We start from the raw sequence: 144,179 nt of genomic DNA, 5'->3' as shown, positions 1-144,179 counted from the left end.
TACGGACAAGCTCCCTATCTGACTGGACCGTCCGTGCAACCGCAACCCATTGATTGGCAGATGCGCCTACTTACTCTGGGAGATAAGCCGCCCCCATTTTCGCAAGATATCCTAAATGCCCCTCAGCCACCAAAAGTGAAGAGTGTACTTGTGGGAGCCTATGATGGCATGGGCAACTTAGAGGAGCACATCACCTCGTACAGGAACCTGATGTACTTGCAAAGTGTAGACGATGCTACGTGGTGCAAATGTTTCCCGGCCACTCTGAAAGGTGTGGCACAGGACTGGTTCAACAGTTTGTCGGCCGGTTGTATCAATTGTTTTACCACTCTTAGCTTGCTGTTCGTGGGAAATTTTTCATACAACATACCACCTCGAAAGACTAGCCTTAACTTGGCGACAATCGTCCAAGAAAAAAATTGAGGGCTTACGCTCGTACGTCCAACGATTTAACCAAGAAAAAGCCCAAATTCATAATCTACCGGACGAAATGGCTTACTCTGAATTTCTCCGGGGATTAAGGCACAATGGTTTTAAATTTGACTTGGTAAGGAAAAAGATTCGGACATACGCAGGTGTTCTGCGGGAAGCCGAAGCTTAAATTTGACTTGGTAAGAAAAAAAATGAGGGCTTACGCTCACAAAAGCAGAAGCGCCGGCCAAGGGGGCTGAGAAGAAACCTTCTCAGCAAGACTCGGCCGGCCAAAAGAAAGAAGGAAAAAAGAGGAAGGAAGTCTGGGTGGCTGATGGCTAGCCGCAGAAAACCAAGAAGGTCAAGGCGTACGAGCCCCAGTCTGAATTCAACAAGGACTGTTATTCTATCTTGATGAAAATCAAGGATAAGTTTGAGTTTGAGAAGCCAAAGCCGCTAAGAGGCCCAGCTCAGTATAAGAACAAGAACAAGTATTTTCATTATCACAAAGATGTGGGACATGACACAAATGATTGTATCAACTTGAAGAGACTACTGGACAAATTGGCTGAGAAGGGCATGCTGAATTCATATGTGATGAAGTCCAAATTCACCTACACGCGGACAAACAACACGTCCGAGCAAAGACAGAAGAATGATAAGAACAAAGATAAAGAGGATGATGGCAACACCACAGATTCGGGCTTTGTGGCCGTGATATCAGGAGGATTTGCCTCAGGCGGTCCCACTATGAGAGGGATCAAGCAGGATGCTCGGAACCTGGGAAAGGTGATGCAGATGGATTCAGTGAAGGCTGAACCCTTCCCCGAAGTAATCATCAGTGAGGCCGATCGGGGGGAGGTCAAAGCCTTGCACAATGATCCAATGGTATTCATTATGAAGATAGTCAATTTGAAGGTCGGACAAATATTGATTGACACGGGTAGCGCGGCTGATATCATCAGCTAGGCCGCCTTGAAAAATCTAAGCTTCCTAGAGGATGCTCTCCAAGACATCACTCACCCATTAGTCGGATTTGGGGGGAATGTCATCCACCCGGTGGGCCGGATAGATTTACCCGTCCGATTTGGGCAAAAAGGGGAAGGAAGAGATATGGTCGTACGCTTCTTGGTTGTGAAAGAGCTTACTGGATATAATGTCATACTCGGCCGTCCTACGCTGAATGCAGCAAAAGCAGTCAATGTGCCCCACCTAATGCTGCTAAAGTTTGAGAGGACGGACGGGAAAATAGGTACAATCCAGGGAAGTCAGAAGATGGCAAAGGAATGTAATCAGTTGGCGGTTAAGCCTACAGCGCGCGGACCAAAATCGTCCGAGCCAAAAGAAGAAGGAACCTCACTCCCAACACACCAGGTCGGCCAGAAGCGTAAGGCGGCCAAGATAGAGCAAGCATAGCATCTAATGACTGTCGGTCGACCAGAAGAGTTACGACCCCAGCCGGCCGGCAGTCACCAGGATATAGTGCTCGACCCCGATCAATCAAATCGGATAGTCAGTGTGGGCACTATAGCTTTGGGTATGCTTGGGGATGAGTTAATTCAATTATTGAGAGAGTTCAAGGATGTATTTGCATTTGAGGTCGGCGAGATGCCAGGTATAAGTCCAGATTTGGCTGTGCACAAATTAGCGGTGAATCCGGCCGTTAAACCTGTCCGCAAGAAGAAAAGAAATCATGGAGAGGAAAGGAATCAGGCGGCCGCAGCAAAAGTTAAGAAGCTTCTGGACGCCGGTTTTATTCGGCAATGCTTTTACCCAGAATGGGTGGCTAATGTGGTCCTTGTCAAAAAGCCGAATGGAACTTGGAGAATGTGCGTGGATTACACAGATCTAAACAAGGCCTGCCCTAAGGATAGCTTTCCCCTGCCTAAAATCGACCGGCTGGTTGATTCGACGGCCGTGCATGCCCTGATGAGCTTTATGGACGCATACTCCGGATTCCATCAAATCCCGTTATGGGAAGAAGACCAGGAAAATACAACGTTCGCGACTGAGCAGGGGTTGTACTGTTACAGAGTCATGCCATTCGGCCTTAAGAATTCCCCAGCTACCTTTCAGCGACTTGTAAACACAGTCTTCATAGATCAGCTCGGCCGGAATATGGAGGCGTACATTGATGACATGATTGTCAAGTCAAAAGAGCCTGCCGACCATTTGAAGGATCTAAGAGAAGCTTTTACCGAACTCAGGCGGAATAAGATGATGTTAAATCCAAAGAAATGTGTCTTTGGTGTTGAGTCCGGTAAATTTCTCGGATTTTTAATTGATCAACGTGGAATCGAGGCCAACCCTGAAAAAATCCAAGCTGTCTTGGACATGAAGTCACCAAGGAAAATTAAAGAAGTCCAAAGATTGACCGACTGTTAGGCCGCACTTGGTAGATTTCTGTCAAGATTAGGGGATAAGTGCCGCTATTTCTTTCAAACCATGAAAAAGAAAGCCATGTTTGAGTGGACAGAGGAAGCCGAGGAAGCATTCGTGCAGCTAAAGGGCCACTTACATACATTGCCTCGGCTTGTCAGTCCACTTAAGAGCGAGAAGTTGTTTATCTATCTTTCTATCTCAGAGCACTCCTTGAGTGCCGTCCTTCTTGCTGAGCGGGATGGCCGCCAGATCCCTGTCTACTTTGTTTGCCACGTCCTACATAACGCTGAGCTAAGGTATCCCCCCATTGAAAAATTTGGCTTGGCATTGTACATGGCATAAAAAAAGTTGCGGCCATATTTCTTGGCACATTCAATTGTGGTCTACACATACCAACCTTTGAAGAAACCATTTACAACGCTAGAGGCAAGCGGCCGTATGCTCAAATGGGCCTTGGAAACGAGAGGTTTTGAAATTACATTTGAGCCAAGAAAAGCAATCAAGGGGCAAGCCTTTGCTGATTTTTTAGCTGAAATGACTCGGCCGGATCTTCAGACGCCTGGAGATCAAATCTGGAAAGTGTTCGTGGATGGCAGTGCGACAGCCACTGGTTGCGGTGCAGGTGTTATATGCCAATCACCTGAAGGAGATAAGTTTGAGTACGCCCTGAGATTTCAGTTTCAAGCCTCTAATAACGAGGCCGAGTATGAAGCCCTCTTGGCCGGCCTCAGAATGTGTAAGGCGGCAGGAGCGACAAAAATTGACGTGTGCTCGGACTCCCTACTTGTAGTCGGCATGGTGAATGGAGACTTTGAGGCGAGGGAGCTGGCCATGGTAAAATACTTGAATATTGTAAAAGAGGAGGCAGAAAGCCTAGATCATTTTACTCTACAACAGGCCCCGCGTTCGTCCAATCATCAGGCGGACACCCTCTCTAAGTTAGCATCCTCAGCATCATGTGATACTTCCAAGTTAGTGTTTTGGGAAGTAAAAGAGAAGAGGAGCATTGATGTTGAGCCAGTGCACGCAATTGATAGAAGCTCCACTTGGATGAACGGGATCATATCCTACCTTAAGGACGGATTACTCCCGGCCGATCCTAAAGAGAGCTGGTTGATGAAAAAGAGAGCGGCTTGGTTTGAAGTTAAGCAAGGGGAGTTGTTCAAAAAGGCATTTGTAAAGCCATACCTGAAATGCATTACTCCTGAGAGAGGGTATGATGTCTTGGATGATATTCACCAGGGGCAGTGTGGTTCTCACATTGGAGGACGAGCTTTGGCTGAAAAGGTTGCCCGCCTGGGTTACTACTGGCCGAGCTTAAAGTCGGACGCAATGGAAATGGTGAAGAAATGTGACAAGTGCCAGAGGTTCGCAACATTAATTCACCGACCCGCCAACAGCCTTTCGGCCATCAGTAGTCCGCTCCCCTTTGCCAAATGGGGAATGGACATCTTAGGACCATACACACCAGCGTCCGGCCAGAGGCGGTAGGTGTTTGTAGCAGTAGACTACTTCACAAAATAGGTAGAGGCCGAGGCCGTCCGAGGCATCAAGTGGACAGAAGTAACAGCTTTCATACGGAAGAGTATCATTACACGCTTTGGCGTTCCTCAGTCTATGGTGTTTGACAACGGACCTCAGTTTGAAACGCCTCAACTCAAAAAATGGTTGGAAGACCAAGGCATAGCTCATTGCTTTGCTTCAGTCGGCCGCCCACAAGCAAATGGTCAGGTAGAGGCATACAACAAATTGATCTCCAATGGAATTAAGCGCAAGCTAGTAAAAGCAGGCGGCTTCTGGGCTGACGAATTGGTTAATGTGTTGTGGTCCATACGTTCCACGGCCAAAAGTTCCACAGGAGAAACTCCCTTTTTCTTAGTCTTTGGTGCTGAGGCGGTCCTTCCAATTGAAATGTATGAGCCCACTCTTAGGGTGATGCTGTATGATGAAGCGACCAATTGGGAAGCCATGAAGACTGCTCTAGAATTCCTTCTTGAAGCTAGGGGCAATGCGGTGCTTAGACACGAAATCTATCGTCTTCGGATGACCAGGGCATACAATCGCCAAGTGTCAAAGCGGCCGATAAAATTGGGAGATCTGGTCCTAAGGAAGATGGAGGCGGTGGGGCGAGCAATTGAGGATGGCAAGCTCACCCCAAATTGGGAAGGGCCTTATCGAGTCAGGGAAGAGGTCAGAGATGGGACTTACCGTCTTGAAGCCATGAACGGCCGACCCATCCCGCGCACATGGAACTCTGACAATCTGAAGAAATACTATGTTTAATTACTTAGCCAAAAAGCTATGTATACAGCTAGGTCTGTTGACCGAGCAATGTAAGCCGTACGACCACGACAATATAATTTTGACAAATTAATGAAAATGTCAAACATTGTTATAAATATTTTTTCCATTTAATTTATGCTTATTTGTACAAGTCATACTTTATACGGATAGGCCGCGTGAAATTTGCAAGTAGGTTACTTGCAACATAGCAACACGGCCGCAGAACAAAAATAAATTAAATAAAATAAGAATGGGCAACTTGATCCCAAAATGCACATGAATGCGTCCGCCCTAAAGTAATGCGGACGATAAGGGTAAGGTACCCTGTGAAACCCACATAGTGGGGCAAGGGCACACCAAGGCATTCCAGCCTAGCCGAACATGAAAATTTTAAGTTGAGATCACACTTGGAATTTCCTGAGTGCGTCCGAGCGATAGTTTCAACGGACAAACTCAAACAAAGCCAATTGAACGGCCAATATATGTGTTGATTCGGCGTACCACCTAGTCCAAGGGCAATCATTATTATGATTTGATTAACTTGGTAAAAGTCATACCACCTAAGGTATAAATTCTACCAAGCCAATCAAATCACCCAAAGTATGGACTAGGAGAACGCCGAATAAAGGGGCATACCTCCCAATTGTACGAGGATATAAAAACCAGAAAAGTACGCGTATAAAAATGCAAAACAAATCGTTAAGTATGAACTATGCAAAGTGTGAAGAAGAATCAACCAACTCAAATTCATAAAAGGGCTGCTCAAAAGGCGGTAAAATATCTTACATAAAAACCTCTCAAAAGGGCGGTTGGAAAAGTCAAGAAAACTATACATAAGTAGAGCTTAAAAGCAGAGAAAGCTGAAAGTCAGGGGGCGACCGGGGCAGAAGCTGAAATTTTACCGCCTGGGTTGGGATCTTGAAGAGCTGCAGGAGAGGCGTCCTCAGCTGGCACCTCTTTGCTCTCCGCTTCACCATCATTGTCGTCCGCCACCTGATTTTCCTCATCCTGTGAGGTTGTTGGTGTGGCGTCCAGCTCAGGAGAAGGCTAGCCAGCCTTCTTAGCCTCTTCCCTGAGGCAGACGAAGTCGAGGCGCTTAGTGAAGCGCTCTTGAAAATAGGCAGCCTCCCCTATCCTCAGCGTTCTGCTCAATGCGGACGACCTCGTCTGCGTTAGGGGCCCGAGGCGTCTTTAGCTGGAGAGTGAAGTCCTCAACAGACTTCTTCAAGGTCTCCACCTCGGCCCTCAGAGTGTCCGACTCGTCCAAGGCCTCCTTCAAGTGTTTTTGGGCCAAGGCCACATCACTCTGAAGCTTTTCGGAGGCCTCGAACCCTGCCCTCCAGCGTTCACCGTCCAGCAAGGCTTGGTCCCTCTCTTGTCTCATGGCCTCCCTGGCCAAGGACTCTTGCTTTAGGGCCTCGCCCAGCTTCCCCAAATCCTCCGCCTGCCGCGCAGCCTTGTCGGACAGCGCATTGATTTGGGTCTCAAAATAGCGGCGCTGGACGGCCGCGTCCCCAGTAACAGCATCCTAGGTCTTTTGAATCTGGGCCCAAGCATGCTTCAGCCGCTCGTTCTCCTTGTCCTTCCATTCCAGGAAGGCATTCAGCCGTAGGAAGAGCTGCATACAGGGTAAATGTGTTAGCAAAATGAGCGAAAAATTGGCTAAGTCCATTTGAGGGAGAAATTTACCTCAGCGCTGCAATTGATCATAGGGCCGAGGAAGCCCTCATAAATTCCCCGCAGCTTGTCTCGCTGCTCAGCAGGGACGACCCGAGTCATGGCCTCCCGCATCGCCTTCCTATCCGCTCCAGTAAGGGCCTGGCCGGGCAGCTTCATTTGTAGCTCCTCTGCAATGTCTGTAGGCAGACACAAAGAGTAAAAAAAAATATAATAATAATAATAAGATCCAAAGTTATCGGAACTGACCATCAGAGAAGCTTGGAGGAGTTGGGAGGTTGAAAGTGAATGACGGGGGCAGCACAGGCTCATTACTCTCCTCCCCCGTCCGGCCAGGCTGATCGCCGGCCGACTGATTGGCATCAAGCCAATCAGATTCATTGACTCTTTGGACAGGCGGAGTCACTTCTATCCCGGTCGGTTTTGCCTGGGTCGACTTACCCCTATCGTCCTATTTCTCGGACCTAACATGATCCGGCATGGTGGCCGGATCTATGGACTTGGAGGCCCCGCTATCGCTCAGCTGGGGTTGTTCTCCTTTGGACTGTTTTGAGACAGTCCGCGACGTCGTCTTGGCCGCAGAAGTGGAAGTGGTCTTGGATGCGACCGTCTTCCGTCGCTTGGACGCCTTGCCGTCCTAATCCGTCATGGACGCAGGAGACGGCTGCTTCCGTTTGGATATGGGGGTTGGAGTGGCCAGCTGTAGAGACAAAAGTTAGAAAAATAAAGCAAGATGATATAATAGGCCGAGCCTAGTTAGGAAGAAGATCTCTTCTGAAATGCATACACGGACGAAAGAAAGAGAGCTAGTTCGGTTTACTTACTCCTTTAGATTGCTCGTACAGCCTCTGGTGAGCCTTGTACCGAGCCAAGTCAATCTCGGACATGTTGACCTCCCTTTTCTGTTCTTTGTCCAGCATCTTGTACGCCTCAGCTAAAAGAGGAAGAAAAAAAGTTAGAAAAATTTTCAAGATAAAATATTATGTGTAAGTGTAAGAATATGTGTCCGTGCGTCCACCTTGGGGCAGGTTTCTGTATAGGCCATAGGCAGACATGAAGGTGGGATCCCGCAGCCAGCTACATAAAGGGAGCCAGTTACTTGGAACGCGCTCAGTCTTGCCGTTCCTTTTCACCCGCTTGACTTTGAAATATTCAAGCTGGTGCTCCAGGCTGGGGTAGACGGGTGGCTTATCGGGCTTGAGATCCCCGCATCCAAGTTGAATTGGCTCAGCATTGAACCGATTCATCCGCAAGTTAAATTCGACGTCCTTAGTTTTGACGCGGTAGAATCGGTGCTTCCAGTCGCGCCACTTGGAGACGCGGTCCATCACCACCATGTAATCTCTAGTGGTGCTTAAGATGAGCCAGCCGCCCGTATCCTTGTCCAGCCTAGTCATTGAGTGCATCTCACAGAAAACTGCAAAGTCTGGCTCGAAGCCCCTGCAGATGCACGTCACGAGGTACCCAAAGATGTTCAACCAGCTGTTTGGCATCCGCTGGAAGAGAGCAATATCATACTCGTCCAAGATTGTGCGGACGAAAGGATGGAGGGGGAAGCGCAGTCCAACGTCTAAGGCCGCCCTGTAGACGCTGAAGGATCTTTGGCGCGGCCTCTCTTCTTCCCAGGCAGCCAAAGCGCGGGACTTTCTTGGGGGCTGGATCTCGAATCCCTCCCCGAGGTGGAGGAATGCCTTGTAATCCTCAAATTTTTAGTTTAGGTAGCCCAAGGCTGTGCTACCCACCGTGCAGGCGTACGGATCCTTGAAGTTGTCTATATTGGAAACATCCTCCTCGGCCGCCTCTTCACCCCCTGCGGCCGCCGCTCCACCCTCGGTCGCATTTTCAGCTTCGCCCTCCTCTTGTCAAGGAGCGCTCCCAAACTCGGAGGACAGCACTCTATCAAGGTGAGCTGCCTCCGCCGAGCCGCGGCTCCTAGAACTATGGCCGCCCCGGGGGGAGATTGCGTCTTCAAGCGGCCGTTTGCCCTTATCTTTGGCACCGGCCGCCTGACTCCCGGTAGGAGGGGCTCTGCGAGGGGCCAGGTCAGACGGTTCGTTAAGAGAAATCCCCGTTCTTGGTCTGTCCGACCCGCCAAATCGGAGATAGAGTTCTGAAGGAGTGGGGGCGGACGCATCAGTGTCCGCTCGAGAAGAGGAAGGAGGCCCCTCATAGAGTAGCAACTCGGCCCCATCCATGACTGAGCTGGCATATTGGGGGAACCTCAACCCCGAAGTTTGCCCGGACGTTCCCCCCATTAAAGGAGCGCTTTGAGTTCTTTGACGCTCCTCAAATGAGGAAGTTACCTCCACGGCCGAGCAGTGAGTGCCCGTGGAAGCAGTTGTAGGTGTGGTAGAAGGGGTCTCAGCGTTAACTTTGTTTGGGTCATAAGGCGGCCTAGGGTTTACCAGACTTCCGTCTGGATTTCTGGCCGCGTGACGGTCGTGCGTTTGCATCGTCCGTGCCATGTTCGACTGTAGGGACAGAGAAGAATGGGTGGATGTGAGTTGGTACACACTCGAAATGGACCCACTCCATGAAGGAGACAACTTGTCTCCGTCCACTCTAGACTCCTCAGTCCCAGGCAAACGGCCGGCCTCATGAGGAGAAACGGACGAAGCCGAGTGTTGAGCCAGCTTTTAAATAAACAAAGAAATAAAAAGACAAGGAAAAGAAAAATAGGCGGCCTACCTCTGTACGTGTTGAAAACTTGGAAAAACTTGAAGATTTATCGGAAAACTCAACCAATGTCACCGGAAAACTCAAACGCGCGGCGGAGCTCTTAAAGATTCACAGGAAAAACACTTTCTCTCTCTAGAAGCTCTGACTTCTCTCTAGAAAATGTAAAGTTCCAAAGTGCAAAAATGAAGTCAAACCCCTTGTATATATAGGAAAAATTTATGGGGGTAAGATAGTAAATTCAACTTTCCCGCCCAACTTAGCAAAACGGTTACAATTTGAAAAAAAAGTGACCTAGAATTTGGAAGGACAAGGAGTAAATCCGTTAAAATAGACGGAAAGGCCGACCTAATAAACGGCTTGTCCAAGGGAAAACTGGCAGAACTAAGGCTCTTTCCAAAATGGCAAGACGGTCGCAAAAATCGACAGCCTAGTTTCGTCCGCGCCGCTTGAATAGACATGTGTTCACCCTAAACATTTCAGGCGGACAGAAAGTTGACAAAACTCTAATACATCTGTACGCGCCAAGGCTATTAAAGGTCAGAGGAGCCGGCCTATAAGCGTACGAGCCATCCCCTCTGAGGAGCAAATGTTGAGGGTAAAAATACCCCGTATACGTGGACCAATCCCACGGTGACACGTGGCCCAATTATGGGGTGACACGTGTCACCACGGGAAGATGCCACGCAATCCAGAGCTTTTAAGGTCTTAGGCCAATCCCATAGTGACACGTGGCCCATAGGGTGACACGTGTCAACACGGGAAGATGCCATGTGTCTAGGAAATATGACCCTTCTAATAAACAGCGCGCCAAAAAGCCCTAACAACGTCAGGGCCCAAATTCCGAGAGATGACGCTGAAAGACGCAAAACGGCGCCCCTAGAGGGGCACGTGGCGATCGCTGATTGCGCAACCAATCATGTCACGCAAATCTAGGGTATAAACCTTAGAGAAGGGCACGAATCCCACCCCTATAAATACCCCAATCATTTATGATGGGAGGGGGGATTTTTGGGGCTATTAAAAACACAGAGCATTAAATAGCTCCAACTTCTCTCTACTTTCTCTCTCTAGCCCTTTTTCCGTTCTGATCACTGACTTGATCGTCGGAGGCGAATATTCCGTTGATCGGAATATTCGTTGTTTTGCAGGTAGGACCGACTCATTGCCAGCAGAGCGTGACCAGTATACCAGGAAATCCAAAAAATACCCGAAACACTATCAAACTACACTACTATTGGACCCATGTCATGGACAAACCAAACTGGATCGGCTGCTTTCTTAAAATAGGTTTTCAAAAAAAAAAAGAGAGGAGAAAAGAAATTAAAACTATCCGCAAAACTAAACTTTCCACATTTTCACTTCATTCGATTATGATTTGACGTGAAAAGTACTGATCACTGGGTTTGGTTTTTGGGAGACACAAATGGGTGTCTACAAGCATCCTCAGCAGCGACGTCCTTAACTCCAGAGGCACCAATTCTAGCAGCATCCTCGGCAGAAACTTCAGCCTCGACATCAAGGATGGCTTCAGCAAAAACGCCATCAAGAGTCTTGGTACCTTCATCATTTCCTTTAGAACTGCAGTGGACTTAGCATCATCTCCAGGGACGTCACCTTCAGAAGCCAAGTCAGCCTCGGTGCCCAAGGACGCCAGAAACTTATCGAGTTTTCCTTGAGCAGCATCAACAGTCAAGCGACCAGACAAGAAGTGCTTTAACAACTTAGCACGAGATGTCAGCTGATCAAGGCACTTAGAGTTTACAGCATCTTCCCGAACCTCAGCCAAGGTAGTTTCCATGTCAGTCACCTGTCTTTTCTTCTCTTCCACAGATTCCTCCAATGCGGCAAGGCGCTTTCCCCTCAACTCCATAGTATTGTTGAAACCGGAGATCTGCATGTCCTTATCCTCGACTTGCTTCTTCAACTTCTTCACCTCATCTTCAGCAGCGTGCTTTGCATTTCTTAGAGTCCCAACTGAGGCTCAAAGAGAATTCAATTCCTTTTCGTTAGAAATAAAAAGCCCCCGAGTGGCGAGCAAATTTTGTAGAGACTGCGAAAACTAAAAAGAAGGGTGTCAAAACAAAGAGTGACCTGAGAAAGAGCAAGACGTGGAAAAGAGACTTACGTTCAATTGAAGAGACACCGCTTCACTGAGAATTTGAGCAGGAGACATCTTCTCTAGACGCCTCTCAGCACCAGGAAACAACAACTTCTCTACAGCCGGCTAAAGCGACGTAGACATAGACAGACCAGCAAGAACGTTAGAAGGGACACGCACCACATAGTCGACATCCTTTGGGGCCCTAGGAATCCCCTTAGCGCGAGGACTTTGCATTGTTTGGATGGGAGGAACATCCAGTACCACGTCCTCAGAACTGTTTGAAGATTGCTTTCTTTTCTCCCTCCCAGCGCGTTCCAACATCTCCTCATAAGACATCTTTGACTTCCCAGATTGAGATTCTGAAGCAAAACAAAATTAAACATCCCAACACGAAAGCGCTAGAGCAGAAGCAAGATATCGGGGTAAGTGCGTTCTTACCAGCAGCCATTTTTTCTCCTTCACTAGTTTGTTCGGTGTTCCCTGTCGCACTAGCAGGACGCTCGAAATTCCGTTTCCTGACTGTGATGCTTAGAACAGCCTCAACCTTCTTTAAGCTACTCCTCCCTGGTGAGACCGTGGCAACGTCAATATCTGCGACAAATTAAGCCATAAGAACCACGTCAAAATAAATTAAACAGTTAAGTGACAGAAGATATAAGCAATACCTCCGTCACGCCAACCACAACAAATCCAACTAGCTTCTACACCCAAAGACTCCCTATCAACAAACAAATAGCGTGACTTCTAGCCACGATCATTCACCCCTGCTCGTTCGACCAGAGCGGGATGCCCTTTTCTCAAAACTAAGGTATATCTGTTCCTCTTAGAGAAAGTTAGTTTGTATGCATAAACCAAGTCAGATAGGTTAAAAGGGTCTTCCCAGTCTTTAGTTTCCTATTCAAGAGTACGAGCAACCCTCCAAAACTGCGGCATCACCTGCCCGAGGCTGATATCCAACACCTCCATCAAGGATCTAGCTAAGCGGCCAAATTGGAGAGTGAACTCCAATTTAAAAGGATACTCGTACAGCAAAATGTGGCCTTCAAGACAGTCTTCCGGCCTTTCATCGTCGGTTGGAACTTGGATTAGAGCACATTCGGGGAGCCCAGCTAGAGCCTTAAAAGTCGGGACATCACCCTCACCAAGATCGCAAGGAGGATCTTCATTATCAGCCATATCTCCAACTATCTTACTTTCACCCCTTTCTAGAACCCTGAAAACCTAGTCCTTTGAGGTAAAATTAACTTCCTAGTCATACAATAATTACACAATCAAAAGAAATCAAAGACCGAAATTAAGAAATTTACCTGAAAAAGTTGTCGAAATTCGAGTGAGTCGCCGGAAAAATGCAGAGTTAGCAGCACAAGAACAAAGGAGCAATTTGAGAATTTTCAGAGAGAGAAGGAAAAAGTGAAGGAAGTGTGTAGAAGTGGACGAGGAACGGTTATTTATGTATCAATTAGGTGGAGAAGTTATTACAATTTTTGAAATTATAGTGGGTAAGTGGGAAGTTAATTGTTCCCTTGATCTACCCACGATCAACCCAACAATTGGGGGCAAATTTTTATGGGTAATTTCTTGGCTCGTCTCGAAGCATGACAAGTCGCACGTTCAAAGGGACGACAAGCAGTGAGCAAAACAGATTCTCCTCTAAAGGCATATTGACCAAGTCTCCAAAAGATATTCGTTCAACAGTTTTATTTTCTAGATTCAAAGATATTCTCCTTCAGATATTTATCGCCAGCAAAGAGATAAGCCCGAGACTAGGTCTAGTAACAGCCTCCGGATTCTAAGGAGGTCGTTAGATGGCTCCAACGGCTCTATGAACGGCTTAGTTAACCTAATTAGCTCTGTTATAAATAGCTGAGTAATTGTATCGCTTAGGAATCATCTTATCTACAGTTCTCTAGAATTAAAACTCTAACGCTCTCGCAATCATTGCAATCACCATTGTAATCATCAGTTTTTCATAGTGAATCGGTGGTCTTGCATCCACCCGCAGTTTTTCCTGTGTTTGGGTTTTCTGCGTCATCAAAATCATCTTGTCTATTACTTTTTACTTTTCAAATACTCTAGTCGTTGTACGTCCCAGCCTTGGATCGCTCTTGAGCGAAAGTTGGCATAAACAGGTTCTTTTTTATTGGCAAATAGAAACCTGTTTACCTAATTACTCTCTAATTACTTAATTATTTACTAATTTTCTTGATGCCTTCTAATTACCCTCTAACCCACTTGATTATTTACTAAATAAATTATTTTCTAAAAAAATCACCCGCCAACCACCATCTTCCCTTCCCCCTCCCTTGGAAGCAACCTCCTCCCCCATCGACCCATCGCCAAGATCTCCCCACCACTGGCAACCAACCTCCACCGCCTGCCGACCTCCCCTTTCCCCCTTATCCCCGCCAGCGACCACCCGCCTTCTTAAACCCTAACCTTGAGATGTTCTCCGATTCTAGCTATTTGTAATTAATAATAAATAAAAAAAATGCATTTGTGAACGGAAGCGGCCATGTTGATAATGTCAGGGAGAGAGAAAACATTAAGGTGGGCATCTTCCATTTGAGGTTAAGGAGTTTGGTGGAGAGGGAGACGGTAATGGCAGGTTTGATAATGGTGACAACCTACCACCACAAAAAATGCTGCCAGTGGGGTTGAGGAGTTTGGTGGGCGAGAGGGGGGAGATGGAGGTTGAAGGGAGGAGAGAGAAAGTGGTGAATGAGAGTAAGTGCATGTTCACATTTACTGAACTAAGCTCAACAGAATTAAACTGAACTGATTGGAGCTGAAATGAACTAAACTGAACCGAACTGAACTGAGCTGAAATGAATATATATGAGATAGGAAAATTAGGAGCTAAACTGAACTGGACTGATTAGAGCTGAACTGAACTTATTAGAGTTGAACTGAACTGAACTGAAATTAAGTAAATGTGAACAAACCTTAAAGCTAGATGATTCGCCTGTTGCCGCTGAAGATGGGTTGCCGAGGGTGGCTGATTGAGGATTCTACGCAGTGGCTTAGTTGGGTGAGAAGCGTGCCAGGTGCGTGGGAAAGGCAAGAGGGTAGGGATGGACGAATGGTGGTGGAGTGGTGTTTTTTGTTTTTAATTCATAAATTAATTTAATTATTAAATAGTTAAGTAAGTGTTAGAAGTTAATTAAAGAAATAGTGGTTGATTGAGTAAATTAGGGATACTAGGTTTCTTTTAACAAAAAAGCTAGATGAAGTCCGTGTGATGCACGGTTTGTTTGAATTTTTTTTAAAATATATTTTTTATTGTATGTGCTAAAATTTGTTATATATTTAGATAAAATTCATAATATCAAAGGATAATATTTTATATTTAATTAATTCATACACAAAAATCTTATTCGACAATTTTTGCTTACATGAAATTTGAATTATTTAATTTTAAAAGAAATTAATTATCTCTTATTTTATTGGCTACAATTAAAATTTATAATTCTACGTGACGCGTTAAGAAAATTAAATCTTATATGGCTCTCTAAAAGCTCGGGAAAAAAAACTACCATTATATATATATATATATATATATATATATATATATATATATATATATTAGATTTCACAATTGGGTTTTTTTTAACCAAAAAGGTTTTAAAAGGTTTTTTTCCGCAAAATGGTGCTTTTAATTTTTTTTTTTTACAAATTTTCCTTTTTCTAATTGTTCTATATATATATAATTTTTATAAAAATTAAAGAATAAACAAAAAAAACCTTCAGTGCCACCCGCCGACTGGCCGGATCCAACCGCGCCGCTGGAATAGCTAGACCAGCCAGCTAGCCACCCTCCCTTTCTCAATTCCCATTTCCTTCCTCCTTGCATTCCCAGTCTCTCTCCTCCATATAAAAAGACAATTTAAAATTTAAAACAAATTAAAAATTGCAGAAATTTGAGAGAGAGTGATGCCTAGTTACTCTCAGTGATTTTTTGTTTTCGGATATCTCACCTACCACGTGGGATTTGTTATTATTTTATTATTTTTTGTAAATGTTGGGGTTTGAGGTGAACTAACGGCGTCAAGTTCCCCCCTACCCAACTGTTGCTCATCCTCTTCATTCTCTCTCCACTGTCGTCCCAATTTTTGCTCCCCCTCTTGTCGCATCTCCTCAATTTTTCCTCACTTTTGTCATGGTTTAGATCGCCATGGATCACCAACTGCTGTAAATGGTTGCTTTCATACTAAGCTTTTAATTGTTTCATTTCAGTTACTTGCAATTTGCTTGTTTTGAGATTGATTTGTGTAAAAATTGGCGAAATTGATGCTTTAATTTGATGAAATTGGTGTTAATGTAGGTTTAATCGGTGTTATGTACTTTTTTTACTGCTTGATTTGTGTATTCTTTGACGTAAATTGGTGAAATTGTTTCTGTAATATGGTGAAATTGGTTTTCATGTTGTTATACATCTGTTTAAATTGGTGAAATTATTTATGTAATTACCTCATAATCTGGCCACATTGTTGTTATGTAGTGTGTTGGAGTTAGGCAGTGTTCTGATAGTCTTGTTTTGAATCACATTAAATAAATGCAGGGTTTCTAAATTTTCCTTTGAATTTTGATTGCGAACTTGTTTAATTATACAATGGTTTTGATTGAGTTGATGTGTGTATGACCTAATCTTATTTTTGGATTTCTACTGTTTTGGCTGATGTTGGGTGAATTTCTACTAGTGTCTTCATAGTGACCTGTGGTGTTAGTAGTAATTTAGGAAGAAGTTCAAAGATGGATGAGTTAGGGGCATTGATTGAAATAGTCCCTAATATAGACAAGTTGGACAACATTTCCCTTACACCAATGGGGGAGACCTCTTCCCCAATTGGGCCAATTCAGACCATAGAGAGCCCTGAAAGTGTTTCTACAAAGTCTGTGATGACCTCTGTTGAACCTCCAAAAGTTGGAATGGTGTTCCGTAGCTGGCAGGAAATAGAGGAATATTATAAATCATACGCAGAGCAATGTGGCTTTGGAGTTAGCAGGGTTCAAAGTGCATTCATGATTAAGAAAAAGAGAAGGGGAATGACCTGGAAGTGTGAATGTTGGGGTGCCCCAAATATGAGGGAAAAGGGTGACGCAAAGAAAAGGGAAAAGTTAATGGAAATTGGCGGATGTGTTGCTAATGAGAATGGTGACATCTTGGAGGATGAGCTTGCTAGGGGCAGAAGGAAGTCGAAAAAATGTTATTGCCAAGCTAGGATTTACGGCAGTGTTAATCGTGAAGGGCTTTGGGTCTTGATAACGGTGGAGTTGGAGCATACTCATACCTTGGACCCCGTTTTGGCTAAGTTAGTTAAAGAATATCGTATGAAGAAGATGACGCCGTCAGTTCATAGGAAATTGATTAATTATTATGAGGTTGGAGTATCGGTGACTCAAATTCGTGGATGTATGAGCACGGAGAATGGAAATTTGCCTAATGTTAAGGATATGCAACATGAGGTTTATAAGGATAAACGGTCGAAGATGGCGGGTGGAGATGCAAAAGCGATGATGACATTTTTTTACTACATGCAAGCTGACAATCTGAAATTCTTCCATGCTCATAGGTTGGATGAAGAAGGTCGGTTGAATGATGTACTTTGGGTTGATGCTAGGAGTATGATAGCGTATGAAGATTTTGGAGATGTTGTCTGTTTTGATGCGACTTATCTCACAAATGAGTACGATCTTCCATTTATTAACTTTGTTGGAGTGAATCAACATGGTCATTCTCTGTTGTTAGGATGTTCTCTTGTTTTGCGTGAAGACTGTGACACTTTTGCTTGGATTTATCGATAATGGTTGACTTGTATGGGCAAGGCTCCCGCAGCTATTTTAATTGATCAAGCAGCTACAATGAGGAAGCCACTAGCCGAAGTTATGCCCAACACCCGACATCGATGGTGTATATGGCATATACTGAGGAAATTTCCTGAGAAACTTGGGAAGTGTGCCAAGTAAGTAATTTCTGTGATAGGCTAAAGAGTTAAATGTCTCTTGTATTCTAAATGGAATTTTGATGATTTGGATTAGGTTGTGTTGCTTTATAAAATTCTGTTTAACTGATTTGGATTAGGTTTTGAGTTGTTTTTCCTCAGTTAATTACATGTGCATTATAAGGTGTGAGTGATAGAAAACATTCTGACCTTATTTCTAGGTATAACGATTTCAAGAATCCTTTGAAGAATGTGATATACGACAGCTTCACAATAGATGAATTCGAAAGAAGGTGGTGTGAAGTAGTGAAGTTGTATGATTTGGAAGAAAATGAATGGCTCTAAGAGTTGTTTGTAGAGAGGCACATGTGGGTGCCTGCATATATGAAAGAGTATTGTTGGGTTGGGATGAAAACAACGCAGAGGATTGAGAGCATTAATAGGTTCTTTGATGGATTTGTTAATAGGTTCCAGAAAAATATTCTCAATCTCTGAAAAAGCGTGTGGATGATGAGATAGATGCTGATGATAGGGACCGCAAATACGTCAGGCGTCTTGTTAGTGTATTTAAGGTAGAGAGATTTTTCCAAAAAAATTAAACTGATACAAAATTTCAGGATGTCCTAAGAGAATGTGCTCAAATGTTGTATGTTGTTCTGAAGGTAGAGGACATTATAAGTGCTACTGCAATTCAGTACTTGATTGAAGATCGAGTTTGGATCAGGAAAAGTGGCACCAATGAAGATGTAGTGACTGAGTGGTACAGGTTTTACTCAGTGACATTCAATCCAGTTACAAAAGAATGTAGTTGTGACTGTCGTAAGTTTGAGAAGGATGGGACTATGTAGGCACGTCATAAGAGTGTGGGATCAGAATAAGGTCAAAGATACTCCCCCAAGTACGTAATTTCCTGATGGCGGAAAGACGTGATTAGGAGGCACACCCGGGTCAAAGTTGCATACCATGATACAAGTCAAACAGAGGAATGAAAAGGGTACAACACCTTGCTACCTTATCTTGATTCTTTATGCGAGGAAGCGTCTGCAGTAAATGATTACACAGTAGAGACCGTCCAAGCAGTAGTTAAAAAGCTATGTGAAGAGGTCAGAGCAAGTCGCGCAAAACTGATGGAGAATACTACATTACCGACCTCTGAAATTAGGTCTTCACTTCCATTTCCTCAACCAACCACCACACCAAGTTCAACTCCTACTCAACAATCAACTCCCCAAGTATTCACACCAAGATCAACTCCTAGTCACCAATCAACTCCCCAAGCGATCACACCAAGATCTACTCACCAAGCATCACCCGATGCAGTGACACCGAACACCGGTTGTGCCAGACCTAACCCCAATATCAGTAAAGGATCTACAACCAACAATGATGGAGTTAAAGATCCAATTATTAAAAAAAAACCTCGAGGCCGTCCAAAGGGATCTCGGAACTAAACCCTGCTGAGTTAGGTTACAATACCACCAAGCTTAACACAAGAAAGGTCTTACATGTAACACTAGAAATTTTTATTTTTCCTTAATTGCATGTATTCTTCTGAATATGTTAACTCTCTTATGTTATACTTGCTTGCAGGACTGTGACAATCAGTCAGTTGAACCCCAACCTAGTAGCTCCAATGTCAGAACTAAGTTACCGGTAACATTTTGGAAGCTGTTTCACCCAAAGATGCTATATGTTGTTAACATTCTATATGATGTTAACATTTTTTCATTGCAGGTGAAGCGTAAAAAGGGTCATAACCCATATGCTAAGTTTTGGAATGTTTCGACTGAAGTTCAAGTATCATGTGAAGAACTTCCTCTACAGACACTGACCGAGGAATATTCTACAGACTCCCATTTATTCTAATTAATTTGGCTTTGTGAGATATCACATATGTGGGCTAAAACGTTTGATCCAAACACTAGTGTGAGTTTATTATCATGGTGAATGTTGTCTTGAGTTTATTATCCAAACACCCGAGTTATGTTAATTGTGAACTCGATTTAGAAACTTTGTGTTGTTAATGGTGTTCTCGTTTCATATTTAGATACTGTGTGATCTAATCTCTTTACTTGATCTATTCTACCTATCATGATTAGTGTCATTGAAATTTTGAGTGTAAGGATTATGGTAAGGAATACGAAAGTAACTCTCTCATATTCTTAACAGTGGGATCTTTACAATTTTGACCCGTTGCTATCCCTCGTCAGAAAAAACTTAGTGTTGTTGTACTTTACTTATTATGTACAAAATTTATAATACTTGAATTACTTGTTTACATTAATGAACAATTAAGTCAATGTAATTATTAATATAAATGAAAAAATTATAAATCATATTAAAACAATTAGTAATTAAATTAAATTAATTAGTAATAAAGGACTCATTGTATTACTAATTGACTTAATCGTTCATTAGTGTAAACAAATAATTTTATAATACTTGAATTATTTGTTTACACTAATGAACGATTAAGTCAATTAGTAATATAATTAATAAAATTTTGTAAAAAATATTTTCTACTTATGCATGTATAGAAGTTTATTGTGAATGGACATATGAATGACAAAAAACATATCTACTAATTATTACTATGTTGAAATTTTTATGGGAATATGTAGTTTTTTTGGAAAAGAATCTTACTTAATGATTTCTGCCAAAGATATATTAGTATTTTAGTACGGTGTTAACCTTTTTTGAAGATTTTTTATATAATAGCCAAGGGCTAAGTCTTTGATTTTCCATTTGCATAAAGGCTTCTATGGCTTCACTCACTGCCTCCTTTACTGTTGAGTATGCTACTGAGCATCAATGTAGCGTGGTAAGGATTTAATAAGTCAGGATTTTCATTAATCTTAATTAGTGTTGCAACAATTAAGTTGGATTGTGCTATTCTAATTGTGTTATCCCTAGTATCTTATATTTTATAACTGTTGAGTAGTATGCTTTTCAGCATCAAAGATTTTAAGTTTGGTGAATTTTGATTATAAGTTATTTGAATTTTTATAACATTTAATTGTCATTGAATGATTTGCTTTTTGGTTGCTGATCTAATGAATAAAAATTTTCTACTTATGCATGTGTAGAAGTTTATTGTGAATGGACATATTTTCTACTTATGCATCTACTTTGACCTCTTATTCTTACTATGTTGATTAATTATTACTATGTTGAATTTTTGATGGGAAAAATAGCCTGGTATGTGGTATGGAAAAACCAGAGTTTCCATCTTATTTCGTTTTAGTTTGTAGTTTTTTTATAATTATACTCTAGTTTGGTGCTATTCCAATTATCACCTGCAATGATTTTAATTCAAATGTGTGTGTATACTCAGCCCATTCCTGGTGTGTTCAGAGATGTTTTAGACAATGGTTCTTTGTGTGTACGCATATTGTTGCATGGTAGTGTTAAAGAGTGGAAAGTAACTATGGTGCATGAAGAGGATGACGAGGATGTCAATAATGGCTGGAAAACTATCTTGGAAGCTGGTTGGCCTGAGTTTGTGAAGGACAATTGCTTAAATTATAGGGACAGTTTGTATTTCACTTACTCAGGGCACAATGCTTTTGTAGTCCAGATTTCAAGGGGAAGCATAAGCAAAGGAAAAGGAAAAGGTAAAGACGTAGGGAGTTCTAGTAAAAGACGTATTGGGCGTATACCGGCTTATCTAAGGTCTTCTCCGGAAATGATCGAGACCAATGAATGGATTGATGATCTTGTGCAAGGTTGCCCTTCACCTAATTTCCGATTTATTTTTACTGCAGCCTATCTTCGTAAAGCAGCTATTGTAAGTATCTTGATTATAAGACTTTGATAAGTTTACTTGTCACATGGTATGAGCTTATTTAGTGAAATCACGCTTTTATTATGTGAAATCACGCTTTTATTATTCTACTTTTTTATACAGAATATCCCAATTAATTTTGCAAGGCATTGGCTAGTTCATTACCCTGAGACAACTTATCATGCTGTACTCCAAAACTTTGACACTCAGTTCGATGTGGAATTATACATTGAAAAAAAAAACGGTGTGATCACTGAGTGCCTTATAAGAAAGCTGAGGGATTTTCTCGATTGCTACAATGTTCAAGAGAACAAAGGTGCTTTCATAACGTTGTCTAGGACAGCAAATCATCTTATATTTGATGTAGACCTAGTACTAGTTTAGGTGTTTTCTGCACTTGTTTTTCATGTGTTTAAAAGTCTAGTACCTACGTCCTAATCTGAAATTGCTTTTATGATTTCAAATGCAATCTAATGCAATCTTATGCATCTCTATTATCTAGTGGAAATGAAAATCGGATATTTGGATACGATCCCAAAATCCCAACCAAAATATTTTGTAATTTTTTGTCCTGATTATTTCTTTATAAATGCTATAATAATTCGTTATTTGAAAGAAATTTTTATATTCAATATTACATATGTTAAAATTAAATCTAAATTCACAAGTTTACCAACAATCAATTCACAAGTTAACCAACAATCAAAATATAAGCAGTAAAATCAACTATAATTCTTCCAACAATTCACCAATTAATTGTCTACTAAGTTATTGAAATAAAGCATAATTTCACAAATTTACCAACTAATAATTAAGCAAAGAAATGCTAGAGAAATAACATAAGTTAAACATCTCCAAAATGGAAATTGACCACTAATAACACAAATTACAGAAAGCAGACATTGCTAGCAAAGCATCCATTTCATGACATCCAAAAACAATATTACAAGTACCTAATTTGCAATGCACTAAGGAAGAAATTAATCCACAACTTCATAGTCTAAATCAAAGTCATATAAACTTACTACACTCACCCTTGCTTTCACATCCTTTTCCTTTGACACCCACAATTCTTCTCTTCCGGACTGGCTCCTCATCCGTATCACTATCAAGATTAATCGGAGACTAAAAATCGCTACCAATTTTTAAATCCTTACCCTTTTTTTCATTTTCGCCATCCTCAGCACATTTTGAGTTCTTTTCTTTGTTTTTGTTTCTCGCTTCCTCATCACATTTAGCAATTTCAGCATCAATGTCTTTCATCTTTTCCATAAACATTTCAAGCTTATGCTTTAGTTGAAAATGAATTTGACTGGATGCAATGAACTGCCCCTTTACATTATCTTTCCTTTTTACAAGGAATTTTCGGTACCAATCATTGAACGGGGTTTCATCATCGCTTCCTGCCATGGGAGAGGTTTGAAGCTTTGAAGTAAAAACAATAGAAGAAGAAGATTGATATGAAAAGGCGTTTCTGATTGCAGAGGAATGATGGGTAGATGTGTTTAATTGCAAAGGCAAGCCGTTAGTTATTAATTGTCCTTTCGAATTCCTTCTTTAGGTTACAAAAGGGAATATTTGACTTTTTCACTCAGTGCACGTAAAACGAAGTCACACTTAAGATAATAATAACTAAGAGTGTCAATCGGGTTTTTCGTTCAGTTTTGTGTTGGTTTATCGGTTTTCGGTTTGTAACAGGATGTATTTAAAGTGTTGGAATTATTAACTATTAACTTTGGGTCGCTCTTAAATGGTTTAAATACTTGATTCTCGGTTTGGGGTTGTATCAGTGCGGCTTGGGTACGGTTCATTAATGATTGAGTATTTGAAATAAATGAAATTAATTTAAATAAAATTTGGGTTACACATTTTAATACTACGTACTTAAATATTAGTACATATCAGATCAGAGATTAATCTTCTCATCATATCTCTAACCTTTAAATTAGGAGTTTTGCTAAAAATTACTCATAATTATGTTATGTGTTCGATTTTGATGTGTGACTTTACTTGCATATATTGTATGTCATTTGATTTTGATGTTTTATTATGGTTTTATTTAATTTCAGATGCTAAATTTTTTACTGATTGCTAAATATTTTCCTGATTTATTGCATGCATTTTAGATTGATTAGAAACTAATGCATTATTAATTCATAATAATTTTAATAAATTAAATAGTAATATTATAGTATAATTGAACATGGTCTGGTTTGAGTCTAAACCAAACCAAACCGCAAAATACGGTTTGGTCAATTTTCCAAACCAAACCAAACCATATTAGTATAGAAACCAAACCAAACCGCAAAATACGGTTTGGTCAATTTTCCAAACCATATTAGTATTGAAACCAAACCAAACCAAACCGTAATAATGCGGTTTTGTGCGGTTTGGTATGCGGTTTATGATGAGACGACATTTTTTCCTAAAAATTGTCAAATATTAATAAATTTATAATAAAGTTCAAATAATTAATCCAAAAGGGATTAAATTTTTACATTTGTCCAAAAAAATAATTCTGACTACATTATAGTTATATGACCTAATGAATTTTAAGTATTGATATTTGAGATTGAGTATAGAGTATAGTAGTATATTGACTATTTAGTCTTCTAATGATTTTTCATGTTTTTTTTTTATTTAAAATTTTTTTTTAATAATATGTAATAACTATTATAATTTATTTAAAAATTATATAAATATTAAACCTCAAACCGTATTTCCCTAAAAATCGAAACCAAACCGTATTTTTCCAAACCGTAAACCAAACCAAACCGCTAAAATGCGGTTTGGTCTGATTTTGTTACGGTCCAGACCAAACTGTGTACAACCCTAACTTTAATAGTCGCGTAAACTTGCAGCATCAATCAATCATTAATTCATACTTAATCAAGACGCATAATAAATAATTATAATTGGCTAATAATAATTTAAATATTCATAGTCTACGATATGATTTAGTTGACAAACCAATTGAGATTTACAACTGAATTCATCTAGCCTTTCCTATTCCCTAGCCCTTTTGTTATACTTCTTCAAAACCTCATCCAATTCCTTTTTTCATTATCTTTATCCTTTTTCAACCGTTGAAGTTGAATAGCACCTTCAGCCGCTATTTTCTCTACTCGATCTAAAAACCTGACAAATTCAGGAACCACATGAGGTGCTCGAGCAGCAGCTCCTTCTTGACCTCCAGACGCGTTTCTCATAATTGAATAAACTTCAGTCGTTTTTCTTTCAGTCTCCATCTTCAGTGAATGCGCTCCATCTCTAATGACCTCCATGATACGGCCATGCACAACACAAAAATCCTCATACTTAGCAATAACATCATCAAGCTCCTTTGAGTCTCGCATCCTTATGTTTTTTTGGACAAAAAAAACTTAATAGTAAAGATCTCTTTGCAAACATTAATCACCTTCAAATAATAGACTTTCTAAGTCAAACACTATGTTAGGATACCAATAGGGCAATGTGGTAATTCTTATTTTAATTTTTTTAGTGCTACAACTCTTATGAGTCAAGAACCTCCATATTTGTATTGCACCACATATTTCCTCTAGTAATCAAACCTTCCTTATTTATTTCTACACTTCTCTATTCTTATGTCACTTCAAATTAGTATTTTTACAATCACATCAATTCAATTACCTGATATTGTAGTGTATAGTTCTCTATTATAGAATTTTCGACGAAAAAATTTAACTACGGTCAAATTAAAAATAAACAATTCGTATTCCTTAAGTACGGCAAAGTATTATTCAAGCAAATAATTTTGACTAAACATTATTATTCTTATCAAGTTGATACATATCTTCCAATATATAAATGGCCCTTTTATTCATTTTAGAACAACAAATTGCAATGGCATTGCACTTCAATATCAACTTCATGCACGACAAATCATCATTGCCTCAAGAAAAGAGCACATTTTTTTTATCCCAGGTAAAATATAAAACCACTGTAACATGCATCACACAAACAAATTTTAAGCATCCACAATACAGAATAATAATTTACAGAAAGTGCATCTCAAGCATAATTTAAGCAAAATCGAATTGCTTAAATTATGCTTGAGATGCACTTTCTGTAAATTATTATCAAAATATCAAAATTTTAGCATCCACAATACAGAAAGTGCATCTCAAGCATAATTTTAGCAAAATCGAATTGCACCACATCATAATTCCCTAAAACATAATTGAACCTCCCATAAGAAAAGCATTCATTACCCTAAAACATAAGAATGTATACCAGATAATTCACAAAATCAAGTTAAATGTTAAGTACTAACCTTAAACAGCAGTTTGTCAAAGTGATTCACCACAAATTTTGCTTCAATGAGCTTCACAATTCACAGGGGAGAGAGTTTGGAAGTTGAACGATCAAAATGTTTTCCCTATTTTCTTTTCTTTAAAAAATTAGTTTCTTTTGTGAGAAGACATAGAGGCAGCAGTTTGGAAGACATAGAGGCAAGGGGTAGCACGTGCTACCCTTTAAAATTTTTTTTTTTTTGAAAAAAAAATGAACTTTAAATAGTACAAAGAAAATATACTAAGTTTATATATAATTTCTTGTATAATAGCACATAGTAATGTGTGATGGTTTGGTGGTGCGGAAGTATGTATATTAAAGTTGTACGCATGAACTGGAGGTCAGAAGATCGACACCTCTTCGAACATATTTTTTCATGTGTTTTTTTTTTTTAATCCTTTCAAATGAAAAATTCCCATAATATGAGTTATCTTTCTAATCTACCATACTCTTCCCATTATATTTTTTAAAACCCCGTATTTAATTAATAAATTTTGTAGTATTAAAAAGCGATAATAATCTAACCAGTACTTTAGAAGGAATTAGAGAAAGTCATAAAGTAATATACTATTGAGGTAGTTGGGTTAGTGGAAGGTAAATTAGAAAAGAGAGAATAAGTATAAATTTCATTTAAAGATGTTTTAATTGCACATATTCCTCCCAAGGTTACGTTAATTTAAAACATTTTTGAATCCCCAAAAAACAACATTTAATTCTAAACATGCTTAATTAAAGTCATATTTCAACTATATTCATGTTTGATAATACAGAATAACAACTTACCGAATTACGTCGTATAAATGTAATACCAATTAAACGAACAAATGTTCCTAAAACTAAGTGAATATAAAGCAAAACAAGTTTCATATATGAATTAAGAATTGTAAAAAATTAATTAAGTGAATTAAGAATTGTAAAAACTGTTAATCTTATTCTCGGACGCTTGAGAAAATGAAAATGGTATAAATTTTAAAATTTTAGATTTTGGAAATCTTAAAGTCTATATTCTTTCAATATTTCGTAATTATTGCTATTTAGTGTACGTACTCTTAATTACAATCAAAATGTGGGATTGTTTGATTGACTACATCCCCCGTATTTTTCTTCAAATTTTATGAATGTAGACCATACTTAGAATTTTCTTCTCGTAATTCCATGATTCATGATCTAAAACCCTTTGATTTTCCTTAGATCTTTTTATTTAGGTGTATTTTAAAAGCCCTATTCATACTTTGATATTTAGGTACATCTTTTGCATGATTCATAGATTGTACCCTAATCTTCTGCTCTGTCTTTCATCTTCTTTTTCTAGTTTGTTATTTTATTAAAAAATCCAAAAAATTTCTTTTCTGTATAATAATGGCGCCTAGCACTGGTATCTCCGCCGCTCCTGGTGGCGTATTTGCACCGTTAGTTTAGTGATTTGATGAGTCAAAATCACAAGAAGATAATGCTGCAAGTTTCCGGGTGTATGTCACCGCTATGTCGAACAAGATGAACAATCACTTAGAATATCTAGAACAAGGAATTTCAAGGGTGACGAAAAATGAAAAAGAAAATGGAGAAACTACTAGCCGAAAAAAGCGACATCATGTAAGGGATGGCTGTGGTGAATGGCTAGTTATGATTGTTGAATCTGACAGTGATGAAGTTCAGAGCAAATCCAATGACGGAGGTACAGCTAAAAAGAAAAGGGAGAATACTAACCAAAAAATTGAAAATCAGAAAAATGGTGCAGAGGAAAATGATGAGCCAAGTGAAAAAAGGGAATAATTAAAGGTAATTCTGTTAGGGGTGGTTTAGAATAGTAGCTTAAGTTTTTTTTTAAAACATATTACTTAGCTTAAGTTTTTTTTTTAATAATTTCTAAATAATGAAAATGTATATGTCTTATTTTGAAATGTTAATGTTAATTTCTCTAATCTACAACTTGGATGCCCTACTCTTTGATGAAACTTAAAACTGATATACATATATTGGCAATTGAGATTTGTGAATTTATGCATAGCTCTATTTTCACTCCAACCTTAAGTTACGTTTACTGATGTTTCGGGAATATTGTTATTATAAAAATGTTACCTTCATGCCCGTTGGGATTATATAAAAATTCTAATCGTACATATTTTAATTTGAATAAATAACATGATATCTGTATTAGAAAAATTAAGATGATGTAAACTACTATTGCATAGTCTATAATATCGCCAATCGAATACCAAGTGAACTTCACTTTTGTAAAAAAAAAAAAACAAAATTAAAACCAATATACGGGAAGTGAAAAAAATGGGATTTGGGATTCAAACAAGGGACCTCTCAGATACGGGCCTGCTTACTTTAAAAAGTCAATTTGTATGACTAGTAATAACTCACTTTGCATCGGTCCATCCTACTAGAGTATATTATAAGTTTCACATTTCAAGACGTTTACTTATAGCTAGTCAAGACGATTACTTATATGTCATATACAATCACCTATGATCTGTACTCATTCTAAATTTGTTTACACGTTCTTAGTACTCTTTATGGAATCCTTTACTCCCTCCGTTTGGTTTTGTCTACTTTACAATAAAAGAAACTATACAATCGAAGCATCAATAAAATAATAGACGCATTAATAAAACAACAATAGAAGCATCAATAAAATAATAGAACCATTAATAAAACAACGATAGAAGAATCAATTAAACCGAATCTAGCTTGAACCTATTGACTAATTTAGATAGACGAATCCAATGTAAATCAAGCTGAATCATTGTAAATATAACTTTACGTACCTATGAGTCGTAACCATGATCGATTAGTAACATGCTAACCCTATAACAGCAAAATCAAAATAACACAACCAACATACTTAATAAACAAACCGAATTATAATCATAATCCAACAAACCAGCAACTTAATTGTTCAACAAAGAAATAGAAACATAACAACAAAGAAATAGAAACATAATTGTCCAACACTCACCTAAGGCAGCCTAAGCATAATTGTTCAAAACATAAGCAAACAAACCAACACATACCCTAAGCCAACTACAACAAAAAATTACAACATGTTTATCAACATCCAAAATCAGATGTAGTTGGCATAGATTTAACAACCTCATTAGTCAAGCTTTTCGATGGTTGATGTCGAGTGCTCGTATGCACCTGAATCCGGTCCAGAAACCTCCGGAGACCAGCAGTCACGTACATGGTATGGAGGGTACGAATCTTCGGTTGGACTTCTAGATCTCCTCTGCCTCACTGCCCTTTGCCTTGGCCTGCGCCTAATTCCCACTGGTTGCACTCCTTGACCAACTTGCCCAGCAACTTCTCCTACACCAGGGGTTGCCTGACCAGATGCATCACCCCACTGCATCTTGCCCATCCCCAGCCCCACCAACAACCCTCTTCATTGCCTGCGACTTTACCGCCTTTGTGGGCCTCCTCCAACCTTCCCACTTAAGAGTTGTGTCCTTAGACGCCTGTTCCTTTTGTTCCTTCTGTCTTTGTGCTTCAATGGCTTGTGCCTTTTCAGTATGAATTTTGGAAATGGTTGTCTCAACCTCGTTCAATTGACACTGAAGGTTGTTGCACTGCATCTGGTAATCAGTTAATTGCTCTTTTATCAGTTTCTGCCTCAACTCAAGGAATTGAAGTTCAGAATATTTAGGCTAATCGTGCTCTGACAGTATCATGGGTTGTTTCCCTTTGTTCTGTTTCACCATTTTGAGTAAAAGGATTAGATAGTAAGATTCTGGGAAGAGAAATGAGACAAAATACTAAAATGTAAAAAGTAAGAACAATTTTCAGAAGAGCAGTTATGCACAAAACGGGAATGGAAGTTGAATTTAAGATAGTGGGAGGGGAGAAGTTATTATGTCATGGGATGATGTCATACGTGACCTTTCAATTCTCTCTCTCAATTCCCACAATCATACCATTTTTGCCCTCTTTTTTTGCCCCTTAATATTTTAAGTTTTTAAAACCAAATATACAACCTTAAGATTACTTTAACTACAGATTAATTAATTTAGAGACATTATCCAAACTCAAATTTAATTAGCACGTCCCTATAGACACCTAAAAATGTCTCCCCAAAACCAAACCCAATGATGAACAACCTTTCACCGCCACTATTGGTCGGGTTCAGTATTTAATCCCGAGAGTGCTTAAAAAATCGTATTTGATTAAATTCATATTTTTGAACAGTCCATAAATTAGTCTTGATGTTTAGAAAAAGCATAGTTTTAATTTCAGCCCAAACTTATTATTTAATTTTAGCCCAAACCTTTTTTATATTATTGTTTTGTTATTTATTTTCGGACCGAACCTTTTATTTATTTTTATTTAATTATTTTCTTATTTTAGCCCAAATGATAATATGTCAGAAAAGGCCCGAAATTATCAATCGGCACTTAAAATGCCGAATGAAATTAGGGTTATAAATGTATTTAGACGGAAAAATGGGCTGGGATTTCTCGCGTCACGGCAGGTACCTACCGTGTCACGGGAATCAGTCCCGTCTGACGGTGGGGTTTCCCGTGACACGGGAATTTCCGTGTCTTTTCCGCGTAAACCCTTAACGCGTTTTCTTTCCCGTTTTCTGAAAAATTCCCGCGTCACACCAAAATTGCACCGTGTCACGGGAATGTTTCCCGTCTGACGGTGGGACTTCCCGTGTCACGGTACAGTTTGCCGTGTCACGGGATACTTTTTTAGGGTTTTTATCATTTTAGGGTTCCGTGTGCTCCCTCAGCACATTTTCCCTATAAATACCCCTCATTTCTGATGTACGGGGCATCAATTAATTCTCTAGTTTATTTTTCTCTCTTCTATGCTTTAGCCTAAACACTAGCCTACCCTTTTCACTTCAAAATTCCTTCTTCAAGTACTCAAAGGATTCCATACTTTACTCGTGGTTCTGTCCTTAAGCCAAGGCGTGAAAGGTAGAACTGTTTGAGGGTTTGGCCCCAATTCAACTCTATTTTATTCAATTTAATTTAATTATTGTTTTATTGTTTCCTTGAAGTTACTAACTCGTTTATTATTTTGAAGTTGCAAACAAACAGAATCAAAGTAAGAATTATGTTCCTTTTATTTCTATTATTTTTCTAGCGATTTTATATTGTTGGAATTGTGGTTAAATTTTTTCAAATATTAATGTTTATTCTATTATTTTTTATTGATCACCATATTTCATGTTTAAAGGGAATATGTAATTGAAAATCACGCCTAATAAGATAATTTGGACAACCGGTTTAGGTTCCTTTTTAATCTTGTTATTAATTCAAGTGATCACCAATATTTTAGAATAATGTGTGCATTAATATTCAACCAATTTAGCTAAATAATAGTTTGGAGCGAATTGAATATTTTGTTTGTATGCCTTTGAGATCACAGGAATTCTTTTCAACATAAGAATCGAGTAGAGGCCAATACGGGCGAATGTGACTCCATGACTCACTTCGTACCATCATCCCCGATCCACCTTTCATGGTTCCGAACCATATGGAGTTAGTAATCTCATGGATTATGAATGGGGTGTAACCTTCACGGGTCAATCGTTGTTGCCTATCGTTGTCCTTTTATCGTGGTTGCCTTTTATGATTCGTGAACGGTTTACAAGTTCCTTAAAAACTTGTTGGCGGCTCCCTACTTTATTTGTCCCTAATCGTTGTCCCTAATCGTATATGTCAATTCCCACTTCCTATGAGTGCCAAGCATATTCACACATGCTTTTAACGTAGGCGCACTTCGAACGACACCGACAATTTGGCGACTCCACTGAGGAGGATTCTTGATTATTTATCGATTTGAGTGATCGGTATTTAATTTAGATGAGTGGATGAGACTTGAAAGATTCTTAAAAAAATATTCCTGTGATTAATTTGGCATTTTTGCATTTGCATAGACGTTTTAACGTCGCATTCAGGTCTGTCCCGTAGGAAAAATTGGATAACTTGGTTGCGTACGAAGGAAAACAGGGCAGCAGTCAGATCTTCTGACTGTCGTGCCACGGCAAAATCTGCCGTGTCACGGTACAGTGCACCGTCTAACGGTGCACAGTACCGTGGCACAGGAATTTTTGTCGTGTCACGACAGTTCTAAAATCAGTCCGGTGGCTTATTTTCTCTTCGCACAATCAACTTCCTTCGATTTTTCTGAAAAAATGTATGTGTTCTACATGCGTCTTAGCCCCGGGGGATTTAAGCTCTATCGACCCAAAAACGCTCAAGGCAATAAGGGTTCATCCGTGTAGACACCCATTTGTGTCTCCCCAAAACCAAAACCGGTGATGAGTGCCTTTCACGTCGAATCATAATCGAATGAAACGAAAGTGTGGAAAGGTCTAGTGTTGCGGAAAGTTTTATTTCTTTTCTTTTCTTTCTGTTTTTGAAAACTTTATTTTAAGAAAACAGCCAATCCAGTTTGGTTGGTCCATGATATGGGTCCAATAGTGGTGTAGTTGGATGGGGCTTGCAAAGACCTTTCCAACGATATATTATAAGCCTAATTCCGATGAATATAGAGGAATTTATGGCCAATTTACTAAAATGGGCCTGGTTTGAGTTTTAAGTACGGCCCTATGATCTAGGGGAGGGCCTAATATAATTTATCATTTCTAATGTAATTAGGAATGGTTTTAGTCTTCTAGAACATTCTAGAAGGTCTTATCATTCTTAATTCAATTAGGACTCTTCAGAGTTTTAATCAGATCAAATAGCATTTTCGATTGAAATTATATTATTTTATCTTCCAGTACGGGAATTTTATCAGAATTTCGAAAACGCGTTAAAAGTCAGTTTGGCGTCCAACCCCAGGCCTTGGCGCCTGAAATCAGGATTGGCGCCAGACGCCAGCCATTGGCGCCTGGCGCTAGCCACTGGTCCTGGCACCAATGAGCCAGGGCTGGCGCCAAGGTGGTTTTGTGGTCTTCAGACTCTGTTTTGATAAATTATCTTTTTTGGATGATTTTCTCTATAAATGTCGTATCAAAAACTCCGTTTTCATTCACGGATTATCGAGATTCATTCACCAACTCTCATCAAGATTTTCTTGATTAGTCTCTCTCTCTTTTTCTAAACTAGCCTTTTCTCAAATACAAAATTCCGCATTCACAAGATCTTGATACACCTAGCCATATTCGAAGTTGCCTTCGCCCTAGATGTGAAAGGTTTTAATTTCTGAGGGTTTGGTCCCAAATCTCTCTTTCAATTATTTAATTTAATTGTTTGATTATTATTTTCCTTGAAGTTACTAACGTGTGTATTTTGTTATTAGAAAGAGGTGCGAGGCATCCAAGTAAGTACTTTAATGGTTTAATTGATATTATGATGTAGATATCATGCTTAGATTGTTATTTTGATTCCTAGTATCATGTCTAGGGTAATTTTAATATTAAGTATGATTAAAAGTACGATGCCTTTTATTTTCTTCCTAATATTTATGATTATTAGTATCATGTTAGGGTTAAAGATTTGATTTTTATTGCTTAGTGACATGCTAGGGTTTGTTATTAATCTTGTTAGTATCATGCCTAGGATCTTGCTATGCTTTAACATGATTATGATTATGATTATTATTATTATTAATGATGTTGATTATTTATTTATGTTGCTTGATATGCATTATATTTTATATTGCTATTTCTTGATCACTTTTTATTGCATGCTTAAAGGGAATTGGTACTTGCAACCACGCTTGATAAGATAATTAATAATCTTGTTAGGGTTAATTGTGATTATAATTCAAGTGATCGCCAATAATAGTTTATTTGTGCATTAAATTCAACCAACATAGATTAAACAGGTTTAGGGTTAATCCTATTGATTGCATGTTAATCAGAAAACGCACATGAATACGAGCAGAATAAAGTAGAGGCCTATTATTAGGGCAGGTTTAATCTCTTTTAGGTTGGATTTGTACCATCATCCCCGAACCCTCATTTGGTTCATGACCTTATGGAGTTGACGATCTCTTGGATCGTTAAGGGGTGTAACCTTCACCTCGTGAACGGTTTACAAGTTCCTTAAAAACTTGTTGGCGACTCCTTTGCTCTATCTTCTTCCCTTTTGGACGCCACCGTACTTTAGTGTATGATCACAGTGGGGTTCAAGCTAGTGGGATTTTAAAGACTTGAAACTATTCCCCACAATCCGAGTTATTAAATCCACCCAAACCATGGAGTCGAGTTCGATTTCATCACGAACTCGCCGAGTCGCCCGTTGGCATACACCCTCAAGGGAGGCTGCCTTGCTAACGCGTCCAAACTCTTAACCATGGTACCCTTTTGACACCCAAAGCTTGACCAATAGTTGAACATAGATCTTGACTCTATGTTGCGAACTTTTTTTACATCATCGTGCCTAAATGCTAGGTGGTTGTTTGGTGCTAACCTTCATGTGTTTACTCTTTTGTTTAATCCATGACCGTGGGTTTTTATTCTCACATAGTAATTAGTACGGACCTAAAATTGTTTAAAATCTAGAAAAATCACAAAAATGACCTGGAACTGTGCACCGTGTCACGGCATGTTCTGCCGCGTCACGGTGAACAGTGCCGTGACACGGGGCTTTCTACCGTCTAACGGTAGACTGCACCGTGTCACGACAGTCTGCACCGTGACACGGTGCCCAGGAAAAGTGTCCTGTCAATTTTTTTCCTATACGGTCAAAACACGCGTCCATAACCTCACTTAATCACTCACATATCGTGTTCACACACTTTTTTCCTTAAGTCGTGCACTACTTTTTGACCGTATTTTAGGGTAGTCTTGTTTTTGTGTCGTTTTTTTTTCGGAGTAAGTCGGATGGTATCCTCCCATATTTAAAAAATAAAAAATAAACAAGTAGAATTTCAAAATTATAGATTTTTAATAAAAAAAAATTCTTTTTTCCTTTTTTTTATCCGGATGGGTTAAGGTTAAGTTTGGTCATTAAAGGTGTGTTTGTTTCGGTGTCACAGCACTTGGTCAAGAAGCAGGGGTAGATTGTTACGGTTTGAGTCAATACCTCAACAACCTCTTATACCAAAGAGGCGTACAAGGAAACCACCTCAATCATCTCCACAAGATCCATCTCCAGTCTACTTTCAACCAATGGCCACTAAGGAAGACATCGAGAACCTCAACAAGGCAATTGAAAAATTGTTTGACATGATGCAGACACTCACCACTAGAGTCCGCACGGTAGAACAAGACAATCAAAACAATGTCACTACTGCTGCAATGGACAAGATTAAGGAACAGATGAGCAAGATTTCTGAAGAATTCACTTATGTGGAATAGCCTGTCACCTCTTCGTCCATAAGGGACAAGCTTCCTGAGAAGTTTTCCACCGCGACATTCCCAAATTCAAGCCTACTGATAATCCGCTTTTCCATTTGAAGGCTTTTTCTGCAACTATGGCTCTTAAGGGAGTAGATGTGACACTCTTCCCTACAGTGTTCCCTCTTTCCTTGGAACATGCCTGTCAACAGTGGTTCTATTCTTTGGAATCCAAACATGTTGCGACCTGGGAGGATATTGCTGAAAGCTTTATGAATCGTTACAAGTGTAACATTCAGGCCAAGATTTCTGAACGTGAACTCTCCATTCTCAAACAGAAAGAGAATGAAGGCTTCACCACTTACTTAATTAGGTGGAGGGAAACAGCTCCGCTCCTGGTGGATCCCCCCAAGGAGAAAGAAATGGTTCGCTTGTTCATTGCCAATCTGACTCATAAGTACAAGCAACACTTGAAGTTTTTGCCTCTGAGTACCTTTGAAGCTGTATACGATATTGGAATCAATATTGAGGAAGAACTAATGAAGGATGTTGGTAGCAACAATAATAATAGCACTTGGAAAAACAAGAAGAACAACACTCCTTCTTCTTCGTCTTCTAAGCCCAATAATGCTACCAACAATATCAATATCAATGATGTGCTGGCCCTTAATGCTCCTCCTTAAAGATTCCAAAGGCAAAGGAGGGTTTACACGCCTTTGGGAATGACTTATGATGCTTCTTATGACCGTTTGCATGGTCAAGGACTGATTATGCCAATTGGACCATTTCCAGAACCTCGACCAGAGAATAGGACCGCTAGCTATGACCCCAACGCTTATTGCAAGTTTCATCAAGGCAAGGGTCATAATACTGAGAAGTTTTGGAGATTGAAAGATGCAATCCAAGACCTAATTGATGCTGATCAACTTCCTGTCCCTCCAGGGGGCAAGAAGCCTATCATTCAAACAGGTCCTCTTTCTGATGCTTTGGCTATCATGGGTGATGAAATCTCCTTTGATCCGTCAATACTCATTCAACCTGTGAATGAACCTCTGCCGGAAGTTGTATTTTTCTCGAGTTCTGAAAAAGTGAATGGAATTTGGGATAGTGACGATGAAGACGTCTATCTCAAAGATATAGCCTGTTCATCTCTTGGCTCAAGTGAAGATGTTTGGGGGGACTTTGAGGTCAAGGTTCTCACCAGAAGTGGACGGTTGCAACAACCTAATCCACCTCCACCACAATCACATCCAATAGTTGATCCCATCGACCTTGTGAACAGCGATGTGGTCAAACAATTACAAAAGATCAAGGTGGAGATGAATGTATGGAAGCTTTTGGCCACCTCGCACGAGCATCGAAAGGCTGTGATGAATGCTCTGGTGAAAATAGGAGTTGATGATGACATGACTCCTCAAGGACTGGTCAACTTTCTCAGTACTGAATTGCCAATACTAGCAATCTGATTTCGTTTTCTGACAAGGATCTGCCCCCGAAAGGGGACCAACATAATAAGGCCTTACACCTCACTGTGGTGTGTAGGCAAATGAATGTTCCTATGAGCCTGGTTGATAATGGCTCTGCAATCTGTGCCCACTCCGTACTGCAAAGAAGTTGGGCATAAAGAATGAAGAACTGACTCCCTCCACTCATGGGATTCACGCTTATGATAATACTCGCCGTCAAGCCGTGTGTACTATCATACTGAACATAACTACTGGGGCCATTTAACGTCGCACTAAATTTCAGGTGGTGGACATTAAGGCCTCTTTCAATCTGTTGTTAGGACGCCCTTGGCTTCATGAGCTAAAGGCGATTCCATCATCGCTGCACCAGAAAGTGAAAGCCATAGTTGGAGCGGTTCCAATTACTATTGATGCTTCTCCTATGTGCATTCAAGTTATCGACAGTCCTATCGTCCATGTTGAACATGACGAAGAAGATGAAGATCTTTGGGGGTTTTCACTAGATGATGTTCTCGTGATTGAAGAGGAGGAAAAGTGCCATCTCGACTTTGATCCCTGTTCAAACACCAATATCAATGCCATTCTGAAGAAGCAAGGTCATTTCCTTGGAATGACCCTTGGACTCAAGAAGAAAATGGTTGAATCTTGGCCATCTTGGTGCACTCAAGAAGGATACTTTTGGCTTGTGATTCAAGCCAACAAAAGAAGATGTGAAACAAGCTTTATTGAAGATGAAGGCTCGCAATAATGCTCGAATCACGAAGACGGAAATGGCCATGGATCCGCACTACAAGAAAATCCATTTATCGCAACAAATGTTTGGGAACAACATTGTAGTCGTTGCTGAAAATTTTATTAGCAAGGATAATGTCGTTGCAGTTGGTAAATTTTCATTTCCCTCCACACCATGCCAACGCGCGAGATTGAATTAATTCACGGTCTATTTTTTACAACAACTTTTTTGGTTGCAATATATTGTATAAAATACAGCAACGACTTGCTTTGTTGTTAAATATTCAATTAATATACCACAACGACATCTTTGTAGCAAAAAATAAAAAAATAAAAAGGTAAAAATTTAAAAGATTGTACTAGTGGACTAGAAGCTTCTTTTTAAAGAATGTCTTACTTTACTAATCCCAATTGTAAAACCCTACCCTCATTCACGCGCCATTATTTCGCTTTCATCCCGCCACCGTTCTCGTTCTCCGGCAAAGTAATCTAGCCACTAATTCTCACCTCATCGCTGCAACTCTATCTTTCTATTGCATTATTAAGTAAAAAAAATAAAAATTGAAGTCACATAAACTAGTAGAAAGATGTGGGTGTCGATAATATTGAGGGTGTCGAACATTACTGGTGAATGTTCCTTCTAGCCCTTGCGTTTTCGGTTAGTATTCTGATTCTATTTAACAATTTCATTATTTTGTAAAGTTTGTGTGTATTTCTAACTATTTAGTGTTATTTGATTGAGTTTTCTTGACTTGAATTGACTCACTTTTTTAAATAAAATTGGATTTGTATTGTTGAGAATTAGTTTTTGAATTTGTTCTATACTTGTGTATTACTCGAGGTTTGGTGTTTGAGAATTACTTGTTCATGTTATAAATCTAGAATTTTTTAATTGTTATTGGAATGAAAAAGCTGTGATTTTGCCTCCTAAATTATAGAAACCCTTGGTCATTTAATAATATACGGAGTTATAGATCATTTCTCGGAAACCGATTGTTGTGCACTGGCCACTTATGAAGAGAACCTCTTGGTTTGTATTGATGGAATCGGATTTAGTTGTTATTGTTGCAAGTATTATGGTCTTTGTGCACTTTCTTTGTTTAGTTATCATTTTTATATTTGTTGGTTGCTACTCTGCTTGTACTTCACTACGGCAAACTTTTTTCTAAGTTTATTCTTTTCCTTAAAAAAGGAGGTAAAGGAAGAGTTTAATTTTAATCATGTTAATTGTGGCAGCTATATTATCGACCTCTTAGTCCTATTTAATTCAAAAGTTTGAGGTTCAAGAATGTCATATTGCAGACAACTCCAGGGAAAATTGGACAAGCTTAGTACCTCTTCTTAACTTATTTTGTAGTTTATATACATGTAGCCCCTCCAATTCTTTGTTTTATCTCGGCTTTCCAAAAATACTTCATTTTAAATTTGGTCACCTACAAGATTTTTTTTTTTTTTTTTTTTTTTTTTTTTTTTATGCCCTTGACAATCCTCTATCTTTCTTTATCTTTCTTAGAGTACAGAGTAAGCTAACCTCCTTTGCATTATTTAATCTCAGGAACCAGTGATATTTGATCTCAAGTAGTAGCAGTTAACGAGGCTTAGTGTTTTGATCACGTACTTCACTAGTCAAAGAGATTGAAGTAGCATAATAGAAATTGATTACCTCTCTAATTGTAAAAGGTTAGTCTTTAATGCTAAATAAACTAAAGTTGTATGGTTAGTTAAAGTTTAAAGTATGATATGTTCATTTGGCTTTGAGAAATTTGTTACAAATTGTAATACATTTGAGATCTGTTCTCTGATGATTCATATTGATTAATAAAGGGCCATATTGTTAAATAAGTTTATCTATCATTAAATTATATCTACAATTTTCATGACAATTAAATTTAACTAAAGACCCCTAAAGAAGGAAAAAAAATTAACAAAAGATATACAATCAACATTGTATAACAGCATGTATTAGCAGGTAGATAGTTGGATTTTATTGTTCACTTTTCATATTTACATGCGTTATCATGATTAGGATTAAAATTGAAATTGCTAAATAACTTTGAGTTATTAATCTTTGTCTTCTACACGTATTGTGTATTGGTAATAAGATTATATCTATGATTTTAATTTTACTTTACTTATTCCACTATCAAATTTATTTTATGCTTAATTATGCAATATGATATATCTTAAGATATATGTCTTCATTTGGATTGTGGACTATGTGGTGGGGAAAGGAAAATGGGGAATTTTATTAATATGGGCACTATCCTATTATTACTACCTCCGTCCCCTTTTGATAGTCCCTTATGGGCATTTGTCACGGGAATTAATAAACACAAATAAGAATAGTTAAAGTACAATGAAAAAGTAAATTGACATTGGGTATGCAAAAAAGTAGAGAGAGAAAGTAATAAAAGTACATGGGAAAACAAAATTTATATGGGAAATATAAATTTGCACAAGTATTATTGCAAATTGGAGGAAAGTTTGGTAAACAATTAATATTTATGGTTGTTGGGAAAAGCAAATGAGGTGAACATTTTGGGACTAAAATTTGCCCATAAGGGACTATCAAAAGGGGACGAAGGGAGTATTAGCTATACATGGGTACTAACCTATTTTTATTTATTATGGTTATTTGCTATACATGGGCACTAGCTTATTACTATTTATATACGTTCTTAGCTCCATTCATATTATATGATTTTTTAATATTATTATTATTATTATTATTTTATTTATTTTTTATTTATTTATTTTTTTTACAGTGTTGATTAGCGTTGTTAACTACTTGGTGGGAATTGAATTTGGCTTTGAGAAAAAAGGAGTTCAGTTATATTTGCAGAAGACTTTGGTTTTGTGAAGGTAAATATGTTACACTTTGCTTATGTCTTAGCGTAAATGTGGAATGTTTGATATGAATTAGACAAGAATAATGAATAATACCTTACGTAGATTTTAAAAATATTAATGAATCATGCTGGACTTAGGCTAATAATTCTAATGTTGGGTGTCTCTTAAAATAGTCTTAATCTTATACATTCATATTAATAAATGTACATTCACTTTTTTGTGAATAAGCAAATTGGCCATGTTTTTTCTTTTACTTTGCAGATATGACATTGTTTTAGATATGATATGATATACATGCTTCTAAACCTCCTTACAATGTGAACTTAGGGAATGGCTTTTGATAAGGAATGGATGAAAATTAGTGATCATTCATTGCCCGAATACAGGCAGGGTGTTGATGGCTTTCTGAACTTTGCATTTTCAAAAGTCACAGAAGTTCATGATACTACCACAACTAGATGTCCTTGTGATAAATGTCGTAATCTAATTTGTAAAAAAAGGAGTGATGTGAGGTTTGATTTATTAAAGTGGGGAATGTATGCAAATTATACTACCTGGGAACTACATGGGGAAATTGTAAACCATTATAATGGTGGTCACATAAGTGAAATTAGTGACATAGAGGGGATTGGACATAATGACAGTGAGGTTAACATGTTGGAGGATGCTTTTGGAGTGCCAAGCATGCATTTAGGGCGAGATGAGGTGGATTCCAATAACAATAATGAGGAACCTAAAGGGGAGGCAGCAAAGTTTTATCGTTTGTTGAATGAATATCAGGAGCCCCTAACAGTTGGTGGCACTACAATGTCAAAGTTGTCTTATATTGTTAAATTGTTGCACTTGAAAGTCTTAAATAATTGGAGTGATAGTTCGTTTGATAGTCTATTGAAATTGCTATGCCAAGCCTGGGGAACTAGCCTTCCAGATTCTTATTATGAGGCAAAAAAACTGATTACTGATTTAGGGCTTGAGTGTGTTAAAATTGATGCATGTAAAAATGATTGTGTTTTGTATTGGAAACAAAATGCAAAGTTAGACAAATGTCCAACTTGTGATTTACCTAGGTATAAAAATATTGATATTGGGCCTTCAAAAGGAGCCAAAGTGCCACACAAGGTTTTACGGTACTTTCCATTGAGATCTAGGCTACAAAGGTTAGAAAAACAGCCAAGGATATGTTGTGGCATATGGAAGAAAGGGTGGATAAGAAAGGGGAAATGAGTCATCCTGCCGATTCTCCTGCGTGGAAATCAATTGACGAAGAATATCCTTCATTTGCTAGTGATGCACGTAATGTAAGACTTGGACTAGCTTGTGATGGTTTCCAGCCTTTTGATAATTCACAGCATAGTATTTGGCCAGTAGTTTTGATTCCCTATAATCTACCTCCTTGGATATGCATGAAACCACATTCGTTTTTGTTATCTTTACTCATACCTGGTCCCTCAAGTCCTGGTAGAAATATTGATGTATATCTTCAACCTTTGATTGAGGAATTGAAGGATCTTTGGGAGAATGGGGTAGAAACATATGATGCTTACTCTAAGCAGAATTTTAATGTGCGTGCGATGCTTTTATGGACTATTAGTGACTTCCCAGCACTTGCTGATTTGTCGGGTTGGTCAACTAAAGGTCGATATGCTTGTCCTTCTTGTCACAAGCACACTAACCGCACTTCATTAACAAGTAAAGGTGGTTACTTACGACATCGTCGTTGGATACCTAGTAACCACAAATGGAGAAAGGATAGAAAGTCATTTGACAATACAAGAGAGAAAGAATGTGCACCAATTCCTTTAACTGGGGATAAAATTTTGACTTATTATAATCAATTTCAGCAAGAAAAGTTTGGAAAGGTTTCTGGAAAAAAAAGAAAGCGAGATCCCTCGAAGAGCTTGTATGGCTGGAACAAGAAAAGCATATTTTTTCAACTGCCTTACTGGAGAAAGCTGCTAATTCGACATAATTTAGATGTTATGCATATCGAAAAAAATGTGTCTGATAATATATTAGGTACATTGTTGAATATTAAAGGAAAAACAAAAGACACAATAAAGGCTCGTATTGATTTGATGAAAATGGGAATTCGAAATGACCTCCACCCTATATTAGAGGGAGACAAAGTACGTGTTCCTGTAGCATCATACACTTTAAACTCAAATGCCAAGGCTGCAATTTGTGACATGTTTGCAAGTATCAAGTCTCCTGATGGATACATGTCTAATCTTTCTAGGTGTGTAAGGGAAAGAAAAAATAAAATTTCTGGTTTGAAAAGTCATGATCATTATGTATTTATTCAGCAGCTTCTCCCTCTGGTAACTCGTGGTTTTTTGTCAAAGAATGTATATGAGCCTTTAGTCGTTTTCGAAATGTTTGCTCCAAAAAATTAACTACAGTGCAATTGAATGAACTTGAAGCTCAAATCCCTTACACATTATGCAAGCTCGAGATGATTTTTCCTCCTGCTTTTTTTGATGTGATGGTACATTTAGTGGTGCATTTGGCTTCTGAAGCTAAAATTGGAGGTCCTGTACGGTGTAGATGGATGTACCCAGTTGAAAGGTATGCCACTTTATTGTTTTACTTATTCTTTATATTTTTTTTCGTATTGATTCAACTTTCTATTAACCATGTGTTAATATTAGGTACCTTCGAACCTTGAAAAAGTACATTCGAAATAGAGCTCAACCAGAAGGTTGTATAGCAGAAGGATACCTCGCTGACGAGTGCTTAACATTTTGCTCGAGATATATGAGTGATATTGACTCAAAGTTCAATCGTAAAGGAAGAAATGATGATGTTGTTGAATATCAAGAGGATGATTTGAACTTCAATCTGGATATATTCAAACCTCTTGGACATCCTTTTGGACAAGGAGTGCCATTACATCTTGACTTCGAAGAATGTAATCAAATTCATTTGTACAATCTTCTAAATTGTGATGACCTCCTGGATTTTGTTAAGTAAGCTGTTTTAACATCTTATATAGTTTATTTTGTATGAGTTACAATCAATCTTTTATTTTTTTCTGTTTTTTTATTGATCAATTTATATAACTTTTTTTTAGAGAACACAAGTTAGAGTTAGAGAAGGAAAATGCTAGAAATGTGGAACGGAGACACAAAAGGCAATTTGCTGGTTGGATATATGACCGCGTAAGTTAACTACTAAATCAGTACCTAAAACTGCATTTTGTATAGTATCAATTACTATAAATTCTATAAATTACCAATTTATTTTTTTTTTTTACAGGTGCGTAAACTCTATTAGGATGGGAAAATTGATGAGAAAATATATAATTTAGTTTGTTCTCCTTCAAGAGTTGTAAGGCGTTACGCTGGATATGTTGTAAATGGTTTTCGATTTCACACCATTGATCGATGCGAGAATAGAAAAACTCATAATTGTGGGGTAATGGTACGTGGGGATGATTATTCAGACAAAGAGTATTATGGGGTATTGAAGGATATATTTGAGATGTCTTATCCAGGAGGAAATCGCATATTTGTATATAAATGTGCATGGTTTGATGTGCAGCACTTGGGCAGAGGATATAAGGTGGATGACCATGGTTTCGTTAGTGTAAATAAGAGGGGTTCTTTGAAAACAGATGAAGTGTATGTCTTGGAATCACAAGTGGAGCAAGTATTTTATATTCAAGATCCGAAAACTGATGATTGGCAATTTGTTATAAAAACTCAACCAAGAGATCTTTACGATATGCCAAGTAAAGATATTGTTGACCAAGCTGAGATTAATGACCAGGTTGTAGATGTAGAGGCATATCAACAAGTGGAAGTCGATGAGGCTGTGTTTCATAGTTTAAGCCAAGCAAATGATGATTTTTTAGTAGATTCATTAGCTACTAGCACGATTTGGGTCGGATGATTTCAAGGTTACATTTAAATATTTTTGTATATATTTTACTCTTATTTATTTACAAGGAAATCGTATAAATTTTACATGGGCTTTATATATATTGTTTAATTAGTTTTATCCTATTATTTATACAGAAAGTAAGTGAAAGAAATTCCAGAAATCGCTTGTCTAAGAATAGAACAACACAGACTACTGGAAACTTATCATTTGCTGAAGTCGAAGATATTCTGGTAAAATATGTTTTGAACTAAAATATGCACTATAGTTTATGCTTCTGTAGCGGAAGTTTAGTGACTGTAAACATTAATCCATTTGTTTATGTTTTATTAGACTCAAGAAAACAATGGAGTTAAGCCACCTGCTGATGTTATTTGGCTTATCGAGCATACAAAAGAAAATGACGAGGGCGTTTTGGAGTGGGCTGATGAATCTCGTTCGAAGGAGATACATGTATTTTAAAATTATAAAGTGACGATGTAATGTGTTGTGTTAGTTGTATGAATGTTTACATATTTTAACTTCAAATTTATGTTTTTGGTTAGGAACAATTAAAAGTTGTTGTTGCTGCACATGGTGAATCAAAGACTCAAGAAGAGATTCTTCTAGATGTTTTGAAACCAAGATCAGGGTACTTTCGTGGAAAGGGAACTGCCTTGCCTGGCTTCAGCAAAGGAAGACATCAATTAGAGCATCAAAGCTTAATACGTGAGCAACAAAAGAAAATTCAGGAGCAACAAGAATTAATTAAGGAGTTGCAAGAGAATCAGGAAAGAACTACCAAACAATTAGAAGAGACTCAGGAAGCAACAGCAAGACAATTACAACAACAAAAAGAGGAGACACAACGTGCAATGAATGCAATGAAGGAAGAATTACTCAGAGCACTTGGTAATAGAGTTGCAAGTTAAACATCAAATATTTCCAGGTAATTTATTTTGTAAATCTTTGTGTGTGTGTGTGTTTGTGTGTGCTTTTTTTTATTTTATTTTTTACTCGAGTTGGGTAAACTTAATCCTCCAAAACTTCCACACCATCTTTGTCTACAATTTTCCAAGATGCTCCATCAGTACAACCTCTTTGAAAAAAATAAGTTTTATAGTACGTGCTACACTTTGTTTTTATTATAATTATTTAGTTTGTTTTTGCGTTTCTACTCCTCTCTCTCTCTCTACTTTTCTCCTCTTAAATCCAGGGTTCTTATGTGAGATCTTTGCTCCCTTTTTCTAACTCTCAAATAAGTTTCTTTGAAAGTCATCATCTCAATTATAGTAGTAATTATAATACATTAAAAAGCAAATGATTATAATTTTTTAAAGGAAGACTAAGTTGGCTATCAAATGTGTGCTTCATATGTATATGGTATAAGATTTCTATGATCATTTTATTACTTAATTATGCAAACTTTGTTACAGCAATTTCTAATTTTCTTTCATCAGAATCATGCTTATAGTAAATCACATACATGATGCCAATATAATTCTTATAGATCTTTTAATATTTATCAAAATTTCTTGAAATTTATTACATATATTATATATAAAATCAAAAGAATAAGTGATGCTAGATTTTTCATTGGGTTCTTCATAATTCTAAAATTATATCTTCCTTTATTTTGCTAATGCAGGTTATGTTGGAGAAGTATTAGTAAATGCATGGAGAAAGTGTGCAGATGATATGTAGTATAGGTTTTATTTTGCACAATGACTACTTGTTGGACATGACTTAGTGGAAAGATGGTTTACTCTATTATGGTTGTACATTGGTGGGATGACTAGAAAATTAGCCTTTTGGAACAAAGATGGATGTAATCTTTTGGGAGAAGTCATGTTTAATGTTGACTTAGACTATTAAATGTATATATTTATCTAATCTTTTGGATATAATCACTTGTGTTATGTTAAATATTACACATGTTAAATAGATATTAACTTATTAGCAATTTACCTATTTGTATTTCCAATAAATTAATAAATAATTCTACAAAGATTTATCGCTAAACCATAAATTAGCAACGACTTGTATTGTTGTAAAAAATATAATGCATTATCACAACAATAAATGTCGTTACAACATACAACTATTTTGAAATGACATTTGTCGTTACCATACACCAAATTAAATAAAGCAATGATATTAGTCGTTGCACTAAAAGGTATTTTTATAACGACAAATGTCGTTGCAAAAGATTATTCAACATATTGCAACGACAAAAGTTGTTGCCATAATTTCCTTCTAATAAGTTTGGATTTCATAGGTAAGGCAACGACAAGTTTAATGCAACGCTAATAGTCGTTGCAAATTATTAATTTTTCGCAACCACTTTTGTCGTCACACCGATTTTTAGTGACGGAGGTACCCGCAACGACCTTGCAACGACAATTGTCGTTGCTATAGATTTTTTTTGCAACGACTTTGTATTTTTTGCAACGATTTTTTTTTTTGCGAAAAAAAGGTTTTCTTGTAGTGTCCATATCCGTTCACCCTCAATGGCCAGTAAATCAAAGAAGGGGAAGACTTCTCATGCTATGAATTTCCTGAGCCATTCGTCCACGATGGGAAGAGTGAACCAGGATTCGAGATATTCCTCGATTGTGACTTTGTTGATGAAGACGAAGAGCTCTTCACAACCGATAAGCCAGCTAGCCCGAGTTCTGATGATCTAGGCATCAACCTGCTTTTTGGAATGGAAAAGAATGAGTCTAATCCCGTCTTCAATGATAACTCCGAGCTCGTTCAAACTTCATAGCAAACAAGGATTTTGACCCCTCCGAGTTAATTGTCCAAGCTGACAATATTTCAAGGGGATGAGGCAAGACATTGAGGATCACTACGCCAAGTGGAGAGAAGTTGGAAATAACCGCTGGCGGAGGTCCTATGTTTGATGAGTCTGAGTCGTCTGGGTCCGAGCCGAGTCTGAGTCTAAGTCTGTAGGCGAGTCCTTAGAGTCTGAGGCCGACCCTCTTTCTGCTATAGAGTTCAACCCTGAGTCTCTTGTTGAGTCCCCTCTTTCTAGTCCAAATAATTCCGGTGAGGTCGCAGCCGACCTTGCCCCTCTTGATGTATTAGCCAACAAATTCAATAAAATGAGTACCTTTGCTTACAATGCGTGTCATTCCCCTAGCCCTGATCAATATTGCTTTGCTAATGATAAAAATGACAAAGAAATAATAAAAGCAATGGAAGAACACGAAAATAAAACAGCAGATATCGAAGATACAGAAACAGTTAACATTTCCAATGATACGACTGTTAAAGAAGTAAAAATTGGATTAACACTAAGTCAAGATGAACACAAAGAGCTAATTAACTTGCTAACTGAATTTGTTGTTTTATTTGCTTGGTCATACCAAGATATGCCAGGAATTGACAGGGATATAGCTCAGCATACGATACCACTCATTCCAGGTATGAAGCCTGTCAAACAAAAGCTGCGCCGTATGAAACCGGATGTGGCTCTCAAAATCAAGGAAGAAATCAGGAAGCAGTTGGCCGCAGGTTTCATCAGTGTATCCAAATATCCAGAATGGATAGCAAATGTGGTTCAAGTTCCAAAGAAGGATGGAAGGGTCAGAATGTGTGTTGATTACAGGGATCTCAATAAAGCAAGCCCAAAAGATGGGTTCCCTCTACCTCACATTGACATTCTGGTCGATCACACAACAAACCATGCACTCCTATCATTCATGGACGGTTACGCCGGATATAATCAGGTATTGATGGCCGAAGAAGATATGGAGAAAACCACATTCATCACGCAATGGGGTACATATTGCTATACGGTAATGCCATTCGAGTTGAAAAACGCGGGTGCCACCTACCAAAGAGCAGCTACAGCATTGTTACATGACATGATGCACAAAGAGGTGGAGGTCTATGTCGATGATATGATCGTTAAGTCTAAAGATCGCCCAGGCCATATTATTGCACTTCGCAAGTTCTTTGAAAGACTCTGCAAGTACAACATGAGATTAAATCCAGCAAAATGTGCATTCGGAGTCACGTCAGGAAAATTGCTTGGATACGTGATCAGTTCTCGAGGGATTGAAATAGATCCTACAAAAGTAAAGGCGATCATGGCCATGCCACCGCCCAAAAATGAGAAGGAGATTCGAGGTTTCATTGGAAGGTTGCAGTATATAAGTAGGTTCATATCAAAGCTCACAGCGATATGTGAACCTATATTCAAGAAGCTCAAGAAAAATTTCCCAATCACATGGGATGTCGATTGCCAAAAAGCTTTCGACAAAATCAAAGAGTACTTGGCAAACCCACCCGTGCTAGCGCCAGCAATACCTGACTTTCCTCTTCGACTCTACCTTACGGTCACAAGAGAAACGATGGGGGTAATGCTAGCACAAGAGATTGAAAAAAAGGAGAATGCTATCTACTACTTGAGTAAGAAGCTTCAAGGATATGAGACGCGATACACACCACTTGAAAAGTTGTGTCTCGCACTTGTGTGGGCCGCACAGAAACTAAGACATTACATGCTCACTCATACGGTGCATGTCGTGTCCAAGATGGATCCTCTCAAATACTTGTTCTAAAAAGCGACACTCAATGGCAGATTATCAAGGTGGATAGTAAATCTTGCTCAGTTTGACTTGAGATTTGTACCACAAAAAGCCATCAAAGGTTCTGCGGTTTTCGATTTTTTAGCAGACTTTCCACTAGAAGAAGTTGAGAAAGAAGAAGATGAGTACAATTTCCCTGACAAAGATTTACTCATGACCGAAGATGATAGATGGACACTCTATTTCAATGGAGCTTCAAACCAAAAAGGATGTGGTGTAGGAGTCTTGCTTGTATCACCCAATGAAGAGCACATCCTAATTTCCATGAAGCTTGACTTTGATGTCACCAACAATGCCGCAGAATACGAAGCATGTACCTTGGGGTTAGAAACAGTTGTCGCCTTGGGAATTAAGAAGCTCAGAATCTATGGTGATTCTTCACTAATCATTAACCAAATCTCCAAGAGATGGAAAGTGAGAAGTGAAAGTCTCGCTACGTATCAAGCTCATTTAGAAACTCTCACGGAGCAACTAGATGAAGTGGAATATACGTATTTGCCGAGAGAAGAAAACCAATTCGCCGACGCACTAGCTAAATTAGCATCAATGGTGCGAATTCCAACTGATACAATCAGAATGCCACTGACCATAGAAAGAAGATATGATCCATCTTATGTTCACGCACTCGACGATGAACAAGAACCACAAGAAGAAGATGAAGAGCCATGGTATACAGATATCCTTAATTATGTGACAAGAGGAGAATACCCTCTTAATACTGATAAAAGGGCACGCCGTGCTTTGAGGCTCCTGGCCTCACAGTATGTGCTCATCAGGGGAGAACTCCACAAAAGAACTACAATGGGAAGAAATCTCTTATGCATAGCCAAGAAAGAAGCACATAAAACCATGGAAAACCTTCATGCAGGTATATGTGGAATGCACATGAATGCAAAGATGTTAGTCCAAAAGATTCAACGACAAGGTTACTATTGGACTACTATGGAGAGAGATTGTCACGAATACGTCAAGAAATGTATGAAGTGTCAAGTCTACGCAAATTTACAGCATGTTCCACCTTCTCTTCTCTACACATATACTTCTCCATGGCCTTTCTCCACTTGGGGCATCAACATCATTGGAAAAATAACGCCACCAGGACAAGGGGGGCATGAATTCATTCTCATAGCAATCGACTATTTCACCAAATGGGTCGAAGCGGCCTCATATGCTAAGCTGACGACGAAACACGTAGCTCAACTCATTGAGAGCTCAATTCATTGAGAAAAATATCATATGCCGCTATGGGGTACCACATGAGATGATCAGCGATAATGTAACGCATTTCCAAGCCGAATGCGCAGAATTATTACAGAAGTATCATATCAAGCATCACATATCATCACCTTACAGACCACAAACAAATGGTGCGGTCGAATCGACCAACAAAAATGTGAAAACGATCATTGAAAAGATGACAGAAAATTACAAGGATTGGCCAAGTAAGCTACATTTCGCCCTTTGGGGTTATCGAACCTCTTTTCGTACATCAACGGGGGCTACCCCTTTCTCTTTGGTCTATGGAGTTGAAGCTGTACAACCAATCAAACTCAAAATCCCTTCTCTTCGAATCGCATTGGAAAGCCAACTAGATGAAGTCGGCTGGATTAGAGCAAGATATGATGAACTGGTCTTACTTGATGAAAACCTCTTGGCAGCTTTGCATCATGTCCAAACCTACCAACAGCTTATGGCGCGACATTTTAATAAAAAAGTCAAGACCAGGAACATCAAAGAGGGTGACCTAGTGCTTAAGGCACTTCGTAAAAATGTGTTAGATCCAAGAGGAAAATTCAGACCGAATTGGTCAAGCCCGTACATTGTTAAAGCCATCTTGTCTGGCGGAGCGGCACAATTGGTAGACATGGACGGTAATGGTTTCCACAATTTAACCAACTTGGATCAACTCAAGATATTCTATGCCTAGTCGCATGGGTTCATGACCCAATAGAGCTACGTTTGGCCTGATTCCTTTTTAGGATATGTAGGCAACCCCTCAAGGGGGCCCGACCACTTTAAAAAATAAAAATCCTCCCTCCGTCGATCAAGTATGCGCGTCAGTTCAGCATTGCGTCACGACAAAAAAAAAAGAAAAAGGAATTGACGTGACGCGGGAATTTGTAACGTGTCACGGGATTTTTCACCGTGACACGGTGGAATTTCAGGTTTTTCGATTTTTTAGTGACGCATTCGTTGCGAATTAATTGTTTGTTCGAGGTTTTTATTTTCGTTCTTCCATTGCGTCCGACTCCTTGACTGGGATAAATAAATAATAAATAAAAGTCATTGTAATTTTTTATTTAAGGCTGAAATAAATATGCTATTATTATTGAAATAAATGTGACTACAATTATTGGCATCATATGCCTTATTTTAAATAAAAATTTTAAATCATAAAAAGCAAAGCAACATTGATCTAATCTCTCTTCACTTTAGGAACATCCTTCTCCTGGTCAATTAGGTCCGCCTTCACCATTAGTGTGTCTTTCGTAGCCCGAACCGTCACACCCCTAGTAGAACTTTCACCCCTTTCACCTTTCTTGAAATTCTTCGGTTGTTTCTCCCTATAGACCATCTTCTCTTTACCCTTCCCTTTCACATAATTCTTCCTTTTCGGCATTATAGGAGTCTTAAACTCAATCCCTTGTGTTCTTTGACCTAGACGATCTTTAGGAGGTGCTTTCTTGTTTCCAAGTCGACTCTTCACATCAGACTTGCGTGATCCAAATCGTCCCTTCCTACTTCTAGGGTTCAACCACGCCTTCTATGCACTAGATAAAGGAGGAGGAGCTTGGTCACTTGCAGAAACAGTTCATAAAGGTCTTCCAATCCAGTAAGTCTCGTACTTATGAACGTTACTTTCATGCAACGATACTTCACGAGGACTATCGTTATAGCGTGGAACTACTTGTTCAAGTCCATACTGCCGCATCAGTCGAGAAGGACAATAAAAAGTTAGTTTTGAGATACTAGGAACACGACAATATGGAGTGTCATTCGTGCCAACCATCCTAGTAAGCCTCCACCAAGGCACCACCCAATGAATGGAAAATTCCCTCTTTGCAAAGAAATTTTTCCAGTCTTCATACGACATGTTCGCAGAGTAATTCTTTTTCCTGCGGACTAGGTCGTTAGGATCATATTTTTCAACATCGTCGGGGGATTCAAATAATTCTAAACGCTCCATCAACCAAATCAGCCAAAAAAAAAGGAAGTGCAGATTCCCGTGAAACGGCAGACTACCCCATGTCACGGCAGACACCCACCGTGACACGGTGCCTGTTTTGTGTCACGGGAACTACTCGGAGCGTATTTTTACTGCAGTAGTACCAGAGAGCCCTTCCTGATGGCTTTCCGGTCAGCTTTTGCTTCTTGAAGGCCACAAAATGTTTCTCCAAGGCACGTAGGCATAGGAGATCTCCCAGATTCGACATGTTCAAGCACAGACGCTAGACATGAATGCCCTACCCTACCGTTTGCAAATAAAAGCTTGCTAAACATGCAAAAAATATATGCCCTTCTACGATATACATGATAAGACTCAGAGATAGGGCGATTAAAATATAAATTTGCAAGTTTTTCTAAGTCTACCTCATTACCACACACTATTCTATTTAAATTTGGATCTGTTAGATTCAGATGACGTTCAAAATCTTGGTAATAATATTCACGCAGGGTAGGCATGGCAATAAGATTTCTAGCAGGAAATCCAAAGATTGCATCGAATTCCTCCGGCAGAGGACAGATTTCATCGTAATCAAATTTAAAACAATGTGTTTCTGGACTCCAATAATCTAATGCTGCTCTAAGAAAATCATGTTCAATAGCTACATGTCGCAGGGATAGTAAACCCCTGATATGAAATAATTCTAACTCTCTTTTGTCAGCATTGGTCAAAGAATAAGACCAGTCGCACAATGTATTATCGAAATTCTGAGACATGATTATTGAAATATGAAATTCTAGTTATTTTGTGTTTTGTAATTATGCATATCATGAATATATTGGTCCTATTTTATAGCAAAAGCGCTCGGAACTACTTAGAAATTATCTTTTTGTACGCGTAAACCACACCGCTGCAGAACACGCGTACCGTGACATGGGAAATCCCACCATGTCACGGGAACTTTTGCCGCGACACGGCAGTTTTTGCCGTGACACGGTGTACAGTGCCGTGTCACGGCACCCTACGCGTTTTCTTTTTTCATCTTTTCCCGTATCTATCCGGATTTTTTTTTAGTATTTTATCTTCACCGTTTATTTTTCAGTTTTCTAAGAGTTTTATTCCTAATAAAATTCTCAACTTTTTATTTTTATTTTTATGTTTATTATCTTTATCATCTCATTTTATTTTATTTATTTATTCATCACTTTTATATTTTATTTTTTTTATCATTTTGTTTACTTATTTATTCTATTATTTTTAATTGTCTTTTTTATTTCTTTTTCTTTTGGGGAAGGTCGGTACCCTCCACTTACGTTTTTTGTCACGTCATTAATAAATACAGGATCACACACAATGAGTCTCAAGCACACACTAACACACACTAATAAATACATAAACTGTGAATAATGTACAAAATGAGTCATAATAAATAAACAGCGTCAAGTGTCATCATAGTATGTACAAATAAAAACCCTCGGTCAAAAGTCTCTAGAACTAGAATCAGTATCATCTCCACCCTGTGAATACGGGAACGGTGAGCCAAAGAGTCCCGCCATCATCCGAGTACGGGGAGTAGTGTCCCTATTAGTCCCTGTGACTCCAACAGTAGTCAAGCTCAAGGCAGGACCCGTCTAACCGGCAAACGGTGTAAACTGACTCAAAGACACGGGAATCGTCGGTGAAGGCATCATCCCACGCATCGGAACTGAGAATAAGCCCGACACCGGTGGAGGAATCCCAGACGATGGAGCTGAAAATAAACCAGGATCCACGGGAGACAAAACAGGCCTAAACTCAGACTGTGAAGGCTATGAAAACGATTGCCGCTGCCCCTGACTCTGACCCGGAAAGCGCTGGGAAGACTAAGGCTGCTGCCATTGAGCCTCCTGAAACGGCTGAGTAATCTGAGGCTCTCGCTGAGAATGAGAACGCCAGTGAATCTCAGGAGATCGTCTACCACGACCAAGATCCTCCTCGTCCGAGCCTCTATGCCTCGAGCGCGAGCGGGACCTCCATTGCTCCTGAAAGATACAAAATCAAAAGGTGTCAACAATGCAAAATAAGACAAATGGTAGAAGTGAAATAAATGAATGATACCTCAAGAACATCGCTAGAACTGCTCCGACAACTCGCACCACGCCGAAGCTTGATGATGACGTACTTCAGGGCGTCAACCAGCTTCATGAATCCCATCATCTCCGGGCGGTTAGGCTTAGGATAAAACAAAGAAAAATCAGTAACAAGCGGTGTTAAAAGGATGAATAATGCGTCAAAAAACTTACCGCCTCAAAGACCTCGGGCAAAGACTCTTGCGCCTGTCTATAACCCCTCTGGCGCGTCAGCAATATGGTTCTCGGTAATACCGATCGGCCCCGGGTAGCGGACAGACTGAGGCGGAATCTCGATCCTCCCCACAAGGCGAATAGTCGTCTGAAAATATAATCGAATAATCAAGTTATTCGACTATTTAAAACAGAGACTAATAACAAAGGTCCTCAAATAAAATCATACCTCAGGAAGACGGGGTGGAGGAGCCAGAGAGGGAAGCAAGTCCTGCGCATAATCACCCTCCATGTGCACAAGCTCCTTCCAAGAAAAAGTGTAGCGCTCTCCCCTGTTTATCAACTCCCTAATCAAGCACGAGTCTAGCATCGACTCTGGTGGAGATGAGGGCACCACAAAGCGATCGCCGCTATGCTGACGAACGACACGCTCCCCCAAATACCAGACAAAGCGTCCGTTACCAACCAAAATGGTGCGGTGCGCTGAAAGACGCAAGGCCTCAGGTAGATCAGTCATCCCGGCCCAAGGACGATACTAGACATCAATGGCAGCCTGAAAACCATAGAAAGTTGGCATGAAACACCGGAAACAACGTCAGAAGGAAAATAACAGGCAACAAAACTAATTATTACGCCAACAGAAGAGGTGCCACGGCGTAGCAGCCCACGCAGCGCAAGGACAGACTCCACCCGTGACTCTCCTCGATCACGCCAGGTAGCCCCGACAGGGAAATCATGAACCGCTCCACGACGCCGTCGAGGAGCCAAGCCTGGGAAGTACTCATAGAACCATAGCTGCAATGAAAAGTAATCTTTGAGAACATGAGTCGAACAAATTAAAGTGAAACAAGAAGACGAAAAGAGCATCACCTCTACGACCCTCCACAGACCATAGACAGTGATGGGAGACTCGTCGTTCAGCTGCCAACAACCATGACGTAGCGATAAGAGAAGGTCGGCGTATCCGAGGCTGGCCCAGCTATAGGATCCTATCTCATGGATCCTGACCAAAGAAGGGAGGTAGCAAAGGAGTACGCGTGAACTCCTATCAAGAGAAAGTGTCATAGAGATCAGAATCAGAATGAAGATCCGCACTCGCTGCTCAGCCGATGTCTCCTCCATGTCGAAGCCACGAGCTAGAACTGAAGCCAGCTCCGATCGCCCGCTCCTAGGACCACCTCGAGACACTGGCCGGGTCCTGATATGCTGAACGATCGGACCCAACAAATCGGCTGCCTCAGCCGATCCCCAAGAAAGATCAGACATCTGAGCTACGGCCCGGTCAGTGAAGCGCAGCCCGCTAATCATACTAAAGTCTAGAGGGGTCACTGTCATCTCCCCCCAAGCAAAATGAAAAGTGTTGGTAGTATCCCAAAAATACTTCAACAATGCGCGAACGACCGTCGCACCGCAACCCCGGGGGCTGCGAAACCCTACGAATGTCGTATAGAAATCTACTAAACCAGCTGATTCCCATAGGGCGTTTGTAGCAGGATCCCTCGTAATGATCTGGTGAAGTCGAGGGATCAAATCTCCAGCTCCAGAACCGTGGTGGCGAAGCGTGCCGTCGACTATGTGGGCGATGAGAAACATGGTTTTCACGGCAGAAAACCAACTGGTCTGGAGTCCACAGAGGTGGAACCCACCTACCTCTACTCGTAGATGCCTGAGGCTCGGACTCTAAGGCATCGTCGTCCATGCCCTCAAGAATAGTGGGACTGTCCTCCCGAAAAGCCTGACGCCGGCCGTGGGTGGAAAGATCGCGATCCCGTCGTCTAGGCATGCTATTATAAAAATAAAGATCTAAATGCTTAGCATCGTGTCCTAAGACATTTAATTCGAGTTGCATTTTAATAAAAAATCTAAATGCTTAGCATCATTTCCTAAGTTATTTAGTTGTTTATCGCATTATACGAAATTATGGAAGTATTTATAGTATTTGGTTTCTCCATGACAAACTAATACTACAGTTCTCCTAGCCGCATGATACTACATTCTCCATGACGATATAGTACATACGCGAAATATGTTTCGAAATTGCACAGAAACAATGAATCAATACATCATGACACACTTTACAAAGATCTAGCACCAATATTTCACCATTTCAAGTCCAAAGAAGTAACATGAACATCATTTCACAAAAAGTAGTACCCAAAAATGGTGATTTGCTCAATTCTCCATCAAATCATGTGATTTTTGTCTCAAATTTCACACAAACACACATACATACATATACAAATAAATTCATGGCAATAATTTCAACATAAAACCTCAAAATCAAAAATCCCAAATCGATTTTTAAGGGTTTTTCATGAAATTACTCATTTGAAGCAAATTCGAGACAAAAATTAAGAGGAACTTAAATAGATCCTTGTAGAGGTTCGAATATGAGGAGTGTGGCAAAAAATTTGGAGTGAATTTGGTGAAAAATCGAGCAACAAAAGCTCGAAAAAACTCCGGCAACCCAGAAGACCACCGCAACACGGTCAGTCAATGCCATGATACGGTGAGTGTGTCCCGTGTCACGGTGAGCCTTAGAGGAGACGGAGCTCCGGCGACACCGGCGGCAGCTTCAAGCAATAGTAGCACGACAAGTAGCAGTGATTAGCAGCGAGTTGCAGCGAAAAAAAAGGGGGAAGCAGAACCACCGTGACACGGTAATTTATGCCGGCCGACGGTAGAAGCTCCGAGCACCGGTGAGTACGTGCATGCCGAGACACGGCAATCCGAGCAAAAATATTTTTCTTTGGGTGAAAATCGGACAAGAAAGAGGAATGGTGGATGAGCAAAATGGGAGAAATGGTTGATATTTAAAACCAAAAAAAATCTTGTGCAACGGACCCCGTTCCCACGTAACGGTCATATATTGTGTGGTGCACATGCTTTGACTGGTCAAAGATGCCAGTTCCCCGCGCCACGGGAATTTGTTCCACGTGACGGGACCCCCCTGCTGCGTCACGGGAAACGGCTCCGCGTGACGGGACCCGTGCTATGTCACGGGAATCTTTTTCGTGACACGGTGGCTTTGTGCCTGCCCTACACAGTTATCTGCGAATATTCCAGACATTTTGACTAAAATTGCACAATTTTTCGCGTAAATTGGACAGTTATTTTTCGCTGGAATTACGCGGAAAATTCTAAATGATACTTAAAGGGGACTAAAATTACCATTTTACCCCTAGCAAGCATCAAAGTCTATTTTTCGGCATTTTAAACACCTAATATGGTCGGATAATCGATTTGAAGGTGTGAATCATCTGCGGCCCACGTTCGAGGATAATCGAACCATCATATACTTGCAAATTTCAGCAATCGTCAGCTTTCCTCAGGCATGGAAAGCGTTATCGGTGGGTTTTTCTTCAAGTATAGAAAATCGCTAAGTCGGCTTTCCTTAGGCATGGAAAGCGTTATCGGTGGATTTTTCTTTAAGTATAGAAAACCGCCAAGTCGGCTTTCCTGAAGTATGGAAAGCGTTATCGGTGGATTTTTCTTCAAGTATAGAAAACCGCCAAATTCCTTTGTCGGCTTTCCTCAAGCATGGAAGGCATTATCGCTGGATTTCTTCAAGCATAGAATGACACCAAATTCATACGTCGACTTTCCTCAGGCATGGAAAGTATTATCCGGTACGGTTCTTCAGGCTTAGAAAACTTCCAAACTCCTCAGTCGGCTTTCCTCAAGCATGGAAAGCATTTCAACATACGTCATCCGGTGGATTCCTTCAAGCATAGGAAGCTGCCAAAGTCACTTGTCACCGATACACTGGTGCCAGATACATCTTCTATCCTTTTACCCTTTTATCTGTAGAACTAACATTTTTCTACAGGTATCGACGTATACAGAGTGATTTAGGATCGCAGAACGTCTTAAATCATTCTTCGTCCCTATCGGCTACTTTGACTATCGTTTTCGAAACTGACGTTTCTACAAACTCAGTCAAAGTGGGGGCTTCTGTAGACACCTAATAAATGTCTCCCCAAAACCAAACCCGATGATGAACAACCTTTCACCGCCACTATTGGTCGGGTTCAGTATTTAATCCCGAGAGTGCTTAAAAAATCGTATTTGATTAAATTCATATTTTTGAACAGTCCATAGATTAGTCTTCATGTTTGGAAAAAGCATAGTTTTAATTTCAACCCGAACTTATTATTTAATTTTAGCCCAAACCTTTTTTATGTTATTCTTTTGTTATTTATTTTTGGCCCGAACCTTTTATTTATTTTTATTTAGTTATTTTCTTCTTTTAGCCCAAATGATAATAAGTCAGAAAAGGCCCGAAATTATCAATCGGCACTTAAAATGCCGAATGAAATTAGGGTTAAAAATGTATTTAGACGGAAAAATGGGCTGGGAATTCCAGCGCCACGGCAGGTACCTACCGTGTCACGGGAATCAGTCCCATCTGACGGGGGGATTTCCCGTGACACGGGAAGTCTGCCGTGACACGGGAATTTTGTGTCTTTTCTGCGTAAACCCTTAACGCGTTTTCTTTCCCGTTTTCTGAAAATTTCCCGCGTCACACCAAAATTGCACCGTGTCACGGGAATGTTTCCCGTCTGACGGTGGGACTTCCCGTGTCACGGTACAGTTTGCCGTGTCACGGGATACTTTTTTAGGGTTTTTATCATTTTAGGGTTCCGTGTGCTCCCTCAACACATTTTCCCTATAAATACCCCCTCATTTCTGATGTACGGGGCATCAATTAATTCTCAAGTTTATTTTTCTCTCTTCTATGCTTTAGCCTAAACACTAGCCTACCCTTTTCACTTCAAAATTCCTTTTTCAAGTACTCAAAGGAGTCCATACTTTACTCGTGGTTCTGTCCTTAAGCCAAGGTGTGAAAGGTAGAACTGTTTGACGGTTTGGCCCCAAATCAACTCTACTTTATTTAATTTAATTTAATTATTATTTTATTGTTTCCTTGAAGTTACTAACTCGTTTATTATTTTGAAGTTGCAAACAAACAAAATCAAAGTAAGAATTATGTTCCTTTTATTTCTATTATTTTTCTAACGATTTTATATTGTTGGAATTGTGGTTAAATTGTTTCCAATATTAATGTTTATTCTATTATTTTTTATTGATCACCATATTCCATGTTTAAAGGGAATATGTAATTGAAAATCACGCCTAATAAGATAATTTGGACAACCGGTTTAGGTTCCTTTTTAATCTTGTTATTAATTCAAGTGATCACCAATATTTCAGAATAATGTGTGCATTAATATTCAACCAATTTAGCTAAATAATAGTTTGGAGCGAATTGAATATTTTGTTTGTATGCCTTTGAGATCACAGGAATGCTTTTCAACATAAGAATCGAGTAGAGGCCAATGCGGGCGAATGTGACTCCATGACTCACTTCGTACCATCATCCCTGATCCTCCTTTAGTGGTTCCGAACCATATGGAGTTAGTAATCTCATGGATTATGAATGGGGTGTAACCTTCACGGGTCAATCGTTGTTGCCTATCGTTGTCCCTTTATCGTGGTTGCCTTTTATGATCCGTGAACGGTTTACAAGTTCCTTAAAAACTTGTTGGCGGCTCCGTACTTTATTTGTCCCTAATCGTTGTTCCTAATCGTATATGTCAATTCCCACTTCCTATGAGTGCCAAGCATATTCACACATGCTTTTAACGTAGGCGCACTTCGAACGACGCCTACAGTCCTGTCAAAAGAATAGGATTTTATAATGTTACATCTATATATGTTTTTAATTACGAGTTAAGCTAAATATAAGGATGAATTATAGTTAAATACGTACGTGTGGAAAATATTTTGTCCTTTAACCATTGAACACATGTTGTGGCCTCCTACACATAAAATGGAAATGCACTGATGGTCATATAATTACCCATCGACACTTGTATTAACAATACAAGGTAAGAAACACACACAATGCGTGTGTGTGAAATATAGAAAATTAATTAAGATATATATATATATATATATATATATATATATATATATATATATATATATATATATATATATATATATATATATATATATATATATAATATTCCTGTGTAAAAGTACAAAAATTAATCTAATCAAGAGTAGGTCCCAACAAAAAAAAAATTAAGAGCAGTTTCAATTATTATAGGGAGTGGGAGCAATTTTTTTATTTTTATTTTTTATTTTTAAAAAAAAAGTAAAAAAAAAAAAGATGAACGAGAGCAGTTATGATAAGGTAGTTATTTTTAGTTTTTTATAAAAAATAAAATTTAATTTTTAATTATTATTTTAATTGTGAACAAAAGAAGTAATATTGAAAATTAAATAGGGCAATTTGGGGTTACAGAAATTTATCACCCAAAAAGCCCTTTCTCTTTACATATTACTATAGATATTAAGCTAGGTCAAAGCCCGTGCAATAGATGCACGGTTGTTCAATAATGTTATATATAAATTGTTTTTTTAAAATTTAAGGAGTACAAAGTACATTAATGAAATTAACATTGTACAAAGTTAAATTAACATTATATAGATACATATAATATCTATCTATCTATCTATATATATATATATATATATATATATATATATATATATATATATATATATATATATATATATATATGAAAAATTTTAATATATTATTGTCAGGTTTTCATTTTGGTTTAGCCTTTAGTAGTATGGAAAACAGACTCGTACAAAGTGAAAATGGAAAAATCTAATAACCTACTCCGTACTTATAAAAAATGAAATTGGAAAAATAAAAAATAATTATTTCAAGGAGTAATGATTACATTATGGAAAATTGGAGAATATCATTAAATGCATTGCCTACCCCAAAGAAGACATACAATCTTCTTACCTCTGGCGGCGCATCTCTATGACAGGGCTAGTCATTCAAATATCTAGTTTTTCTGATTTTTTAATTTTGGGATTTTAAAGTAAACATTACAATAACTTTTAATTCATTTGGAGTCCATTCATGTTACAAATAACGCTTAGCCACTCCCCTTTCTACGAATAAAATGATTAATACAAGTATTATTTTTTTCCTTTTAATAAAATTAAAATGAATATAATTATTTTGAGAATAAGTTCATAATTTAGTAAACTGAGGTTTATAATCACGTATTAGGTAGGTGCAAACCGGGTACCCTGTCAAAATTTTAAGGCCCGGACCAAAAATTTGGAACCGATAATGACTTTGGGTCCAAATTCTAAACCTGACTTTGATTTAGATATGGTTTCGGTTTAGGATTATGTACAAAATTACTCCTAATAAAAAACAGATTATGACATTTATTTTCTTTTATTTTCATTTATAACGTTTCATACTTGTATTTATATGTACATAAAGTTATTTTATTTACGTTAGCTACTTGTATTTATTTTAGCGTTTAACACTTATATACTAAGTAGATACTTTATCGTAGTTTTATTCTATAAAAAACTTATTAGTTAATTTGAGTCCTAAAAATCATGAATTGGAATTGGAACTGGATGCAACAGGTTCATTATTTTATTACCCGGAATTGGAACCAACGGGTACAATTCTGACTCGTGACCCAATCATTACTAACTGGTTCAGTATCTTGAAAATTTTGCTACCCCCGACTACGTATTTCATTCAAATCACTTACGCCTTTCGATAAGCAAAAGTGAAATATATCATATTAAGTTAATTTATAAGTAAAATTTATTAATTTAATGTGCAATCCCATAATTAATGTATTGACTATTAAAGTGAAATAAATTAGCTTTTAAGTGTCTAACTTACAGTAACAATCAATGCAACCTTGTGAAATATATCATATTATTTCAAGAAATAATTACAATAGTAAATATTAAAAATAGGAATATTTAAAAGATTATTTTTAATAGGAATATTTTAATTAGAATTGTAAAAATAAAAATATCACCACACTTATTAGAATCTTATATCTTGTTAAATAGAAAAAACTCACACAATGTTGCTAATTAACTATTATCAACCATACAATATCAATAATAATACCACCAAATGCAACTGCCATTTGTCAAGTTATTTAATTATACACAAGTTTCAAATAGTTTATCATTTTGTGTATGTCAAGGTCATTTTTCATGTCAATGTAAACCCCTAACATTATTGCTTCCCTAATAATCCCTTGTAACACCCCTTAAATTATTGTTATCTTTGTAACTTATGCATATGTACTTTGCATTGCCCATTGATTTCAGTAAGATTACCCTAATTGAAGACACTTTTATTAATCCCCAATTTATCCATTGTAACACCCTTCTACTGCTTTCTTCTATTATTTTTTCCATCCAATTTAAGACACTTTAATTTTCCAATTTCAATTTAAGACACTATAATTTTCCAATTTCAAAATATCCCCACAGCATTCTGTAACTATATCACTGATGTATCCAGTAACATATAAAATTAACAAAATTAACAAAAATTGAACTCAAAATTAATTTCAAACAAAATGAATTATCTAGTGCAAGTAGATAAAGTACCAAATTGCATAGTTTATAACTTGAAAACAATTCAACGATCAGGAGAATCATACATAGATAACCTGCACATTCCATAGCACGATTACAAAAGCAAAAACATCATGACTTCATAGATAATTACATGCATCAAGTTAGATAACTATTTTCATAATAACAACCGAGAATTAGATAATCTATCCAAAACATATTACCCAGATTCATAGCTAAACTAATTACGCCAAGGCCACAACCCCCAAAAACAATAGCAATCCAAACACAACCCAGATAATTACCTTCAATGATCAGGAGATCTGCGACAATACATACTACTGTCGTCGCTGTCATCATCACAGTAGTTATTAGAAGAGTAATGTTCAGAGTCATACTAATCGTCGTCGTCGTAGTTCCATTCGTGAAACCCATCTGCATCCCAATAGCCTTCATCATCATACCCCTATGCGTCTTCTTGATCAGAAAATCAACAAGATTTTGGTCATTCTTTGATCCCATGTCTTCTTCAGAAGATTCCTCAAAGTCTTCAGCCTTCTCTTCATCGGAGTATTCAGCATCTTCGTCTGTTTCACGCTCTTCAGAACCTTCCTACTCCTTCATGTCAGATCCATTTTCTTCATCACCAGCGTCTGCATCGTTGCCCCAATTCCCTTGCTTCCACTAGCAGCTTCATCGTCCTTTTTGCCTTCTTCCTATTTCTCTTCATCATCTTCTTCTGTGTCAGATGGTATGATAATTGAATTGTCAGTACCAGCATTGACATCCCACTTCCGCTTTCTGGATGATTCTCCAAATGTAAACTCTGGTTTTTTGGATCTCTCATCTCGAAGGTACTCACGGTATGATTTCATATCTTTGATTATGTCTTCGAAGTATTCATTAAAACTGGATAAGTTTTCGTCAAGTGGTTTTTTGGGGTTAGGTTTCCATGCGGCTTGGTTGAAAGGCTGTTTTTTTGCTGCACTTTTGCTACCAATTACCATTTTTGAGAGTTGAAAGAAAGGAAATTGAAGAAGAAAGGGAAAGGAACAATCTAGACAAAGACAAGGAAAAGAAAGAGGAAGTGTAAGAAAAAGGAAGAAAGGACAGTGATGAAATACTTACCTCACCACTTCACGTGTTAAAGGAAATGTTAAAAAAAAAGTAATAGTGGGACCTGAAATGGTCTAATTACATCAAGGTTGCAATTTATTAAATGCATAATATAGAAACAAACATAAGTACTATACCTTCCAAAAAGGGACTTGTTATTCATCGCCCGCAAATCTCTACATAAAGCCCACATTTTATAATTTTTTGACAAATTTGCCCTTTTTATAATTTTAACCGAAGATAAATTTTTCGCACTAAAAAAATGTGGAGCAGCACCGGATCGCCGAGGATCACCGGAGAATCGCCGTCGTCATCGGAAAACGAGGTTCGTAACGCATCGTAAGGACGAAATGGTGGCTGGCGCCTAGCCAAAAGGCCATGCCGTGGTTGTGGCGCCTAGCCAGGACGCCGCCACCGTGGTAACGGCGCCTGGTGGAGAAGCCTCGACCATTGTAGTGGCGCGTGGCCAGGACGCCGGAGCCACGGCCAGGGCGCCTGGCCAGGACGCCGCCACCATGGCGGCGGCGTCCTGACCAGGCGCCCCGGCCGTGGCTCCGGCGTCCTGACCAGGCGCCCAGGCCGTGGCTACGGCGTCCTGGCCAGGCGCCACTAGGGGAATATATATATTTTTGTTTTTTTTTTTTTTTTTTTTTTAATTTAATCCCCTTTTTTTTTTTTTTTTGTTTGTTTTTATTAATTTAATCTTAATGTAATTATATTTATACGTTATATGTTATTGTTACAGGATTATGGTGGAGACGGAAATGATTACAATGGGATTTTTGTACATGATGGCCTGTTCGAAGATGCTCAACAAGCGATTGATTGGGCAAAACAGGTTGCAATTAGATCAGGCTTTTGTTTAGTAGTAGCAACTCATAAATCTCAACGGGATGGTAGAATGGATCGCATTTTGAGATGCGACCGTTATCGCAAAAGAGAAGAACGAGATTTCAGTAAAGCGATTCGGTTTGACTCAAAGCGGAAAAGTTGTGGGTGTCAGTTCCGAGTTAAGGTTCGACAACATCAAAGGCGTGACGGTTGGGAAGTGAAGGGTTACGGCAAATGGGGATATCACAACCATGAGTTGATAGCATACAAAGTGGGGCATCGGCAGTTAAGCGGCCTAAGTCCAGCTGCGAAACTAGTTGTAAAAGAAATGAGTGATGCTCAAGTGAAGCCCGCTAAAATATTAGCGTCTGTGTTAGAGAAATTCCCCGAAGACCAGCCAAACCGAAGACACATCTACAACGTCAGACAGAAATTGAGGTTTGAACGGTCAGAGGGAAGGAACCCTATACAGCAGCTTCTGCACCAGGCACAAGCACGTGGTTACCTTTACTGGTTTGAATCTGACGAAGACACATCGGAGGTAACTCATTTGTTCCTTGTCCATCCTGATTGTGCTGATATGATTTCGTCTTGGCCATCTGTGATTTTGATCGATTCAACGTACAAGACAAACAAGTACAAGTTCCCACTGGTTGAGATGGTTGGGATGGCTCCAACGAACCAGAACTTTCTGATTGGTTATGCAGTCATGAAGGATGAGACGGCTGCGAGTTACCGTTGGGTGTTGGAAAAGTTGAGAAACTACATCGGCCCAAATGTACAGCCATCGGCCATCGTAAGTGATTGTGAGGGAGGTCTTTTTGCCCCTATAGCAGAGCTGTTTCCGGAGTCGAGCCATTTACTGTGCACATGGCACATCAACAACTGCGTGAAAGTCAAAGCCTACAATCTTTTCAACAAGAATTTAGTAACAGCAGAGACATTGGTAAATGGTAAGTGGCGGAAGATCATGCAAGCTACCACAGAGGCAGAGTACGATCGAGCCTTGGAAAACTTCAAGGATGCGTACAAGTGGTGCCCGCCAATCGTAGACTATGTGATGCACCAGTGGGTAGCTCAGAGGGAAAAGTTTGTCAAATATTGGACGAACCAAGTTCTTCATTTTGGGAACACTACGACATGCAGAGTCGAGAGCGCTCATAGAGCTTTGAAGGACTGGATTGATTCGTCCACGGCTGCTCTGGATACACTGTTCGAGAGAATAAACAAGGCTATTGATACTCAGAGGAACGGCATCAAGAACTATCTCGAGGACTCCAGACGACGACATGGCATGTTGTATGGCCATTTCATATTTAAGATTCTCCACGGTCGTGTGTCACACCACTGTTTGGGGTTGATTCTGAGCGAGTATACCAGGATGAGGGAGTTGGGCGATGAAGTGGCTATTCGGTGTGGATGTGCTATATTAATGACTCATGGATTACCTTGTGCATGCACCATTCACCGCGTAATTACGCAAGACAGGGCGTCGTTACATGTCGATCAGGTTCATCCATTCTGGCGGACGCTCGTTATCGGAGAGCATGCTGTTCCGCATACGGTTCACCGTGAACAGGAGGAGTTGGAGCAGTTTCAGTTGATGTTTGACCAAGTGTCCTCCAGTCACCCTTCGATCATTCGTAGTGCTACACACATACTTCATGACATGTTCAATACATCGTGTTTGGATACCGAGGAACCGGAAGGGGTCGAGCGACCTAGGAGTCGACAACCACGGCGGAACAAGAGTGCGTTTGAGTACATTCGCGGTCGTGGCCGTGGCCGTGGCCGTGGTCGTACATCCTCATCAAGTGGCAGCCAATCATCGTCGTCGGTTAATATGCCCGGCACCGGTAAGACATTCAACTTCAATTTCTGTTGTTGACTGTTTGATTAGTTTACTGTTGACTTGTTTATTGTGTTTATTGATGTGTGTAACAGGGAGAATGGACATTGAACATTTTCCATATAAGGACAGGATCCCTAATATCATGATGCCATTCTTGGACGGGTGGAATGATGTCATTGCAGATGGTAACTGCGGATTTCGGGTTGTGGCGGATGTGTTTCAAATGGGTGAAGACAACTACGGTTTAGTGCGGCAGTTGATGTACAGTGAAATCGCATCAAACCGAGATGTGTACGGCGAGGACTTGGATAGGTCTCTGCAGCGTATCCGGTGGGGAGGGGGACCTTGCGGTCAAAATCATTGGTTCGATGCGCCACTTGATCTCTTTGCCGTTGCAAACATCTACAAGTGTGCAGTCATGCATTTCGGCCTTGGTTTACATAGTCGAGCCTATTATCCATGTACAACGGTTCTGCCCTGGTGTTCGCGCGAGACCGTCACCAGACCGGTAAGGGACGTTGCTATTGGATTTCTTGGGCCGTCATACAGACATTTTATCCGATTAGACATGTCACCCGATTTTCCGGTCCCACATATCATACCGAAGTGGTATGAAATTCGTAGAGCAAGCGTGGAGGGTTGGGATGCTTTGTACCATGCTCGCGTGCAACAGTGGAACAATTTAATTGCCATGTAGTTTTTGTTGATGTACACCTACCTTTTACTATGAGGCCTTGTATTGTCAATACTATGTCATTTCTATGTGTTCATTTTTAAAAGATAATGTTTCATTTTAAAAACTAACAACAATAATTTCACAATATTACAAACTAAAAAGATAATATTGAATTTTAAAAACTAAGAACAATAATTTCAAATATTACAAACTAAAAAGATAATGTCTAATTTCAAATATCAGTAATCCCTCTGTGACGCCCACTGCCACTGCTCAAGGGTCCGTTCCAGATCGTCAATAACAGCTCTGCCTGATGCACTCGTCATGCAGTCCCTTTCCTCAAAAAGTCGGTGTCCCAACTGCATAATCTTGCCCATCCACTACACAAAACAAAAAACATGAAACGACGTATTATACATATATATATTAAAATAAGAGAACAACAAATAAAAGATGAGACGTACCGCATAAGAGGCAGTGGCAGGTGGCACATCGTCATCATCTGCGTCGTCGATGTCTTTGATCAACCTCGGGTGCGAGTGCCGGATGTACCATTCCATGTAGTGCTGGTCACACATGGCAGTCACCCCACTTGGCGGCCGCTGCAGCTCCGCCGTCCATAGGCGGGCAACCATCGGAAACTGCTCCCACATGGATATCATGTTTGCCGGCCATTGGACGACGTACTCCTTCGACGACGCAGATCGTACCGCCTTACTGGGCCATGCCGGTGGAGGTGGGACAACTTGGACAAATCCAAGCTGGCGAAGACAGCGCTGCGGCATGTACGCCTCTACGATCTCGCGATACTGAATCAGTCCGGTGTAGAGGGTCCTGGGTACCCTATTACTAGGGTTCTGGCCGAAAGGCATCCAGTTCACCTGCACATTATTTAAAATCAGTAACAGTCATAAAATAAAGCATCAGATTGTAAAAGTAGAAATAATTTAATCACTGTACCTCTAAGGGGGACATCCTGTCAAGCGATAACCGTATGGAGCGCAGGCGGTCAACGGACTTCTTCTCGACACGCGGACTCCACGCACAGGCACGTGGCTGGCCATCACCAATGGGAACCGGGTCGCGGTGTGGTCGAAACGCAGGAAAATACTCGTATATCCAGGTCTGTAACAACGTCAGACATCCAGTGATACCTGCTGCATCAGCCCGGCTCGAGAATCCTAACTGGCGATACAGATACGCCAGCGTAGCCGACCCCCAAGAAAACTGGCCTACTCTGTCGGGCTCACACGCGTCAACTATGTCGCGTGGCCTGAGCTTGTTCCCGCTCTTATCCGGAAACAAGGTACACCCGAGAAGAAGAAAAACATATGCAGCCAGCTGTGTGTCCTGCGTCCTACGTGCCGTAGGGTGCAAACATCGCTGCAAGACGGTTGCGATCTTAACGCCGCCGTGATCCCACACACCAAGTGCCGATGTGTACAGCGCATCCCTATCCACCGCCAACAGCTCCGCTAGTAAATCTGCCTAATCCGCATCAGTGACGACAGATGCTCGGTTTCCCTCCACGGGAATCCCAAGGATGGCCTCGACGTCATGCAACATGATCGTCATCTCACCGAACGGAAGGTGGAACGAGTTCGTATCCGGCTGCCATCGCTCAACGAAAGCCGTGATCAGCGTCCAGTCAATCCTGTCGTGCATGGTGGCAGGAAGGTGACTCACTCTAGTGCCCCTCAATCGCCCGACCATCTCGCTCTCCTCCGGCCAAGCATCAGCCCAGCTACACAAAAACCTACAAGTCTTTTCCCGGGTTTGGCATTTCAAAATGCCTGTATCCAAAGCCCTCTCCTGGTCCTCCCAAATACGGGTAGCGATGTGTCCTAAAAAGCTAGGAATCACACTCCCGTCTATAGGTCCCCCGGCCACCTCACCCCTCACCATCCAAGAATCATTAACGGCCCTCGACCGTTTTCTGCTACCCGCAGACACAGTGGACGCAGATGATGTGCCAGATCTACTAACAAACCTACCATCTCGACCCTTACGCACATCTACCCTATGCGTCTCATACGTATCATCAAGCCTCTGACTGAATGGACCGTAATCATCATATGGTCCACTCCGATCGTCGACATCCTCATCTGCATCATCCTCGTCCTCGACCTCCTCCTCCTCGACCTCCTCCTCCTCCTCCTCATCATCATCATCATCATCTTCATCGTCCGCAGAACAGTGCACCCGTTCTCTGCGGGCCGAGGCCGAAATACCACAGGATCTAACGTGTCTGGGCCCCGAGCTCTCCATTGAGTAGATCGTACTCCTCACGACGTCAATACTCTTCCCCGCACCAGGTCTAAATTGCGATGCCTAACTCCAAGTAAATAACGAAACATAATAACGAAAACAAATTAAAAAAAGTCGAAAATAAACACAAAAGCAAATAAACAAGTCACGGAAATAAAATTATAAACATAAAAAATATAAATATATACAAGACAATATACATATAAACATAAGAAATATAAACATAAACATATACCAAAAACAAAAAATATAAACTACAAACAAAAAAAAAACAAACATAAACAAAAACAAAAACAAAAAATATTACCAAAAACAAAAAATATAAATACAAAAAAGGACGAAAATAAACACAAAAGCAAATAAACAAGTAACGGAAATAAAATTATAAACATAAAAAATAAAAATATAAACAACACAATATAAATAAAAACATAAAAAATATAAATATAAACATAAAAAAATATAATTCAAAAAAAAAAAAAAAAAATACATAGGAACATAAAATTAAAAATTAAAACCAGATACAATTTTTTTTTTTAAAAACAAAATAGAACATAAAATTAAAACAAATAAAAAAAACAAAATTTAAAAAAAAAAAGATAAAAAAAAAGGGAACATACAATTTAAAAAAAAGAAAAACAAATTTTTTAAAAAAAAAATAAAAAAATTCGAAAATAAAATTTAAAATTAAAAAAAAAGAAAAAAAAATTTTTTTTTAAAAAAAAGAGAAGGAGGCGCCTAGGCAAGACGCCAGTACGGTGGTGGCGGCGCCTAGCCCAGACGCCACTACCACGGCCGTGACGCCTAGCCTATGCGTCGCCGCCGTGGTATTGGCGTCTGGGCTAGGCGCCGCCACCACCGTATGAGCGTCTTGCCTAGGCGCTTCCTCCGTGGTGGTGGCGTCTCGCCTTGGCGCCCCACCGTCGCCGGAGGTTTTTTTTTAAAAAAAAAATTACAAAAATTTAAAAAATTACCTTCTGGCCGGCAAACCGCCTTCCGCCCACCGCCGGTGCCACCACTTCCTTGCCGGGCCGCCTCGACATAGCTCTGGAAATAATTTAGAGAGAGAAAGTGGAAGTAGAGAGTAGAGAGAGAAATTGTGTTTTTTAGTTTGAGGGCAAAAGTGTCATTTCACTCTTATTTTGTGGGCTTTATGTAGGAATTTGCGGGCGATGTTTAACAGTTCACTCCAAAAAACGCCTTTCAGAAAGAATGTTCTTTTTATATGTTACTCACAATCCAAGAATAGAAAGGTCCTTTTACCTATTTCACGAGTTAGGTAAAGGGGTGCTACTTGAGTTGAGTAGCTCACGAGCAACTAGAAATGGACTTGGTCAACCCTCGGTCAAAACCTGAAATGACCCGACCCGATCCATACTCGACCCGAAGTGGATTTGACCCGACGTTGACCCGAAACCCAAATTGACCCAACCCGAAACGACCAGACTCGAGATGACCCGACCCATAGTTGAGTCGAGACACAGAACAACCCGACCCGAAGTCTACCCGATACCTGAAGTTGACCTGACCCGAAAATGACACGACCTTTCATTTTAATACAATAAAGATTCATATTTAATCAACTTCATAATTCTTCTTTTTAGAATTTACTTTAATAGCAGACTTAAAACATTCTTCGTATCCCTACCTTATAAAAAGTGGGACGTTATTCTTATGAATAATGCACGAATCTTTTTTCCCTTCAAAATGTTTATTTACCTTCTTACCCCTTTATAATCCCTACCCATTAATGAGTACACAAATAAATCTAAAATAATGTACATAGTAACTAGAGCTATCAATTCGGGTAAACGGGTCGAGTTTGAGTCGGGTTAGTGTGATTCGGGTCATCTTAGAACGGGTCAACACGGTTTGGGTAAATTTCAGTCCAGGTCGGGTTCGGTTCAGGTCAATAATTTACGGGTTACATTCGGATCGGGTTGTCTCTAGGTAAGGTTCGGGTTTGGGTCCCAAATACTTGGGTCATCTCGGGTATAGGGTTGGTTTCAGATCGGGTTAGGTCGGGTTTGGGTCATCATTTTTTTTGGAATTGACGGGTCAATTTATAGGTCGGGTTAGGATCGGTATTTCGGGTCCGGTCAGCTTTTGACAGCTCTAATAGTAATTAGAGCTGTCAATTCGCGTACATGGGTGGGGTTTGAGTCGGGTTAGTGTGGGTCGGGTCAACTCGGGTCTGGTCATTACGGGTTAATGTCTAGACGTATGCGGGTTAGGTTCGGGTTGGGTAATGCTTGAGTCGGGTCACGTTGGGTCATACATCTTATCGAGTTTGGGTCTGGTTTAGGTCGGGTTACATTCGGGATGTTACGGGTTTAATCGAGCTAAGGTTCTGTTCGGGTTCAAGTCAGGTTTGGTTCAAGTCAATTATTTACAAGTTGTAGTCATGTCAGGTCATTATCGGGTACGAGTCGGGTTCGGTTCAAGTCGATAATATGCGAGTTATAATCAAGTGGGCTTAATTCCAAGTCATGTCAATCGCTAGTCGGGTTATAAGTAGTCAAATACACAAGTGAAATACCACTTTTGTTTTGTAATTGGAATCCATGTTAATAAATTGAAAAACGCCTGAAACTCAATAGTCAATACGGTGTATTTTTTTTAACCTAAAAAGTCCTAAATCCTAAAATTCGGGTTAGTAACAGGTCGAGTTTAAATTTAAGTCGGCTTGATTTGGGGTTTGTAACAGGCCGGGTTGGATTCGGGTGTTAATAGGTTAATTTAGGTTTGGGTCATTCTCGGGTTTGGGTCAATAATTTACGAGTCACATTCGGTTCGAGTCCTTTCCATGTTGGGTCATGATAGGGTTCGGGTCTCAAAGACTCGGGTCAACTCGGGTTGGTTTCAGGTCGGGTTAGGTACGGTTTGGTTCACCATTATTTTCGGGTTTGTTCGAACGGTTAGGGTTAGGGTCGGTTTAGGATCGGTATTTCGGGTCTCGGGTCAGCTTTTGACAGCTGTAATAATATCTACGCAACAACACTAAACATTATTAACCTAAAAAAATATGTTGATTAAAAATTATTGAAAACCTTTTAATTTTAGGTACAATTATTTAAAAAAACATCTACCACCACGTCAGGGAGCAATAGAGCAACCAAATTTATTACGGGTTTACTTGATTAAGGGTAGGTATTTTCAGTAATTTTGTTTTTTGATTTTATTTTTTAACATTTTATCATCACTTCATAGTAAAACCCTAAATCCACCTTTACTTTACCTAATTTAAATAAATCAGCCACCTCTTCCCCTTCCCCGGCGGCGACAAAGAAGATGCGACATTTTTTTAACTTCAACAAGGTATGTATCCCAACCACAACTCAATATTACTGACAAAACAAACGCCATATTATTCTAGAGTTGAATAACAAATTCGGACTTCAAATTTGATTTTTAATTTAATTTTTGAGTGTGTATTTGATATAGAGGGTCGATTTCATATGTTTTTCAAATCTTCTAGATCACATGCATGATTACCTTAGCTTTTAAGTGGTAATTGCTTGTCAAATTATGTCATTTCGCCTAGTAACATATTGTGTCATGTATGCCCTGTATTTGGGGATACGAAAAGGATAAATCGTTTGTCATCGGTAAATCCAGTGGTTTAAAATTGCTCATTTTTTATGTTTAATTGATATAGAACAATTTGGGTAATGAAATATTTGTGTTTGTGTTGTCCTGTATTTGTTGGTGCTTGGTTGCTTGTTTAAGAATGACTTTGGAGGCTTCTAGTTTGGAGTTTATTGCTGTGAATCTGCCAAAGAAATGTGTAGGATAAAGCTTGATCTTATGTCAGTAAAGTATTAATTGAGTACCTTTGTTGTTGACAAATATAGCATTTATATGGTGGGGAATGTTGTCCCATTTTGGGAATTGTACTACATACTACTTGTAATGTTTGTATGGCTTTGTCCTAGCATTTTGAGCTATTCCACATACAATATCAATTAATGGTTTAATTTGTATGTATTGTTTTTAATTTTAATCACATTAACATTGTTACAGAAAACGATGTCACTTTGGCGATTTGAATTCAAACTTGATACTCCTCGGAGGCTTGAATATGTGATGAGTGAAGATACAGCTTCGTTTTATTGTTTGTACAATGTGTATTTGATATACTACTAATCTTTAACGCTAACAGCGGATTCCAAGTCGTATAAAAAAGGAGGTGCAAGAATTATGGGTGAAGAGAGGTGTCACAGATGGTGTTTTGCGTCTCCATCGCGGTACTGAGAACAAAGAGTATCCCGTCTGTTTTGGGTGTTTTTGTCCCTCGGGAGAGTTACAACACGAAGACTGATCCGGGGTGAGCTGTACCTGCAAAACAAACGGAGACACCAGTTGGGTGGTGCTCCGCCTCCGACGCACAAGTTAGAAACTTGAAGGGAGAAAAAAGGTGCGGAAATTTAGGTAGGGATCTGCTCGGATTCCAAGCTCAGGATGTCTCTATCAAAGAGTAAATGTGTAATAAATGATCAAACGTGCCCTCAAAATGAGGGATATCTCCCTATTTATAGGGTCTTTGGGAAATGCGCCCCTGATTAGATTACTGAACCCTAATCATTGGTGGGCTGCGCCGTTTGGCGGCATTCTCGGGATTTGGGCCTGAAGGCTGCCTTTTCCCTTGATTTCGGGAATGACACGTGTCGAGCAGGGATTGGTCCATTTTAGACCAATCTGGGGGTGACACGTGTCACCTTCTGATTGGGCCACGTGGCTGGGTAAAATTACCCTAAACATTTGCCCCTCACAGATGTGACGTGGCACGCCACGTGGCATCTGTGACACATGTCACGCTCCGGCTGGCGGTAATTTTACCGTTACAGAGTAACCGTTCACCTTCCGGGTAAATTACGGAAATGTCCCCAAATTTACACTCTATATATAGCTGTTTTAACCTCATAATTTTGTACGTTTACAAAAATTTCCTAGAGAGAAAAACTCTGAGAGAGCAGAAGTCACTTGTTTGAGGCAGACGCGAGCAAGAAAGTTTGTTCTTCCGCAATACAGCCGGTACCGTCTACGTTCAGATACCAAATCAAAAGGTACCGTCTCTGTCCCTCTCAGCTCTTTTCTTTTTGAACCGCTTGTACATATTTCTTGCAATAAATGGATGCATCACCAACACACACGGCATAGCTTAGGTTAGAGTCCAGCCGGTCACCAGGGTCAGTTGAGTCTAGGACTGGGAGTGCCGGCTCGGGGTGTTGGGACCACCCTTTGCCATGGATTTCGACCAGTTATGTGTCTGTGCAGGACACCATGGCTCGGATAATGCAGACGGCCACGGAACCGAATTACAAGAGCGAAGGCTCAGGCGGCCAAACGCCTAAGGGAGAAACGTCTGGTCAGGGAAACCAGACGGCTCTAGAGAGATCCCCTCCGCGCGCCCCTTCAACCCCTGCAGACTCTTTGTTGGAAGAGTGTGACCAAGGCGGCGACGAGGCCGCCTCTGCCCCCATGGACCAAAGCGAGGGGGATCGCCTCTACCTCCGAGAGCAGCGATAACTTGCCCCCTCTCCCGGATAGCGAGGAGGAAGAAAGGAAAAAGTGGAGTAAGAAGGACGATCCCTTCAGCATCCACGTCTCCTCCAAGGACTGAATCCAGATGGGGGAGAACTTAGAGAACTTTAAGAAAATGCACCCACTTGGAGACGGGTATAAGATCCGGGTGCCGCCTGAGCTGGGCACCGTCGCTTGGGGGGATGATCAAGAGAACGCCAACATCTATTTTGGCTGTTATGAGGCGGCGTTCAAATCCGGCCTTCGCTTCCCCCTTCACCAGGCGGTGAAGGCAATTTTGAGAGGCTACGGCCTTGGGGTCTAGCAACTTACCCCCAACTCCTGGACCAACATTCTGGGGTATGTTGCCGCCTGCGAGTTCCAAGGGCTTAACCCCGGCTGGGAGGCCTTTGCAAGCATGCATTACCTCAGCAGAAGCCCAGGCGGCTGGAGGGCATGGTATACTCTAACCACACATCCACAATACATGATGACCTTGGACAAGGTCTCCAAGTTCGATGGCTGGAAGCACAGGTTCTACCTGATGTCCGCCCCGACCAGACGGGAAAATTATGAATTCCGTCTGTACAATAAGAAGCCCGACTTGTTGGGCAGGAAGTGCGCTCTTCCCCGGATCCCAGAGGAAGACTTTGACAAAATAATCGAGGCAGACTTTTTCGGCCTCACAGACGCAACTCTGTCAACCGGGGAAACAATAAAAGTCCCTAAGAATTGGATTCCCAAGAGCGCCTGGTTCAGGGATGAATGTTTCCTAGCCTCCTGCGGGCTAGGGCACATGTTTAATAAACGTATGCGCTTGGGTTCACACCGTCTGTAGTATTTTTCTATCGGAATTGATTTATGATCCTGATCAATTTCTCTTTTTGCAGAAGAAGCGCTAAACATGTTGCAGTCGGAGAAAACTCCCAAGCGGTCTTCTGCGACCATCCGCAAAGATCTTGCGGAGAAAGCTGCGACCGAGCTCAGGGCCAAGGTATTGAGCGCCTGACCCTTTCTTAAATTTATTTTATAAACTGTCTTGCCCGGATACTAACCTTTTTTATTTTCACAGGGGGGAGAAGCTGGGAAATCGTTTGAGAAGAATCTCAAACGGGCTAGAGAGGAGGCCCCGGCCGTTCTCAATAAAATAAAAAAGTCTGCCTCTGCGTCAACTCCTGGCGCCTCAGCCGGGGCTAAGACGATGCGGATAGCGGGGCGACTCGAGAAGGTAGGCGGCAACCTGTGCCTTGATCTTGCCAACCCCTCAGCAGCCGCGAGGTTCACCACTCCTGCAAGCGTTTCCCGCTTGGCCGGCTCTGAAGGTAAGAACCCTTTTGAATCCCCGCACTTGAGCTGGGGTGGCCTTTACGGGTGAAATCCCACTCCCAACAGACGTCATCCTCAGACGGTCGGCAACAGATAGGTGCTGCCTTAGTTTCGCACTCATCACGTATTGATTGTGGTGCAGATCAATCTCCCCGCTGGCCTGGCGTCCAGAAGCATGCCAAGGCCATGTTGGATGCCGTCCGGAAGAGGGATAAGGACAATATCCCTGGGATAGAGACGTTCAATCTTGAACGCATTCTATCCCTTCTGGCTGAGGTAAGAAACTTGTCAATTCAATGTTATTTTTTTTAAGTAATTATCCCGACTGTAATTCTTATACCGCCTGCTTTTTGCAGGCCATGCTGTGGGTGGACGGGCTCAAACGTCCTTATTCCCGCAAACGGGAAGAGGTAAAAAGGGCCAAGAAGTCCGCCATAGACGCTGATAATATTGCTTTACACTCAACTATCGTAAATGAACTTGAAACTAAAGCAATAATTATGACACAGGCGTCTAAAATCCAGCAGCTGAAGCTAGATTTAAAGGCGGCCGACCAGCGGGTAACGGATGCTGAGACGGCCAAGAAGGGAGCGGAGGAGGCTCAGAAGAAAGCAGACGAGAGCGCCAAACAGGCTGAAGAGGCGCTCAAGAAGACCTAGGCGGACCTTGGCAAACTGAAATCCAAGGTTGAGAGGCTGGAGAAGGATGCTGCTCAAGCTTAGAAAAACTTTGCAGCAACCCTAGAGGCGGAGAAAAACCTCCTTGTTGGTGAGAGTGATGCTGACAACGACGCCCGTATGAAAATTGCTTGGGCTGCCTTGTACCCAGACGCAAATTATAGCATCTGGGCAATGGCACACAACTATGCCGAGTACGTGGTGTACTTGAGAGAGCAAGGTGAGCCAGAGCCTGCCTCCTTTCAAGCCTGGCTCAGCAACAATTAGCCAACCGCGCCTGAGCTTTCTGGTCCCGACGAAGCGCATCAAATTCCCTCAGATGATGAGGAGAAGGGGGAGAACCAGGAGGCTCCGTCTGCAGGCCAGAAGTGACCCCTCAGCGGCAGTATGCCAGTCTGCTTTTTTTTTTTTTAATTCTTTTTATTCAGCGGCTGTATGCCAAAACTTGCTTTTTCCGGCCTGCGTTGCCGAGTATTTGTGTTTTTACCGGCTATGGAGCCGGGTTAATTAACAATTTCTTTCTCCCGAACGGGTTCCGGTTAACATTTGATCCATTACAACCGTTTGGTTGGATGGACTTTTATGAATTGCACCGATTAAGTCAGTTTTGATCATTTTGCATTTGAATTTTTGTTTTTTGCAAATTTTAATTTTTGCCTAACTTATCAAAAGCATGCGGCGATTTCTTGCCTAACTAATCTGTAGTCCGGCTGTCCTTGCCCCTAGACGGCTGTGTGATTGGTTTCATTGGAGCTGGTTGATTGACTTGAAAACGTCTGATGCTGCAAAGAGCATGATATGTTTCTAAGTCAATCAATCACAGTAGTGATTTCCCCAAACCAAGTGTGCAGCCGTACAACAACAGGCGTTTCGGTCACTACACAGACGGCTTATGCCCGTCTTGGTAGAGATTTCATAGCCATTGAACTCTTGCCCCAATTGGGGTGAGGTGCAATTTTAAAATAAATAACCTAAGTGAGAACTTCAGCCGGTTACCGACTGATGCCTATGGGCATCCGGTATTTAGGAACTTATTCGTTCTTCGTAGGTTATTTTAGTCAGACGACTATGAGTTGACCAATTTGGTCGTTCAATTTTTGCCGTCTGCATGGATACATAGAACCGACAGATAATATGTTCTCTGCGACGATTGCACCCGGAGGGGTGTCGCCGGACGCCTTTGTCCATGTTGGGACAGGCGATTTTATAAAAATAGCAACCATCCGGCCATTTTAGCCTCTGGTCCTGTTTGAGACCGGTTGTGTAGCCACTAAACGTTTTTGTGCTTAGTTTCTTAATCAGTGTTGAATTTACACTAAGTATCGAACTTAGTCTTTTAAGCATACGAGTCTGTCTGGGTAATATCCAGACGAACAGACAAATATTTGATCATACTAAGTATTAAACTTAGTTAGATAAATGGAGAATCCGTCTGAGTATTACCCAGGCGGATAGTCAAGCAGTTGAATAAACAAAGTATCAAACTTAAATAAACAAGAGATCCGAGTATTGCCCAGGCGGACAAACAAATGAAACCTTCACTAAGTATCGAACTTAGTTAGGTAAATGGGGAATCGGTCTGGATATTACCCGGATGGATAATCAAACGATAATTTTGCAAACAAAGTCTGAATCTTCATTAACTGACTCACTGTTTACAAAAAGTTTACATTCTCAGAAGTAGTACTTTTTTAGATTGTCTACATTCCAAGTTCTAGGCAGGCGCCTGCCGTCTGGAGTTTCCCGGCGGTAGGTGCCGTCCCTTACTTCTTCATAGATCCGGTAGGGGCCTTCCCAATTTGGGGTTAGCTTTCCCAGCTCATTGGCCCTACCGGTTGCCTCCATTTTTCGTAACACTAAGTCGTCAACTTTTAAGGGACGCTTGTGTACTTTTATGTTGTAGGCTCTCGTCATTCTCAGACGGTAATCTCATGACGCAAGGCGGCATTGCCCCTGCGTTCTGGGAGTGAATCCAATGCCAGGCGCATTGCTTCCCAGTTTTCCTCTTCATCATACAGCATGACTCTGAGAGTCGGCTCGTAATGTTCGATGGGCAAGACGGCTTCAGCACCGTAAACCATGAGAAATGGGGTTTCACCGGTTGCCCCTTTCGCTGTTGTCCGGATGGGCCACATGACATGGATTAATTCTTCTGCCCATAAGCCACAAGCTCTTTCTATTTTCTTTTTAATGCCGTCTGAGATGAGTTTGTTGAAAGCTTCAACTTGGCCGTTTGCTTGGGGCCGGCCAACAGATGCGAAATAGCTTGAGATCCCCTGATCTCCCAACCAAGTTTTTAGCTGAGGCGTCTCAAACTGAGGACCATTATCAAATACCATAGACATGGGTACCCCGTACCGGGTGATAATGTTCTTCCAGATGAAGGAAATTACGTCTGAGGTCTTGATGTTTTTAACCGCCTCAGCCTCAACCCACTTGGTGAAGTAATCCACAACCACTAAGATATAGCGCTTTCCGCCTGGAGCAGGCGTGTAAGGACCTAGAATGTCCATGCCCCATTTTGCAAACGGGATTGGGCTGTGGATGGCCGTCAGATCAGTAGCTGGACGGTGAATGAGTTTGCCAAATTTTTGGCACTTGTCACTTTTCTTCACCAACTCCTTGGCGTCTGCCTCAAGAGTGGGCCAAAAGTAATGTCGTCTGGCTCTGACGGCTAGGGACCTGCCGCCTATGTGAGAGGCGCAGAATCCCGAGTGCAAGTCTTCGAGAACTTCTTTCCCCTTTTCTGGGGTGACACACTTCAACAAAGGCTTCAGAAACCCTGCCTTGAAGAGTTCTCCATTTTTCAACTCGAATCTTGCAGCTCGCTTTTTCAGGACGGCTGCTTCTTGTGGCAAATCAGGAAGTGTGCCGTCTGAGAGATAGGCCCGGATGCCATCCATCCAGGTAGAGCTTCGGTCCAGAATTCCAACGGGATCCTCATAGATGCTTCTCTTTTTAAGAACTTCCCAGAAGACTGACCGAGGCGTATCATGGCAGGCGGAAGATGTCATCTTTGACAATGCATCCGCCTGGTTGTTTTCCGTTCTAGGCACCTGATTCAGCCGGAATTCCTCAAGTGCCTTGGTCTCTTCTTTGACTTCCTGAAGATATTTAATCATAGCCGGATGGGTAGCCTCATAACTTCCCTCATACTGGCTAACAACCAATTGAGAATCAGAGTAGGCGTCAATTTTCATGGCCCCTACCGCCTTACACATGCGTATGCCGGCTAGCAGGGCTTCATATTCCGCCTCATTGTTAGAGGCCTGAAACTTGAAGCGTAGTGCATATTCAAATCTGTCTCCTTCAGGAGACTCATAAATTACGCCTGCACCACAGCCGTTCTTTGTAGAGCTCCCGTCTACGTACACTTTCCAAACCTGATCAAGATTATCCTAAGCCAGCGGACGAGTCATTTCCACAATGAAGTCGGCAAACGCCTGACCTTTCACTGCCTTTCTTGGTTCGTAAGTGATTTCAAGGCTCTGCATTTCAATAGCCCATTTCAACATTATCCCGGATGAGTCCAAGGTAGACATTGGCCGCTTGAGTGGATGGTCCGTGTAAATCACCACCGGATGTGCCAAAAAGTAAGGCTTCAATTTTTTGTATGCCATATACAAATCAAGGCCAAATTTTTCAACCATGGGGTACCGGAGTTCAGCATTTTTAAGAACATGGCTAATGAAGTAAACCGGGATCTGCACGACGTCTCGCTTAGCAAGGAGAACGACACTGAGGGCATGGTCTGAGACGGCTAAATACATGTACAACGTCTCCCTAGGCAAAGGACTGACCAACCTAGGCAGAGAATGTAAATGCTCTTTCAACCTCTGGATCACCGCCTCAGTATCATCCCCCCATTCAAATATGGTCTGCTTCCTGATTAATTGGAAGAAGTAGAGGCATTTGTCACCTGACCGGCTGAGGAACCTCCCCAGGGCGGCCAGACAACCGGTGAGTCTTTGAACTTCCTTAACAGAGCGGGGTGACTTCATGTCAATCACCGCCTGTATCTTTTCGGGGTTAGCCTCTATCCCCCTTTGATCAATCAGGAATCCGAGAAACTTCCCAGACTCAACACCAAAGACGCATTTCTTAGGATTTAACATAACCTTATGCCGCCTGAGGGTGGTGAATGTTTCTCGGAGATTAGCAAGGTGATCCGTCTGTAGCTTGGATTTGACTATCATGTCATCAATGTACGCCTCCACATTCCTCCCAATCTGATTAACGAAGACCGTATTAATCATCCGTTAGAAAGTGGCAGGCGCATTTTTCAAGCCAAACGACATCACAGTATAACAGAATAGCCCCTGATCAGTGATGAAGTTCGTCTTCTCTTGATCTTTCTTCCACAGGGGTATCTGATGGAAGCCGGAGTAGGCATCCACAAAGCTCATCAAGGCGTGACCGGCTGTAGAATCGACCAGACTGTCGATCTTTCGAAGCGGATAACTGTCCTTTGGACACGCCTTGTTGAGGTATGTGTAATCAACACACATGCGCCAGGTCCCATTCGGTTTCTTCACAAGGACCACATTGGCCACCCAGTCGGGGAAATTACAAGGCCGAATGAACCTGGCGTCTAGCAGCTTTTTGACTTCGGCAGCTGCCGCCTGACTTCTTTCCTCGCCGTGGTTTCTTTTCTTTTGCCGGATGGGCTTCTTTTTGGGGTCCACGGCGAGTTTGTGGACAGCAAGATCCGGGCTGACGCCTGACATCTCTTCCACTTCAAAGGCAAAAATGTCTTTGAATTCTTTCATCAGAAAGTGCAAGCTTGCACCCAAGGTAGCATGAGCAACCGTCCCAACGTTAACAGTGCGTTCTGGACGGCTGTCGTCCAGAACGAGATCAATGCTTTCGCCAGCCGGTTTAGGACGGAGCTCATCTGACCGTTCACCGGTCAGTGATTGCTATTTTTTCTCTTTTTTCACCTCCACCAGCAGAGGAGCCTTTCTTTTCTTTCCGGCTGCCGATGGGGCAGGAGCTGGGTCGGCATCCTTGACGTTGTCAAGGTCTATTGGTTCCTGACAGCCTGGGGCCACGGTATCTCGCACGGCTGAGAGATAGCACTCTCGGGCCGTCTTCTGATCCCCATTCAAGGAACCAACAGAGCCATCATCCCTCTCATACTTGATGAGCATGAGGGACGAGATGATTACTGCCTTGGCTACGTTGAGGGTTGGCCTGCCAAGAATGATATTATAGGCGGTCAACTCCTCAACGACCAAGAATCTGACGACAATATGTCGTCCCTGGCCCTTCTCTCCCAGCCGGATGGGTAAGTCAATCCTTCCGGCTGGGTAGACCATCCCACCCCCAAAACCAACCAAGGGGTGTGTGACCGGATGCATGCTGCTGACATTGTATTTCAGCTTTTGCAGGCACCGGAGGCTGATGATGTCTGATGAGCTGCCGGTGTCTATAAGGATCCGTCCAACTAACTGGTTGGCAACCTTACATTCAATGACCACCGGGTCATCATGAGGACGACGGACGCTGCCCCTATCATTCTCAGTGATCTAGACATCGGGGAAGGAAGAGCTGGCAGACGCCTGCTCATCATCATCTTTGTCCATCTTTCGAAGATGGCTCTTGGTGCCCCAGATGGTAGGGCCACCACATGAGAACCCGCCTGCTATAGTGTAGACCGGCTCCTTATCGGTATCCGAACTACTAGCAGGCTGGGGGGTAGTCTTGGAGGACTGACCCTTGTTTTTCTTTTTTGCCCCGTCTGGGGACTTAGAAATGTAGGACTTCAACAACCCTTTGTCAGCCAGACGGTCCAATGCACGCTGAAGACTGAAGCAGTCGTTGGTGTCATGGCCGACCTCCTCATGGAACTGAAAAAATTTATTTTTGTTCCGTGACTGGACAGAACTCTTCATAGGATTCGGCTTCTCAATGGACAGCCGGTCCTTTACCTCAATGAGGATGAAGTTTCAATCTTTGTTTAACTCGTACTTGGGGACGTACGGTTTAAACTCTTTCTTTTTCTTCTGGGACGGCTGGTCAGAATCAGTAACCGCCCAGACTTCTTTTCTTTTCTTGCTCTCTTCTTTGTTTTTAGCCAGCTTAGCTGACCGGCTGTCTTTCTGTTTGTCAGACTTCTTGGAGTCCGACTGGCTACCAGGTGAGCAGTGGTCGGTAGCTTGAATGTAGCTTTCCGCCTCCCTCAGGGCCGCCTGTAGGGTGAAAGCCCCTTTTCTGACTAGGTCGAACTTAAAGGTCGACCCGTCTCTCAGACCTTTAAAAAAGTCTGTAAAAGTTACCTCATCAGACAGTCCCTGAATCTGAATTCTGATCAGGTTGAACCGCCTGACATATGAGCGCAGCCCTTCTCTCTCTCCCTGGTTAACAGTGCTCAAATCAAGGCTTGTTTTCTTAGCAGGGATGTTCATTGAGAAGTTGGAAGCAAACAGGAAGGCAAGCTTCCTGAAGCTGTCTATGGACCCGGCTGGCAGGTTTCCAAACCATTGTTGGGCAATGCCCTTCAATGTAGCCGGGAAGCATCGACACCAAGTGGCATCATCCAACCCCTGCAGATACATGAGGTTGGTGTAAGCCATGAGGTGGTCTTCCGGATTTGTGGTACCATCATAGGTACCAACCAACACATTCTTAACCTTGGCCGGCTGAGCCGCCTCGGTTATCTCCCGAGTGAACGCAGAAGGTTGTTCACCCAGGCGCAGCAGGCGAAGCTGCCAGTCCGATGGCTGGACATTTGGATACGCCGCCTGACCCCCAAAGAAGGCCAGATGCATGAAGTGAGGAGGATACTGCCCGTAAGCCTGAGTAGGCACATACGGGACGACTCCAATCATATGAGGGCCAGAATGGACGGTATTACCGCCTGTCTGGCTCTCATGCAAGGAGGGTGCACTCCCTGCAGAGATGTTGTTGAAGCTGTCTGGAAAGTTCGTCGTTGAAGCCGACTCAGACAGCGATTGGTTTCTCTTCCGGTTAATAATCTCCTTGGCATCAAGAGTTGATTTTTTTACTTCTCACCGGCTGCTGAGGCCGGCGAGTGTTATTGGTGTTCCCTCTAGGAAGGAGAATTTTTGACCAATCGATGGTCCCGGCTACCTTCTACTTTGGATGGGGAGTGGGCTGCCAATTTCTGACTGACTTCCCCTTCTCTGGAGGAGTCTTCTTTGCCGACTGACCTTTACTTGGGCCAGCCCTGCTTTTGGTGATCAGCTCTGTAATTTCACCCTTGAAACTCGTCATGAACCTCATGAGTTCGTCTCGGGTGACAGGGGCTGATCCAGCTGCCGTTTGGGTTGCCCCTTCCGGCTGCCCAGGGGGTATGCTCGGACCCGCCTGGGAGGCACCCCGCTCCAGAGTGTCTCTAGGCCGGATGCATTTAGTTCTGAGAGAGCCGTCTTCGGCTGTAAAAGCTTCGACATGAGGATCTTCATCCTCATGGTCTGTAAAAACTTATGGGTCTTCACCTAGACGGTTAAGGGGTGGTACAGACTCTTGAACCATCTTCGAGGTACTCTCCCCACAGACGGCGCCAAATGTTTTGGGTGTTTTTGTCCCTCGGGAGAGTTACAACACGAAGATTGATCCGGGGTGAGCTGTACCTGCAAAACAAACGGAGACACCAGTTGGGTGGTGCTCCGCCTCCGACGCACAAGTTAGAAACTTGAAGGGAGAAAAAAGGTGCTGAAATTTAGGTAGGGATCTGCTCGGATTCCAAGCTCGGGATGTCTCTATCAAAGAGTAAATGTGTAATAAATGATCAAACGTGCCCTCAAAATGAGGGACATCTCCCTATTTATAGGGTCTTTGGGAATTGCGCCCCTGATTAGGTTACTGAACCCTAATCATTGGTGGGCTGCGCCGTTTGGCGGCATTCTCGGGATTTGGGCCTGAAGGCCGCCTTTTCCCTTGATTTCGGGAATGACACGTGTCGAGCAGGGATTGGTCCATTTTAGACCAATCTGGGGGTGACACGTGTCACCTTCTGATTGGGCCACGTGGCTGGGCAAAATTACCCTAAACACCGTCTGATTTAGACATGTGTTTACGGGTCCAAGGAAGTTCAAAACCTATTTAGGTGAAGGATGGGGGGAGTTTGTATCCTCAAACAGTATATAAATGGAAGACTGTATCCAGTTATTGCTAGAGAACGACGATTTAATGCTTTATCGGGTTAGGATTTGGCGTGCGGATAAAGAAATTACAATAATGGACCCCCGTGTACTCATAGAGAATGATGGTTCAATAAGTGACGTGGACTCGATGGAGTATGTGCCAACAGAGATTTTATTTAAAATACCCACATTCGAATTCACATTCTCCAAGGGTTACTTTGACAAACCTGGAATCGTAAGTTTATCCTATCTTAACTCCAATGGTGAATTGTTATTATTCGAATTTCGTATGTTATCTCATAGATTTCTATTATTTGTTAATGTGCATCCTATGCAATCTAATTTTGATGTTTATTTTAAATCAGAACATTCCAGTAGCTTTCGCCCTTGCACATTTCCATGGTCTTAAAGATGGAACTCCAGTTGAAATGTATGTCACTAAGTGGTGGAAAGGAGTAATGCGCATCAAGTTTGACACAAACAACAAGATTTTAAACTGCACGGTAAAAAAAGGAGTACAAGAAATGATGGCGGGTGAAGGGGTTGAACTCGGTGGAAGGATTTCGGTTAACTTGGAAGGTATGGAACCCCCAGTTTTAAACATTACATTCACTTGATGTTTTCAAGTAAACAAGATGGTTTATTTCTGTTATATTTGGATATAACTTAATCTATTATCTAGTTCATCCCTCAATGGATCATGGTGCATATTAGGACATGGTCCTTTGCAGTTGTCATATGTGTCATTTGGTTACCTAAATGAAAACTATTCTACCGCTTGGTTGGAACCTGTTCTTGGTGCAGAAGAAGAAACTGATCCATGCATTTTGTATTTGACATATTTATGGTCGTTCGTGTGTACTAAATTTTAAGACATGACCCTTTTCTATAATAGGTTTGTTTGCATTTTATGCTTTTTCATGACGGTTCCTTTTATAACACTTGTTTGAGTAGTGTAAATTATAATAATTGATGGTTAAGAAAACCAAGAATATTTTGATCCCCTTAAAAATTGATTGGCCAATATATCCTTTAGGGTTATCTAATTCAAAGAGAAGTGGGGAAATATTTACTTTATTTTATATATGTTTGTGTTATACTGTTGTGAATGCTAGTATATGTTTTATGGGGATTGTGAATTTGTGATAGTATTCTTTATGAAGCTGTAAGTTTCCATAAGAAAAATTTCACACATCTAGGTGTAGGCTAAAAATGATATGCCTGTTGTGTGTATTTGTATAATGAGTAAATCAAGTAAAGCAAGGAAACATGGTGATATGTGGAACCTTAGAAGCTGGTCCTACTGATACACCACTATTTTAATCGTATGATCTAGTAGTATCTTGTGCTCATTTTACCATGTCCATTACCCTCTTATTCCTAATATTGTAATAATTTTGTAATAGAGTAGTGTTTTTTATGTTTCGCAGTGATAGGACTTTATTTCGAACAAGTAATTGGTTTGTTAAGACGCTGTTTAGACTACTCAAATTAGGATCAATGTTACCCGACCTGAAGTAGACCCCAAAATAGGACCCGAAAATTGACCCGGCCCGAACTTACTCGACCCAAAAACTGACGCGAACCGAATTGTTGTCCCGAATTCCAACCCTACCCGATTACCTACCGACCAAAAATCAACCCGAAACCTGAAAGGACCCGACCTGACCCGACCCCAAATTGACCCGAAATTGTTTATACCCATAATTGACCGGACCCGTTTGATTCACTTAAATGACCAATAATTTAAAAGGTAGGAGGTCATAAAGGATGTTAAAGTAAATTAGGAATAAGCTATTTGATAAAGATCTTTATCGGAACTTGACTAAGATAAGCTTATTTAGCAGAATAACCTTTTAAAATAATCTTTCTACTAACAAACAACAAATAAAAAGTTTGAAAAAAAACAGAAATTAAAATGCCTTGATAAACACACTAATTAATCTCTAACTCAACAAAATGACCAAGATAGTACTCCGTAACATACTACTCTTAAAAATATTTACCCAACAAAAAATATAGGTGGCTAGTGTCGAACCCATCATCTAAAAAGACCCTCACTACTTTATTGACCCAATAAAAAATATAGGTGGCAAGTCACTCCCTTACCAATGGGCCCTATTGCACGTGGCCCGAGTAACAATGAAGATGTACAATTACCGTAATGAAGATGTACAATTGGGCCGAAAAACAATGTAGCCCATCATTTCGTCATTATAAATCAAAGTCCATCCTTTGCAAATCAAAATATTAACTATTTGATTACATACTACCTGATAATAATTAAGCATCACAAAAGTAAATATATTAAACCAGGGTAATAGTTAGTTGAATATATGTCACACATTTTAAAGAATAACATAGATACGTCACCGGTTTGGATCCTTGCAGCAGCAGCAGTATGTGTAGGTAAAATAGGGATGCTAAATTTCTTCAAGATGATATCCCTAGCTGAAAGATCCAAACGGGATGAGTAATCTGCGTAGATTGCCTTGAATGTGTCGTTATCTCGCAGTTCATAAACAACTCCGTCGTCATGACGTTGATTGCTCTTAACAACTATGGTGTGGGTGTTATTGACACCCTCCACCGGCCTGTGCATGACATCCCCATCCATCACAGGAGACCCACCAAAATCAGGGTCATGCTTGTCCAAGCCATTAGCCATCTGACGTTTGACTTTTCCAGAAACACCAGCCTGCCTTGTTTCATCTCCTGTTTCACCACTAGCGCTCCTCTGAAGTTGCCTCATAAGGCAATTAGTGGCATTTTGATTAAGAGTGGAAACCATAAGGTTTCGAGGCCTTTTAAAACCCCTACTGGTTCGACGTTTTTTTGCAGGGTTTGGTTTGGGAACGATGCAATCAGTGTGGAGTTTGTTTTTCTTTAGGAGAACCTTCACTGATATTTTCGAAGCCATTGAGAATTAAGTGACAGATATAAGTGTTTATGATTTAGGAAAATACCAAACTTTATATTTATACCAACTTTGGAGCAATGAAAAGCTTCCACGTGTATAACATGAAAACAATAGGCAGGAAAAAAGCCCTCCAAACATACTTTAGGTGTCACTCGTGAAATACCGTTAGTATTTTTTAGAGTTAATAGTTAGTGTTCAATAAAATACGTAATAGTTATCTATATATTATTGTCATCAACAAAATAGTGACTCTGATAGACCAATTTTAAAAATTGAACTTATAAATGTTAAGGAACAAATGAAGAAGATCCATACACTTAGTAAACAAATTGTCGAACTAAAATATATTATAAAATCCACGATATTAAAAATGGAGCCGAAATCCGATATATATTAAATCCCTATACAACTTATAGCCACAAAATAACAAATGGACTTTTACATTATACGTACAATTGTCTTAAAAAAAATTTAATGGTCGCGTGTTAAAAGATGGAATTTGGGCTAGGGTTATTTATCGTAGGCTAGCTATTTAGGAATTTTTGTATGATATTTATCTTGCAAGTGTACATTGTACAACAAATAATAATTACTCAACTAATAAAATTTAAAAAAAAAACAATGTCAGATCACGAAATGTCAAAAGGACTTTAGATTTAAAATTAACCTCTTAACACTTACAAATTTAAAATTAGTTTACAATGAAGTTGGTTATATGTCTTGCAATCGACATACAAAATGGATAATCCTCAAATATTTAAATACATGTAAAAAACAAAAATTATGGAAATGAAAACAAAAATTTAAAGGTCGCATGTAAAAAGATTGAATTTGGGCTAGGGTTATTTATCGTAGGCTACCTATTTTGGAATTTTTATATGATATTTATCTTGCAAGTGTACATTGTACAACAAATAATAATTACTCAATTAAAAAAATATTTAAAAAAATAATATCAGATCACGAAATATCAAAAGTGATTAGGGGATTTTTGCTCCCACCAATCGGAATGCGCCACGTGGGCCAATCAGGTCCTGCCAAGTGTCCCCCAGTTGGAACTGTCAGGGCTTGCCACGTGGCACACACTTATTCGTCCACCCTGGACCTATTATGTCATGACACGTGGCATACTCCATGCCTAATGGAGAATCCGGCCACCTAGGCCTAACTGTCGAGGGAAGCCCAATCAGCCCAAGGTTAACCTAAACCTAGATTGGTACGTTTCCCGAGGTTATAAATACCTCCCTTAATCCTCATTAAGGGAGATTACGCACATTAAACACTCTCACCTAGAGAGACCCAATCACTTTAATTTCCGCATTAAATACTCCTTAAGCAAGTACTAACTTGACCGTCGGAGGCGGATCTCCAAACATCCGGAGCATCCGTTTGTTTTGCAGGTACAGGCGTCCGGTTCCTGTCTCAGAATTGTAACTCTCCCGCAGGACATCAGAAAACCCCGAAACATCTTGGCGCCGTCTGCGGGGAGAGTACTTCTGAGATGGCACCCATGTCTGTATCGACTCCTGAAGAGAGGCGTCCCCTAGACGACCCTCAAGTTCAGTCGGACCATGATACTGAGAATGAATTTGAAGTTGAAGCTCACACAGCTTCAGACGGGACCCTAAGGGCCCGACGCACCCGTCATACCGAAAGGAGGGAACGGAAACATCTTCAAACTGGAAGCGAGCCAGCAGGCGCACCGCCTGTTCGGTAGCAGCCGACTGATGGGTCTGCTCCCATCACAAGGAACGAACTCATGACCTTCATGAGGGACTTCAAGGGAGAGATTCAAGAGTTGCTCAACAAGAAGCCTGCTCTAGCCAAGGAACAGTCGGCTAAGAAACCCTCCACTTCAGGGAAGAGGAAGCCAGTTCAAGGGCGAGAGGCGACCCCTCATCCTAAATCTAGGAAGTGGGAGCCGCCTGCCCTTGATTTCACAAAATACCGTTTTCCTACATCAGGAAAGAGGAAACCTGTTCGTCATATTCAGGCGGACGGGTCGAAGAAAACATACACAGATTCTCGGTTATTGCTAGAACAGAAGAAGAGTGACCGATTGTCAGAGTCGGCCTCTACTTCAAACTTCCAAGACAGTCTGCGCATACCTCGATGAGACATACTCAGGCGCATCATGAGAGTCAGTCAGGCGGTACCTCCCGTCAGTCCGGCTTTCACAGTGACCAGGCGGTACCAAACTTACCATTTGTACCGCAACAACAATATTTTTTGCAGCCACCTCTGTTTGGTGGGCATGCAGCAAAGAATGTCCAACCTATGGACTGGCAGCTACGGTTGCTTAGACTTGGGGAACAGCCGTCGGCCTTCTCCAAGGAAATTGCTGAAGCCGCTCAGCCGGCTAAAGTGAAAAATGTATTAGTAGGCGCCTATGACGACACTACTAACCCAGAAGACCATTTGATGGCATTCACCAACCTGATGTACCTTCAAGGGTTGGATGATCCCACTTGGTGCAAGTGTTTCCCAGCGACTCTCAAAGGAATCGCACAACAATGGTTCGGCAACCTGCCGACTGGTTGCGTGAATAAATTCAGGACGCTTGCTTACTTATTCACCTCCAACTTTGCCATGAACATCCCTGCGAAGAAGACGACCCTTGATTTAGGAACGATTCAGCAGGGCGAGAAGGAGGGGCTTCGTTCTTACATCAGGCGGTTTAACCTGATGAGAATACATATTCAAGGGTTATCGGATGAGGTAGCCTATAATGACTTTTTCAGAGGCCTCAAAGACGGATCGACATTCAAATCTGATTTGGTCCGAAAGAGGGTGGCGACTCTTCAAGAGGCCTTGATTGAAGCAGAAGCCTATATACATTGTTGATTTGTATATAGTAATTTCATATCCGATTGTCAGTGATAGTTACTGTTGAAGACGATAACACAAATTGATTGTCGGTGTTAGTTATTGTTAATTTGTATACTCTTATTATTGATTTGTATATTATTATTTTTATTTGTATACTTGTAGGCGTCATTCGAAGTGCGCCTACGTTAAGCATGTTGTGAATATGATTGGCACTCATAGGAAGTGAGAATTGACATACGATTAGGGACAAAACAAAGTATGGAGTTGGCAACAAGTTTTTAAGGAATTTTACTTTTCACGGATCATTTAAGGCAACCACGATTAAAATACAACGAAAGAAAACAACGATTGACCCCTCAAGGTTACACACCATTCATAATCCATGAGATTACTAACTCCGTATGGTTTGGAAACACGAAAGGAAGATCGGAAAATGATGGTATGAAGTGAGTCATGGAGTCTTATTCTCCCGTATTGGCCTCTACTCGATTGTTATTGCGAAAAGTGATTCATGCGATCTCAAAGGCTTGAAAACAAAGATTCAATTTGCTCCAAACAATTATTAGGTTAAATTGGTCGAATATCAATCAACACATAATTCTAAACTAATGTTAGGCCCGATGCCCCGAATTACTGCATTATTTCCATGACAAAAATCTTTATTAATATTTTATTTTTATTGAATGACATGTAATATGGTAATAGCTTAGTGGCTAACACGTTGAAATTTAAATTTGAAGTTGTGGGTTCAAATCTTGTAAGAACCATATTTTTAGACATGGAGTGAAAATCGGATTAAATGAGAAGAGCGCCACATGACACCTAAACTTCATTAGGAACGCCTTGAAGAGAGCGTCACGTGGCATCTCAACTTCTTTAGGAAATCCTTTTAATATATAGTATAGATATTTGTGATCACTTCAATTAAAACAACAAGATTAAAAAGGAACCTAAACTGGTTGTCCAAATTATCTTATTAAGCGTGATTTTTAATTACATATTCCCTTTAAACATGCAATATGGGTATCAACAACAATAGAATCAACATCAACGTTGGAAGCAATTAAACCATAATATTGTTAGTCAAATCAAATCATAATAATAACCCTAATCATGATACTAGCAATCATAAATCAAATTGAATTTAAACTAAATAAAGAGTATAATTGATTTGGTCCAAACCCTTAGTTGGTTCTACCTTTCACACCTTGAATTAAGTATGGAATTTCGGGTCAAGTATGGACTTCTAGGAGTGCTTAAGGGAAGTATTATGAAATAATAGGGAAGATATATAGTGATTAGGCTAAAGAGAGAGAAGAGAATGATTGTTGGTGCCCCAGAACTGAGGAAATCAACCTCGTATGTATAGAGAAAATATGAGGGGTGAGGTACGGAACCCTAAAATTGAAGCGCCACATAAATAAAACCCTAGAAATTACCGTGTCACGGTGTAAAATAACGTGACGCGGTATAGAGTGCCATGACACGATACAATTTTTCGCGACGCAACAATTTTGTCATGACACGGTAAATTCTAGTTTTTACGCGTTTTTAAAACTATGATAACTTTTGATCCGTAACTTGGAATAAGGCATATAATATATCGTTAGAAATATTATCAACTCTAATTTCCAACCCAATTAGAATCAATTCAAAATCTTTTGTATGTTAAGATATGATTGTTTTAGTGCAAGGGTGTCGGTTTTGAGCTGAGTTTAGTGTTTTGCTCATATCTTCTTCGTTTTAAATCGAAATTGGGCTTATGGTATACCGTTGAAAAGCTTATTTCAAGTCCTATACAACTGAATAATATTTGAATAAATAATATAGAGTCACAAAATCAGTTTAGATACATTTTGTAATGTGGTCACAAAAAGAGGAAAATAAGTTATGGTTTTGGGAAATGGACTAATAATTGGGTTGGTTTATGAAATTGTAGGCGTCGTTCGAATGCGCCTACGTTAAAAGCATGTTGTGAATATGCTTGGCATTCATAGGAAGTGGGAATTGACCTATACGATTAGGGACAAGGAAAGTAGGGAGCTGCCAACAAGTTTTTAAGGAACTTGTAAAACGTTCACGAATCATAAAAGGCAACCACAAAAACAGGGACAACGATAGGCAACAACGATTGACCCATGAAGGTTACACCCCATTCATAATTCATGAGATTACTAACTCCATATGGTTCGGAACCATGAAAGGAGGATCGGGGATGATGGTACGAAGTGAGTCATGGAGTCACATTTGCCCGTATTGGCCTCTACTCGATTCTTATAATGAAAAGTGATTCTTGCGATCTCAAAGGCATGCAAACAAAGATTCAATTTGCTCCAAACTAATATTAGGCTAAATTGGTTGAATATTAATGCACCATATTATTCTAAAATATTGTGACCACTTCAATTAACAACAAGATTAAAAAGGATCCTAAACCAGTTGTCCAAATTATCTTATTAGGCGTGATTTTTAATTACATATTCCCTTTAACATGCAATATGGTGATCAATAAATATATTAAAATCAACATTAATATTGGAAGCAATTTAACCATAAATTGTTAGTAAAATCAAATATAAATAAACTCAATCATGATGCTAGCAATAAAAAATAATAAAATAAGAGTAATTAAGTGATTAATTACTCACTTTCCGCGTTTCCTTTAATTGCTACACCATGAATAAACTGTTAGTAACTTCAATAAAAATATAAATAAAATTGAAACAATTAAATAAAAAGTAGAGTTAATTTGGTCCAAACTGTTAGTTAATTATACCTTTCACGCCTTGGTTTAAGGACGAAACCTCGGATTAAGTATGAACTCCTTGGAGTGCTTAGGGGAAGTAATATGGAAGAATAAAGAGGCTAGTTGTAGACACCCATTTTTGTCTCCCCAAAACCAAACCCAGTGATGAGTACCTTTCGCGTCGAATCATAATCGAATGAAGCGAAAGGGTGGAAAGTCTAGCGTTGCGGATAGTTTTAATTTCTTTTCTCTTCTCTCTATTTTTGAAAACTTATTTTAAGAAAAAAGCTAATCCAGTTTGGTTGGTCCATGATATGGGTCCAATAATAGTGTAGTTGGATGGGGCTTCCAAAGACCTTTCCAACGATATATTATAAGCCCGATTCCGATGAATATTGAGGAAGTTATGGCCAATTTACTAAATTGGGCCCGGTTTGAGCCTTATGCGACCCAATGATTTAGGGGAGGGCCTAATATGATTTATCATTCCTAATGCAATTAGGAATGGTTTTAGTCTTCTAGATTCTTCTAGAAGGTTCTTTTCATTCCTAATTCAATTAGCATTGATAAATTGACTTTTGTTGACTTTTCAGAGTTTTAATTAAAATCAAAAAGCATTTTCGAGGAAAAGATACGATTTTATCCTCCAGTACGACAAACTTATCTGATTTTCGAAAACGCATCAAAAACAGGCCTGGCGCCTAACACCAGGCATTGGCGCCTGGCGCATGGTGCTAGCTATTGGCGCTTGGCGCCAATTAGCTGGTGCTGGCACCAGCTCTGTTTTGCGTGCGCCAACCTCGTTTTGCGTGCGCCAAGTGCTCTGTTTTGATATTTTATCTTTTTGGCTGATTTCTCTATAAATAATGTATTAAAAACTCCGTTTTCATTCACCTACAATCAGTTTTCATTCGCAATCATTAATTCTCTAATTCTCTCTTAATCATTCACCAATTCTCATCAAGTTTTTCTTGATTATTTCATCTCTTTCTCTTTATTTCTCAAAACTTGCTTTTTACATACAAAATTCCGCATTCACAAGACCTAGAAACACCTAGACATATTCGAAGTTGCCTTCGCCATAGATGTGAAAGGTTTAATTTCTGAGGGTTTGGTCCCAAATCTCTCTTTCAATTATTTAATTTAATTGTTTGTTTATTATTTTTCTTGAAGTTACTAACGTGTGTATTTTGTTATTAGAAAGAGGTACGAGGCATCAAAGTAAGTATTTTAATGGTTTTAATTGATTTATGATGTAGAAATCATGTTTATATTGTTATTATGATATTCCTAGTATCATGTCTAGGGTAACTTTAATATCAAATATATTAAATATGATTGTTACGATACTTCCTATGCTCTTCCTAATGTTTAAGATTGTTAGTATCATGTTAAGGTTAAAGATTTGATTTTTATTGCTTAGTGACATGCTAGGATTTGTTATTAATCTTGTTAGTATCATGCCTAGGATCTTGCTATTATTTTTATGCTTTAATATTAACATGAACATGATTATTATTATAATTGTTATGATTTATGATGATTATGAATATTATTATTATTATTATTATTATTATTATTATTATTATTATTATTTTGATGATGATTATTTTATCTATGATGATTATTATTATGATTATAATTTTATTGTCATGATTATTATGTTGCTTGATTTTTATTTTTATTGCTTGATCACGCCTTTTATGCATGTTAAAGGGAATTTGGTACTTGTAATCACGCTGAATAAGATAATTAATAATCTTGTTAGGGTTAATTTGATTATAATTTCAAGTGATCACCAATAATAGTTTATTTGTGCATTAATATTCAACCAACATAGATTAAACAGGTTCAGGGTTAATCCTATTGATTACATGTTAGTTATAAAGCGCGCATGAATACGATCAGAATAAAGTAGAGGCCTATTATTAGGGCAGGTTCAATCTCTTTTAGGTTGGATTTGTACCTTCATCCCCGAACCCTTATTTGGTTCAAGACCTTATGGAGTTGACGATCTCTTGTATCGTTAAGGGGTGTAACCTTCACCTCGTGAAAGGTTTACAAGTTCCTAAAAAACTTGTTGGCGACTCTTTTGCTCTATCTTCTTCCCTTTTGGACGCCACCGTACTTTAGTGTATGATCACAGTGGGGTTCAAGCTAGGGGTTTAACGCTTGAAATTTATTCCCTACATTAGTGTTTAGGCTAAAGAGGGAGAAGAGAATTATTTTATGATCAATATTGTTGATGATTAAAAAGGGGTGATATGAACTCTATTTATAATGAAAAAAGAAGGGTCAAAGAATCAAGAAAAGACAAAATCCGAATCGGAATAAAACTCTTGCGATAGGCAGCAGGTTTTGTTTTTATCATATCTTTTGATCTAGAAATTGGAATAAGATAAATAATATGTAGTTGGAAAGATGTTGAAGTCTACTTTCTAACCCAATTAAAATTAGATTAAAATATTGTTTAGAATAAAATATATGAACGAAATAGTGAGATGGTGTCAGTTTTGGATAGAGTTTGGTATTTCATTCATATCTTTTCCGTTATAGCTCGGAATTGATATTATAATATATCATTGGAAAGATAATTTCAAGGGCTATCCAACCATCTTATATTTGGATAAAAAATATGAGACACTAAAATCATATATAACTATCTTTGAACATCTTTCAATTCAAATAGAATTAAGACTTTCAAAAAGAAAAGTTTTATTTAATTTTAAACTCTTTAATCTTATCTTTTCAAAAAGTATAATCAAGATCTTTTAGAAACTTATAGAATCTTCTAATTAATCTTAATTTTTTTAGGAATGGGATTAAATCCTTTGGACCTTCCACATGATTATTGGGTCGTAGATAAGGTGTGTTAGGTTCGGTTTGGGCTCAGTTTAGTATTTTGGCCATAACTTATTCATTATAACTCCGATTTGGGCTTGTAAAATATCGTTGGAAAGCTATTTTCAATCTCCATCCAAATATTCAATCATTGGACCCATATTATGGACCAAAATAAAATGGACTAAATAATTTTATAAAAAGGACACGAAATGAATGATTTTAAGAGACACGAAATGAATTATTTTGGGTTTAAAGGCACGAAAAGAGGAAAATAAGTTATTTTTTGAGGAAATGGGCTAGGAATTGGGTTGTTTTTTTTAAACTTATTGGGATTGAACATGGATTTAAGCACTCCAAACATTAAATACTCAACCCGACCAATAATGGTGGTGAAATATTTTTCATCATCAGGTTTGGTTTCGGGGAGACATTTTTAGGTGTCTACAGAAATGTATTGGATTGAATATGGATTTAAGAACTCCAAATATTATATACTCAAACCGAACAATAATGGTGGTAAAAGGTCGTTCATCATCAGGTTTGGTTTTTGGGAGACATTTTTAGGTATCTGTAGAAGCCCCCACTTTGATTGAGTTTGTAAAATCGTCAATTTCGAAAACAATAGTCAAAGTAGTCGATTGGGACGGAGAATGTTATTTAAGATGTTTTGCGATCCTAAATCACTCTATATACGTTGATACCTACAGAAAAGAATTAGTTCCACAGATAAATAAGTAAGTGTATAGAATGTGTATTTGACACCAGTACATGGCAACAAACACGTTTGGTAGTTTTCTACGTAGACTCCTACGTCTCGAGCAACCTATTGAATGAGGATCAATGAGTATTTGAAGAATGATGATGGTTCGATTATCCCTGAACATTGGCCGTTGATGAGTCACTTTTCCTCGAGCGTGGGCTCTAAATAGTTCGCTTTTCCCCAAACGTGGGTTGTAAATAGTTCACTTTTCCCCGAACGTGGGCTGTAGATAGTACGCATTTCCCCAAATATGGGATGTAGATCACTAGTAGAAAAAATGAAAAAGGCACCCTATATTGCCACTTGTTAAGTTCAAATCGGTGGCAAAAAAGGCTAAAAAATGGCAAGTTCAAACCGGGATAGCTTAATGGCACCGGTTCAGTTCAAATCGGTGGAAAAAATTTTTAGCTCACCTGTTTGAACCGGTGCCAATGTGAACCGGTTGCTATAAAAAAAACCCGCCTTTAATTTCCTTCCCCATCCTTTCTTCCTTTTCTTTCATTTTCATTTTAGTTGTTCGACCTCACTGTTGCATTCGAAAACCCTCAACTCACTGCATTTCCTTCTCCCCTTTTTCCCTCCACCACATCCGCCACCATCGCCGGCCACCTTGCATTGCCGGAGGGTCGAAAACCCTCCACCATAACCGCCTTTTGTTTCTCCACTATCCTTCTCTTTCCCCTTTCTTTCTCTTTCATTTTCTGAGGTTCAAAAGCCACTCCACCACTCCACAACCGCCACCACCACTCCAACGCCGCGCCACCGCCTCTGGTGCCTCCACCACCGAGGGTCGTCCTCAATCTCTCCTCCCCTTAGCTTCCACCTCCAATTAGCTTAGGGTAAGTTTTAATTTTTTTATTAAAAATTGAACAATTAATTTGAAATATGTACTTTTTTTTGAAACATGAAATATGTACTTATATTATTTTCAATTGCATTTTGAACAATTGTTAAGAAAATTTAAGTTAAGGTTTGAATATAATTTTACCCTAATTTTTCTTAATTTTTGGTTGTTTATTGGGAAATTTTGAATACATTATAGATTAGATAGTAACCTTATTCCTTAGTTGAAATTTTGTATGTTTTAATAGGTAATTTTAGGTTGATTTAATGAGTAATTTTGAATATATTAGAGATTAGTAAAAGTGTTACTTAATTTGTTGAATTTTAGTATGTTTTAATGTGTAAATTTAGGTTGTTTTAATGGGTAATTGTGAATATATTAGAGAATTAGTGACCTTGCTACTTAGTTGTGAATAAATTAGAGAATTGTGGATACATTAGAGAAGTGTGAATAATTTAGAGAATTGTGAATAAATTAGAGAATTGTGAATAAATTATAGAACTAGTGATCTTGCTGCTTAGTTGTGATTAAATTAGAGAATTGTGAATAAATTAGAGAATTAGTGACCTTGCTACTTAGTTTGAATAAATTAGAGAAGGAAATTTTACAAAAATCCACCTTTTATAAGCATTTTTTTTGCAAGAAACCATCTTATAATTTTTTTTTACAAAGACACACCTTAATCAATTTTTTTTTTTTGCAAAACCATACCTTTATGCCGGAAAATAGAGTCAAACTCTATTTTCCAGCGTTGACTACGCCATTTGCACCCACGAAACTGACATTGGAGGGGAGAAGGTGGCTAGGGCTATATATCGAGGAGGGTTTAGGGTGGTCAACGTCGTTAAAGGGGTGTGTTTAGGGTGGTCAACGTCGTAAAAAGGGGTGTGTTTATGGTGGTCAACGCCATGAAAGGGTTGTTTTGTGGGTGGGGCTTAAGAGGGAGGTGGTTTCGTGGGTGGGACTGGGGAAAGAGGTGGTTTCGTGGGTAGATTGGGGTAGTCAATGCCGAAAAATGGGGTCAAATCTCATTTTCCGACATAAAGGCATTGATTTGCAAAAAAGAATTTGATTAAGGTGTGTCATTGCAAAAAAAAAAAAAATTATAAGGTGGTTTCTTGCAAAAAAATTCTTATAAAATGTGGGTTTTTGCAAAATTTCCATTACAGAATTGTGAATACACTAGAGAATTGTGAATAATTTAGAGAATTGTGAATAATTTAGAGAATTGTGAATAAATTAGAGAATTATGAATAAATTAGAGAATTAGTGATCTTGCTACTTAGTTGTGAATAAATTAGAGAATTGTGAATACATTAGAGAATTGTGAATACACTAAAGAATTGTGAATAAATTAGAGAATTAGTGACGTTGCTAATTTTTATTTTTTTTAACAGATTCATATGTGAAGCACGAGTTTAGCTTGAGGACTACATATTTAGCTCAAGTGGGAAGTTCATAAGTGTACATCCATTGTACTTGCTATATTGGTATGAATTATAAACTTTACTAAGCTATATTTCTTTCTATTTATCCATTTAATAAAATTTTATTCATGATATTGCAACTTGTGTATTGTTTAATTGCAAACAAATACAACAATATATAGAATTCTTGTATCATCATATGCCTAGATACCCGTTCAAGGCTTTCTCATTAGGAGAAAGTCTTGAATAGTTCCTGGTTGGGACTATTCTTGGATGGGTACTCTCACTTCGGTGGTGAATGTATGTCTTCTTTTCGATTTTAAGGAACATCTTGGCTTACCATTTCCTCACTATGTTCTCTGGGTACATATGTGGGTAATTAATTATCTACATCATGTACTTGGAGAACTAGGGGGAAATGCTGATGGATTTTCTTTAAAATTGGAAAGTTGACGTACATTCACTAGTGAGAGTAGACATTCAAGGATGGGTTAGGTTGGAGTGATAAGGACCCTTTGGACACATGCATTTTTTTAGCTATATGAGTATATTCACGATGTGTACTTGAATTTGATTTACATAAAATATGTAGCAATTACACATTATTCATTATATATTGCTATATATGTTTAGAGACAATTTACTAAATGGAGAAGGATCGTGGTTCGATGTATGGTAGACGCGATACATTGGAATTTTGGAATGAGGTTCAAGGGTTTTGCGAGAGAGCTTTATCTTATCAACGCAAATTGGGTGACAAAGGCCTTTATTGTCCTTGTGTTAATTGTAGTAATTTGAATGTGGTCGATAGTGTTGAAATCATTAGAGATCATGTATTATGTCGTGGGTTTAGGCTTAAATACCATTTGTGGATTTGGCACGGTGAAGGTGGAGAGTACAGTGGGGATCTTGATCGGAATGATGTGCGTGTTAGAAGCAATGAGATTCATGTGGATGAGGAATACGAGAATGATGACTATATTGTTGATAATGGTGAGGATGGAGCCGATGATGATCAAGAAGATGAGGTCGAGGATGAAGACGTGGATGAGATGTTGCGTGGTGTTGAAGGTGGCGTGTTTGAGTTATTATCGGAGGCTTTCAAAAAGCCTGTGTATCCTGGGTGAAAAAAATACTCCAAACTATCGGTCGTGCTAACACTTTTCAACATTAAGTCGAAGCATGGGTTGACATATATTAGTTTTACTTCTTTGTTGACCGCATTAAGTGATATGTTTCCTGATGGGAATGAAATTCTTAAGTCTTACTATTATGAAAAGAAGCTCATGTGTCCCTTTTGTTTGGAGTATGAGAAGATACATGCATGTCCTATTGATTTTATTCTTTATCGAAATGAGTATGAACAATTGCAGGAGTGTCCACGATGCAAGCTGTCGCGCTACAAGCGCATGAGTTGCAATCCTGGTACGGAGGGACATCCTGCTAAGGTGTTGTGGTATCTTCCCATTATTCCAAGGTTTAAGCATCTATTATTAATACCAAAAAAGGATAAAAACTTGAAGTGGCATTGTAGGGAATAATTTCAAGCCTTTGAAATCACACTAGCTTGAACCCCACTGTGATCATACACTAAAGTACGATGGCGTCCAAAAGGGAAGAAGATAGAGCAAAAGAGTCGCCAATAAGTTTTTTAGGAACTTGTAAACCATTCACGAGGTGAAGGTTACACCCCTTAACGATCCAAGAGATCGTCAACTCCATAAGGTCATGAACCAAATAAGGGTTCGGGGATGAAGGTACAAATCCAACCTAAAAGAGATTGAACCTTCCCTATTAATAGGCCTCTACTTTATTCTGCTCGTATTCATGTGCGCTTTCTGACTAACGTACAATCAATAGGATTAACCCTAAACCTGTTTATCTATGTTGGTTGAATATTAATGCACAAATAAACTATTATTGGCGATCACTTGAATTATAATCACAATTAACCCTAAACAAGATTATTAAATATTTTATTAAGCGTGATTGCAAATACCAATTCCCTTTAACCTGCAATAAAAGGTGATCAAGCAATAACAATAATAAATAATACACATCAAGCAACATAATAAATAATCATCATCAATCATAATTATAAATGTTAGAAAGAACATAGGAAGCATCATACTTTTAATCATGCTTAATATTAAAAACACCCTAGACATGATACTAGGAATCATCAAAATAATAATTTAAGCATGATATCTACATCATGAAATCAATTAAACCATTAAAGTACTTACTTGGATGCCTCGTACCTCTTTCTAATTACAAAACACACACGTTAGTAACTTCAAGGAAAATAATAATCAAAACAATTAAATTAAATAATTGAAATAGAGATTTGGGACCAAACCCTCAGAAATTAAAACCTTTCACGTCTAGGGCGAAGGCAACTTCGAATATGGCTTGGTGTTTCTAGATCTTGTGAATGCGGAATTTTGTATTAAAGAGCAAAGTTTAGAAAAGAATGCTAAAGAATTAATGTTATTGAAAATTGATGAATAAAAAACTTAAGAATAAAGAGAATTAATTAAAAGCCTTGATGAATGAAGAGAGTTGATGAGGATTGATTGTAGATGATGAAGATAGTTGGTGAATTCGTCCATGAAAACGGAGTTTTGATACGATATTTATAGAGAAAAACATCCAAAAAAGATAATTTATCAAAACAGAGTCTAAAGACCAAAAAAACACCTTGGCGCCAGCCCTGACTCATTGGCGCAAGGACCAGTGGCTAGCGCCAGGCGCCAATGGCTGGCGTCTGGCGCCAATCCTGGTTCCAGGCGCCAAGGCCTGGGGTTGGACGCCAAACCGGCTTTTAACGCGTTTTCGAAGTCCTGATAAAATTCCCGTACTGGAAGATAAAATAATATAATTTCAGTCGAAAATGCTATTTGATCTTGATTAAAAAAACTCTGAAGAATCCTAATTGAATTAAGAATGATAAGAACCTTCTAGAATGTTCTAGAAGACCAAAACCATTCCTAATTACATTAGGAATGATAAATCATATTAGGCCCTCCCCTAGATCATTGGGCCGTACTTAAAACTCAAACTAGGCCCAGTTTAGTAAATTGGCCATAACTTCCTCAATATTCATCGGAATTGGGCTTATAATATATCGTTGGAAAGGTCTTTGCAAGCCCCATCCAACTACACCACTATTGGACCCATATCATGGACCAATCAAACTAGATTGTCTGTTTCCTTAAAATAAAGTTTTCAAAAATAGAGAGAAGAGAAAAGAAAAGAAAAGAAAAGAAAAGAAATAAAACTTTCCGCAACACTAGACCTTTCCACACTTTCGTTTCATTCGATTATGATTCGACGTGAAAGGCACTCATCACTAGGTTCGGTTTTGGGGAGACACAAATGGGTGTCTACAGAAGCCCCCACTTTGACTGAGTTTGGAGAAACGCAAGTTTCGAAAAACGAAAGTCAAAGTAACGATAGGGACGGAGAATGATTCAGAACGTTCTGCGATCCTAAATCAATCTTATAACGCCGATACCTGCAAAACTTAACATTAGTTAAACAGATGAAAGAGTTAAGAAACGCGTATCTTGCACCGTCGAGCACACGTCTCTGAAAGTAACCGATTGTTGCTATACTGTTGCTTTGACGACCTCCTGCAAGCTAGAGAATGTCATCCCGCTTGAAAACCGCTACGCCTTGTAACTGCTTCCAAATTAGAAGATTACTTCGCCTGAAACTACCTTCCTCTGCAATGATAATATTCCACGTCCAAGGGAATATCATCGAAAATTATTTCTCTTGAAATAATTCTCATCCGCATTATGATCATATTCCATGCCTCAGGAACTATGATCAAAGACAATTTTGCCCGAATTTACCTTTAGTTGTTTGTGACAACTTTCCGCAAGCTAGGGAATGATGTCGAAGACATCTTCTCTTGAAGTCATCCTCATTTGATGCGATAATCTCCCAAAGGAAAATACCGAAGATCCACGCCCGTCGATCTTTAAAAGGTTTGCCTGAACTTTCTTTTTTGCTATGCCTGTACGTCGGCGCTCTTTGCTCTTGAATCTATATGTCGGTGTCTTTTTTGCTAATGAACCTGTATGTCGGTGCTTTTTGCTAATGAGCCAATGCCTAGGCTCTTTTAGCTTAGTGAGACGATCTTTTCATCAGGTCGATCACTTCATGTAATCAAGCCGATTAACTAATCATGTCAAATTGCTCAGAGGGGCTAACTGGCTTACCAAGGAACCCAAAATATATTGCAGAAAACTAGCACTACCCCAAAAGGTGGCTGACTGATTTGGCGTCGCTGAAAATCGATCAGCGCCAGACTTATGGTATTAGCGCCATGCGCTGAAATTGGCGTCTGGCGCCAAGCACAGAATGTGACGCCAATGCCTAGGGACTGACGCCAGCACGGGAATCACTTTAAATTCCCGTTTTCAGTTCATTTCGTGCTCTGGTTTGTTGCGAACGCTGCTCGAAAGAAGTTGAAACTTCAATTGATCATTGCTCATTCGTTTTTCAACCGAATTTGCTCAAATTTGTTGCAAATCAAAGCTCTTCTCATCCATATTCCCGATATATGTAAGTTTTCCTCCAACTCACACTGGTTTTTATGAATTATTGGCATGTTCATTCACGAATTTCATGAAAATTCGAAACTTATGATGCTCAATTTGCTTTGTTTATCAAATTTTATGCCATGAAATTGCTTGTTTATGTTTGTATATTGCCTTGGGAGTAATTTGAGACCCGTTTGACTCAATTTGGTGAAGAAATGAGCAATCCGCCATTGTTGGACCTCCTAAGGTCGTGAAAAACAATGTGACTCGTTCATGATGTTTTTGCTAGCAATTCTTGTTCAATTTGTCACAATAATCACTATAATGTTGCAAGAAATTTTTTGATTGCTTGAAAAAATGCCGTCATGCTCAATTCGAATTTGTGCTCTGTTTTAGTACTACGTACTCTGTTTTTTGCGAACATAGTATCATGCGGCTAGGCAAACCTTTAAATACTATAGAACCTTGATTTATGATGATTCTGCACAATGTAGCATGGCTAGACAACGAGGCTCAGGTTCACGGTCCCGAAACACTAGACGGGAGCATGAGCCCGTGGAAGACGTACCACACCGTCCACTTCGCTTGGTCAGTTCCCAGAGTGGGATGAGCGGACCTTGTTCTTTGCCCCTGTCCACCACATTTCTAAGAGGGTGAGACGGGGAACCGAGCCTGGAAGGACACGGCATCACGACTCTGGCTGCGATGGTCTCGGCGATTTGTACAGGATGCATATCGCCAGAGATCGAGAGACGAGACTCCTATGGGAGTCTTGCGGACTGGTTGCCCTGTTTGAGACCTCCGAGGCTATGGTCGCCTCCAGCGGGGGTCACCACGTAGTACGCGCTCTGGTGGAGTTCTTTTGGGACACCACCAACACATTTCATTTTCCATGGGGTGAGATGATGGTCACTCCTACAGAATTCAGTCTCATCACAGGACTGGAGTTCTCTTCTGTGCCGCTGCCATTTGACGGCGGTATCGATGTCTTTTCTCCAGAGGTCGAGGAATTACTAGGGCCGATTGTTGTTCGGGCCCGAGCTGAGGTCGAGACGACTCAGTTTAGTGCTAGAGGGATCCGCTGCTCGACACTGGCAGCGGCTCTTGATGACGATGCGACCACCCGAGAGCAGCGGGTGCGCATCTTTGTGCTGATTTTGTTGTCAGAGACATTCTCCCCTGATAGGGGTAGTAGGGCGTTGCTTTACTATCTCCCTGCTGTTCGCGATCTCCGGCGGATCGGGACTTATGACTGGGCCAGCTTGGCCTATATTGACTTTGTTCGCGCACTGAGGGACTCGTGTCGCCACCGGTCTCTTAGGACGAATGTTTCTTTGTCTGCATTTTGGAAAGTCGTAGAGGTAAACATTATTCCCTATATGTTTAGTTAGCATTTACTCATGCTTTAGCTTTTTGTAGATCTAGTTTTATGAATACTTTCCTTCCATTGCGCCGGCGAGACCATCGCCGAGGGGGTATCCGGTGAGCGCCTCTTGGGGCGGCCACCATGTGGACCTGTCTACTGCAAGTGTCCGGAGTCGGATCATCTTGGTACGACTTTTGGTGCTTATCTTGCTCTTCTGCGTGTTTTAGACATGTTCTTACCCGATTGGTATTTTTATAGGGACCTGAGGTAGTATACCGGCCATGGGGTGGTTGGACAGTCCCTGGATTAGCTGCACAGTACTCTGCTGAGCGCTGTTACTTTCTGGGGACCTACGGAGCGGTTGCGTACTTAGGAGAGAGGGTTTCTATACAGCACTCTTCCGATGCATTTGTCGTTCCCGCTCCTCCACCACGCCACATGTTCGACGAGAGAGAGTTGTCGAGCATGGCTGAGGAGCCTGGTTCTCTTTGGCGGTCCCATGTGATCCTTGGGCGGAGTTATGCTGAGGAGCTACTTCCTTCGTTAGCTCCAGCCCCCGTGCCGGCCGAGGATGTGAGGGTAAGATTCTTAACTTTTTGTTTTTCATTGAGTAGCCCCCAAGTAACACCTTACTGATTTCTTTTCTGTTTTATCAGGATGGTCCCACTGATTTTGTGCCACCCCGTATGTCCATCCACTACCAGGGGATGTACGGGCCGATCGAGGAGATAATTTCTCCGGCTCCTGAGGGCGAGCGCTTCGTGGAGCGGTCGATTCCTCGTCATCAGACCAGAGTAAGTCTAGCTCTAATTCAGAATCTTGTATTCAGTTATCGTGCATTTTTACTGACTTAACCTTCCTTGACAGTTCTCACGCGAGGTGGTTTCAGCTATGGCACGATGCATAGATGCCTTCCGGAGCCAACTCGTCCGGTTGAGGAACGCGGCTACCTGTTGTCGAGGCGACGCTGTCCGAGAGGTAACTTTTCTTTACTTATTGTTTTTGCACTATGCTTCAGTTTTCACCTTATTTCTGATTTATTTCTTTTTGCAGGGTCAACCGATTGCTTCTCACACCCATACGAGGCCTGAGGGGCGGAGAGAGCCAGCGAGATCTAGCTCGAGACGTCGTCGTACTTCGTCAAGGGTTAGAGGTGGTCGTTCCGAGGCTGCTCGAGCCGACATTGCTGAGGGCTCAGGGTCTTCTTCTGAGGGTGCTCCTGCTGCACCGGTGGGAGAGGCTACCTCGGCTTTCAGAGGTGGTGGGATGTACGAGGTTGGCTCGTCATCGCAGCAGCCTCCGCGGTCTCAGCCTCAGGTTGACCTTGGCTGGAGCGGTCCTGTTTTGAGTTTCCCTCCTCCTACGGAGACTGGAGCTGGTGCTGAGGCTGGAGCTAGTGGAGAGGTGACTCCTCGGACGGCGCAGTTTTATGGCATGATGGGCCTACGTCCTCCGGCGACGTAGTTCACTTCTGTATATGCATTTTATTTTGACTTTTTATAGAACTTTGCCTTTGACTTGTTATTTAGACACTTTGTTCTGTAAATCTATTATTATGTTAGTGTATGTTAGTGTGTGCAAATGTGAGGATAATTTTGCGCAAAAATTCCGTCATTTTTATTATTGATGGAGGGTATTATCCGACTCTCTCCCCCAAAAAGGAAAATAAAAAGGAAAAATAAAACGGAGAGAAAGGCTGATTTTTTAATATAAAATCAAGAGAAAATAATAATTAATTAAGAAAAGGATAGAAAGATATTTAGAAGAAATTAAAACGGGGCCATAAAGTCATTAACCGACTCTAAATTAAAATCAGAACGCAAACTGAGTACGCGCGGCTGTCCTGCTGACTTGGCGCCAGCTGGCGCCAGCCTATGGCGCGTGGCGTCAGGCGCTATTTCTAGCGTGTGGCGCCAATAGCAGATGGGTAACGCCAATTTCGGGTGTGTGACGCCAATTGACGCTGACTACGTATTCCAGTCAGGTTGAAACTCCTCGCAATTTGTGCATAAATAGCCCCCTGCTCAGCCGATTATTCACATAATTCCAGCGAAAAAAATTATTCTTCTCTTTAGAAAAAATAATAATCATGTCTTTAGCCACTAAAACCTTCACCCAATACTCTCATGAATGGTGTCGATCTCTAAATGCTAGAGAAAGAAAAGAATTGGATTTATTTCACTTGGGGGGAATATATGGCATTAAAGGGGTAGATCTAGACATAGACTTCATACATACCGCTTTAGAATATTGGAACATTGACACACATTGTTTTAGAATAGGGTTTGATGAAATTAGCCCTTTGCCAGAGGAATTTGGTGCTATTTTAGGCTTCCCTGCAATAGACCTGGTAGTAATCCCTAGAGTAGATGCATATTACTATAAGGATTTTGAGCGCTTTTTTAACTTGAAGGAAAGAGATTTATCAAATATAGTAGATGGCAATGTGGTGAATTTAAAAGAATTCGCACGCTATTATTTTGATAAACCGCTTTCTGAATCTTTTCACATATATAGAAGAAGGGCGTTCTTATTCTGCATGCTTAATCAATATTGTCTTAGTAGTGGTAAAATTAATGAGGGTCAATCAATTATAACCACTGTGCTAGAACAAATTGAATCAGGGAGAAATCCAATGCATTTAATAGTTGGAGAGACTATGATTAGTCTAGATGAGTTGAAAAGGGACCCAAAAGCACCTCTTCGTGGTTCTCCAATTTTATTACAGGTAGAAAAATAATATTTTTAATTACAGAAATCAAAAAATATATTTTTGTATTGTAATATTAATGTATTTGCATTGGAAATTTTTTTTTTTTTTCAGATGTTGCTAATGGAAAGGCTAGGATTAATTAGCCCTCCGGACGACATTGAAAGTTATACGCCCACTTGCTTTGTAAGAAGAAAGAAGCGCATCCTTAAAATTGGGCACCATGGGTGGAAGAAAGTCTTTGAATCACGTGACTTTGCTATCAAGTGGGTCATCCCATGGTGGAAAATAAAAAGGATGGTTGGTGTTAACAAGCAACCTTTCTGCCGTCTTCTAAGCTTGTCTCGCATGACATATTATTATCCCTGCAGAGTAAAGAGACAATATGGCTTGCTTCAAAATATTCCTTCCGGGGATCTTCGTCCTCCCTATGAGTATCCCATATCTCAAGAAGTAGATAAATTTGACACATACTGGAGCGCTAGACCTTTATGGGAAGTGATTACCCAAAAGGTTCCCCCTTCTTTGCCTAATGATGTAAAGAAGTGGTTGTTGAAGAAGTCTTCAATTGATCAGGGTAGAACTGATGTGAAGAATCGTCTAGGTGACAGGGTGACACCGGCCAAGGAACGCTTAGGTGCAAGAATTGAGTTCAAGACACCTATTATGCCTAAGAAGAAGAATACTACTAAAGACAAGGGGAAAAGGAAAGTTATAGACAAGAAGGCTTGGGTGGAAAAGAAGCATGGGGTGCTAGCTGAAGGAGAAACAATCTATTCTAAGATTGAATGTAGGTCCTCTAAAGGATGCCTACTAGCTAAAGTAATGGATGAAGAGGAGGAGGCGGAAAAGAATTGGAAAAGAGCAAAGAAGGAAAAGAAAGACTAGAACATTGCTTAGCTTTAGATTTATTAGATTCTTAGTTTTTATTTAAAGTTAATTAATTTCAGCCTTATTTAAATTCCATTAACAATGTAATTTTATTTCATTAATGAAATTTCAGCCTTCAATTAAATTGTTACTTTAAATTTGTTTTAGTAAAGCAATGAAAAACAAGAAAAAATTGATTTTCCAGAAATTCTTCGAGTACGGACGTCGAAAATTTTCCGAAAAACACCGAAATTCGCCAAGATTTTATTACTGAATTGGCGTCAATAATTGCGAATTGGCGCCAGCTATTGAGGTCTGGCGCCAGGCGCCAATACTGTCGTCTGGCGCTAATGGCTTTTTGCTGGCGCCAGGCTCTGTTCTGCGACGCCAGTTGCTTTTCCGACTTTTGTTGATTCTAGAACGCGGAGATGTCGAAAAATAGAGTGGCCGCACCCGTAATGGGTTGCCTACGTATCCTTTCCTAAGGAATCAGGCCGAACGTAGCTCTCTTGAGTGTCCTACTCAAGTAATTATGGGTAGTATTTTTTAAGTTGGTCAAGATTGGTCATGTTTGAGAATTCATTGCCATCCATATCGGTTAATTTTGCTACACCACCTGACAGGATTGTTTTGACAATGTAGGGGCCAGACCAATTAGGTCTAAACTTTCCCCTTGGATCTAAAACATTTTTCCTTAGCGCTTTTAATACCAAATCTCCTATTTTGATATTTCTTGTCTTGACCTTCTTATTAAAATGTCTAGCCATACGAGTTTGATAGCACTGAGTGTGATGTAGTGTTTCTAGTCATTTTTCGTCGAGTAGGATCAATTCTTCATATCGTGTCCTGGTCCATTCGACTTCATCGAGTTTACTCTCTAGCGCAATACGTAGAGATGGTATTTCTAGTTCGACAGGTTGTACGGCATCCATTCCATATACCAAAGAAAATGGTGTATTTCCTGTTGATGTACGGATTGACGTGCGATAACCCCACAATGCAAAGTGAAGCTTGTCAGGCCAGTCCTTATAATTTTCTGTCATTTTCTCGATGATAGTCTTTAAATTCTTATTAGCTGCCTCGACTGCTCCGTTTTCTTGAGGTCTATAAGGGGACGAATGATGATGTTGGATACCATATTTATGTAGCAATTCTTCACATTCGGCTTGAAAGTGAGTTCCATTGTCACTTATCATTTCATATGGGACTCCATATCGACAAATGATATTTCTCTCGATAAAAAGTGCTACATGTTTTGCGGTGAGTTTAGCATATGATTGTGCTTCAACCCACTTCGTAAAGTAATCAATTGCTACTAGAATAAATTCATGGCCTCCTGTCCCTGGAGGAACGATCTTGCCAATTATGTCAATTCCCCATGTAGAGAATGGCCATGGTGATGTGTAGGTGTAGAGAAAAGATGGAGGAATGTGCTGTAATTTGGCATAAATTTGACACTTAGGACATCTTTTTACATATTGATGGCAGTCCCTATTCATGGTAGTCCAATAATACCCCTCTCGCATTATTTTCTAGACTAACATTTTTCCATTTATATGAGTTCCACAGATTACTTCGTGGTCCATTCTCATTATTCTTTGTGCATCCACCTTCCCTACACATAGGAGGGCTCGACCATTAGGTACCCTTTTATGTAGCTCGTTGTCTATGAGTACATATTGAGAAGCCAAAAGTCTCAAGGCTCGCTTAGCTCTTTTGTCAGCATGAGGAGGGTATTCTCCATTGGTGACATAGTTGAGAATGTCTGTGTACCATGGTTCTTCTTCTCGTTCTTCATCTTCGTCTTGGACTAGGTTGTCGTCTTCTATAGCCTGTATATATGCTGGTTTGTGCCTTTTTTCGATAGTTAGAGGCATTTGCTCGATATCCGTGGGAATCCTAACCATTGAGGCTAATCTTGCCAAGGTATCAACAAATTGATTTTCTTCTCTAAGTAGGTATGTGTATTCTACCTTCCCTAACTGATCGGTAAGAGTTTCCAAATAAGTTTGGTAAGGGGCTAGGCTTTCGCTCCTTACTTTCCACCTTTTAGATATTTGATTGATGATTAGAGAGGAATCTCCGAATATCCTTAATTTTTTTACTCCCAATGCCAGGGCTGTTTCAAGGCCTACCACACATGCTTCATATTCAGCAACATTGTTGGTAACGTCGAAATCAAGATTTATTGAGATTGGGACGTGTTCTTCTTTAGGTGATACTAGTAGCACTCCGACACCACATCCCTTTTGGTTTGAGGCTCCGTCAAAATACAAGGTCCAAGTATCATCTTCGGTGACCATCAAATCTTCATTTGGAAATTCACTGTCCTGTATTGGTGTCGAGTCTTCTATTGGAAAATCTGCCAGAAAATCTGACACCACGGATCCTTTAATAGCTTTTTGTGGCATAAACCGCACATCGAACTGGGCTAAGTTGACTATCCATCTTGAAATACGTCCATTGAGCGTTGATTTCTCGAACAAGTATTTGAGTGGATCTAATCGAGATACTACGAAAACGGTATGCACCAACATGTAATGTCTCAATTTAGTCGTGGCCCACACTAAAGCGAGGCACAATTTCTCGAGTGGTGTATAGCGTGTTTCGTATTCGAGCATCTTCTTACTTAAGTAATAGATTGCATTCTCTTTGTTTTCTACCTCTTGTGCTAGCATGGCTCCCATTGTCTCTTTGGTAACCGTCAAGTATAACCTAAGAGGTATTCCGGGAAGTGTTGGCGCTAATACGGGAGGATTTGCGAGATAGGATTTGATCCGGTCAAAGGCTTTTTGACACTCGTCATCCCATATTACTGGTACATTCTTCTTGAGCTTTTTGAAAATTGGTTCGCATATCGTTGTTAGTTTTGATATGAACCTGCTTATGTATTGCAACCGGCCAATGAATCCTCGAATCTGTTTCTCGGTCTTGGGCGGTGGCATTGACATGATTGCTTTAATCTTGGTTGGATCTATCTCTATTCCTCTAGAGCTTATGACGTATCCCAAGAGCTTGCCTGATGTGACTCCAAAAGCACATTTTGAGGGATTTAACCTCATATTGTATTTTCTTAGCCTTTCGAAAAATTTTCTTAAGGCTATTTGATGGCCTGGACGGTCTTTTGATTTCACAATCATGTCGTATACATATACCTCGACTTCTTTGTGCATCATGTCATGGAGCAAGGCAGTTGCTGCACGTTGGTAAGTAGCACCTGCGTTTTTCAACCCAAATGGCATTACCGTGTAACAGTAAGTGCCCCATGGTGTGATAAAAGTTGTCTTCTCCATGTCTTCTTCCGCCATGAGAATCTGATTGTACCCTGCGTATCCGTCCATGAATGAGAGAAGCGCGTGATTTGCTGTGTTGTCTACCAGAATATCGATGTGTGGGAAAGGGAAGTCGTCCTTTGGACTTGCCTTATTTAGATCTCGATAGTCGACACACATCCTTACCCTTCCGTCTTTCTTCGGAATTGGGACGACGTTGGCGACCCATTCGGGGTATTTGGATACCTTGATGAAACCTGCAGTTATTTGTTTTTGAACTTCTTCTTTTATCTTAAGTGCTACGTCGGGTTTCATTCGACGTAACTTTTGTTTTACAGGTTTCATTCCTGGAATTAATGGTATAGTGTGTTGAGCTATTTCTCTGTTAATGCCTGGCATATCTTCATATGACCAAGAAAATACATCGATAAATTCTTTAAGCAAGTTAATTAAATCGGTTCTTTCTTGTTTATTCAATGTTAGTCCGATTTTAACTTCTCTTTTATGAGTTGAATCATTTGAGATGTCAACTATTTCAGTCTCTTCAATTACTGGTGTTTTCTTTTCAAGTGTTTCCATTGCTTTAATAAATTCTTTGTCTTTTCCATCGTTAGCTAAGCAATGTTCGTCATCTTGGGTTAGGGAAGAGTGATATGTCCTCAGGGACTGGATCACTAACTATCCTAGGAGAAGAAATAGAAAGGGAAGGCGTTATAGCTAAAGACTTAGAAGATTCTAAAGGGAAAGACTCTGACTCAGGCTCTGATTCTGACCCTAGCGATTCTTCAAACATTGGCCCTTGTCCTGTCGTGATTGATATCTTCCTCCCATTCGGAGTAATCACCTTGATAGTCTTGCGCCACCGTTGCAGTGATCCTTCAGCTGGAGTAATTAGGTTTGAGGGGTCGAAGTTTTCGCTTTGTAGGACCGTTTGAATGAGTGAAGAGTTATCTTCCTCATAAACTAACTCATTCTTTTCTCGCCCAAATTCTAATCCCATGACGTTAAAGTCAAAGCATGGGGGTGCTTCCTCCTTATGGACGAGAGTTGGGATTTCATCAGTGAAATAACAATCCAAGAAAATCTCGAATCCTGGTTGTCGTATGCCATTTACAACAAATGGTTCGGGAAATTCATAGCATGGATAGTCCTCTCCTTCTTTTATAAACTGACCATTAAGCGTAAGAGGGTACTAATCCATTGGAATTGCTTTCTTTTGAATGCGAGCGTCCCTACGTGCTTTTAATTTGTCCTGGGCTCGCTTGAGATCTTTCCGAGTCGGTTCGAAACCAAGTCCGAAAGTATCTAGTTTAGGGAGGCCAGGTGACTCTATAGATTTTTCTATCCCCTTCTTCTTTCCTAAGGTCATCCCAGGGAAGTGTCCTTGTTTCTTTAGCATAGTGTTGATAATCATGTTGGAATGGGGGTCGTGGCAAAGAGATGTCTTTTCATCCTCTTGGATTAAGGAGACTTCTTCGTTAAAGCCCCATAGGTCTTCATCATCTTCGTCGTGCTCCACGTTGATGATTGGATTCTCTATTGACTTGATCCTCATTGGCGAAGCATCAATGGTGATGGGGATTCCTCCAATTATAGCTTTCACTTGTTGGTGGAGAGATGAAGGGACGGCCTTTAGGTCATGGAGCCAAGGGCGTCCTAACAACAGATTGAATGAGGCTTTGATGTCTACCACTTGAAAAGTAGTAGCATGTTCTATTGCTCCTGCCGTCACATTTAGGGTTATTTTGCCAAGAGCTTGACGTTGAGTATTATCGTAAGCTCTTATTCCTTGTGTGGACGGAGTTAAATCCTCATCCTTTATGCCGAGCATCCTCGCAGTCCTAAGTGGATAGACATTAATAGCCGATCCATTGTCTACAAGAGTCATAGGAACATTCATTCTTTTGCAGACTACCGTAAGGTTTAACGCTTTGTAGTGTTTGTCACCTTCCGGGGGTAAATCTTTATCAGAGAAGGTGATTAGATTAATTGGACTAGGGAGATCACTCGTGAGGAAGTTAGCTAGTATGTCAGGGGTGGTGTCAGAATCTATCCCGATTTTATCCAAGGCATTCATCACAACTAACCTATGTTCTCGAGGATGTTGCTAGAAGCTTCCATGCATTCATCTCAACTTTTGTCTTCTTGAATTGTTTAACAATGTCATTGTCTTCGATGATAGGTATGGGAATTTGTTGTACAGTAGGCATGGGTTGTGTTGAAACAGGAGGTTGTATTCTCCCGGATCTTGTGAGGACGTCTATTGATGAATCTTCTTCAGCCCAAATGTCTTCCGTGGCGTATGATATGGAAGGTGAAAGTTCTAATATGTCTTTTAGATAGACATCTTCTTCATCACTGTCCCATACTCCACTAACATTTATATCCTCTTCTTGTTGAACTTGGACTAATTCCTTTCTATCAATCATTTTCTGCACCAAATCCTTGAATTTGAAGCAGTTTTCTATGGTGTGTCCTCCTGACTGATGGTATTGACAGTTATATCTATATGTTCTTTTTAATGATTCAAATGGTCTCAGTTCGAGAGGTTTGACCTTGCCACTCTCGGAGAGCATTTTAAACATTTGTGCATACGGGATCCCAATTGGAGTATAAACTTTATTGCTCTTCTTGGGTCTTTCGGTGACTTGTAAGGGAAAGTGTTTTGCCTCATAAGTTGTTTTTACTGGTGTGAATTCTCTCTTAGGTTCTTGATCATATTCCTTGCGAAGTTCATTCTGAATTTTGAGAGTTTCATGTAACAGTTGTGATGTCTCTCTCAGATATAGCGTGAGTATTCGTATTTCTACCTCATTTGCTAGTTCTGGAAGATTATCTTCGACATCGAAAAAGATCTCTTCTTCTTCCTCTTCGACGTTGGTTCCTTTGACAGGCTTAATGAGAGATGAGGGGTCAACTTCGCTTTCTTCATCGGAGATAAGCAATGTGTGAGCTAGAGGTGCATTGTCAATACTCGGTTTCTTACTGGCAGGAGGCAACGGCAGCTTGTTACTGTCAATCAGGTCTTGGATAGCTTCCTTAAGCTTCCAACAGCTTTCAGTAGAATGGCCCCTCCCTTGATGATACTTGCAATGGGCATTGGGGTTCCAATTAGGCGATCTCTTCTCGACTGGTGGATCTCCAAATGGTCCAATGGGAGTTATAAGACCTTTTGCATTTAGCCGATCAAACGCGGTGTCATAACTCATGCCAATAGGAGTGAAGTTTCTCCTAAACGATTTCTTTTGTCCTTGATTGTTCATGGCAAGGACTTCTCCTAGGTTAAAGGTGCTAACATTATTTGAGTGGGCGGTTTTGGAAGAAGAAGGATTGTCGCTCTTCTTTCCTTTCCAGCCACTGTTGGAGTTATTGTTGGCAGCTTTAGATTTAGCTAAGTCATCTTCAATATTAATCCCAATATCATAAACAACCTTAAAGGTATGAAGGTTATTTTGATATTTAAGATGTTTTGAATATTTTTCTTGGAGATTTTTAATGAACAATCTCACGGACTCTTTTTCACTTGGTACCTCAATCATTTTAGCTGAGGTTTCTCTCCACTTGTTAAAGAAAGATGTGAAGCCTTCATTTTCCTCCTGCTTGAGAATTTCAAGTTCTCTATGGTTAGTTTCGACTTGAACGTTGCACTTGTACCTATCGACGAAAGCGTTTGCTATGGATTCCCAGGTAGAGGTCTTTTCTTTTTCAAGAGAAAAGAACCATTGTTGGCAAACGGTCTCGAGAGATAGCGAGAACAGAGAAGGAAAATTTTCTTGAATCAGTTTGACTTTATGGCTTTGTTTTAAAAAAAAGTATGCATATTTTTAGGGAGCAATAACGTACATGTGTTTAGGGAACTTAAGTACTATTATTTATTGGAGGATTAAGTACTATTATTTATTGGAGGATTAAGTACTATTATTTATTGGAGGATTAATATCCGACTTACCCCCCTAAAAAAATGACGAAAAATAACCCGCGCACACAAGACTCCCTTAATCATGGTCAAGATATGTGTATCAGTGTGTGTATTGAGTGTAAGTGACATGCTTGGACTCTTGTGTAAGACCATGAGACTTAGTGCCTAAACTCGAATATTGATTCAATTAAGCAGTATTAACCGAATTAAACAGGAAACTGAATAATTAGACATTAGGTGATGACTCGACAAATAATCCGAACTGTCGGCCAAGCGACAGGACTGGCGTCACAATATGGTGGTTGGCGCCAGACTTTTTAGTAAATGTCTGGCGCTACACACCATACAGTGGCGGTACAGCCCAGATTTTGGCACCAATATTGGAGCCTCGGTCTGGGACTGTTTTCGATATTATTAGTCAACTTGGGTATGCCTAAAGTCGTACTAGGTCAATTCCGATTAAAAGAAGAAAAACTTTATTGACTCGAATTAATTAATTAATTAATTAATTAGGCAAATTTCTTTAAGTCATTAACTATAATCTCAACACAAATCATCAAACGGTTAGGAGGAGCATAGAATATATATGCACAATAAATAATGCACAATTAGTCAAGTAGGCACAACATGATGCAATGAGTTTGCAACCTAACCATGGCTCTAGTTCTCTAAAGCTCGGGTTATGGTTTAGTCAAACAGGGTCCATGGTTAATTGTTCAGATGCACCGCGTAGAAGCCTAACCGTGAAGGGTTAACGCGTGTGGATAGAACACCGCGAGTTTTTAGAAAAAACTCACTTCCATGGTTTGGTGAATTCAACCTCTCAGATGTACCTTTGTTGCCAGGAGCGTTCAATCGGGTAGATAGAGCATGAATTCCAGTGGGTTATGTCCATATGTAGAACACATATGGGTTTCAGAAAAATGAGAAAAAAATTCAATCAGGAAGTAGGATCGAGCAAACAATACGAAAAACCGGTCGAAATTAGAACGCATATTTCTGGCTCGGTATTGGGGGAAATTGGCGCCAGCAAACAGAGACTGGCGCCAACTTTTAACTGTAGCGCCTGGCGCCAATACTGGCGTCTGGCGCTACGGCTAAAAGTTTGGCGCCAAGCTCTGGCCCCTGACGCTACTTCCCACATGCCTCAACAACTTTCTGTGCTCGATAAAATCATCCAGTTTCGCGCGGTGTTATTTCAGTCCTAGTTGTGAAAGACATTTCTCAAATTTCCTACGTGTAAAATCCTATGTTTTTGTCTCATTACGGATTGTCTTTCCAATGAGAACCTTATTATGCATATGACAATAATGTTAATCAAAATTACGCACATGAAATACTTAGAACTTTTCGAGTCTCATCCACTCATTCTAAATCATTGCCGAAACAAATTCAGGAATTAAAATAGAAATCCTCCCCAGTGGAGTCGCCAAAAACTGTAGGGAATAATTTCAAGCCTTAAAAATCCCACTAGCTTGAACCCCACTGTGATCATACACTAAAGTACGGTGGCGTCCAAAAGGGAAGAAGATAGAGCAAAAGAGTCGCCAACAAGTTTTTTAGGAACTTGTAAACCATTCACGAGGTGAAGGTTACACCCCTTAACGGTCCAAGAGATCGTCAACTCCATAAGGTCATGAACCAAATAAGGGTTCGGGGATGAAGGTACAAATCCAACCTAAAAGAGATTGAACCTTCCCTAATAATAGGCCTCTACTTTATTCTGCTCGTATTCATGTGTGCTTTCTGACTAGCATACAATCAATAGGATTAACCCTAAACCTGCTTATTTATGTTGGTTGAATATTAATGCACAAATAAACTATTATTGGCGATCACTTGAATTATAATCACAATTAACCCTAAACAAGATTATTAAATATCTTATTAAGCGTGATTGCAACTACCAATTCCCTTTAACCTGCAATAAAAGGTGATCAAGCAATAACAATAATAAATAATACACATCAAGCAACATAATAAATAACCATCATCAATCATAATTATAAATGTTAGAAAGAACATAGGAAGCATCATACTTTTAATCATGCTTAATATTAAAAACACCCTAGACATGATACTAGGAATCATCAAAATAACAATTTAAGCATGATATCTACATCATGAAATCAATTAAACCATTAAAGTACTTACTTGGATGCCTCGTACCTCTTTATAATTACAAAACACACACGTTAGTAACTTCAAGGAAAATAATAATCAAAACAATTAAATTAAATAATTGAAATAGAGATTTGGGACCAAACCCTCAGAAATTAAAACCTTTCACGTCTAGGGCGAAGGCAACTTCGAATATGGCTAGGTGTTTCTAGATCTTGTGAATGCGGAATTTTGTATTAAAGAGCAAAGTTTAGAAAAGAATGCTAAAGAATTAATGTTATTGAAAATTGATGAATAAAAAACTTAAGAATAAAGAGAATTAATTAAAAGCCTTGATGAATGAAGAGAGTTGATGAGGATTGATTGTAGATGATGAAGATAGTTGGTGAATTCGTCCATGAAAACGGAGTTTTGATACGATATTTATAGAGAAAAACATCCAAAAAAGATAATTTATCAAAACAGAGTCTAAAGACCAAAAAAACACCTTGGCGCCAGGACTAGTGGCTAGCGCCAGGCGCCAATCCTGGTTCCAGGCGCCAAGTCCTGGGGTTGGACGCTAAACCGGCTTTTAACGCGTTTTCGATATTATGATAAAATTCCCGTACTGGAAGATAAAATAATATAATTTCAGTCGAAAATGCTATTTGATCTTGATTAAAACTCTGAAGAATCCTAATTGAATTAAGAATGATAAGAACCTTTTAGAATAGTCTAGAAGAACAAAACTATTCCTAATTATATTAGGAATGATAAATCATATTAGGCCCTCCCCTTGATCATTGGGCCGTACTTAAAACTCAAACTAGGCCCAGTTTAGTAAATTGGTCATAACTTCCTCAATATTCATCGGAATTGGGCTTATAATATATCGTTGGAAAGGTCTTTGCAAGCCCCATCCAACTACACCACTATTGGACCCATATCATGGACCAACCAAACTGGATTGGCTGTTTTCTTAAAATAAAGTTTTCAAAAACGGAGAGAAGAGAAAAGAAAAGAAAAGAAATAAAACTTTCCGCAACACTAGACCTTTCCACACTTTCGTTTCATTCGATTATGATTCGACGTGAAAGGCACTCATCGCTGGGTTCGGTTTTGGGGAGACACAAATGGGTGTCTACAGGCATGCAGAGGGAAGAAAGAAAAAAAAATGCTGAAGCATCCAACTGACTCCTCGCAGTGGAAGAACATTGATTTGAAGTTTGAGAAATTTGGTGATTGTAGACACCTAAAAATGTCTCCCCAAAACCAAACCCGATGATGAACAACCTTTCACCATCATTATTGGTCAGTTTGAGTATTTAATTTTTGGAGTTCTTAAATCTATGTTCTATCCAATACAGTTCATAAACCAATCCAATTCCTAACTCATTTCCCTTAACCATAACTTATTTTCCTCTATTCGTGTCCACATTGCAAAACCGAAAGAATTTGATTTTTTTTGTCTTATAGTTTTGGTACAATTATTATTTGGTTGGATAGGTATTGAAATAAGCTTTCCAACCATATAAAATAAGCCCAATTTCGATTTAAAACGAAAAAGATATGAGCAAAACACTAAACTCAGCCCAAAGCCGACACCCTTCTACTAAAACGACCATATATTAAAATATACAAATTATTTTGACTGATTTTAATTGGTTTGGAAAGTAGACTTGATAATCTTTCCAATTATATATTATATGCTTTATTCCGAGTTACGGATCAAAAGTTATGATGATTTTAAAAACGTGTAAAAAAAACTGGAATTACCGCGCACAGTGTTAAAGCACTGTGTCACGGCGTCTGATGACGTGGCACAGTGCCTAGGGCCGTGATGCGTTAATTTAAAACGTGTAATTTAAGACGTGTCACGATGCGTTTTTCCATGTTTTTAATCCACCGTGTCACGGGAATATTGCCGTGCCACAGGATTTTGCACCGCGTCATGGTAAAATTTCCCGTGTCACGGTGCCCATTCCGTGACACGGGGCTATTCAGTGTAATTTCCGCGCACTTTATGTTACCGTGACAAGGTGTAATGTACCATGCCACGGTGGACATTGCCGTGTCACGGTACGTGTGCTGTGTCACGAAATTTTCTTGTGTCTTTTCCGCGTAAATCCTTCACGCGTTTTTATACCCTTTGGTCAAATATTTCCCGCGTCACTCTAGTTTCCCTTGTGTCACGGTAATCTTTGCCGTGTCACGGTATTCTTTGCTGTGTTGTGGTATTCTTTGCAGTGTCGCAACAACCTTTTTTAGGGTTTTTATCTTTTTAGGGTCCGTGTGTTCCCTCTACTCATTTTCCCTATAAATATATAGGACTCCCCTTTCTACAGTTTGGGACATCAAATCCTCCTCTCTTTCTTTCTTTTATACCAAAAATCATTATCTTCTCTCTCTCTCTCTCTCATATTCTAAGCCTTAAACCTATATTCCTAATTACACCATTCTTCCCTTAAGCACTCTAAGGAGTCTATACTAAACTCGAGGTTTAGTCCTTAAACCAAGGCGTGAAAGGTATAAAAACTGAAGGTTTGGACCAAATCAAATCAACATTTAATTTAATTTAATTTAATTTAATTTAATTTTCATTGATTTATATTTCTTTTATTGAAGTTTCTAACAATTTATTCATGATGTAGCAATTTAAAGGAACGCGCAGAATGTGTGTAACTAATTAATTTAAGGATATTTTGGATTTTAACACCTTACAAAAGGCTGAAAATGTTTTTTAACACCCCCCAAAAAAAAACTTTTATTTTAACACCTCCCAAAAATATAAAAGTTGGAAGTTAACACCAGTTAACGATTTCCGTCACGGAAATTTAACGTGGGTCCCACAAATTGGCTTGAACTTCAATTTTCACCCAGCAAAACACGAAACTTCTTTCTTCATTGAATTCGCAGCAACCTTCTGCATTGAATTCTTTCTGAACCTTCATTGATTTCGCTTTTGAACCAAAGGAGATCTTGGCTGAGAAGTGGAGTGTAGGGTGGTGTCAACGTTGGAGAAGATAAGCTCAGGAGGGTTTCTTCATCATCTTCTTCAACTACAAAAGTGCGAAAGCCGCTTGAAATTCACAGAAAATAAGGTAAAATTGCTCTCCTTTGATAGCAATTTCGTCAATTACTGGTGCTTCATTGCTGTAAACCTTGCAATAATTGGGTAATTAGGGTAAATTTTGGGACCACAGTAGGAAAGCCTTGATAAATCAATTTCTGTAACTGACTATGCGACTTAGGTTAATTGGATTTCGTAATTGAAAGTAGAGATTAATTAAGGTGGTTTATTGTTAATTAAACTAGCAAGTGTGGTTTGTTGATTAATTTATGTTACTGAGCACCTACATTGGCTTGTATATGTTTATTTTCAATTTTTTTATGTGTTTGTTTGTGTGGCTGTGATGGATTTGTTTATTCGTATTGTGCATGTATAGTTACATGGCTTTTAATATGTTTTATATGTTTTTCACTGGTGGGTAGATAATGGGTGACAAGGATAGTTTGGTTGACATCTGCCTTAGAGTGGGAGGTGCTTTTGTCCCTAAAAGAGTAACCAAAAACAGGCAGCTGCTGTGTTGGTGTGGTGGTTGGTGTTACTGGAAGAGGAAGGTTCAAGTATCTAAGTTGGATGTGCATTTGATTAGAACAGCTGCAATTCATGGTTTTGTTAATGGTGATATGGATGTGCCTATGCATTACAGCTGTTGGTATAGGCAGAAGGGGAAAACCTTTAACACTGGGAAAAGGGAACTAGTTAACAGTGAAGAGGTTAAGGGCCTTTTGGAGACAGTAAATGAAGAGGGGTATGTTGAGGTTTTTGTAACAACAGAAGCTCCTAGTCAGCCCATACAAGAGGCCCAACCCAATCCTGCAAAGACAAAAAAAAAGGATAAGAAGGTAGAAAGTTCAAATACATCGACTATTAGGAGGAGCCCTAGGTTTAAGAAGACAGAAACTGAACAAAGGGAGGAGAGTCCACCTAGGAAAGCCTCAGCTAATGCTAAAGTGTTGAGGTTTGATGAAGAAAAGGATGATGGATGTGAAGGATCTGGTTATTCAAGTTCAGATTTGAGTGATGAGGGACAAGATTGGGAACCTGGTGAAGAAGAATTTGATGAAGGGGATGAGGAATGGTATATTGAAGGGTCAAAGGAGATCTTGGCCAAAGTGAACAAGAGCCTTAGGAAAGGTTTGGAGAGTGCAGTAGATGACAGGGTTGGCAAAGATAAGAGAGTAGAGTTGAGAAATGATTTGGATGTTGGAAAACCGAAGGTGAATCCAGAAAGTGATGCTGATTCAGATGATTCAAGGAGTTTGTGTGGATCTGATGAGGAACAGGACTATGCTCCTTGGTTTAATGCTGATGTGGACTTTGACAACCCAATCAAGTTGAAGTTAAATCAGAAATTCAGTAATGCTTCAGTCTTGAGGAGGGCCTTAAGACTTCATGCCATTCAAAACAGGTATGAGTTCTACTACTTGCATAATGACAGTAAAAGGATTACAGTTCAGTGTAGATATAGATGTGGCTGTGAGTTCAATAGCTACACTTGTAGAATGCCTGCTTGTACATGTGTGGGGGGGGTAAAGTGTCAGTTCAAGGTGTTTGCATCAAAACTTGTTAAGCACTGGGAGAGAGTCAGAATGAGGGAACCACTACCCCCTTCTGTTAAGGTGCAACCTGGGAGACCAAAGAGCAAAAAAAGGAAGCTTGAGCCAGGAGAATGTTCTTCTTCAGGTGGTCAGGCAAGTACCAAGAGGAAGAAGCAATGCAGCAACTGTGGGGGATATAGGCATTATGCCAAGACTTGCAAAGTACCTGCTGCACCAGCTACAGAGCTGATAAAGTCAGCAGGCAGACCCCCACTGAACACTCCTTGGATGGTGGAGGAGAGGAAGAAGAAAGAGATTAGGGCTGCTAAAAAGGTAACACAAGCATTACACCAACTCCCCCTTTGTTTTATATATGTATGTGTCTTTTCCATTGACTTTTTATTTTTATATGCATGTCATAGAGTGCAATTGGGGCTGGACCAAACAGCATAGGAAACAAAAAGTTTCCTCAAGAGCAAGAAGGTTGTCTGCCATTCAGCAAGCGCCCACAGCCACAGTCTTCCTCAGCTAAGCATTCCTCAGCTCAGCCATCCTCTAGTCAGCCATCCTCAGCTCAGCCTTCCTCAAGTCAGCCTGCCTCAAGCCAACCAAAAAGAAAGACAAGGTCTTCCTCAAGTCAGCCTACAACAGCCACAGGTGTTGTAACAAGGGCCAGGCTGCAATCCCTCAACAACCTTACTCAGTGATGTACTCATGCTGGATATCAAACATTATGTCTGTTGAACAATTTCAAACTTTTATTATGTACTCATGACTGGTTATGTAACTTGCTAGTTTTTTAGTGGCTTCCCTTAACAAATTTGAACAATTAGATATTGAATTGTAATGGTTGCATGGCTTTGATTGCCATTGAAACATGTTGAAGTAAGGTTCTTTTGTCAACCTGTACTTGAACTATCTTAGTGTTTCACATATTTCCCATGTTTTAATGTTTCACATGTTTAAATAGGTTGATTAAAAGACAAGGCATAAATAGGAACTTAGACAAGGCATAAATAGGTTGATTAAAAGACATATTTATAACACTTCAAGTCATTACAAGAAATTATAACTACTTAATACAGCTTACTATTACACACCCCTAGCCATTAGGAAAATTACACCCATTGACAAACCTATACAAATGGCCATGCCCACCCAACCAAAACAGCTGATTGAAGACACCTTCCCTTCATTGCACTCCCTGTTCATTCTCTTCCTGTCAGCGTTCAAGGCCTTGCATCTCATCTTCAAATTATCAACTTCATTAAGTAGGCACCTCCTTTGGCCACTGATTTCATCAACTTCCCTTTTCAATTCATTAACTTCACCCTTTAGCAGCTTCTTATCCAACAACAGGTTGTTGATAACCCCTGTTTGCCAATCTGTTCCATCAGGTTGATCAACCCATTCGAAAGCTTTGCAACCCCTTGTTTCTGTTATTGGGTCATAAAACTTACATGATATGAACTTCCTGCCTGGATTCTCCCTTGTCCAGCTAGTGAGCTTGGCCATTGGCACACCACACTTACATTTTCTGGCCTCAGGAGGGGAAGAGCTAACAAACGACATAATCTGCATCAATTTTAGATCGACAGTCACATTTACAGATTTGTACACTGACGAATTAACATTGACAGCAACAAAATTCATTTTTAATTTCATAATACGAAAAGCCCCAAATTCAATTTCTGACGAACCCTAATTTCGCAATTGGGCATTTAGATGCGTACATAACATAATCCAACCATTAATCTGAGTACGAAACAATTGCAAATAATAATTGAAGAGAATTTAAACCATAATTACCAAACAACCGAACAATTGACCGCACTCACCTGTTTCAGCAGCTTCAATCTGTTCCTCTTCTCAAAAATCGTGGAAGAATCGTGAAAGAATTGTTTCAAGTATCGTGCAACAATGCAATGCGCTGCTGCTATTCAATAAGAACAACGATTTCGTTCATTGGGGGAGAATCGTGCAAGAATGGTTCTTATATATCGTGCAAGAATCGTGGAAGAATGGTTCTTATATACAGATCTTTTAAAAATATATCCGTTGGGGTGGGCCCCACTAACAGTTCTGTTAACGGAAGATGGATTTTGGTGTTAACTTCCAACTTTTATATTTTTGGGAGGTGTTAAAATAAAAGTTTTTTTTTGGGGGGTGTTAAAAAACATTTTCAGCCTTTTGTAAGGTGTTAAAATCCAAAATATCCTTAATTTAATTACTTATTTTAATTCTTATTGCTAGTATCATGATTAGGTTAATTAATTATTCGATTTGATTAACATTATTATTGTTAAATTGCTTCCAATATTAATGTTTATTCTATAATATTTTTTATGATCACCATATTGCATGTTTAAAGGGAACATGTAATTGAAAATCACGCCTAATAAGATAATTTGGACAACCGGTTTAGGTTCCTTTTTAATCTTGTTATTAATTCAAGTGATCACAATATTTTAGAATTATGTGTTGCATTAATATTCAACCAATTTAGCATAACAATAGTATGGAGCAAATTGAATATTTTGTTTGTATGCGTTTGAGATCGCAGGAATCACTTTTCACTATAAGAATCGAGTAGAGGCCAATACAGGCGAATGTGACTTTATGACTCACTTCGTACCATCATCCCCGATCCTCCTTTCATGGTTCCGAACCATATGGAGTTAGTAATCTCATGAATTATGAATGGGGTGTAACCTTCACGGGTCAATCGTTGTTGCCTTTTGTTGTCCCTTTATTTGTGGTTACCTTTTATGATCCGTGAACGGTTTACAAGTTCCTTAAAAACTTGTTGGCGGCTCCCTACTTTGCTTTGTCCCTAATCGTATTATGTCAATTCCCACTTCCTATGAGTACCAAGCATATTCATACATGCTTTAATGTAGGCGCACTTCAAACGACGCCTACAATTTGGCGACTCCACTAGTAAGGATTCTTGGTTATTTATCGATTTTAGTGATCGGTATTTAATTAAGATGAGTGGATGAGACTTGAAAGATTATTGAAAATATTCCTGTGATTAAATTGGCATTTTTACATATGCATAGACGTTTTAACGTCATATCTCAGGTATGTCCTGTGTAGGAAAAATTGGATAACCCGTTCGTGAACGAAGAAAACAGAGGCACCGGTCAGATTTCCTGATTGCCGCGCCACGACAGAGCTGGGCACCGTCATGCGGTTTTTGGCACTGTGACACGGTAGATTTTGCCGTGTTGCGGCAGTCCTAAAATCTGTCCAGTGGCTTATTTCTCTTCTCACAGTCAACTTCCTTCGATTTTTATGAAAAAACGTGTGTGTTCTACATACGTCATAGCCCCGGGGGATTTAAGCTTTATCAATCTAAAAACGCTCATGGCAATAAGGGCTCATCCAAGTTTTTAAATCCACCCGAACCATGGAGTTGAGTTCGATTTCATCACGAACTCGCGGAGCCACCCGTTCGCATACACCCTCAAGGGAGGCTGCCTTGCTAACGCGTCCAAACTCTTAACCATGGTACTCTATTGACACCAAATAAACCTGACCATAGTCGAACATAGAACTTGACCTTAGGTTGCGAACTCTTCTTTGCATCATTGTGCCTACGTGTTCTATGTGTGCATATTTGATCGTTTTGATCCTAACCTCAACAATCTTTCTTTGTCTATGGTGGATTATTATATGACTAACGATTGCCAATGGACCGTACTCACTTAGTAATTAGCGCAAACTCTAAAATTGATAAAACTAAAAAAAACACAAAAATACCTGGAACTGATCACCGCGTCACAACAATCAATGCCGCGTCACGCCAATCAGTGCCGTGTCACGGCAGCTTGTACCTTGACACGGTACAGTTTGCCGTGTCACGGTGCCCAGGGAATAAGTACAGTTAGCTTTTTTTTGGTCTTCCGTGCTAATTTGGTCTGCGTGTCAGTCATTTTTGTTATGTCTAGCCATACGATCATACCACGAGTCTTATAACATCACTTAATCACTCACGAGTCAAGTATAGTCCACACACTTTCTTTATGTTCCGACTCGAGTCGTGCACCATGTCGTTTATGATCGTATACTAGGTTCATACACCTTTTTTTTCGTAATAATAAAAAAAATGAGTGAAGTTTATTCTCACCTGTTTTCAAATGTCTATTTTTTTCCCTTCCTTTCCTATTATGAGAAATGAGTCAAACAATTAAGTGAATTGCTTTATTTCACAGAACTTGGTCAAGGAGCAGGGGTAGATTAATACGGTTTGAGTCATTACAGCAACAATCTCTTAAATCCAAGAGGCGTTCAAAGAGAACTTCGCCATATCCACATTACTTATCACATTTCAATGGCCACTAAGGAAGATATTGAGAACATCAACAAATCCATCGAGGTACTGTCTGCCATGATGGAAACCCTTACCACTAGGGTCACTACCATGGAACAAAACAAGGTCACTGTTTCCACCCTTGACAAATTAAAGGAACATATGAGTAAGATTTCTGAGGATTTCACTTATGTGGAACAGTCTCCTACTCCTTTGGATGTGAAAGACAGGCTCCCTGAAAAGTTCTCCACAGCTAATATTCCAAATTTCAAGCCTACTGACAATCTAATATTCCATTTGAAAGCGTTCTCTGCAACCATGGCTCTTAAAGGATTGGACCTAACACTCTTCCCTACGGTGTTCCCCGTCTCCTTAGAATTGAACATGCTTGCCAACAATGGTTTTATTCCTTAGATGCCAAGCGTACCGCGACTTGGCAAGATGTCACTGACAGTTTCATGAATCGTTACAAGTGTAACATTCAAGCTAAAACTTCTGAACGTGAACTCTCCATTCTCAAACAGAAAGAGAATGAATGCTAAAGGCAAGTGTTCCAATGTCTCCGATATGAACATGTCTCAAATTGCGTCTCTATCGAGTGCTTGGTATCGTGCCTGAGAAACATGAATGTTAAGTGAGTGATGGACCGCATGATTTGAGATTGCCTAAATTGATTCACAAGAATGAAAAAAAGAAAAAAAAAATTCAAAACAAAAAATATATATGAAAAATAAAACTTGCAAAGTCTAATACACAATTGCATATCTTGGGGGCTTCTCTCGGGTCTTGAGCCTTTTACCCCTTTCTTCCTTAAACCTTCATCTTAACTACATTACAACCCTCGACAGACCTCTTTGAGGTGTACACACACTTGTGCAAAGTTCGGCTAGAGCTATGTTGGCCTGATTCCTAACGGATACGTAGGCAACCTCACATCGAGGTGCAGCCACTTTCATATTCACATTTATATTCATATCCATGCTTGATTGAGTCAAAGAATACCCAATTCTTACCCCTATCCATCTAGAGTTAGACTTGGGGGCTTGAACCCATATCATTTAACCTACCTAATTGTGGGTGGAGATTAGGTCGTTGAAAACTAATCTTCCCTTGGTCAAACAAAATTTGTAATCTCTCAACACACCCTTATACCTAGCATTGGAGTAAGTCGAGGGTCGAACCACTAGGAATGGGAGATGAATGATAATGCTAAAGTTAAGCTAGCTTGAAGTAATGAAGTAGTAATGAAGTAAGGTCTGTATATTCTAAGCAATCAAACAATCAAGAAGAAATCAAATAATATCGAAATGGATACAACTAATTGGGATTGGAGATGAGTAAGTCGAGTGTTGCGAGGGAAAATCAATAAAGAAATCAAGAGAGTATGGTAGGCTAATCTCCTAGAGGTCAAGCTAGCGTCAACTACGAGATACTCTAACTAGGAACCTTGCAAACCTACTCAATCGACAAAAGCAAGCCACAAATCAATTTTCCGTATCAATGTGAGCTTACAATGCATTATAGTGTAACAATCAAAGTTAGCTACTCTTCAATTAATCACACACATGCACTTAATCAATCAACCAATTTAATCACAACATCAACTCCATCAATTTCCCCTAATTAGCATCAATCCATTACTCATATATGCTTCACCATTCCCCTAGCAAGAAAACTACTCACAATCCATAGAAATCAAGATCAAAACTAAGCTAAACAACAATTTCATCATCATCATATCAATAAAACTAATTCAATCACAAATTCAATTCAAACTTGAACAATCAACAAAACAATTGAAATGATAAGCTAAAGATTGAATTAAAGTAAAGAAATCCTTACAAAATTGCTTCAATTAAATGGAGAAAATCCTAGAATCATCAATCTTTTATCATCAATAAAAAAACTTCTCTCTCTACAATCTAGAGTTTCTCTCTCTACAAAATGATCTAAAATTCTTTCTAAAAATGAACCCTCTAATCTCTTCTCTAAAAATAGAATGAAAATATATATATAGTAAAACTAACAAAGAGAAATTAGTTAGATCGTCCCAAATAAACCTGTACAGGCGCTACCAACTATAAGGGGGAGCGCGGCCGCGCAAATCTGGGTACGGAACAGAGACCCAGACGGGAGCGCCTGCGCCCGAGAGAGGCGCGCCCGCACCACCATGTCGCGCGGCCGCTCCATAGTCGCGCGCGCCTGCGCTTGGGAACAGGGCAACCCTCTTCACCATCATGTCGATGGCTCCTCGTGCGTTCCACTCAATGCTTTTGATAAACACGGGACCTTGCAGTTTCCAAACTCCATGATTGTGGGTTCAACACGAGAATTCGTGCCTCCACGGCTTGAAAGCATGGCCTAAAGTCTTTAGGTACTTCCACTTCTCCATGCTTGAGCTTCAAATGGAGAACATTAGCATCCTAACCAGTGCCAAACTTGGGAAGAGGACTCGGGAATCTTTAGATAACGACCTTATCCTGAAAAAATGAAAGAAAACAAGCAAATAAAAGAGAAAATAACAAAATAAACCAAGAAATTCATAAAGATAGAAATTCAACTAAGAAAATGCAAACTAAAGAAATATATAAAATTAAGGAAAAGCTAAGGAAAAGAGCTATAGAATAGCATGAAATCCACCCTAAAGAGAACCAAATGAGTGCCATAAATGACACTCATCAAATTCCCCCAAGCTAAACTTTTGCTCGTCTTCGAGTAAAACAAAGCAAGAAAGAATAAGGATGAAAGACTTATTTAAAAAGAAAAAGAAAGACGTAAGACGGGAATATACACTAAGACTCACTATCGTAGGAATCACAATTATTTTTAGCTACAACAAGCCCTTTAAAACAACAAGCCCTTCAAACCCCAAAGTCGCCTATGAGGACGAGTGAGGTCTCGTAAAGGTTTCCTAAGAGCTTAACCTACAACTCTCCACCAACATACATGAGGCAAACCACAAAAAGTAAAGTAAAAGAAAGAAAAGCAAAATTGAAACCTTTACGAATTGGACTTTACAAAATGAATACATTTCAAATGAATAAACATATTTCTTAAGCAAATAGGGGTATGCTCGTTTCAAGATATCCGAGGTTGATTGAAACATAGAATATGCTAAGCGTAGAGAACTAGTTATCACAATTCACCTTCATCCCATTCGATCTTACCGCGTTCTCCCTATAGTATCAAACCTCCCTCTAATGAGCATCTCAATGGCTCCTCGAAGGAGCCGGAAAAGAACACACTTTTTGGGCTACTTGACGTCTTGACTTTGCATCCTCTCTCTTTAAGATTTAACTCATAATGCCCTCCCTCGAAATGTGACTCATGCTCTAGGTCGAAAGGTCTTTCCCAATGGTTGTAACGTAAGGGCAAAAAGGGTGAGGGTAGGCTTAATATTTTAAAATTTGGAGGTATTCCTAATTAGTGAAGCAAAGGGTGATCAAACCTTCTCCCCATAATCAAGCAATTGCCACAAAAAACAAACCAACTCCCCCAAGTTTATTTAAAGCTATAACCACAAGCATATATACAAAAAGCATAAACGCTTCTCCCCCAAGCTTAAAGGAAGCATTGTCCTCAATGCTTAAAAAGGGAAAAGAATCACATCAAAATGTTTTTGGATTTTCTCATTTTCTACTTTTTTTTTTGTGTATTATTCATGTATTTAAAGCAATTGTCCTCGCCTCGTATGACTTTGGACGACTTTTTCCAAATTGCATTTATTATGTCCTTACCTTTTTTTAACTTTGGAAGGCTTTTTCCAAACATTCAAATGCCATTATTTATAATATATACAGAAGACAAGCTTGCTTATAAATAGAACCAATATCCAACCTTATACACCACAAACTTCAAAAACATGACCATTTGCTTCACAAAAACAAAAAATGGAACAAAAAGAAACAAAAGGCTCAAAATACTAAAGATGTGGCTTGAAAAGAAGGGAAAAGGCTCAAATGGTTAGAAAGAAGGCAAATGAAAACCCAATGAACTAAAAAGAAAGAAAATTAACCTTATAAAGAAAAATTACCACCCCGAAAAGATGCCTTTGTCTTCCCTAGATGGTTCGGTCTCGTGTTCGAGAATTATGAGTCAAGATTCAAGATTAGGTCCGCAATAGTCAAGGATCAATGCTGCTCATGCAAAATATATAGAAGGCTTGAAAAATGATGAACCTCACATGGATGTAGCAAAAACTCATTATAGGTGTCAAATCGACTATAGGAAGTGTAGGCGCCGTTCGAAGTGCGCCTACGTTAAGCATGAGTGAATATGCTTGGCACTCTTAGGAAGTAGGAATTGACATATACGATTAGGGACAAGGAAAGTAGGGAGCCGCCAACAAGTTTTTAAGGAACTTGTAAACCGTTCACGGATCATAAAAGGAAACCACGATAAAGGGACAACGAAGACAACAATGATTGACCCGTGAAGGTTACACCCCATTCATAATCCATGAGATTACTTACTCCATATGGTTCGGAATCACGAAATGAGGATCGGGGATGATTGTACAAAGTGAGTCATAGAGTCACATTCGCCCTATTGGCCTCTACTCGATTCTTATAGTGAAAAGTGATTCCTGCAATCTCAAAGGCATATAAACAGAGATTCGATTTGCTCCAATCTATTATTAGGCTAAATTGGTTGAATATTAATGCAACATATAATTCTAAAATATTATGATCACTTGATTAAATAACAAGATTAAAAAGGAACCTAAGCCGGTTGTCTAAATTATCTTATTAGGCGTGATTTTCAATTACATATTCCCTTTAACATGCAATATGGTGATTATAATAACAATAATAGAATTAAAATTAATACTGGAAGCAATTCAACAATAATAGCGTTAGTTAAATCAAATAATAAACCTAATCATGATTCTAGCAACAAGAATAAAAATAAGATTAATTAAGTGATTAATTACTCACTTTCCGTGTTTCCTTGAAATTGCTACATCATGAATAAACTGTTAGTAACTTCAATAAAAAATATAAATCGAATGAAAATTAAATTAAATAAATATTAGATTTGATTTGGTCCAAACCCTCAGTCAATTATACCTTTCACGCTTTGGTTAAAGTATAGAACTTCAGGTATTGTATGGACTCCTTGGAGTGCTTAAAGGAAGGAATAGTAAAAGAATGGGGAGGCTAATATTTAGGATAAAGAGGGAGAAAAGAATTATTTTGTGATCAAGATTGTTGATGATTGGAAAAGGGGTGACATGATCTCTATATAGAAGGAAAAAGAGGGTCGAAGAATCAAGAAAAGATAAGAATTCGAATCGGATAAAACTCTTGCGATAGACAACAGTTTTTGCGGTTTATGTTTTTATCATATCTTTTGATCCAGAAATCGGAATAAGATAAATAAGATATCGTTGGAAATCTATTAAAGTCTAATTTTCAACCCAATTAAAGTCAGATTAAAATATATTTCATAGAATAAAAGATATGGCCGAAATAGTGAAACAGTGTCAGTTTTGGATAGAGTTTGACATTTTATTCATATCTTTTCCGTTATTGCTCGGAATTGATATTATAATATATCATTGGAAAGATAATTTCAAGGGCTATCGAACCATATAAAATTTGGATAAAAACTATGAGTCACAAAAATAATATCTGTCTATCTGTGAACGTCTTTCAATTCGGATAGAAATAGTATTTTCAAAAAGAAAAGTTTTATTCAATTTCAAACTCTTTAATCTTATCTTTTCAAAAAGGATAAATAAGATATTTTAGAAACTTATATAAGCTTCTAATTAATCCTAATTGGTTAAGGAATGAGATTAAATAATTTGGATCCTCCACATGATCATTAGGTCATAGGTAAGGTGGGCTTAGGTTTGGTTTGAGCTCAGTTTAATATTTTAGCCATAACTTATTCGTTATAACTCGGATTTGGGCTTATAATATATCGTTGAAAAGATATTTTCAATCTTCATCCAACCGTTTAATCATTGGACCCAGATTATGGACCAAAATAAACTGGATTAAACGTTTTTATAAAAAGGACACGAAATGAATGATTTTAAAGGATACAAAATGAATTATTTTGGGTTTAAAGGCACGAAAAGAGGAAATTAAGTTATGGTTTGGGAAATGGGCTAGAAGTTGGGTTGGTTTATTAAATGGAAATATGGATTTAAGTACTCCAAGATTAAATACTCAACCCGACCAATAATGGCGGTGAAAGGTTGTTCATCATCGGGTTTGGTTTTAGGGAGACATTTTTAGGTGTCTACAGAAGCCCCCACTTTGACTGAGTTTGTAGAAATGTCAGTTTCAAAAACGATAGTCAAATTAGTTGATAGGGACGGAGAATGATTTAAGACGTTCTGCGATCCTAAATCACTCTGTATACGCCGATACCTGCAAAAAATGTTAATTCCACAGATTAAAGAGTAAAGGGATAGAATGCTTATCTGACACCAGTGTATCGGTGACAAATGAGTTTGGTATTTTCTTATGCTTGAAGGAATCCACCGGATGATGTTTGTTGAAATGCTTTCCATGCTTGAGGAAAGCCGACAGATGAGTTTGGTAGCTTTCTAAGCCTGAAGAAACCTACCGGATGACACTTTCCATGCTTGAGGAAAGTCGACATATGATTTTGGCTTTTTTCTATACTTGAAGAAATCCACCGATAATGCTTTCCATGCTTGAGGAAAGCCGAAAAAGGAATTTGGCGGTTTTCTATGCTTGAAGAAATCCACTGGATAATACTTTCCATGCTTGAGGAAAGTCGACTGATGATGAGATTGCAAGTCTTTGTGTATCGAGAACCTTGCGTCATGAAATGATGGTGGTTCTTTTTTCCCCGAACGTGGGTTGTAGATAGTCCGCTTGTCCCCGAACGTGGGCTGTAGTTGGTTCGCTTGTACCCGAACGTGGGTTGTAAATGGTTCGCTTGTCCTCGAATGTGGGCTCTAGATGGTCCGCTTGTCCCTGGACGTGGGCTGTAGATGGTGCGCTTGTCCCCGAACGTGGGCTGTAGATGGTCCGCTTGTCCCCGGACGTGGGCTGTAGATGAGACCTGCAAAAATAAATTTGCCAATAGACTAGTATATATTGTGATTGACTTGACCACTGACTTGACCAAGTTTGACTTGATGTGACATTACATGTGTATGACTTGTGAGTGTGTGTGTGTATATGTGTGTGTGCAGACACAAGCAAACGAAGATGCAAAAGCAAAAAATTTCCGTCAATTTTTGTCATGAGTGGAGGGTACCGACTTTCTCCAGAAAAAGAAAGATGTGAAAACCGAACTTTTATTTTCAAACTTTCCTCGATGAGAAAATTTTGAAAAAGTTTTTTTTAAACTTCCCCAAAAGAAAAGACGCCAAAAAAGGAAAGAAGTTTTGAACTTCCTCGTTGAGTAAGACAAAATGAATCGCATGGATTGAATTGCTTTTCTTGAAAGTAATGTATGCATGATGCATGTCCTTAGGCCAGGAGGCTAAGGACAATTACATCATGTGACATGATGAATGAACTTAGGTCATGGAGCTAAGCATCATATATGGTGTAAAGAAGCGATCTTGAACGTCACTAAGGTCTTGAAGCTAAGCACGTATATAGATGAAGTGATTATTGCATAATGAACGTTGCTTAGGTAAAGGAGCTAAGAACAATATGCTTTGTATATAAATGTTTCTCAACATATTATGCGATACATGAAACAATGAACATTGCTCATGTCAGGAAGCTAAGCAAGTATACAATGTTTCTTTTAATGAATGTTGTCCTGAAAGACGATGAAACATGCACAGTGTTTAAACAAGATTTCATGATAAAGGGCTCTTAAAGGGAAGGATGATTGATATGGATATGGATGTGTGAGTGAAGTGTATGAATGTGATACTAAGGCTGGCTGTAAGGGTTATGGTGATGGAAATATATGTGAGAAGAGTCAAAGATGATTACTCTTTAGGCTGGGTAAGCTAATGTGATATGGGTTCAAGCCCCCAATTCTAGCTCTAAATGGGTAGGGTCATAGGATTAAGAATTGGATATTCTTCGACTCGATCATGCATATGAATGTGGCCGCACTTCAATATGAGGTTGCCTACGTATCTATTAGGAATCAGGCCGAACGTAGCTATAACCGAACTTTGCACAAGTGTGTGTACACCTCAAAGAGGTCTTTCAAGGGTTGTAATGTGGTTAAGCTGAAGGTTTAAAGAAGAAAGGGGTAAAAGGCTCAAGACCCGAGAGAAGCCCCCAAGATATGTAATTATGTATTAGACTTTGCAAGTTTTATTATTTCTTTTTTTTTCTTTTTTCCATTCGTGTGAATCAGTGTAGGCAATCTCAGATCATGCGGTCCATCACTCACTTAGCATTCATGTTTCTCAGGCACGGTACCAAGCACTCAATGAGAGACGCAATTTGAGACATGTTCATATCGGAGACATTGGAACACTTGCCTTTAGACATTTTTTTTTTTAATTTTTTTATTCACTTATTCTTTTCCCTTTTTTTTTTTTAAATTTGAACTTGCTTTCTGATTTTTACACAAATTGCACACCTTCCCATCCCAGGGTTAAGTGAATGTGGGTTGAATAAATAAGGTCAATCGTTACACGAGGCTCAAAGTTGTTGATGAAGAAATGTATATGTGATTAAATGGTTAATAGGGAATGACAGGGTTCCAAAGGTGCCTCAAGTCATTGGTGTACCTTGTGTTTAGTCCGGCAATTTTATTTTTTATTTTTGCTAATTACGTGATCGAATGTAAGAAAGAGATGCTCATTTATGAAGAAGGTAAGAAATGTGACACATAGACACATGGATAAGGAGATCCTATGCTAGACTTTTTAAGGGGAGGGTTTGAAACAAAAGGAGAAGAAAACATGAAATCTTGGTGAGAAGCTTGCATCGTGCTTTGTCTTCATGGCTGTTTATGAGTTACTTCTTGCCGCCTAGTGAGGAAAAAGTTTGTTGTTGTTGATGCTTTGATTGGATGCTTTGATTGGAAGGAAAGAAGGAAGGAGTGACATTCCCCTTATTCTTCCAACTATTGCCTAGTGATTTTAGACTCAAGTACTTTGTAAGGATGAACTCACTTAATGCATTCACTCAATACTCAGATTGGAAAGGAAGAGTGTAAGAAACAATTTTGAAATCTGATGGGAAAAACTCCACTCATTCCTATTACGACGGAAAACGACGTATGCATGGTCCTAATATATGATCATAAACAATATAGTGCATTACTCGAAGACAAAGTGTGTGCAATGACTCAACATGTGTGATTAGATGAGTTTATTAAGACTCGTGGTATGATCGCATGGCTAGACATGAAGACGTTGTGAAAAACAAAGGACCTAATGACTAAATAGCACGGAAGACTAAAAGACAAACTAACTTGATTAATTTTGTCCAATTTTAATGTTTATGCTATTTACTAGGTGAAAACGGTCCATTGGCAATCATTAGTCATAAATAAGATCAACCACAATCAAAGACAAAGAACACATGTTAAGGTTAATTAGCACAAAAATCGATCACAAGAAACTAAGAAGAGGACTAGAATTCTAAAAGAGTTAGGACTCATGGGTATAAAAAATAAATAAAAAATTTATAATTCTATGTTATACAAGTCTACATGGATTAAAGGACTTGACTAAGACTAGCTTGACAAGAAAAGATATAATTTATTTATTTATTTTTTTAAAAAAGAAAGTCGAAACTAAAAAGACACCTAAACTGGACAGATTGTAGTATATCAGTTATAACTTTTGATCTGTGACTCTGATTGGGACGAAACCAACTCCAAATGAGAGATAAAACTCAGGGATACATATCCATAGGTGGCACGACACGTAACTCTTTCTAGAACTCCGGCTATGACCAAAACAAGTTGACTTTTATGCAGTATACGGGAATAAAAATCCGGGTGACTCAATTTTTTTTTAAAAAAATCTATGGCTCGACTCTAATAATAAAAAAAGGGTTTGATAAAAAATAAATAAATAAAAAGTCAAAAAATGCACATACAATCACATTGTCACGAATGATGCAATGAAGTTCGCAACCTAAAGTCAAGATCTATGTTCCACTATGGTCAAGCTTTTGGGTGTCAAAGGGTACCATGGTTAAGAGTTTGGACGCGTTAGCAAGGAAGCCTCCCTTGAGGGTGTATGCCAACAGGCGGCTCCACGAGTTCGTGATGAAATCGAAGTCGACTCCATGGTTTGGGTGGATTTAAAAACTCGGATGAACCCTTATTGCCATGAGCGTTTTCGGGTTGATAGAGCTTAAATCCCCCGGGCTAGCCACATACGTAGAACACGTACTATTGTGGCAAAATAGGTGACCTAAAATTGCATATGCATATGTGACAATACCAATTAAATCGCAGGAATACAATTCAAGAATCTTTCAAGTCTCATCCACTCATCTCAATTAAATATTGATCACTCAAATCGATAAATAACCAAGAATCTTCCCTAGTGGAGTCGCCAAATTGTAGGCGTCGTTCGAAGTGCGCCTACGTTAAGAATGTGTGAACATGCTTGGCACTCTTAGGAAGTAGGAATTGACATATACGATTAGGGACAAGGAAAGTAGAGAGCCGCCAACAAGTTTTTAAGGAACTTGTAAACCGTTCACGGATCATAAAAGGCAACCAAGATAAAGGGATAACGAAGGCAACAACGATTGCCCCGTGAAGCTAAGGTTACACCCCATTCATAATCCATGATATTACTAACTTTATATGGTTCGGAACCACGAAAGGAGGATCGGGGATGATGGTACGAAGTGAGTCATGGAGTCACATTCGCCCGTATTAGCCTCTACTCGATTCTTATAGTGAAAAGTGATTCCTGCGATCTCAAAGGCATATAAATAGAGATTCAATTTGCTCCAATCTATTATTAGGCTAAATTGGTTGAATATTAATGCAACATACTTCCTCTCTTCTATTAATATTGCAACAATGGACTTTTTGCACTATTCATCACTCTTGTTTGACCTTATAGTATAGATTTATACATTAAGTAAAATATAGTCATGTGGGATCTTATTGGATTCGTCTCATAAAATACTTTCACAATATCAACTTTTTATGATTTTTACTTTTACAAAATTATAGATATTTAGCATATAAAATGTGCTTTGGGATGCGTAATTTCCTCCTTGTTGCAATATTAATAGAACGGAGGAAGTATAATTCTAAAATATTATGATAACTTGATTAAATAACAAGATTAAAAAGGAACCTAAGCCGGTTGTCCAAATTATTTTATTAGGAGTGATTTTCAATTACATATTCCCTTTAACATGCAATATGGTGATCATAATAACAATAATAGAATTAACATTAATATTGGAAGCAATTCAACAATAATAGTGTTAGTCAAATCAAATAATAAACCTAATCATGATTCTAGAAACAAGAATAAAAATAAGAGTAATTAAGTGATTAATTACTCACTTTCCGCGTTTCCTTGAAATTGCTACATCATGAATAAACTGTTAGTAACTTCAATAAAAAATATAAATCAAATGAAAATTAAATTAAATAAATATTAGATTTGATTTGGTCCAAAACCTCAGTCAATTATACCTTTCACGCTTTGGTTAAAGTATAGAATTTCAGGTATTGTATGGACTCCTTAAAGTGGTTAAAGTATCAAAATAAATGCTTACTATCTCTCCTCCATTGAAGCGTTTCTCAGTTCATCTCCTCCATTGAAGGCTTGAAGCAGTTTATCGAACATCAAATTTACTTCGTATGTTTGCGTAATTCTAGTGGTATGTTTGCGCATTTTATTTTGATTTAGAAATCACATTGTTGTATTTTGTTGGAATTTTAGGGGTTAGGGTTCTTGTTTTTTCATGAATTGATGATTTTTATCGTGACCAAAAGAAAAGGCTAAGAGCCCAATCTATAATGCATTATCATTCCAAGATTTCGATGAATCAGACAATATTATGATTCATTGATTATTTCATCACCTTATTGAGAGAATTTGAGACACTATTTCATATGCAGATTCAAAAACAATAATATGCCATATTTGATTTGGTGATTACAACTCCACTAACTTTGACAATAGATTAATTGAATTCAAGCTATAATATGATGTAGATTTATGGTAAATGCAGTTCTTCAATAAATTCCAAGAACTCACGAAAAAAAATTACATTGCTAGTTGTTTACATGAGCAGCAGGATGTATGTAAATTTAGTGGGTAAAGGCCCATTAATGACCCACTTCATTTTTACACCGACCCTGACCCCACCCTGACCTGCATTGACCCTGACCCGACCCTAACCTACTAACTATTTCTATTGACCCGCAACTGACCCACCCCGCTAATGACCCGCATAGACCCGCACTGACCCTCCCAATTAGAGCTGTCAATTCGGGTAAATGGGTCGGGTTTGAGTCGGGTTAGTGTGGGTCGGGTCATCTCGGGTCGGGTCAGTACGGGTTAATGTCGGGACCTATGCGGGTCGGGTTCGGGTTGGGTCATGCTTGAGTCGGGTCACGTCGGGTCATACATCTTATCGGGTTTGGGTCGGGTTTAGGTCGGGTTAATAAAAGGTTGGGTTACATTCGGGTCGGGTGAAAAACAGGTCGGGTTACATTCAGGTTTTTACGGGTTTAAACGAGTTAGGGTCCTGTTCGGGTTCGAGTCAGGTTCGGTTCAAGTCAATTATTTGCGGGTTATAATCAGGTCGGGTCATTATCGGGTTCGAGTCGGGTTCGGTTCAAGTCAATAATTTGCAGGTTATAATCACATCAGGTCATTTCCTAATCGGGTCATTCTCGAGTTTGAGTCGGGTTCGGTTCAAGTCAATAAATTTTTTTTTATTTTTTTTTAAAGCTCCAAATCAAATTGCATAATTTAAAACATTTAAAAAAATATTAAAATAAACAAGTGAATACTAAAATTTGAAAAAAAGGATCAATAAAAGGATTATATGTTTTTTTTTTGGTGTACAGAGAGCCACAAGGGCGGGGGGTGAGAATCGATCCCAAGCCTTCCTGGAACGGGGAGAGAAGCTCTAACCACTATAAGTAGTTATATGGAAGTTTATTTTGAAGATAAATTTAGAAAAAAAATTAATCACTTGGCTGATTTAATTAGACAAAATCACTATCATCGATTCACCTCACTCACCTCATATAGCCTCAAATACGTTTAAATTCGGGTTAGTAATAGGTCGAGTTTAAATTCGGGTTAGTAATAAGTCGAGTTTAAATTCGGGTCAGGGCAATAACAAGTCGGGGTTGAATTTGGGTCGGATCAATAACAAGTCGGGTTGATTTCGGGTCGGGTTTGTAACAGGTCGGGTTTAAATTCGAGTTGGGTTAGGAACAGGTCGGGTTAGTAACAGGTCGGGTTGAATTCAGGTTTTGACGGGTTAAATCGGGTTTGGGTCATTCTCGGGTTCGAGTCGGGTTCGGTTCAGGTCAATAATTTACGGGTCACATTCGGGTCGGGTCCTCTCTAGGTCGGGTTCGGGTCTCAAATACTCGGGTCAACTCGGGTCTATGGTTGGTTTCAGGTCGGGTTAGTTCGGGTTCGGGTCACCATTTTTTTCGAGTTCTGAAGGGTTAGGGTTAGGGTCGGGTTAGGGTCGGTATTTCAGGTCGGGTCAGCTTTTGACAGCTCTACTCCCAATAACCACCCCTAAACACCATCGAAGAGAGATCAAGAAAGAGACAACCATACAAAGAGGCAAAAGAAACAAGGTAAGTTTCAACAACAAATTGGCCACCGAGTCAAAACCCCTAAGAAAAGTAAAGTTCCCCCAAGCTAATCATAGATACATCTTAACATCCCATCGATACAAAGAAAGCACACATAAGACAAGGGACGGAGGAAAATGGCACAAAAATGAGGGAACTAGCTACCACTACCACTTGGCCCGGAGCCGTCACTGTCATCCTCATCATAGGAAAACCCGGATGGGGGACCATAAGGATCCCATCCCCCGATGTAACCAGGTGGCCAACCATAGTGCCCCTTAAAGTTATTTTGTTTCCAAGGGGCAAGGGGAGTGAATTGCTTGGGCAAGACGAGCGGTAGTAGGTGCTCAGGGTGTACATAGGGGTAGTTAGGATCACCCTTATAGTCGCTCCCACCAAGAACACGGTAATCATATTTACCATGCTCATCGGGGAATGAGCGAGTCTCGGTGTTGGACCCCGGGGGTCCTTGCCAATATGGGTATGTGGGTACCCCATCACCCCCAAAAGATGGTATAGGACCATATTGGGGTGGAAAGTAAGGGTAGTTAACCGGGGGAGTGATGTCTCCTCGGTTAACACCTGCATCATATAAATGTTGTTGTTAGAGAAACTTACCTTGTTGCATCTCCAAAATTCCCCTCCTTTGAGAGTAGAGGGCCTCAAATTCTTGATCGTACATGCCCTCCAACCGGATTTGCATGCCCTTCATTTGAGCACTAAGGGAATCCAAGTCGGATTTAGAAAATTGGTGTTGTTGTTCTTGATGTTGTTGCTATTGTTGTTGTTGTTGTTGTTGCGGCGACTCTTCTTCTTCTTCTTCTTCTTCTTCTTCTTCTTCTTCTTCTTCTTCTTCTTCTTCTTCTTCTTCTTCTTCTTCTTCTTCTTCTTCTTCTTCTTCTTCTTCTTCTTCTTCTTTACCCATCTCTTCATCATCATCAAAGTAGGGAGGGAAGTGACTCAAGGAGATATGCCAAATGTTTGCCACATTCTCGCGGTGGAGAGAAGTCAAGGAAGGGTTAGGAAGATAGCACCAATGCGTGTTCTCCCGAAGCTAATCAAACACCTCGTCATCATCATTCTTTGCTAAGAACTGGATTTGCTTCAATTGCTTGACGTCGAGGTAGAGAGAATCAACATCCCCCACCGGAGTGCAAGACGGCAAATAGTGCCCGAGCTCAAGGTTGGTCACTAGCCTTGTGACCATGCTCCAACAAGGAATCTCGCCGGATTCCCTATCTTGCAATCCTTTGCAATAATTGACAAATGTGTACCCCAAATTTAGACAACCTCGATACTCCTCACGAGTAGCTACCCAAAGAATCCGAAGCTCCAACTGACTCATTTTACCCAACTCTTGCTTCGAAAATACCGAATACCCCAAAAGCCGATGGAGAACTCGGAGACAGGGTTGGTACATGATCGGGGGTTAGATAGGTCGTTAAGCTACTACCCTAATCAAATTAAACATTTATAATACCTAAACCTACACTAAACTAGTTAGTGGCAAGTAAAGGGTCGAACCACTAGGGAAGCACACTAATTCAACATCAATATTCACTAATGCAAGAGTGAAAAAGGGATTGTTTTTGTTGGTTTTGTTGAGTAAGAACACTAAAACTGAAAATAAGTAAGAAAATTATGATTAAAATCCAGGGAAAATGACGCTAGGGATACGGGGGTGTCCAATATGATTAGAAAGAGGGGAATAATGGTGATTATCATGAAACACATGCCAAAGAACACAAGATTCTACCTAAACAATTCATTCTCATGCAATAGTCTAGACAAATCAATGAAAGAGGTCTACACTAATAAGGATCATTCTCATGCATCCTATTAGTTACAATCAAATCAAGAGAATAAAGAAGCACAATCCATAAAAACTCCACTTTAATAACTCATTCTCATGCAATCATTAAAATAGAGATGACCTTAATCTAGTTCAAATCACTTTCATGCATTTAAACTAGAAAACATCAAATAGAGTGCAACAATAATCTCAAGCTATTAAAAATCATGTCTTTCATCAATTTATGGCATAAGTTCAATCCAAACATCATCATTTATCCAATATCAACTCATATCTTCCACCCCCTTCCCCTAGCTAAAAGTTTAGCCTAGAGAAGGGAGATTAAACATAATATCAAAACTAGAAATAAAATCAAGAAACTTAAAACAAAACATGATTAAAATCAATGAAATCAATAACAACTAGATGAACTAATAAGATTAACAAGAATAAGTAACAATAAAACAAATAAATAAATTAATTATTCAAGTGAGAGAAAGTTAGAGAGAGAAGCTCTGATTTTCTGTGATTTTCATGGTGGTTTGAGGTGATGCTGGTATTTTTTCACTCAACTCTGATCATCATGCCTAAGAAGAAGAAACAAGCTACTCCACTTCCTCGTTCCCCTGCTTTTGGATCTCTCACTCCTGCTGATCTCAATCGATTGAAGAATTTGAATATGAACCCTAGTACTATTCCAGAGGTTGAAGATGAGACTGAGCTGGTGTCTCCTCCAGCTCATCTTGTTCACCCATCAAGAGGTAGGATTACTAGGGCTGGATTGAAGATCTTAGAGGAATCGTTTGCTGCTTCTCAGATGCAAAAAATCAATGAAACAATAACTAGGGTTTCCCCGGTTACTGTTCCATTGGATAATTCGTTGGATAGTGACCCAAATGCTTCTGTTCCGGTTGTTTCGGGGGCTGAGGATCTTCCTGAACCAGCTGAATCATTGAAACAGGCAGCTAATTCTGAGAAGTGGGTAAATCTATTCCGAGGCAAACTAACTGCTAAAGGTGCTGCTCTTTCTTTTGTGGCCCCTGTGCTCAAGGATGGGAAACCTGTTGCTCAGATCCAGGCTAAAGATATTGAGGCAGGTAACTCTAAATGGTGCAATGCTATTATCTTTTATGTTGTTGGTTTTTACCCTACAATTTCAGCTGTTCACAAATACATTGCTCAAACTTGGAGTAACTTTGCTAAACCTGAGATTTTTTGGCATGATAATGGTTATTTTATAATTAATTTGAATTCCTCTGCTGAGAAGGATACTGTTTTAAGCTCTGGACCTCATATGTTCAATAATAATCCTGCTATTGTTAAACCATGGAGTGATAAGTTTAATTTTCAAGCTGAAATTCTTAGAACTGTTCCTTTGTGGGTAAGAATACCAAATTTGCCTCTGAATTGCTGGAGCTCAGATACCTTAAGTAGAATTGGTAGCACAATTGGGGTACCTTTGTTTGCTGATGAATGTACAACTAGACAACTGAGAGTTTCCTTTGCTAGAATGCTCATTGAAGTTGATATAACTAGGCCCCTACCTACTACTGTGATTGTTGAGAGTCCTCTGGGAGAGATGCTTGAACTAAGAATCTGAATGGTCTCCTCCCTTTTGCAAGAAGTGTGATAGAGTGGGGCATGATTGTAATGCTCCTAAGCCAAAGGATAAGCCTAAGGCTCAGCAAGCTAATCCCCAGCCAAAAGCTTAACCAAAGAAAGTTTGGGTTCAGAAACAGTCTGTTCCTGACCCTGCAGTGTTGCTGCTTCTGAACAAGATCAGGGGAAGGATCAAAGTTCTGATTTGCAACCCATGATTACTCCTGCTCATACTTCTTTTGCTACTTATTCTGATGCTGATTGGAGGGTGGTAAGCAAAAGGGTTAGATCTCATACTGTTGGGGTTAATCAGAATATTCCTAGAACTAACAATGCTTATTCTGCTCTGCTAGAAGATGAAATTGCTGAAACAAATCCTATCGAGGGTGATGGTTATC

General features: G+C 39.7%; 7 protein-coding genes across 12 annotated transcripts; 5 read left to right on the top strand and 2 right to left on the bottom strand.

Moving 5' to 3' along the window:
* The first annotated feature begins 15,235 nt into the window (after positions 1 to 15,235).
* Positions 15,236 to 19,518, top strand: LOC110696963 (protein FAR1-RELATED SEQUENCE 8-like). The gene is made up of 4 exons (XM_021874300.1): positions 15,236 to 17,493; positions 17,694 to 18,970; positions 19,063 to 19,125; positions 19,207 to 19,518. The coding sequence occupies exon 1, from the start codon at positions 16,283 to 16,285 to the stop codon at positions 17,333 to 17,335; it is 1,053 nt and encodes a 350-aa protein (XP_021729992.1). The 5' UTR covers positions 15,236 to 16,282; the 3' UTR covers positions 17,336 to 17,493; positions 17,694 to 18,970; positions 19,063 to 19,125; positions 19,207 to 19,518.
* A 570-nt stretch (positions 19,519 to 20,088) lies between these two features.
* LOC110696965 lies at positions 20,089 to 21,771 on the top strand. Its single transcript, XM_021874303.1, has 3 exons — positions 20,089 to 20,293; positions 20,807 to 21,259; positions 21,380 to 21,771. The coding sequence occupies exons 1-3, from the start codon at positions 20,234 to 20,236 to the stop codon at positions 21,638 to 21,640; spliced, it is 774 nt and encodes a 257-aa protein (XP_021729995.1). The 5' UTR covers positions 20,089 to 20,233; the 3' UTR covers positions 21,641 to 21,771.
* Positions 21,772 to 37,082: 15,311 nt separating this feature from the next.
* On the top strand, positions 37,083 to 45,694 carry LOC110696961. Of its 5 annotated transcripts, none has more exons than XM_021874297.1 (11): positions 37,087 to 37,673; positions 38,571 to 38,695; positions 39,781 to 39,877; positions 40,193 to 42,430; positions 42,514 to 42,831; positions 42,936 to 43,023; positions 43,121 to 43,763; positions 43,882 to 43,977; positions 44,078 to 44,197; positions 44,290 to 44,672; positions 45,372 to 45,694. In XM_021874297.1, exon 4 carries the CDS (start codon positions 41,044 to 41,046, stop codon positions 42,256 to 42,258), a length of 1,215 nt encoding a protein of 404 aa, XP_021729989.1. In that variant the 5' UTR covers positions 37,087 to 37,673; positions 38,571 to 38,695; positions 39,781 to 39,877; positions 40,193 to 41,043; the 3' UTR covers positions 42,259 to 42,430; positions 42,514 to 42,831; positions 42,936 to 43,023; positions 43,121 to 43,763; positions 43,882 to 43,977; positions 44,078 to 44,197; positions 44,290 to 44,672; positions 45,372 to 45,694. The 5 variants fall into 5 exon arrangements, 3 of the variants coding, with proteins under 3 accessions (XP_021729991.1, XP_021729989.1, XP_021729990.1); XM_021874298.1 differs by having other exon boundaries at positions 39,781 to 42,430; positions 43,121 to 43,285; positions 43,406 to 43,763; XR_002506443.1 differs by having other exon boundaries at positions 37,225 to 37,673; positions 42,286 to 42,430.
* Positions 45,695 to 66,879: 21,185 nt separating this feature from the next.
* On the bottom strand, positions 66,880 to 67,869 carry LOC110696960. Its single transcript, XM_021874296.1, has 3 exons — positions 67,644 to 67,869; positions 67,148 to 67,564; positions 66,880 to 67,063 (listed from the first exon to the last, which is right to left on the bottom strand). Exons 1-3 carry the CDS (start codon positions 67,656 to 67,658, stop codon positions 66,923 to 66,925), a joined length of 573 nt encoding a protein of 190 aa, XP_021729988.1. The 5' UTR covers positions 67,659 to 67,869; the 3' UTR covers positions 66,880 to 66,922.
* Positions 67,870 to 71,997: 4,128 nt separating this feature from the next.
* Positions 71,998 to 85,642, top strand: LOC110696959. 2 transcript variants are annotated; one of them, XR_002506442.1, is made up of 2 exons: positions 71,998 to 72,269; positions 84,951 to 85,642. XR_002506442.1 is itself a non-coding variant. In XM_021874295.1 (2 exons), the coding sequence occupies exons 1-2, from the start codon at positions 84,590 to 84,592 to the stop codon at positions 85,200 to 85,202; spliced, it is 483 nt and encodes a 160-aa protein (XP_021729987.1). In that variant the 5' UTR covers positions 84,477 to 84,589; the 3' UTR covers positions 85,203 to 85,632. The 2 variants fall into 2 exon arrangements, 1 of the variants encoding a protein (XP_021729987.1); XM_021874295.1 differs by lacking the exon at positions 71,998 to 72,269 and adding an exon at positions 84,477 to 84,820 and having other exon boundaries at positions 84,951 to 85,632.
* Positions 85,643 to 122,391: 36,749 nt separating this feature from the next.
* Positions 122,392 to 123,239, top strand: LOC110696957 (putative protein TPRXL). The gene is made up of 2 exons (XM_021874293.1): positions 122,392 to 122,683; positions 122,773 to 123,239. The coding sequence occupies exons 1-2, from the start codon at positions 122,402 to 122,404 to the stop codon at positions 123,055 to 123,057; spliced, it is 567 nt and encodes a 188-aa protein (XP_021729985.1). The 5' UTR covers positions 122,392 to 122,401; the 3' UTR covers positions 123,058 to 123,239.
* Positions 123,240 to 123,371: 132 nt separating this feature from the next.
* On the bottom strand, positions 123,372 to 124,529 carry LOC110696958. The gene is made up of 2 exons (XM_021874294.1): positions 124,189 to 124,529; positions 123,372 to 123,925 (listed from the first exon to the last, which is right to left on the bottom strand). The coding sequence occupies exon 2, from the start codon at positions 123,920 to 123,922 to the stop codon at positions 123,443 to 123,445; it is 480 nt and encodes a 159-aa protein (XP_021729986.1). The 5' UTR covers positions 123,923 to 123,925; positions 124,189 to 124,529; the 3' UTR covers positions 123,372 to 123,442.
* Between the last annotated feature and the right edge of the window lie 19,650 nt (positions 124,530 to 144,179).

The sequence above is a fragment of the Chenopodium quinoa genome, unplaced genomic scaffold, assembly GCF_001683475.1.
Source record: "Chenopodium quinoa cultivar QQ74 unplaced genomic scaffold, ASM168347v1, whole genome shotgun sequence".
Taxonomy (NCBI): Eukaryota; Viridiplantae; Streptophyta; class Magnoliopsida; order Caryophyllales; family Amaranthaceae; genus Chenopodium; species Chenopodium quinoa.
Note: the sequence above shows the minus strand (reverse complement) of the source record. Positions and strands in the feature narration are given on the sequence as shown.

Excerpts from the sequence above, each read along its gene's own strand:
- LOC110696963 (XM_021874300.1), top strand. The coding sequence starts at position 16,283 with ATGGATGAGTTAGGGGCATTGATTGAAATAGTCCCTAATATAGACAAG.
- LOC110696965 (XM_021874303.1), top strand. The coding sequence starts at position 20,234 with ATGGCTTCACTCACTGCCTCCTTTACTGTTGAGTATGCTACTGAGCAT. Across the intron at positions 20,294-20,806 it reads CTGAGCATCAATGTAGCGTG|CCCATTCCTGGTGTGTTCAG; the intron begins GTAAGGATTTAA and ends GTGTATACTCAG. Across the intron at positions 21,260-21,379 it reads ATCTTCGTAAAGCAGCTATT|AATATCCCAATTAATTTTGC; the intron begins GTAAGTATCTTG and ends TTTTTTATACAG.
- LOC110696961 (XM_021874299.1), top strand. The coding sequence starts at position 41,044 with ATGTTGTGGCATATGGAAGAAAGGGTGGATAAGAAAGGGGAAATGAGT.
- LOC110696960 (XM_021874296.1), bottom strand. Across the intron at positions 67,064-67,147 it reads CTGCCACTGCCTCTTATGCG|TGGATGGGCAAGATTATGCA; the intron begins GTACGTCTCATC and ends TGTTTTGTGTAG.
- LOC110696959 (XM_021874295.1), top strand. The coding sequence starts at position 84,590 with ATGGAAGACTGTATCCAGTTATTGCTAGAGAACGACGATTTAATGCTT. Across the intron at positions 84,821-84,950 it reads ACTTTGACAAACCTGGAATC|AACATTCCAGTAGCTTTCGC; the intron begins GTAAGTTTATCC and ends ATTTTAAATCAG.
- LOC110696957 (XM_021874293.1), top strand. The coding sequence starts at position 122,402 with ATGAGGGAACCACTACCCCCTTCTGTTAAGGTGCAACCTGGGAGACCA. Across the intron at positions 122,684-122,772 it reads AGATTAGGGCTGCTAAAAAG|AGTGCAATTGGGGCTGGACC; the intron begins GTAACACAAGCA and ends TGCATGTCATAG.
- LOC110696958 (XM_021874294.1), bottom strand. The coding sequence starts at position 123,922 with ATGTCGTTTGTTAGCTCTTCCCCTCCTGAGGCCAGAAAATGTAAGTGT.